The sequence below is a fragment of the Podarcis cretensis genome, assembly GCF_951804945.1.
Source record: "Podarcis cretensis genome assembly, chromosome: 1".
Classification (NCBI taxonomy): Eukaryota; Metazoa; Chordata; class Lepidosauria; order Squamata; family Lacertidae; genus Podarcis; species Podarcis cretensis.
The window spans coordinates 1,361,763-1,505,941 of record NC_137170.1 but is presented as its reverse complement, the minus strand read 5'-3'; positions in this window follow the sequence as shown (position 1 = coordinate 1,505,941).

Here is a 144,179-nt window from a genome sequence, read left to right as displayed (position 1 = left end):
AGGACTCAGCTTGTTTCCTCTGAGTGCGTGCAGAGTGCCTCCCTTCCCCAGTGGATAGTCACAGGCTGCCTGCACAGGGACCGGCTGGAACGTGGGTGTCCACAAGAGTCTGCCCTTCTCTTTTTAGAACAGACCTCTTCATTACTTCATTGCATTGCGTTTACAAGATTTCTGAGGATATGGTCCACTTGCAGCAGGGCTGGGCTACTGCAGAGAGCACTTTCCTCTGCCAAACAGCTGTCAGTTAATAGAGTTTCGGAATAAACATCATTAACTGGCCTGGTTCTGAAATCAATCTGTCCCGTGTGCCCTCCCCAAATGGAAATAACTGCTGATGCCTCGGTTTCTTTGTCCGTTTCCTATTGTTTTATTTAGATTCACTATCCCTCCTGGTATTTCTGGTTGCCTTGATCATGCAGATCAAGGATGGTTCAAGCAATTATTCCATCTGGACCTTTTCCAAGGAAACAAAAGTGAGAGTCTTTATGTAACAGCCCCAAACGCGACGCGGCTTGCATTGAAATCAGGGACTCCGCTCACGTCTCTTTACAGTCTGGAGAAAGAGGTTGGGCAGCCAGCCATTGACGTCCCTTGCGATGCTTGCGTAATATCACTGACCTATAGAACTGCGGCGCTTGAAGGGACCCCAAGGGTCATCTAGTCCCACCCCCGCAATGCAGGAATCAGAGTTAATATGGGACCAAGGGAAATGAACTCATACCAATGTCAGCATCGCCCTTGAGCCAGTGTCACCAACTGGACTCATGCACTTCAACCCCAACTGGGCTAGGTGAGCTGGGTAGCACTTCCAGAGACCACCTTCTTCACAGGAACAGGTCAAAGTGCTGTGGACTCACAGCTTAAAGTTGTGAGCACCGGATTCACTTCCACAATACAGTCGTCGCACAGCAGAGTATAGCAGTATATACACGACTCGGAGAGCAGCTCTGTAGAATATCTTCTTTTATTCTATAACTACAACTATGATACAAAACTATGTACAGAGCTAAATAGGTCTAAGCATAAATGAATGCTGCACTGAGTGTCTGCAGCTGCTCTTAGCAGCAACCTTATCTCTACACACGATCTCTAACACTCAGTCTCTCTCTCTCCCCGACACACTGACTGACTGACTTGGTGACTTGGTGCTGGAGCTGAATAAGTAGAAAGCAGAACACTGCTCCTCCTCTCTGGAGAATCAGCAGACTTGTCAGGAGATTCTTGGATATGGGAGGGGTGAAATCTCCTCAACCAAGTCAGACCATCGGTCCACCTGGCTGGCTTCTGTTTATTTTGACTAGTGGCTGCTGTCTGAGATTTCATGCAGAGGACCTCTCCTAAGCCTTACTTGCTGTTTGAAGAAAGACTTCCTTATATCCACCCTCAGCTTCACTTGTCTAATCCTCTTTTAAATCTGCCACCGGAAGGAGTTCCATCGTTTATGCGCTGCATGAAGAAGAATTTTCTTTATGGGAACGAGCTTGTTTTCTCTTGCTCTCGAGGGCAGGGCTCAAGCCAATGGCTGAAAGTTACAAGAAGGCGATTCCGACTAAACAGATGGGAAAAAACTTTCTGACAAGAAGAGCTGTTAACAGTGGAATGGTCTCATTTGGGAGCTGGTGGACTCTCCTTCCTTGGAGGTTTTTAAGCAGAGGTTGGATGGACATCTGCCAGGGATGCTTGAGCTGAGATTCCTGCATTGCAGGGGCCTGGACTAGAGGGCTGGACTAGAGGACCTTTGCGGTCCCTTCCAATGACTCTATGGAACAGGCACCTCACCATGAAGAGGCTTGAAATCCAAAACCAGCACTTGGAAAAATTGCAGATAAGGGAGAAGGCTTCAGACTTACTCTGGGGATTGTTTGATTGCTTGTCTTGGGCAGACAAACACTCAGAAACATGGTCTCTCAACAGTTAATCATAGAAATGTAGCCTTGGAACCTGGGACCCTGAAGGTCGTTGACTCCATCTCCCTGCAGTACACAAAATCTCATTTCTTGTCATTTGAACCCACTGATTTAGGTTCTCCCCTCCAGAGCAGGAGAAAACAAGCTTTCTCCCTCTTCCATATGACAGCCTACAAGATATTTGAAGGTGGCTCTCGTGTCAACTCTCTGTTTCCTCTTCTCCAGGCTAAACACACCCAACTCCTTCAACTGTTCCTCACAAGGCTTGCTTCCTAGACCCTTCATCTTCTTGGTCGCCCATCATCTTGGATGAAGATGTATCATGACAAAGCAGCAACTGGTCCCCATCCCCTTGCCTGCCTGTTCAAAGGGGTCACCCCAGGCTGAATGGCTTGTGAATTTGATTAAACATTAGGAAGAACTTTCTGATGGAAAGTGGTGCGCTCTCCTTCCTCGGAGGTTTTTAAGCAGAGGTTGGATCTGTCAGGGATTCTCTGCCTGCGATTCCTGCATTACAGGGGGTTGGACTAGATGACCACCGGGTCCCTTCCAACTCAATTCCATGATTCTTTAATGTATCCTGGACCTTCCAACATCCACCTTCATTGGATGGCTATGACTTCCAGTGTTATGAGAGAGGGAGGAAAATATTTCCTCTGTTTCCTATCACGCCCCCTCTTCCTCTCCTTTTCTCTGAAGCCAAAAGCTCCAAACACTGCTTTCCTCATCGGGGAGTCCTTCCTTCCCTTCGAAAGTTCCGGTTGCCCTCCTCTGAAACTTCTCCAGCTCCGAAACACCCTTTGAGGCTGTAGTGGAAATGCGGAAGACAATTGTATTTCGAGGAGTGACGTGGCATGTCCCTTTCCCTTTAGCATCCCCAGTTTGAGGTCTGCTGGATTCTTGTGTTTCACACACCTGTCGGGAGTTTCTTGGGTTCTTCTGTGTTGCAGGTGCTGGCTGGATGCCCGGCTGCAGGTAGTGGGAGACTCTCAGCCGCTCTGTACTAGTTCAATCTCAGGGTCCTGGGCTAGTCATGAGTAATGCCAGGTGCAGGCTATAAAAGCCATAGCTGGGAGGGGCCCGGTGAGCTTCTACCCAGATCAAAGGAAGAAGAAGAAAAGAAGACTTTGGATTTGATATCCCACTTTATCACTACCCGAAGGAGTCTCAAAGCGGCTAACATTCTCCTTTCCCTTCCTCCCCCACAACAAACACTCTGTGAGGTGAGTGGGGCTGAGAGACTTCATAGAAGTGTGACTGGCCCAAGGTCACCCAGCAGCTGCAGGTGGAGGAGCGGAGACGCGAACCCGGTTCCCCAGATTACGAGTCCACCGCTCTTAACCACTACACCACGCTGGCGCTCACCACCTGATGCTGGGAGACCGATGGTTGGGTCTTTCTCCTGCTGCTCTACCGGGGGCTCTGGGCAGCTGAAGGGGAGATTGGGTAGCCCCTGTCGGGTATGTTTTATTTTATGCTTTGCATGCCTGCTGTTTATTTGTTAATAAAACTGTTTTGGTTCCCCTTCCACCTCCTCATTCCTTTTGTCCTGATATTATGGGAAAGAACTGCTGTATTTGGCAGCACAGAGGTGTCTTCCACTTATTCGGAAGCGGATGAAGACTCATTGGAAGGTGAGCAGTGCAGGCCGTCCTGGGAAAAGTGGAGGTGCTCTGGCGACAGAGGAGCTCCCTCCAGCTGTCGCCCCCTGTGCTCCTCTGCCGGGCGGAGGCCATGCAGTTAGGGAGGGGGACGTGGAGGGGATGAGCTGTGAGGAACCTTGTCCTGGTTCTTCTTCTGACGCAGAGGAGTTCAGCTCTCTCCAGCTCGCCTGCCTTATTGGTCCCGGAGGGACTTTCCTGCAGTTTGAAGAATCAAAGGGAAAGGGATATTTTAAGCCCCTGGCAGGTGAGGCTCTTCCAGAGGCTTCCTGGTTAATCTTTAAAGAGTGAAATATGCTTGGCGTAGGTGTGTGAGTGGAGCGGACGAGTCTAATTTATCAAGCCCATGCCAGGAGTGCAGGGAGGAAGGTCACATTCATAAATAAAGGGAAACAGGATGGTCCATGCCAAGGGAAAGAAAGAAGGATTCGTGGGCGAGTTGTAAATCTTCAGCAATACAGTTGGCATCAAGCTTGCCCATCTGGGACTGGTCCAAACTGCTGATATTCCAGGGAGAAGTTGACCAGTTGAGCCTCCTCAAGCATCCTAGGGAGAGTCTTCTGCTGATGGCAAATGATCCTGAATCAGAGTGGGCCACACCTGGAATCCTGTGCCCAATTCTGGGCACCACAATTTAAAAAGGATATTGAGAAGCTGGAAGGTGGGCAGAAGAGGGTGACCAAGATGATCAAGGGTCTGGAAACCAAGCCTGATGAGGAACAGTTGAAGGAGCTGGGTATGTTTAGCCTGGAAAAGAGGAGACTGAGAGAAGATATGATAGTGACCTTCAAATATCTCAAGGGCTGTCACATGGAAGCTGGAGAAATCTTGTTTTTTTTCCTTTTCTGGAGAGAAGGATTCAAACCAATTGATTGTGGCTAAACATCAGGAAAAGCTTTCTGAGAGGAAGGGCTTGGAGGTTTTTAAGCAGAGGTTTGATGGCCACCTGTCATGGATGCTTTAGTTGAGAGTTCTACATTGCAAGGGGTTGGAGTAGAGGACCCCTGGCTTCCCTCCCAACTCTACAATTCAATGATTCTATGATCATAGACAAGATCATACCTAAGAGTCAGCTTCTAAGAAGATAAGAAGAGCCTGCTGGACCAGGCCAGTGGCCATCCAGGCCAGCAGCCTCTTCCCACAGCGGCCAAGGAGCTGCCCTATTTGGAAACCAGCAAGCAGGATCCAAGAACAAGAGCAACACTCTCCTTTCCTGTGGTTTCCAGAAACTGCCATTCAGAAGCATTGCTGCCTCCAACCACAGAGGCAGAGCACAGCCACCCTGGCTAGTAGCCAGCAATAGCCCTCTCCTCCTCCATGAATTTCTCCAGTCCTCCTTTAATGCCATCCAAGTGGGTGGCCACCCCTGCTTCTCCCAGGAGGACTTCTGTAGCTTAACTATGTGCTAAACGGCAGCAACAAGGCTGGCGACAGTAACATTAAATGTTCTTGAAGGAGGGGACGTCCTCAAATGTATGAATTCCCTCGTCTCCTGCCTCTGAGGATGTCGAGTCCCTGGTCCCCTGCTAGGCACAGATGTCGCAGACTCTTAAAAACAACATCTGATTCGTTTGCTTTGGCACTGTCTGGGGTTTTTTTGCAATGGGGGAGGGGGGATGCTATTTGACTATGATTTAAGAACCTGTTTAGATCAGCCCAAGGGAGGCAATGACTTTGTGTTGCACAATATAATGTCTAGTAAAACTCCAAATTACCAAGCAGGAGCTTGCTTGGGTATTGCAGCTGCTTGTTGGTGCGGAGAGATAAAACTAGCCGGGGGAATCAATTGTGCATATCAATGGCTGGGCACCCTGGAGAGCCTCAGCCCTTCATGGATGTGCCCCTGGGGGAGGAGGCAGGGAGGTCTCCTGCCTGGGGCTGAAGAACCACCTGTGGTGGAGGTGGTGGCACTGCAGAAGAAGAAGAACAGTTTATAAGCATGCAATTCTCCCTTGCCAGGGTGTGAGGAGGAGGGATGTACAAAGCCATAAGAACATAAGAAGCACTTGCTGGATCAGGCCCATCCAGTCCAGCTTCCTGTTTGCATAGTGGCCAACCAGGTGCCCCAATGGGAAGTCCTCCAGCAGGATTTGAGCAGAAGAGCAGCAGGTGCCATGAGGCCTGGAGGAGGCCCACCTGGAAGGGCTCCAGAGTGTGACCCCCCCCCCCGGCACTTTCATTGGATGCCGTGGGACAAAATTCTCCTTCGGGGTTCAAGTATGGAACCTCACACCAGATTCCCTGTTAGCTTGAGTTTATTCAAGAATGCAATACCAGACAGAGTTCAAAAACGTCTGTGAGAGTACATCCATTAGCACCCCGCCTATATAGGCAAAATATATGTCATCTTGGCTCTTTATTCTATAGCCAACCACTTCTGCCATCCCAGCACCTCACCATTTGTTATGGAGATGGGGACCCAAACCAATGGATTCAAATGACATGAAAGGAGATTCTGACTAAACATCAAGAAGAACTTTCTGATGGGAAGAGCTGTTTGGCAGAGGAATGGTCTCCCTTGGGAGGTGGTGGGCTCTCCTTCCTTGGAGGTTTTTAAGCAGAGGTTGGCTGGCCATCAGTCATGGATGCTTTAGCTGAGATTCCAGCATTGCAAGGAGTTTGACCAGATGACCTTCAGGGTCCCTTCCAATTTTACAGTTCTTCCAAAGCAACTACTCTATTCCGAACTTAAAAATAGAAAGTGTAATGCTGGTGTTCAGCAAAATAGGTTCAAAGACTCTCTCAAGCCAAATAATAAAAAAGTAGTATAAACACTGACAACTGGGAAACACTGGCCTGCAAGCGCTCCAGTTGGAGAACAGCCTTTACCAAAGGTGTCATGGGCTTTGAAGACGCTCAAACTCAGGACACAAGGGAGAAACGTGCTAAGAGGAAGGCATGCTTGGCAAACTCTCACTGTGATTAACTCCAACCCAGAAACCTATGTCCCCATTGTGGAAGGACCTGTGGATCCAGAATTGACCTCCACAGTCACTTACAGACACACGGTTTAGACCATGTTCATGGAAGACCATCTTACTCAGCTATGAGTGATCACCAAAGAAAGAAGACAGTTCTTTGATTTTATCGCTCATCCAACCAGTCTTTGAAAGCAGTTACTCAAAACATTTTTTTTTTAACTTTATATGCCGAGCCCTCGCACCTTAGTTGGAGTTGTTTTTCACCCTAGCTGTCAGCTGTTCGGTTCCTGCTAAAATGGTTCTTACCAGTTTTGTGTCTTTCGGATAATGAGTTTTACTGAATTTCTACCTTTATGAGTTTTGCAGAATTCCTACCTTGCCAATTCCCTGCTCATGAGTAAAAATCAGCCATGGAGCAATAATAATCTTGTAAGTTTGTCGGGTCCACTGGAAAGTCCTCAAGCAATGCAGAACTGTGGTGGTCAGTGGATGATACGGCATGATTCATGTAGAGATTTTAAATTAATGGAATTCCCTAGGCAAAGGTGCTTCCCTTCATACAAGCACAGAGAGGGCATTCATTGGTCAGATGTGGCCAACGCCTACTCAACACTTTTTATTAACTGTACACATTGAGCCCTCCTTGTATCTTATCTGGAGCTGTTTTCTAGCATTCATTTATTAAAGGTAAAGGGCCCCTGCGGCGCTCATCTCGCTTTACTGGCCAAGGGAGCCGGCGTACAGCTTCCGGGTCATGTGGCCAGCATGACTAAGCCGCTTCTGGCGAACCAGAGCAGCGCACGGAAACGCCGTTTGCCTTCCCACCGGAGCGGTACCTATTTATCTACTTGCACTGTGACGTGCTTTCGAACTGCTAGGTAGGCAGGAGCAGGGACCGAGCAACGGGAGCTCACCCCGTCATTGCGGGGATTCGAACCGCCGACCTTCTGATTGGCAAGCCCTAGCCTCTGTGGTTGAACCCACAGCGCCACCCGCTTCCGTTCATTTATTAGGCTGCTGCATAACCGGTTCTTATCAGTTTTGTGGTCATGCAGGACTCTTGCAGACATGATGCCGGCCTCACTGATAATGAGTTTTGCAGAATTTCTGCCTCAAAGCACTGCAGGGAGGATGAATGAAACTGGAGGAAGCAGCAGAAGCCATGACTTCCCACATAAAGGGAAGGGGAAGTGGAAGGAGAGCCAAATATTCCCCACTGCTTCTGCAAGGACCTCCAGCTCATCAGCTATACTCTTCATCTCCAGCCTAGGATTTGGGGTGGGGTGGAGAACAGGTGAAATCACTATTTACCGGCAGCGACCCGTGATAAGAGCAGCTCTGAGCCGAGAGGTGCTTGCAGAGTCCTCGAGTGCCTTGGAGAGGCTGGGCGCATCGATGTTAATCACATTTTTTAATTGCAATCACTTCTGGAAAGGATTTGCCGGTGAGAGCGGCGGTGGCAGGCAGCCCCGAGTGGAGAGGGAGGCAGAATCGAGATGAAACCTCTTCTGCGCAGCAGCGGCTGCAGCGTGCAAAGCGTGCAACCCTTTGAACTTCGGGGCTCAGCCGTCAAACGTGGGGAAAAAAGGGGGAAAGGAGATCAAGAGCGGGACGCAATCGTCAGCCCTTGGCAGCGCCCCGAATCAAAGTCGGCAGCAAAGGCTTCCTCCAGGATGTTGCAGGCGAAAGGTGGCGTCGGACGAGGAGGACGAGGGCTTGCGGAAACTCCTCCGGCTGGGCAGGTCTCCAGAACTGTTATCGCTGAATATTCATTGGCCACAAACCGTGTGTGCCGAGATCAAAAGTCCCCACACTCATACATATATATGGAATTATAATTGTTGCTGTTCGCTGAAATGGGTGTTGCTCGGTTAAGTGATGATCAAGGGGACGGGGAGACTGTGCTGCAAGGAAAGGTTGCGGGGATCGGGACCTTGTCAGAGAAAAGGCGAGTAAGAGGTGACATGACGGAAATTGATAAAATTATGCATGGAATGGAGAAAGCGGATAGAGGAAAGCTTATCTCCCTCTCTCCTAATACTAGAAGCTGTGGACATCCCGTGAGGCTGAATGTCGGACGTTTCAGAACAGATGAAAGCCCTTCTTTCTTTGCACAGCGCAGAGGCAAGGATGGCCATCAGAGGATTAGAATGGAGGAAAGGGCTCCGGGGCAGGATGGCTCTGCTCTGGCTCCGCAGCTGGAAACGACAGGAGGGGAGAGTTACTCTTGTGCTCAGGTTCTGCTTCTGGGTTTCTCTTTAGGGCACCTGGGAGAACAGGGTGCTGGACTCACTGGGCCCCTCGCCTGATCCAGCAGATAATAATAATAATAATAATAATTTATTATTTATACCCCACTCTTCTGGCTGGGTTTCCCCAGCCACTCTGGGCAGCTTCCAACAAAACACTAAAATACAGTAACCTATTAAACATTAAAAGCTTCCCTAAACAGGGCTGCCTTCAGATGTCTTCTAAAAGTTTGTTAGTTATTTTTCTCTTTGACATCTGGTGGGAGGGCGTTCCACAGGGCGGGCGCCACCACCGAGAAGGCCCTCTGCTCCTTGTATGTCCAGTCATTTTCTGGCACCCTTTGTCTGGGTGTGTAATAGGAATTTTGAGGTCTTATATATATGTTAAATGTTGATAAGTATACCAACCAAGCACGTACATAGATCAGCACAGGAAGACCGACCTGGAACAATTTTTGATTCCCAAACTGACCTCAATTATTTCTCTGCAAGGTCAAAGTGGGAAACCTTCCCATTGTTTCTTTCCTCACAAATCCTGTCTTAAGGGCACATTTAAGATATGAATAGGGTGTCAGCCTGTGACCTGGCTCAGGAACTAAGTATTTATCATTACAAAAGACTGGCCAGGCTCCCCAGGCAATCCAATCAAGTGACCATTAAACAGGTAACCTGGCAGACAGGAGGTAAACAAAGCACTCAGATTTCTGCTGTAGACCTCCCTTTCTGTGATGTAGGTATGATGTATCTGAAAGTGGTCTTGATCTTTGTTGTTTTTTAGTTGTTTAGTTGTGTCCGACTCTTCATGACCCCCTGGACCAGAGCATGCCAGGCACTCCTGTCTTCCACTGCCTCCCACAGTTTGGTCAAACTCATGCTGGTAGCTTCGAGAACACTGTCCAACCATCTCGTCCTCTGTCATCCCCTTCTCCTTGTGCCCTCCATCTTTCCTTTTTATATATAAATTTTTTATTAAGATTTTAAAGGCTACAGGAAAAAAATAGGGGGGAAAAAGTGCCCTCCATCTTCCCCAACATCAGGGTCTTTTCCAGGGAGTCTTCTCTTCTCATGAGGTGGCCAAAGTCTTGGAGCCTCAGCTTCAGGATCTGTCCTTCCAGTGAGCACTCAGGGCTGATTTCCTTAAGAATGGAGAGGTTTGATCTACAGGGTGGCAATTTCAAAAGTCTACATAAGGGCTTGCACACTGTTGTTCTGGGTTCCTCCTCCCACCTGCATGTGGTGAGTGAGGTCCCTGTTGCAACAGATCAGGCTTACCAGCTGCTTTGCTTCTCAATATTCTCTGGTTGGCCTCTGTTATTTTCTCCTCCCAATAGGGAACCTACAAAAGGACTTTATATGGGCTCTTGGATACCCCATAAGGGAAGTAATGGCAGGTTTTTGTTTACAACAAGTGCACAGCAGGGGACACAGTAAGCCCAGTTGCAATCCCTCCCCTGTCCTCCAGAGGGCACACCTATTGCAGATGCAGCTAAATCAGGATGGAGGGATGATCCTGCCCCATTTCCCTTCTACAGTGCACACGGTGGCTCCTCTGGAGCAGTATGAGAGGACAAAAATAAACAAACAAAAAAACCCACAGTTGGGGGCCTGCTTGAAGGGAAGCCCAGACCTCCTTCTTCACTGCTGTCTAGATCAGGCATAGGCAAACTCAGCCCTCCAGATGTTTTGGGACCACAACTCCCATCATCCCTAGCTAACAGGACCAGGTGTCAGGGAAGATGGGAATTGTAGTCCCCAAACATCTGGCAGGCCGAGTTTGCCTATGCCTGGTCTAGCTCCCCTTGGGTTTCAGTGCCCAAAGGGGCAGAGGAGGGACAGAATTTCACATGCACATTTGAACTCACCATCAGACAAATCTTTGGCCGCAATTCTCTTGTGGCAGAAAGTCTCTCTGATGATGTCCCTGCTGCTGAGTCCTCCTTGACTGACATTGAGCAGATACACAGAGCTTTTTCTGGGCTGTGACCGTAAATAATGCATTTCCCTTATGCACTTGGAAGGTGTTTTACAGGACTCTCGAGCCTGACACATGTCAACACATTATTGTTCTGCCTTTCCTGCTATTTGCTTAGATGCCTCTGCCCACTGTTAACCCTTCAGGAGCTGCTCGTTGAACAGATGCTGTTTCTCTCCAATAAAATCCATCTGGAAACAGCTGGGCACAGATTCAGGCAGAGCTAAGGTCAACGTTCTACAGGTTCACCAAGAAGGTGCCCCAAGATGGATGATGATGATGATGATGATAATAATAATAATAATAATAATAATAATAATAATAATAATAATAATTTATACCCCGCCCGCCCATCTGGCTGGGTTTCCCCAGCTACCCTGGGTGACTTCCAACAAAAGAGTAAAAATACATTAAAACATCAATCATTAAAAACTTCCCTAAACAGGGCTTCCTTCAGATGTCTTTTAAAGAGAAGATAGCTGCTTATTTCCTTCACATCTGGTGGGAGGGCGTTCCACAGGGAGGGCGCCACCACCAAGAAGGCCCTCTGCCTGGTTCCCTGTAACCTCACTTCTTGCAATGAGGGAACCGCCAGAAGGCCCTCGGCGCTGGACCTCAGTGTCCAGGCAGAATGATGGGGGTGGAGATGCTCCTTCAGGTCTACTGGGCCGAGGCTGTTTAGGGCTTTAAAGGTCAGCACCAACACTTTGAATTGTGCTCGGAAACGTACTGGGAGCCAATGTCGGTCTTTCAAGACCGGTGTTATGTGGTCTCAGCCAAAGCAATATTCATTCAGCTGATGGAGGGTCCTCTCCTTCTCTCCTTCCTCTTTCCTGCTGAATCAACAACACCCGCCCCAGGGTCTGGGCAGAGTTTTGAGATGCTTGTTGGCTAAAAAGACATCCCTCAAGTCCACTCAAGTCTTGGAGTCTCAGCTTCAGGATCTGTCCTTCCAGTGAGCACTCAGGGCTGATTTCCTTCAGAATGAAGAGGTTTGATCTTCTTGCAGTCCATGGGACTCTCAAGAGTCTCCTCCAGCACCAGAATTCAAAAGCATCCATTCTTCAGCGATCATCCTTCTTTATGGTCCAGCTCTCACTTCCACACATCACTACTGGGAAAACCGTAGCTTTAACTATACGGACCTTTGTTGGCAAGGTGATGTCTCTGCTTTTTCCACAATCCCAGCCCTAGGCAAAGTGTTACCACCTGGCATCAGGTTAAAGGCCAACCCAAGGATGTAGAAGGTAACTAGGGCTTGGTCTCTTTGCCCTGGAATAAGGGTTTCAGTCCCTCTGTCTCTGCACTCCACACCTCCACCTAGTTCCTGAAATGGAACATGTTAGCAGATGCAAAGCAGCACACATTGGAGCAAGATCCCTTAATTTTGCAAATATGATCACGGCGTCTGGTGGAGCTGGAGGTGGCAGTGGATAGACATTGGTCCAGGATGCGGCAGTTGTGGAAAACTCCATCCTAGGGAGCTTGAGGACCACATCTGTAAGATTCTGGTTGCCTCACTTCAAAAAAGGATGTTGTAAAATTGGGGGGAAGTTTAGAACCCATAGGCAGCCAGTGTAGATCTTTCAATACAGACACCATGTATTTTTCTTTCTTTTTTGAAACAAATTTTATTTGATTTTACAAGTGTAGAGTTATAACGATACAAAATACATATCCATATTTAGAGATTTATACGAATCTCTAGACTTCCCGCCTTCCCCTCCACGGGTCCTATTATGAACCATTTCAACTGCATATTATTTCATCATCCAAATTTTATATCTCTCCATTTTGTCCATAATATTTTCTACATTACAAGTGTTATTGCAATCCTGCTAATGTTTTCATCTGCTTGCAGTGGTCTCGTAAGTAAATTATAATTTTTTCCCATTCTTTATTGAAGTTTTGGTCTTGGTTCCTGAGCTTTCCATTCAGTTTTGCCATTTCAACATAATCAGCTTAATTTGCCATTCTTCTCTGGTAGGGACATAGTCTTCTTCCCATCTCTGGGCTAGTAACACCTGTGTGGCTGTCATTGCATACATGAAAAGTCTTTTCTGCTCCTTTGGAATCTCAGTACCTACAATTCCTAATAAAAAAAGCTTCTGTTTTTTAAAAAATAAAAGTTATTTTAAACATTTTTTCCCAATTCATTATATATCATTTCCCAGGTTGCTTTTATTACTTTACACGTCCACCACATATGGTAAAATGTGCCTTCTTTTTCTTTACATTTCCAACAGATATTTATACCAGATGCTATGCATCAAAACCTCTGATGGTTCCCATCAGGATTCCAGAAGCTGAGCTCTGCATTAACAGAAGCTTCCAGGAAATCTTTAAGGGCACCCCCCCCCCCGGCTATAATGCATTGGTCCAACCAGGAACTTCCCAGACAGCAGTCACAAAATTAAAAGACGCCTGCTTCTTGGGAGAAAAGCAATGACAAACCTAGACAACATCTTAAAAAGCAGAGACATCATCTTGCCAACAAAGGTCCATATATTAAAAGCCATGGTTTTCCCAGTAGTGATGTATGGAAGTGAGAGCTGGACCATAAAGAAGGCTGATCACTGAAAAATGGATGCTTTTGAATTATTGTGCTGGAGGAGACTCCTGAGAGTCCCATGGACTGCAAGAAGATCAAACATGTCCATTCTTAAGGGAATCAGCCCCAATGAGTACTCACCGGAAGGACAGATCCTGAAGCTGAGGCTCCAATACTTTGGCCACCTCATGAGAAGAGAAGACTCCCTGGAAAAGACCCTGATGTTGGGGAAGATGGAGGGCACAAGGAGAAGGGGACGACAGAGGACAAGATGGTGGGACAGTGTTCTCAAAGCGACCACCATGAGTTTGACCAAGCTGCGGGAGGCAGTGGAAGACAGGAGTGCCTGGCGTGCTCTGGTCCAGGGGGTCACGAAGAGTCGGACACGACTAACGACTAAACAACAACATGGATCACCCTGTCTGTCCTCAAGACCAGGGATGGAACAGTGGTAACAGCACCTAGAACAAGGTTTGTCTGCAAAGTTGGCCAGCTTTCCAAAAACAGGCACTTTCTGAAGCGACGGGGACAGCTGTTAAGTTGTGATTCCTTTCTGCAGCAGAAAAAATAATAACATGTGTTCTTTTTTAAAAGCCCAGCATAAGGCCTTATATATAATTTATCTAGAGGTATAATTTATTTGCAGACAAATAACACCTATTTCTTCCCAGCCTGTCGAAATGCATGTTTGAAAGTGGCGTCGCTTCCAGACATCTGGCTGGAACCACCGCCACGTTTTAAGGAACTTTGCAGGGATCGATTTTCCAAATGAATAATTGAAGGGGAAGAGGGGGAGCTCCCTCTCCAAAAAGGCACCAGAGACATGGGCAGAGGAGCAGGTTCAGGGACACGAGCTGACAGGAAGTTGCCGCTGGCTGGTTACCAAATCAGCTTTCGCTCAAGAGGAGCAGACAAAACCCCTTTGCATTTGCACGGCTTTGGCAATAAATCTCCAGAGCACCGATTACGCCTTGAATCACAGCATGGGAAGGAACAGCACTCAGAAGTAATCTCCATCAACGCCCCCTGGCTCCAAATCATGGCCCCATATAGCAAAAAACATTCTCATGGGCGGGAGTTGGGCAGTTGAAGCTTTCTTTGGAAGCATCTCAAGATGAAAACCTCACACACTCTTTTCCCAGGATATCTGGGGCTCCAGGAACTCACAGAAGTCACTCAAACTCTCTAAAATGTGTAAAGTTGTGGGTTTGAGGGACTGAGTGCCTTCCAGCTCTTTGTGTTCTCTACCAGTGAGGGTCAGAGTCTCAGAGAGGATTCCATCGCTGAATGAGTCTGACAGGTTTATTTGTAGGACAATGACCTTAGCTAGGCACTTACGTGTCCTCCCAAAAGAATGAGCCAGGTTGCAAGAGCTGTAACCAGGAATGTCCAACAGGTTGATTGTGATCTAATGGTAGATCCCTGCAATGTTTTGGTAGATTGCGGTCGATCTCTGGCTCCTTTTCCTCTGCGTCGGTAAATCTGACTCCCTCCATTGTTGTTTGAACTGAGAAAGGGAAGATGGCGCTCCCTCTGTGTGGCTGTTTCCATCCATAGTGATGTTTTTGTTAGTGACTTAACCCCAACTTACATTGCCTTCCCTCCCCCCCAAAAGCCTGCACCTTAACCCCCCCAAATGGGGTTTTCCTCCTTTCCTCCTCCCAAAAAAGCTCAACGACTTTGAGCTGAACCCCTTTAAAAATGGCGGTAGATGACTGCCAGATTTTAAGTCTGAAAGTAGATCGCAGTCTCTTGGGAGTTGGCCACTCCTGGCTATAACAAGTGATACCCCCCCCCCAGGCAAATGGGTGGACCTTTCCTCCCCACCCTTCCCCTAGCTGCTAGGTAGGAGAACCCAGTTGCTGGGTAAAAGAGGCAGAGTTTTGGAGTGTGAACTTAGCTGGAAAGCAGGCTGCAAGCTGGAGACACAGAGACCTTCTTGTCCTGTGCTGGATCCATTGCTGCAACAAATGCAGAAGCAAGATCTGTTGGGGTGTTGATGCTGTGAGCCCCTGCATCCTATGCTCAGCTTGTACCTATGTGTCAACAAAACCATATATACTGAAGACACCACAGTCTCCACTGAGAAGACTCTGAAGCTGGCCTGGTTTCATGGGAGGTGATCGCCGCCCAAGAAGAAGAAGAAGTGTTGATTCGACATGGCATTTTGCTTAGCAAGAAGGTGGCAGGAGAGGGGAGAGATCCAAGCCCAATTGCCTTTCTGAGACGGACTTAATCCAGAACGTGGTCAAGAAGAGGCTTCTCTTCCCTTCCGACAATCATCTGAATTATCCTGCAGGCTGCACCTTGGAGCTGCTCAGAATTCAGACACCTCCATTATGAAGCCGCTTTCCTGGAATAATTACAGTCTCCTCTGCACCCACAGCCCTGACTGAGCAGCGGGATTGCAAAACAAGATAGCTGTGTACTCATCAGGTATGGAAATGAATGCAGGGAGAGATCAAAGGGCTTCGCGCTGGGATGAAGAGCAGACCTCGCTGTGTCCCTCTGCCAGCACCCGCCATTTCATTCTCGATGGGGTCCTGGGGAAATCAGAGCTCTGCATTTCAGGGCAAAGTGAGCAGACAAACCAGATTTGCCCTGCAAAATTCACAGCATATGTTCTTCAAAAGTCTCCAGCTACATGAATATTCAGCAAATTTCTTATACCTGTAGTTAATGGCAGCATTTGACATCTGATTATTATTTTTGTGTCTTTTTGGTCAACCTTGGACTGCCCCTGATGGCGAGCCTGCAGCAAAATTTAGCACATTGGGGGCAAACTTCATTTATTCGTTTTATCATCTTGGTCACCCTCCTCTGCACACGTTCCAGCCTGTCAAAGTCCCTCCTAAATTGTGGTGCCCAGAATTGGACACAGTATTCCAGGTGTGGTCTGACTAAGGCAGAAAAGAATGGGACTATTACTTCCCTTGAACTGGATACTATATTTCTGTTGATGCAGCCTAGAATAGCATTAGCTTTTTCCTATTGCTGCTGCATCACACTGTTGACTCATGTTCAGCTTGTGGTCCACCAAGACCCCCATATCCTTTTCACACGTACTGCTAGTAAGCCAAGTGTCCCCCGTCCTATATTTGTGCATCTGGATCTTCCTGCCTTAGTGCAGAACCTGACATTTGTCCCTATTGAAATTCATTTTGTTGGCTTGCGCCCAGTTCCCCAATCTGTTAAGGCCATTTTGAATCTTGATTCCGTCTTCTGTAGCCTTAGCTATCCTTCCCAGTTTGGTGTCATCTGCAAATTTGATGAGCATCCTCTCAATTCATTCATCCAAGTAATTCATAAAGACGTTGAACAACAACAAACCCAGGACAGAGAACCCTGCGACACCCCACTTGCCACTTTTCCCCAGGATGATGAGGAACCATTAATGAGTCCTCTTTGGGTTTGGTCAGTCAACCAGCTACAAATCCACCTGACAGTTACCTCGTTCAACCCACATTTTACCAGCTTCCTCACGAGAATATCATGGGGGACTTTGTCAAAAGCCTTACTGAAATCAAGATACACTATGTCCACAGCATCCCCCCGATTCACCAATCTTGTAACTCTATCAAAAAACATGTGGTCTACTGATACGCTTATGGAACATGGAGGCAGCATGGTCAGGGCTGAAGGGTCACAGGTGCCAGAGTTTCCCTGCTCACAGAAGCTCTTCAGAAAAGTTTGCTTCCCTCTCTCATTGCTCTAGAACTCATGGTCATTCAGTGAAGCTGAATGTCAGAGGAATCAGGACAGATAAAAGAAAGTCCAACTTGGATGGCCTTAAAAGAGGATTAGAAAAATCCACGGAGGAGGAGAAGGCTATTGATGGCTACAAACCATGATGGCTGCTCTCTGTCTCCATTAGCATTTGACTAATTAAACAATCCATTGGACCCAAACCAATGGCTTCAAGTTACAAGAAAGGAGATTCCAAGAAGATGCGGTTTTGTTCCAGGGTTCGTTGTTGCTATTGATATTAACTTTTGTGCTCTTTATTTTAAGTTCTTTTTATGATTTAATATGGAAATTGCTCGGTTCTGTTGTGTTCTTCTTGATGTGTTTTATTTATCGTTTATGACTATTTTTGGTATATTTGTAATTGTGTTGTTTTTTTCATGTTGTAAGCTTCCTTGAGCATGGTTTTAACTGTGGAAAGGTGACAGAAAAATAAAATGATGTATGTATGTATGCATGTATCTCTCATAGATGCTTCAGTTGAGATTTCTGCATAACCGGTGGTTGGATAGATGACTCGCAGGGTCCCTTCCAAATGTATGATTCTATGAATCTATGGCCTTTTAAACTAGGTGGTGGTGTTTTTGTTCATTTGTTATTACGTTAGGTATCTTTATGTTTTTGTATTATAAACCACACCGTGATCCTCAGATGAAGGGCAGGAGAACATTTGAAATCAACAAATAAATTCCGCTTACTGGAAGCTGCAAAAGGGGAGGGTGCTCCTCAGCTCGGATCCTGCTCACAGGTGTCCCATTTGGCCACACTGAGAAGAGGATGATGAACTAGACGGGCCATTGGCCTGATCCAGCAACGCTCCTCTTATGTTCTTACATTTCTAATGCTCAGTTTCCAGGGCACATTTTCCACAGCAATATTTCTCATTTAGAAAAAATGTAAACAAAGGGATGGATTTTTTTTAACCAATTTCCCTGCATAATATGAGAAAACTAAATCAGAACGAGAACGCTGAGACTACACAGAGAGCAGAGCCCAATAAAGCAATATTGATTCAAAGATGGCAATACTTGATGATTTCCAAAATGCGCACAGTGTATTAAAGCCATAAACAGTTATGAATAAAAAGCGAGATGGAAAAGAGAGTCTGCGGTGAGCCTAAATAAAGATAAGCATTAAATCACAGCCAGTGGGGAGAGGGAACGATTCATTTCCCTCAGGGGAGCATTCCCCAAACTTAGAATCAAAGGTACAGTTGAAAGGGAACCACGAGGGTCATCTAGTCCAACACAATAAGAGCCCTCCCTTTGGCCGTGGATAATCAGAACAAAGCAGAAATATTCTCTTGCCATTTAAATAGATTTTAATGATCACAACGGAAGAACAAAGAGTCCATTCTCAGAGTAAAGGTGCTCCCAGTTAACGTTTTTCCCCAAGTCACCCTTGTCACTTCCTCGTCTTGCAACCTGATCTCGCAATCCCTGTGCCTTCTGGGCAGCTACTTTATCTAATCTCCGTGCCCTTGGACTGATTGGCTGGACGTTGTTGTTCAGTCGTTTAGTGGTGTCCGCCTCTTCGTGACCCCCTGGACCAGAGCACGCCAGGCCCTCCTGTCTTCCACTGCCTCCCGCAGTTTGGTCAAACTCATGCTGGTAGCTTCGAGAACACTGTCCCACCATCTCGTCCGCTGTCATCCCCTTCTCCTTGTGCCCTCCATCTTTCCCAACATCAGGGTATTTTCCAGGGAGTCTTCTCTTCTCATGAGGTGGCCAAAGTATTGGAGCCTAAGCTTCAGGATCTGTCCTTCCAGTGAGCACTCAGGGCTGATTTCCTTCAGGATGGAGAGGTTGGATCTTCTTGCAGTCCATGGGACTCTCAAGAGTCTCCTCCAGCACAATAATTGATTGGCTGGACACTTTGCAGCAAACCGGAGTCTGTTAACACACTCTCTCTCTCTCTCTCTCTCTCTCTCTCTCTCTCTCTCTCTCTCTCTATCTCTATCTCTATCTCTCTCTCTCTCTATCTCTCTCTATCTCTCTCTCTCTCCTAGCTGTTCACCACCCAGTTCTTCCCAACTTTTGTCATCTGAACTATGTCCCTCTGTGAACCACTGTTCCAAATCTATACTATCCCTCTGCTTCTGGGAAGATTCAGGATCCTGATCAGGAGCAGGGGGAGGGGATGCTCCCACCATTCCTCATCTGTGCAGCCCTCCTCAGCACGGTCCCTGACATAGTTCCGCTTTCTTCTGCCTTGGTCAGAGCCCACCTAGAGTCTTGTATCCTGTTCTGGGCACCACAATTTGAGAAGGATGTTGACAAGCTGGAATGTGTGTAGAGGAACATTCTGCTCCCATGTCTGTTTCTGTTGAAGGGGCTGTTGGAATTCCTGCTCTGTGATTGCAGTCATGGCATTGTTGTCTATCACATGATGGTGTATGTTTTGACAGAGACAGGATGTTTGTGTTACTGTGTTCTGTGAAGTGGGACTATCGTCCTTTGTTCTTTCTCTTTGCTGTCTGATGCTAGAGAGAGAGGGAGCCACGTTGCAGTGCTCCGTGTGTGTTTATATGTAAATAAAGTAGATTAGCCAAAATGCTGAATTGCTGAGGTCTGTTACGCAAGTTGCGCAAACTCTGCAGATCCCTAAGTGTGCCGGTGTCGGTTGGCATTGGTCGCTGTGATGTTCAGGCTGAAGAAAGCTTTTGAAGCTCCCGAACAATCGACCAGGAGGAAGAGAACATGCCAGTTAGGCATGTGTCTCTGCCAGGGTCCTACTCGAGTGTAGGACGATCTCCTGACAGGGGCCATACAGAAATCTCTCGACAGACCTCTTAATAAAAGAAATCTCTTAATAAAATTCTCCAGCAGGAGAGGAGAGCAGCAGGGAGCAGGTTGAGAATGGAAGGTCAGCAGGAGGAGGCCCAAGCTGTGACCTTCCAAGCTCGGCAGAAGTGAAGAAATGCCACGAGAACTGAAGCCCCGAGCGAAGGAGGCAGCGCTGCTTGTCCCCAGTGCTTCATTTGAATGGAGGACAGAGACAAGGTGACTTCCACAGAGCCATGTGGAGGCTGGAGTGAAATCCGCCGCCGTCAGGCAGCAGCTGTGTCCAATTGCCCAGATTAGCTCATGTTCTCTATGGAAGGAGAAGAGCAACTGGGAAACAGTGATAGGCACTTCAAAGAGGGAGAGGTTTCCCCCAACGTTTTGTGGGTGGCTGTGAGGGCACAAGCCCCTCACCTGGGGTGCTGTTGAGTCTGATGTAGACGCAAGAAGGATCCTGTTCTCACAGTGGGAAACCAGCAAGCAGGATCCAAGCGCAGGAGCAGCTGTTTCCTCCTGTGGCTTCCAGCAAGAGGGGTTCAGAAGCATGGCTGCCTCCAGTGGTCCCGAGTCTCCTCACTTTCAGCTTCATTCGATGCCCAGGAGTTCTAGGGCTGGGAGAGACAGGGCGGAAAGCCTTGGGGTCTCTTCCATCTCCCCCATTCTACGTTTCTTATCCCTTCCTTCCCCTGACCCTCTCATGGGTGCCATAAGAAAGCTGCAGAGATAGCGCAGGATAGTGCGCACCCCGGAAATGATCTCTTTCAGCTTCTGCCTTCTGGAAGAAGGTACAGGGTTATAAAGACTAGGACTAGCCGCCTGAGAAACAGTTTCTATCCAAATGTGATTTTGGGTTTAAATGCAGCGTAAGGTCTCTGTGGGAGTATATAGTATTTAATTATGCGGTATCAGAGTTTTTAGGGGGCTAACCAGGCTGGGATAGCTGTGATAGCAGGCTTGTTGGTTTTTGAATGTCTGATGTAGATTTTTTCAATTTCGTTGTTCTGTATGGGACAATGACAATAAAGATTATCGTATCGTATAGACAGAGGGATCTGTTGTTGCTGCTGCATTTTCCCATCTATTATTAGTGGAAAGCTCTCCCCAGGTAGGGTCACCTGGTGCTAGGCAAAAATATTTCTTCTCAACAATGGCTTATTATATGTGTTTGTGGGAAAGGTGTTATTTGTTTTGTTTTGTTCTTATTTTAATAATAATAATAATAATAATAATAATAATAATAATAATAATTTATTTATACCCCACCCATCTGGCTGGATTTCCCTAGCCACTCTGGGTGGCTTCCAACCGAATATTAAAATACAATAGTCTCATTTTGTACTCTTATGTTGTGAACTGCCCTGTTATTGTTGGATAAAAAACAATATACAAATTTTATTATTATTATTATTATTATTAGTAGTAGTAGTAGTAATAGTAATAGTAATAGTAATAGTAATAGTAATAAACTCATTTATAACTTGTCTTTCCCGCTGATGGGACTCAAGGCGACTTATAGATATAAATAAGAACATAGCAAAAGCAATAATGAAAACCCCCCACACAATTAAATATGCATATTAAAAATCTATTAAAACCATACCCATAATTATAACAGAAACAGCACAGCACTATCATTAAAAACAGTCAGTTCCCCAAAGCCTGTCGGGACAAGAAGGAAGGGCAGCAAGGAAAAAGGCAGTCTGGCTTCCCTAGGCAGGGAGTTCCAAAGTTGTCTGGGAACAAGCACTGAGAAGGAAGGAAGGAAGAAGAAGAGTTTGGATTTGATATCCCGCCTTTCACTCCCCTTCAGGAGTCTCAAAGTGGCTCACATTCTCCTTTCCCTTCCTCCCCCACAACAAACACTCTGTGAGGTGAGTGGGGCTGAGAGACTTCAGAGAAGTGTGACTGGCCCAAGGTCACCCAGCAGCTGCATGTGGAGGAGCGGAGATGCGAACCCGATTCACCAGATTACGAGTCCACCGCTCTTAACCACAACACTACACTGGCTCTCAGTGTGGAAGGAAGGAAAAGGGAGGGGAGAAAGAAAGCAAGAAAGTAAGTAAGAAAGAAAGAAAGAAAGAAAGAAAGAAAGAAAGAAAGAAAGAAAGAGTCTCCAAGAGGCATCTTCCAAAGAAGCTGCTGATCCTCTTAGGTGTGATGAGATTATCACTGGCTCTAATCCAAGCTCCTTGCGAAGGATGCTTTTTCTCCTTGCCCACAGCTGCCATTCTCCTTCTCCTCTTCATGTGCAAAGAGAGAATACCTGCAATTGTTCCTGCCCAGTTAATCCTTCTTGGAGGAAATGAGAATCCCGTCCCCAACTCAGTCACACAAAGCAATAAGGCAGGAAACAAAAAGGTAGCTGCAGACAGTGCAATCGGTCTCCTTGTAGAGCAGAGAGAATCATTCTGGCTCCTTTTGAACCCGTGGATATTGTCCCAGTACGTTTCCGAGCACATTTCAAAGTGTTGGTGCTGACCTTTAAAGGCCTAAACGGCCTCAGCCCAGTAGACCTGAAGGAGCATCTCCACCCCCATCGTTCTGCCCAGACACTGAGGTTGAGTGCTGAGGGCCTTCTGGTGGTTCCCTCCCTCTGAAAAGCAAGGTTACAGAGAACCAGATAGAGGGCCTTCTCGGTAGTGGCCCCCACCCTGTGGAACACCCTCCCACCAGATGTCAAGGAAATAAACAACTATCTGACTTTTAGAAGACATCTGAAGGCAGCCCTGTTTAGGGAAGCTTTTAATGTTTAATAGGTTACTGTATTTTAATATTCTGTTGGAAGCCGCCCAGAGTGGCTGGAGAAACCCAGCCAGATGGGCAGGGTATTCATCATCATCATCATCACAGAATCATAGTGTGGTAGAGTGGGAAGGGAGCCCGAGGGTCATCTAGTCCAGCCCCCTGCAATGCAGTTATCTAAGTTAAAACATCCCTGACAGACGGCCATCCAACCTCTGCTTAGAAACCTCCAAGAATGAAGAGTCCACCACCTCCCAAAGGAGAACATTCCAAATTTCAAATGACTCTTACTGTCAGAAAGCTCTTTCTAATGTTTACCGTAGTTGGAATTTCCTTTCTTGCAATCATTCAGATGCCTTTCCCTTGATTTTATCACCCTTCAGAAAACAACCCCAAACCTTTCTCTGCCCTGCAGCAACCTGTTGCTCAGCCCTCCTCAAATGAGATCTAGGAGTTGGGGAGGGGGGGAGCACATTGAGAAATGTGCAGTGTTTCACGGGAATCCTGTCCTCTGGATTCCCTTCCTGTTTCCTCACCCCTTTGCAAGGCTCAAATGCTCGAATCCTGCTCATGGGCTTCACATAATGGGCATCTGGTTGGCCAGTGTGAGAGCAGGATGTTGGCCTAGATGGGCCATTGGCTTAATCCAGCAGAGATCTTCCCATGTTCTTCCGTTGGGAAGGAGAGACTTTTACAAAGGCTCCTCAGCAGATCTCGGCATCAAGTGCCGTGTTGGGAAATGCATTTGGGAAAGTGGAACTCAAACAATTGTGTGCAATCTGTGGGATGTGAAACACAAGAGCAGTCAAGTACAACATTCCTAGAGTGAACATGTTTACACATGGAGAGGAATGTTTGTCCAGCCAGCAGGTAAACTTCCTGTTTCCTTCTGGGCTGGGACCGTTATGTGGTCTCAGCAGCCGCTCCCAGTCACCAATCTAGCTGCCGCATTCTGGATTTGTTGCAGTTTCTGGGTCACCTTCAAAGTTAGCCCCATGTAGAGTGCATGGCAGTAGTCCAGAGCATGCACCACTCGGGCAAGACAATGCGCAGGCAGGTAGGGTTCTAGTGTTACAAGAGAGGAAGAAAAACCTTTTTCCACCCACTTTCTCCACGCTATGCATAATCTTTCCAAACTTCTTTCATATCCCCTCTTACTCTCCTTTTGTCCCAACAAATATGCCCCAAACACTGAGTGAGTAGCAAGAGTGGGGACCAGTAAGGGACCCACCAGATGCATGGCGCAAGATGATCCCTGTGATCTAATGACCCCTCTCCCATCATGATCCACCCTACTGGAATTGAAACGCAGCTTTGCAATGGGCAAATGGGTCCAGACAGATGTGCCCCCCCACAAATGCAGCCTCTTCCATAAATGAACCTCAGCCATTGTTAAAGTTTATGGAGTAAGAATAACTAGTTCCTATGGCTTTGCATTTTAAGCTGCATAAATTTTAACGATCTCCTCTACCCGAGTTAATTTAGTGTCTTTATAAATGCCTAAAGAGGGGCCAATTTTGTTGGTATCCAAATGACATATATTTTGTTGGAGGTGGACGCCAGGATGTCCTTTGGAAGGAAAGAGCAATAGTTTAAAGGAAGAACATTCAAATGACCGAGACTGCCGTGTGTAGCTTGGCTCAGTGGCGTGGGCCATCTGGGACTGGGGCTCTGAAGCAAGTGTTTCAGCCTTGTACAGTGGCAGGTAGTCTGTGGGTGAGCAGCTAACTTGCCTTTGGGTGGAAGCTTGGTATTTTTCATTTCTTACATTTCAAAAACCCTGCCATCCTGCCAAAGAGCTCAAGGGAATGCAGAGGGTCGTCCCATTTCCCCTTCTCACAGTAACCACAAGGACCTAAGAAGAGTCCAGTTGCTGGATGAGGCCAAAGATCTAGTCCAGCATCCAGTTCTGACAGTGGCCAACCAGATACCTGTGGGATGTGAAACAGAAGAGCAGTCATGCATCAAAGAAGCAACATCTGCTTAGCCAAAGATGCTCTCTTGGCCTCCAGCCAAAGGGACTGTCTCTTTATGGGATAGTTTCCAGGCGTATGTTACTTTTCTAAGCTAAGTCTGCCTTCTGGGATCCAATTGTGAACAGAATGATGTGTGAGTAAACTCTTTTTATACTTTTGTAGAAGACTGTGTCATGTCTTATCTTTTATGAGGGAATAAGGGGGAAATACCAGAACATTTAGGGACGCGGGTGGCACTGTGGGTAAAACCTCAATGCCTAGGACTTGCCGATCGCATGGTCGGCGGTTCGAATCCCCATGGCGGGGTGAGCTCCCATCTTTCGGTCCCAGCTCCTGCCCACCTAGCAGTTCGAAAGCACCCTTAAGTGCAAGTAGATAAACAGGTACCACTTTATAGCGGGAAGGTAAACGGTGTTTCCGTGTGCTGCGCTGGTGCTGGCTCGCCAGAGCAGCTTCGTCACGCTGGCCACGTGACCCGGAAGTGTCTCCGGACAGCGCTGGCCCCCGGCCTCTTAAGCGAGATGGGCGTGCAACCCCAGAGTCGGACACGACTGGCCCGTACGGGCAGGGGTAGCTTTACCTTTTTACCAGAACAGTTATTACAGAGGCTTTAGCGAGTCTGAGCAAATGCATCCACTGCAAGTTTAAAAAGAGGAATGTTACTCTGCTAAATTGTGAACTTGTTAACACAAGTTGGAAAGGCTATAATCAAATAATATATCCTCTCCTGCATCCCTGAACATTCCCAAAATATCTTCATTGGAAGTCCCCAAGCAGGACATGGGCTTGACAGCACTCTTCTAAGGCCCTCTTAAAGCCACCAAATTTGGTAATCATTTCACTGCCTTCTGTCAGCTTCGGCTGGTGGCCCAACTGCACCCATATCTGGACAGGGATAGCCTAAACACGCTTGTCTAGGCTCTGGTAACCCCAAGGCTTGACTACTGTGACACATTATACATGGGGCTGCCTCTGAAGACAGCTCAGAAATGGTTCCTGGCCCAACTACACTGGCTACCAATTTGTTACTGGGTCCAGTTCAAAGTGCTGATTTTGACCCATGAAGCCTTGAATGGCTCTGGTCCACAAGACCTCCAGGACCGCCTCTCCCCATATGACCCACTTTTGGAAGTGGGTTGATGTTGCAAGAGAACCAGATCCACATCCATTGCATGAGCCAAATGTTCCAGGGTGACCCTGACTCCCACCTGGAAAAGGGTGTGGGAGGCGCCTGGGTCTCCCTCCAGGTACATGGAGGGTTCTGACATGGAAGTACAAACTGGTTGAGTAAGTTGGATGTCATGGACCGTGGTTGGGTGAGAGATGGTGAAATTCTGAGGTGGTAGAAGATGAGCAGCTCAGAGGATATATATTTGACCATATACCGTATTTTTCGCTCTATAGGATGCACTTTTCCCCCTTCAAAAATTAAGGGGAAATGTGTGTGCATCTTATGGAGCGAATGCAGGCTCCTTGGCTTCAGCGATAGCAACGCGAAGCCTCCGAAGCACAGAGGGAGCACTCCCTCCACGCTCCGGAGGCTTCGGGTTACTTTCGCTGAAGGGTAGGTGCCCCTTCAGCTAAGGCACAGCACCCCTTCAGCTAAGCGGGAGGAGAAATGGAAGGGGCTCCATTTCTCCTGCCGCTTCGCAGAAGGGGCGCTGCGCAGAGAGGGGGAGATTTTTCTTCTTCTTGTTCTCCCCCTCTAAAACAACGTGTGTCCTATAGAGCGAAAAATACGGTAGCATGGGTCCTAATGGAAATGCCCCTTTGGACTCTGTAGACTCTGCCCAGTAATGCATTGCTGACTGATTGAGAGTTTGGCCTGAGCCTCTGTACTTGAACCCCCTAAGGGGAATTTCCCCCACTGAATCAGAATTGGGCCAGAGTGCTGTTGTGCTCAGATCCTGCCTACAGGCTTCCTGAAGGCATCTGTCTGGTCCCTGTGAGGACAGGAAGCTGGAGCAGATGGACCTGCCTTGGCCTGATCCAGCTGCAGAGCTCTCTCTGCAATTATGTTCCCCATCATTCTCCACTTTGAAAGCACCTGAAAGGATATTATTTTAGGCTGAGCTCCCCCCCCTCCCCGATAGGCTACCCCGAGCTTCTTTCAGGGACCTGCAGGCTGTGGGGAAGTTAAAAGGGATCCTGGAACATCCCTCTCAGAAATTCTGGAGCTGCTATTTGAAGATTCTGCGCTTTTGCTGACCTGCTGCTGGTTCAAAGCAGCCACTTGCTTTTTAAAGACCTCAGGCTTTAAAAATGCACTTCCTCCCTTTCGACTGTTGGCTCGAATTCTGATGCGTTGGGAGAGAAGGGGGCGAAAGGTTCTTTCGGGTGATCCAACCAGGACGCACTAGAAGCCTCCAGGCAGACCCTGGGGGTTCAAAGGCAGTTGTGTGACACCTGGTAGCTGTGGGCATTTTCTAAATTAAGAATGATGCTTAAGTTGTATTCTCTCTCCCCTGGGCCCCTAAAATACAAAACAAAGAACCCTGCAGGCATTTGGGACTATAAAAGGTGAAGTGCCATTGCGAGAATGTCACTGTGCAATTGATGGACTGAGCAGGATTACCATGTCTGGATACGCCAGACCTTCCTGCTGCTCCAAAACTCCCACAGAGCCATTCATCAGGGTCGGAGGACAGAGCTTTTCACCCCATAGACTCTAAGGTCTCTGTCTTGGTACCACCAGATGTCTGCCTGGTGACAACACTGGGTGCTCCAAGACAGCATGGACATGTTGCCAAACCCTGGACCTATTCCAAATGAATCATGTCCTCTCTGTTTCTTCTACATCTGAGAAGTGACGTGAGGGTGATGGGGGCAGCAAGGAAGGAGGGTGGGTGGCCATCTGTGAGGGATTCTTTAGCTGTCATTCCTGTTTTGTTAGTGGTTGGCTAGATGCCCCTTAGGGTTCCGTCCAACACTACGATTCTACCTGCTTTGTACGCAGAAGACCCAGCTTTGGTCTCCAGCATCTCCAGGTGTGGCTGAGGAAGACCCTCACCTGAAACCCCAGAGAACGGTTGCCAGTCAGTGCAGAAGCTGCTGACCTAGATGGACTAAGGCAGCTCCCTCTGTCCTTTCTACGTTCCTAAGACTGGTGGTGTTGCGGAGAGGTGAGGGATCCTGGGGGAAAACAGCCAGTTATCAGCTCTCAAATGCAAAACCCGAACGTGGGAGTTCCCAGCAACCCTTCCTGGCAAGCATTGAGAGGGAGAGGGAGAGAGACAGAGATCTTGCTTGCCATGTGGTGGTGGCTGTTTCCACTCTCTGGCAAAAAGAAACGCCGTAAAGGAGCTGCTTTCAGAAGATGCAGAGACCTAGCTGTCAACTCTCCCCTTTTCTTGCGAGGAATCCTATTCGGAATAAAAGGAATTTCCCTTAAAGAAAGGGAAACATTGACAGCTATGTGCAGAGATGCTGTTCCATGTTTGTGTGTGCCAGACTTAGAATCCCTAGAATCCTAGCAAGTGTTGAAATAGAAGTCAGGGCAGATTCCTCAGGGAGCGATCACCTAAAGGAAAAGTGATGGGCCATTAAGGGAGCAAAAGAGAGGGGTTTTTGTGTCAGATGGCAAGTAGGTGGGGGGTCTTCCTCCATGGCTGATTTCTGCACAAATCCAGGGCTGTGACTATAGAAGGCGCAAGACCCTTTTGGGGTGTTGGTGCTGTAAACCCCTCCATGGTAGGCTCAGGTTGTATATATGTGCAAATAAGCCATATATCATAAAGACGCTGCGGTCTCCACTGTGCCTCATTCACCAAAGGAAACACAAACCCTGGAAGCCCTAGGACCCCACCCCACTTGGGGATTGAGGTGGCATGGAGCAAGGTTGAATATTGTTACTTGACCCATTGGAAAGCTTCACACTCCCCTTTCGATTTATTTCAAATGATCCAATGATGTGTTTCAATTCATTCTTGCAATGCAGGGAGTCGGACTAATAATAATAATAATATAATAATAATAATATAATAATAATAATATTTTTTTTATTTATACCCCGCCCTCCCTGGCCAAAGCCGGGCTCAGGGCGGCTAACACCAGTAAAATCACAATAAAAATATAATAGGGGAGGGGGGGACCCAATTTAAAATTTGGGTTAAAATGCAATTTAAAATGCAGCCTCATTTTAATAGTAGCCCATAGATCAAAACCATAAGGAGAGGGAAACATAAGGGTCAGACTGAGTCCAAACCAAAGGCCAGGCGGAACAGCTCTGTCATGCAGGCCCTGCAGAAAGATGTCAAGCAGGGCCCAGGTCTCTTGTGACAGAGCATTCCACCAGATCGGGGCCAGTACTGAAAAGGCCCTGGCCCTAGTTGAGACCAACCTAACCACCTTGTGACTTGGGACCTCCAAAGTGTTGTCATTTGTGAACCTTAAGGTCCTCCGCAGAGCATACTAGATGACCCTGGGGATCCCTTCCAACTCTACAACTCTGTGATGTTATAGTATTGTGGAGTTGGAAGGGACCCTGAGGATCATCTAGTCCAACCCCCTGCAACGCCGGAATCTCAGCTCAAGCATCCTTCACAGATGGCCATCCAACCTCTGCTTAAAAATCTCCAAGGAAGGAGAGTCCACCACCTCCCAAGGGAGACCTTTCCACTGTCAAATACTTTTGAATTCTTCGTGTTGTTGCTGGAGTGATGTGTAACTTTATACTTTATACGCCTGTCCTATCACTTTAGATTTGTGGGGAAATGTGGTGCATTCAGAAACCGACTCTGATGATGATTGCAGTGCTTTGGATGAAGAATGTCATTTGATCAAACACGATAACATCGGAGATTAAATCCTGAATATATCAAATGTTGGTCACAGAGAGTAAAGCTTTGACAAATCATTGCCGTCAGAATACTTGGCAATGGGATACGGGATGGTTTCAGAGGAGGTGCGAGTTCATCCCGGCTTCCCACCCTCTCTTCATGCTCGCTGGTCGCGGAATTAACATCTTCACAGAGAGAGTCTCTGAGTCACATCAACATGTATCCCCCCCCCCCATTTTGATTAAAGTTTTCAGTCCCCTCCTTGCTGATTTTGCTCCAGTGCAAGCAAAAAATTCCTCATCCAATTTTCCATATATTGAGCTCAGAATCTAATTATTGAGGGACCTTCAGATGCTGCTCAGACCTGTCTTACTAAATCAGAATCTTAAGTGGCAAAACAATTATTTCCTTCTTTAATGTCATCAGGCAAGACTTTGGGAATTATACGGCAAGCTTTCAATTCCATTACCAGACTCCACATCTGAAAAGGAAAGTCTGTTGTGAAGAGGCAGCCGACAACTTTTGTGAGCCACTTCACACTTTCAGCAGTTATCTATTGCCACTGTCTCTCTGAGTTACATTCTCAGCATCCGTAGGGAGGACCGGGAGAGAGCCCTGCCCCAAACCTCAGAGAGATGCTGCCAGTCAGAGTTGGTGGCACTGAGCTAATAATAATAATAATAATAATAATAATAATAATAATAATAAATAAATAATTTTTTTATTTATATCCTGCCCTCCCCAGCCGAAGCCGGGCTCAGAGCGGCTAACAACAATAAAATAGTACAACATTCTAAAATCATTCATTATAAAATTAATTCAAATCAAATTGATGGCAACCATTGGGCTAGAGTTCTGTGAAGATTGCCAAAGGAGGGAGTCAAGCTGTGTCCTGGCCAAAGGCCTGGTGGAACAGCTCTGTCTTGCAGGCTCTGCGGAAAGATGTCAAGTCCTGCAGGGCCCTAGTCTCTTGGGACAGAGCCTTCCACCAGATAGGGGCCACAGCTGAAAAAGCCCTGGCTCTGGTTGAGGCCAGCCTAACTTCTCTGTGGCCTGGGACCTCCAAGATGTTTTTGTTTGAAGACCGTAAGTTCCTCTGTGGGGCATACCAGGAGAAGCGGTCCCGTAGGTACGAGGGTCCTAGGCCGTATAGGGCTTTGAAGGTTAAAACCAGCGCCTTAATCCTGACCCTGTACTCCACCAGGAGCCAGTGCAGCTGGTATAGCACCGGGTGAATGTGATCTCGCAGCGAAGACCTCGTAAGGCGTCTCGCTGCAGCATTCTGCACCCGCTGGAGTTTCTGGGTCAGTCTCAAGGACAGCCCCACGTAGAGCGAGTTACAATAATCCAGTCTGGAGGTGACCATCATGTGGATCACAGTGGCTAGGTCAGGGCGAGAGAGGTAAGGAGCCAGCTGCTTAGCTTGGCGGAGATGGAAAAATGCCGCCTTTGTTATAGCTGCAATCTGCGCCTCCATGGAAATGGAGGTGTCGAAGATTACACCCAAACTCTTAACGGACAGTGCTGGCACTAACTGCGCCCCTGCAAGAGATGGGAGTTGCCCCCCCAATCCCATATCGTCCCGTCCCAGCCACAAGACCTCTGTCTTCGAAGGATTTAGCTTCAACCGGCTCCCACATAACCATCCAGCCACAGCTTCCAAACATCTGGTCAGTGTGTCTGGGGCCGAGTCAGGATGGCCATCCATCAACAGATAGAGTTGGGTGTCATCGGCATACTGATGGCAGCCCAGCCCAAAACTCTGGACAAGCTGGGCGAGGAGTTGAAAAGCATCGGGGAGAGTATCGCACCCTGAGCTAGGTGTCTGGATGAGTCAAGTCCATCAGTCAAGAAATTAGGAAGTTAGGAAGAGGCAGGAGGTAGGAAGACGTAGTGTTGCAGGAATGGGGTTGGGCCAGATGTCTTCTTGGAGTCCCTTCCAGCCTTGTGATTTTGCAATAACTGACTCTGCAGCAGAGGAGGATTAAAAAGGAAACAGACATTTATTCGATAGCCTGGCACATTTCCTTCTGTTGGGAGGATGGCTGACCTTTGCAAAAGTTGGCCAAGTACAGTCATACCTTAGGTTAAATATGCTTCGAGTTCAGCGTGTTCAAGTTGTGCTCCTCAGTGCGTTACTTCTGGGTTTCGCCGCTTGCGCATGTGCAGACGCTCAAAATGACGTCACGTGCATGCGCAGAAGCGGTGAAAAGCGATGCGCACGTGCGCAGACGTGCCGTCGCTAGTTACGTTTACCTCTAGATGTGAACAGGGCTCCGGAAAGGATTCCGTTCGTATCTAGAGGTACCACTGTACAGGTGATTTGTTTACATAGGAGGAAATAACTGGAGACTCTTCTAGAAGGGAAACATCTTTCTTGCCCCTCCTCTGGCCGGAGGTCATGGCGGTGGGGGGGGAGAAAATAAAAGGGACTAGGAGTCGTGAAACTGGATGGGGGGAAAGCACAGAGCTTTGGCTTCTTCTGTGTGATGAATGTAGTAGAATGGCATTGAGGGCCTTCATAGAAACTGAACATTAGGAAGAACTTTCTCCTGGAAAGAGCCCTTTGACAGTGATGAGCTCTCCTCCACTGGAGGTTTTTAAGGAGACCATCTGCCAGTGTTTATTGGGCTGTGATTCCTGCGTTGCTGGGGGTTGGACTAGATGACCGTGGGGTCCCTTCCAACTCTACAACTCTATTATTCCTTATCTCTGCACCTTTCCACCCTACAACTTGACCAAGAGCACTGCGGTTTGGCTGATAACTCTGCATGAAAATTTCCCATATTGTGATTTAGGACAAATATCTACCTGTCCGTCTCCCTAAGGTCCTGAGGGCAGCTGGGTCCCTTTATGCTGGGCCTCTTTCAGCACTGACATCACCATCACCCTCCTCCTCCTCCTCCTCCTCATTTATTATTTACACCCCACCCATCTGGCTGGGTTTCCCCAGCCACTCAGGGCAGCTTCCAACAAAATATTAAAATACAGTAATCCATCAAATATTAAAAGCTTTCCTAAACAGGGCTGCCTTCAGATGTCTTCTAAAAGTTAAATAGTTGTTTATTTCCTTGACATCTGGTGGGAGGGCATTTCACAGGGCAGGTGCCACCACCGAGAAGGCCCTCTGCCAGGTTCTCTGTAACCGCTTCTCGCAGTGAGGGAACCACCAGAAGGTTCCTTACAGGTTGGGGTTCCTCTGAGCATGTGCAAAGTGCTTCCCTCTCCTCGAGCCAGGTTCCTAGGGTAGGTCAAGACTGGCACCTTTCACCTGGCCCTTCCTCGGGCGCTTCCCTGCCTTCCTCCACAAGTGGCATTTCTGCCAAGATCTCGGAGCAAACCCGGCAGCACTCTCTGCGCTCGAAAGCCCTCATTTCGAGCTCAGCGGCCGAGCGAGCAGACCACATGTGCGAAAGCAGCAGGTGTGGCATCAACGTATAATGAGTTATGGAAATCCTGTCACCAGCTCATTTGGTGGAAATTAATTTAGCTTATTACTCGCCCAGCGTTCGCGCTCCGTCTCAGGCTCAGATGCCGAGTTTTGACAGAGCACCCCGCTGCGCTCCCAGAGACCTCAATAACAATTCGCTCTCTTCCAGGGGACAAAGCTATTTCCTTTCATTTAAAACTACAGAGAAAATCCAGAGGAGGATTTGCTGCAAAACAGAAAGGGAGGGAAAGCACACCGAGCGAGGCTCCAGCCTGAATCTACCCAGTGGTAAGACTCCTGCGGTAGATGGGGAGATGTTTTTTGGCTCTCCCATCAAGTTCTCTGCCCGTGAGGGCCCTCCTGACCCCCCTTCTTCTCTCCCTTTTGAGGGGGACCATCTGAGGCTCCCCAAACTCAACCATAGGGAAAACATGGAAAGCAGTTTTGTTCTGAGTGAGGTTGTTGGTCCAGTGAGCTCAGGGACCCCCACCTGACTTGGGCCACTGGGCACTTTTGAATTTTGAGAATGTCATAGAATCATAGAACCGTAAAGTTGGAAGGGACCCTGAGGGTCATCTAGTCCAGCCCCCTGAAATGCAGGACTCTCAGCTCAAGCATCCATGACAGATGGCCATCCAACCTCTGCTTCAAAACCTCAGTTGAAGGAGAACCCACCACCTCCTGAGGGAGACTTCCACTGTCGAACAGCTCCTACTGCCAAAAAGTTCTTCCTGATGTTTAGTGGGATCTCCTTTCTTGTAACTTGAAGCCATGGGTTCGAGTCCTACTATCCAGAGCAGGAGAAAACAAGCATGCTCCCTCTTCAGATATTTGAAGATGGCTCTCATATTTCGTCTCAGTCTCCTCTTTCCCAGGTTTAACATCTCCAGCTCCTTCAACCATTCCTCATAAGGCTTGGTTTCCAGATCCCTGATCCTCCGGGTTGCCCTCCTCCACACACGCTCATGGACAAAAGGTCTCAGGTTCAATAAGAACACAAGGAGAGCTGCCTTAAGTCCCCTCTCCCCAGGGCTTTTGTTTTTTGTCCCCCCCCCCTTAATGGTGATTTCTGTGGGGTGTGAAACACAGGACAGTCAAATACCATATTCCTAGAGTGGACATAAAAAGGGGGTGTCTGGACCAGCCAGTCGGAACTTCCTGTTTCCTCCGGGGCTGGGACAAACTTCCTCTAAATGTGACCAGAGATGGGCATGACCTCACCTGTGCAGGTAACATAATAGCACAGGGCAGGCAGCCATCTCTCTCCTTTGACTCCATTCCTCGAAGAAGCAACATCTCCTTAGCCTGAGATGCTTCCAGCCAAGAGAGGACAAAGGAACTATCTCCTTATGGGATAGATTCCACGTGTATATATTTTGTAACTTAAGTCTGCCTTCTGGGATCCATCTGTGAACAGACTGTGAGTAAACTCTTTTATACTTTTATACAAGACTGTGTCGTGTCTATTCTTTTTAAGAGGAAATAAAGGGGAATTACCAGGAAACTTATTTTAGAGGCTTAAACAAGCCTGGCAAAGACATTATCCGCTGTGTAAGTTTAAAAGGGGAATGTTACTCTGCTAAATTGTAGAACTTGTTAACCCAAGCTGGGAGGATATAATTAAACAATATATCCTCTCCTGCCTCCCTCAACATTCCCACAACTTCTCCACCATGTCCGTCTTTGCTCTTCCCCCTTCATACCACTTCAGGTTCTGGGAGACCAGGGTTGGGGGGTGGAGCTAGTCACAGCTGGAGGGGAAGACTTCCTCAGCAGCCTGTAACAGGATCATCCCTTGTGTGGATCCCATAAACATCGACAAACATCCGAAAGATATGTGCACGCATTAGCAGAGTCAGCGAAAGCAAGATTATGCAGGAAATGTGGCATCAAGAAGGATTTATTTACAGCAAATAAAACAAAAAAATCACGGCGTGCTGTGAGAGCATCTTCTCACACAGCCTCTCAGTATGGAGAGAGAAAGAACAAAGAGCAGAAATTGTAAGCCCGACTTCCGCTTATACACACACAGTGATAAGAAATGAAAACATCCGGTCATGTGACCCTCTGCAATAGTGCGGTGAAGATACTGACATCCTGTCCCATCTCTGTCTCTTGACCCCCTCTTCTCCAGCCTCTGCTTCTTCCTCTGATTCTGGACTGCTCTCTGCCAGAGCCTCTTCCCGCTCACTAAGCCCTGTTGCCTCTTCAACTTCTGATACCTCCTCCTCCCAGTTGACTCCCTCTTCTCCCTCTCAGCAGTCCTTGTTGTCCCACCACCCGTCCCCTGGCTCTGACCCTTCTGCCCTTGGGGGTTCATCAGCTGGTGCACCCCTCCTCTGCATGCAGCCACTCCGTGACAAAAGCCTATTGTTCTTCTTCTGTTACCCACGTGGGACACAAATGACACACACACACACACATTTTTGGGGGGCCAAATGTTGCATTGAAATGCTCATGGCACAGAGCATGGATCTGCAAGACCATTTGAGGTTTCCCCAAAACTGTGGCCACATCTGACTCAAACCTTGCAAGCAGTAAGGAAAAGAGATACATGATCTTAGAGATGTGTGATCTGTCAAAATCTGCCTGCGCTGTCTGGGGTCTCCCAGCTTCCTTTCCGGGCTATTACCTCCATTTCCGCTGAGTGCGCCAGAGTTGGCACGGAGGTTGCCTCCTGCCCGCTCCTCCATGTCGGCCAGAGACGCCTCCCTGCCAGACGCAGATTTGAAAAGGGCGACCAGTGGGGAGTTGAGAAGAGAAGTGTCGTTCAGCTCGAAGAGGCTCTGGAAGGCCCTGCGATGAGCTTCCTGTCTGTGGGCGCTAATGAAAAGATTGTGGCCGACCCTAAATCTTAATAAAAGAAGGACGGAGTTGCCAGGTCTTTATGAGGCAGTCAAAAGGGTCGATTTGGCAACCTGGAGCAGCGAACTCTCCTCATTACTGCACATGTCCAAGGAAGGAAGATAAATGGGTGTATTTGCACAAAGGAGCCATCCCAGGCTCCTCTAAGTAAATGGGAAGATGAGTTATTGCCGCACAATGGGCATGCCTAACTGGTTTGCCGTGACAAATTCCATCTCCTGGCTCCTCCACTCTTCATAAAGGTGTTTCGATTCAGCAAAGCCCTCTGGGTTTATTCATGGCTTGGAGCCACGGTGACCTCGCCGGCAGTTTGTCAGAGGCTTGGTGGAGTTGCAAGCACTGGGCTGTGTTGTGGACACACACACCTGGCTCTGAGAAGTGAGAGGTGCCCCAGCACTGCCCTTTGGCTTGGCTTCCTTGGAATGAAGTCCCTGCAGCGTCAAGGCTTAGATACAGGCTGATGGAATAAGATGGAAAGTTCACAGCATTAACACTCCAACAGATCTCGTCCCCTGACCATTCACAGAATCATAGGGTTGTAGAGTTGGGACCCCAGAGGTCCTCTAGTCCAACCCCCCACAGAGCAGGAACCTTCAATGAAGGAGAGTCCATCCCCTTCTGAGGTAGCCTGTTCCACTGTCAAACGGCTCTTGACACCAAAAGTTCTTCCTAGCATTAAGTTGGAATCTCGCTCTCTTTTTTTGGTCATGGTGTGGGTCTTCTCTTCTGGAGCAGCGGAAGACAAGCTTGTTTCATCTTCCATGTGTCAGCCCTCCAGATATTTGAAGATGGCCACCATCTCACCTCTCAGTCTTCTCTAAACATACCCCATTCCCTCAACGATTCCTCATAAGACTTGCCTTCCAGATCCTTCCTCAGCTTGTCACCCTTCTTTGCAAACCTTCTGGGTTGGTGCCCATTTTGATTGGAGTCATCATCCTCATTTAATTTGCATGCCACCCTTCCAGATTTACATAATTACCAAGTGCAATGGAAGTAGTCCTAAAACAATAAACGAAACGCATCAGAAATGAACAAAAACAATGTTTTATAACATCCAAAATAATGATACAAAAGATTATCATCCAATTAACAGTTTTTGCAGCTGGAGTCAGTCCGGGCCCCACCCTCTCAGGCCAGGTGGGAAAAGGCCAGCAGGGCAGGGATTAGCTCTTCCAGGAATCCCAGCCAAAATGGAACGAAAAGGATCCCATGGGTCACTTTGTGGATCACCACTGTCATTTCTGAGACTTCATCACCAGTTCCAGAGATAGCTTTTGAACTTTTGAGAACAATCGAGATATGAACATGCAATAGAACAGAGCTTGAAGGAAGGAGGGTCCTTTTTCTTGTTTTTAATGCATTTTGCTTTGGGGTACTGCCTTTAAATCAGAAACGCTCCTGGGGAGCAGGTCCTTTTCAGCTTCTCAGAGGGGGAAGGATAACCCTGTTGTGGAATCCTGTTGCTTTTGCTGATTCATTAAAGACCGTTTAAATTCACATTGCCGCTGCTCTTCTGAGGGCCCTTGAAAGCAGGCGATGCCATTGAAGACAAAGCAGGTCCAACTGTAGAGCTCAGAACAAAGTCTCCCTTTCCAGAACAAAGGCTTCCCTCCTTGCGCATTAAACAGGAGGACTTGATGCTGAGAGTATGGAAAGGAGAGGAAAGCGTTTTCTTCTGGTTTCCTTTCTCCATCTTTAATTGAAGGCAAAAGGGGTGGGGAGGAGGAATAATGAAGTTCTGGTCAAGACTGAGAAAGTTCTACCCAACCTATCGGAAGTTAGAATTAAATAGAATTAAAGCAAACTCCATGGTGCGTGTCATGAATTAGTAAACGGAGGAAAGTTCTCCAAGGAGCATCAAGGAAATGTACGCTTGTGGGTTAAGAACATAAGTGTCTGGGGGCTGGACTGAGGGGGAATGGTGCTCCCCTTACTCCTGACCCTTCCCAAGAACAGGACAGTATAGATTGAGAATGGTGGTTTGCAGAAGGGTTCAGAGGCTGCAGAAGTTGGGAAATATTGGAAGAGGAAGAGCAGGAAGAAGAAGAAGCACCAGGAGAGAGACAGCTGACAGACTCAGTGTCCTTGGAAAGCAATCCTGACCCCCCCCCTTCCAGGACCAGGTGGGCATTGAAGGTATTAGAACAGAGGCGGAAAGCTCAGATTAACCGATGCGGGAATTGTTAGGATATAGTTCTATTCCACCTTAAAAGGGTACAGGCATGACTGTTGTGTGTCACATGCCTGTTTACTTCCAGCACAGATCTGCTGGGAATTTCTGTTTGTATATAACTTTTGCTTTGCTGCTGTTTTGCTGGAGATGAAGGGAAGCAGACATGTTTTTTCCTTTGTTCCTGCTGGTGAATAAAATGCTGTAAAATACTGCTTACACATTTCTCTGTCCGCCTCTTCTGCTGTGAGAAGGTTTATTCACTCTGCTGGTAGAGCGTGCACGGGTCTCTAAACGTAACTGAGGCTTGTGTTGCTGATTGATGCTGTTTCAATGCAGACCGGTGATCGTCCGGCTGCCGGCTGGTGGCTGGAGCCAGCTGGGGGTTTGCCTGATGCCCCCGTCTCCCTGGCAGTATCCCAACAGGAGTGACATCAAATAAGGGGGACGTAGGGGGTGGGACTTTACCTGGAGCAACCCCATTATTAGGGAAGGCTGCATTCCTTCGTCGTTCTCTGCGAATTATTGAATAAGTTGCTTGGTAAGAACTCTTATCGCTGGGCTGCCCTGTGGGAGGGAGCTGACAATAAGAAGAACCATAAGAAGAGTCACTTCCTATGTGGAAAGGCAGTCCTTGAGGTATTGTGGAGAGAGTCTGCAGGTATCTAGGTGGCCACTGTGAGAACATGATGCTGGACTATACATTAAAGGTAAAGGTAAAGGGACCCCTGACCATTAGGTCCGGTCACGGACGACTCTGGGGTTGCGGCGCTCATCTCACTTTATTGGCCGAGGGAGCCGGCGTACAGCTTCCGGGTCATGTGGCCAGCATGACTAAGCCGCTTCTGGCGAACCAGAGCAGCGCACGGAAATGCCGTTTATCTTCCCACCGGAGCAGTACCTATTTATCTACTTGCACTTTGACATGCTTTTGAACTGCTAGGTTGGCAGGAGCTGGGACCGAGCAACAGGAGCTCACCCCGTCACGGGGGTTCGAACCGCCGACCTTTCAATCGTCAAGCTCAAGAGGCTCAGCGGTTTAGACCACAGCACCACCCACATCCCTTGGACTACATTAGGGCTGCTGAAATATACTCAGAGTCGCAAAGTGATTTCATGCTCTTTATTCAGCTCATAGTGGTGAGGAGGAATGAATGAAAGTCCCCTTAAAGTATCTGCTTTATATACATTATTTACACAATGGGCTGCACATGATTGGCTAATTCCGGAATTCTACTGTAAGCCAATTAGGTTGTGGATTCACTTCTATCTGGAGCATGATTGGGTAGTTCCTGCCAACCAATCGTACTGCTGCATTGTTCTAGGACCAATCAGACTGCTGCATTCTGAATCCTATTGTTCTAAGACCAATCAGACTGCTGCCTTTTGGATCCTATTGTTCTAGGACCAATCAGACTGCTGCAGTTTGGATCCTATTCAACTCAGTACATAACAGCTGCCATATTTCAAACAATGATCCCTAAGGAACTGCAAGGAGTACTAAACACATACCCTCTGACCGCCCTGTTTTTAGCAGGACTTCCCGGATTCGCAGAATGTTCCTCTTTCTCCCTCCAGAACCGCTGCTACAGAGCTTGGGGAGGAGATTGAGCCAGGCGGCCTCCTCCGTCTGGCATCTCGTAGCGACTGCTGGAGAGAAGGAGGGAGAGGAGAGGCTGCTTCTGCAGAAGCCCAGGCCCAAGTGAGGCGCTAGAACCAGCAGCTCTGGCCCACCCCCTGCAGGAGCTGCTGGCAATGCGATGAAGATGATCTCTCTGCAGGGGCTGCCCTCACCTCCCTGGTGTGCTGGATCCCAGTAGAGGAGAGGCGAGGCCCATCTCCTTCTGCTCCTTCTCTTTGTCACTTCTGTCCCCAGCATGCTGATGTCTTGGATCCAGGGATAAGAAGGTTGGTGGTTATGCTGAACATGCTCAGTATCCATGGAACATTGGTTCTGGAATGTTCTGGGGAAATGCGAGCCTTGCGGCAGGTGCCCAAAGAGCTGAATCATAGTCAAAGGCCTCAAATATTGTGCAGTCTTCAGGAAAAGGGGGAAAAAAGCAAGAACTCTCTGTGTTTCACTCCACACTACATAGCCGATATCCTTGGAGCACTGAGCATCCGACACCTGTTCTATCTCTGTTGGCATGAGAGAGGATTACACCCCCCCCCAAAGCCCCTCTTTTGCTTGCAACTGGTAATTTTCTCCAGGCTCCTAGAGTATTTTGAAGCACTAACTTGCTCAGAGGCAAAGATGCAGCCTTTTAAGAACGGGGGCCCTGAGGCTTCCCTTTGCCGCCACACTCGGAAGATAAGAGGGCAAAGCAAGGGGAAGCAGCAATGACAGAAGGGAATGTGCGACTTGGATTCCTCCTTTCATCCTCACTTACAGGAGCAGGGAAACAACTTTAAAGACCTGAAAGTGTTCGGTAAATATTTAATTTCCCAAACACTGAGAAATGCTGAAGACATGAAGGTGCCCAGGGAGAGGAAAGGCTGCAAGTTCTGGGTGGTGATGGGTGGAGGTCTCCCCACCTTTGTTTTCTTCTCTGTTCTCTGATCACCAAACGATGCTCACTAGTTTCCAGCTCCTTGGAATCATAGAACTGTAGAGCTGGAAGGAAACCCCAAAGGCAATCTAGCCCAACCCTCTGCAGTGAAGGATTTCTAGCTAAGGAATCCCTGACAGATGGCCACCCAGCCTCTCTTTAAAAACCTCTGAGGAAGGAGGGTCCATACCTTCTTCTTTTTTTTTTTTAAAGATATTTATTAAGATTTTGTATAATAAAACAAGCATCACAATCAAACGAAAAAGAATAAGGCATTAAAAAACCGCACAATCAAACAGAACAGAAAAATACAATAAAAGACATAGAAAAAGTAAATAAAAACAAAAAAAGAAAATCTAGTTTTTTACTGATTATCTTTATAACCCTCTTTCCTGACTTCCTCACATCTCCCTTTTCTGTGTTCCCCTTTACACAATCAAATTCAGCAATTCCTTACCCTCTTTCAAATCTTATTCAATATTATACATTTGACCTATTATGTCTCCGGTTTTTCCTTTCTTTTTAGATCCATTTTTACATGTTCTTTATAACTTAATCCCTTGTATCATTTTATTTAAATTTGACATAATATTACTCTGGTCTTTTCACCCTTTTCTTTTAAAACATTTTTGCATATTCCTTTTAACTATGTCACTGATGCCATATTATCTTTATATCCAACATCATTTTAGCATTCAAACATTTTACAATGTTTTTGGAGATAGTCTTTGAACTTCTTCCAGTCCTCTTCCACCGACTCTTCTCCCAGGTCTCGGATTCTGCCAGTCATTTCTGCCAATTCCATATAGTCTATCACTTGCATCTGCCATTCTTCCAAGGTGGGCAAATCTTGTGTCTTCCAATACTTTGCGATGAGTATTCTTGCTGCTGTTGTTGCATACATAAAAAATGTTCTATCCTTCTTTAGCACCAATTGGCCGACAATGCCCAAAAGAAAGGCCTCTGGTTTCTTAGGAAAGGTATATTTAAATACCTTTTTCAGTTCATTATAGATCATTTCCCAGAAAGCCTTGACCTTTGGGCACGTCCACCAAAGGTGAAAGAATGTTCCCGAGGGTCCATCACCTTCTGAGGTTGTCCATTCCAATGTCGAACAGCTCTTACTATCTGAAAAGTTCCTCCTAACTTTTAGCTGAAATCTCCACTGCTGAGAAGGTCACCTCCCCCTAAGCTGCTCTTTGAAAGGTTTTCTGCAAAAGATATAATTGCCAAGGCTGTGGAGGTTTATCTGGCACCCCCAGGATGACACAGAGAATCTCTAGCCCAGGACTTCGGTCTCCAGAGTGTTTGCCCTCAGCAAAAAGAGGGATTGTATAAATTGGCACCACCATTCGGCCAAGAAATGACAGCTTGTTTCTACAGAGTGTTGCAAAATTGCGCTCAAGGCATCTGTGTACAAAATGCGGGTAAAGTGAAACCCCGGGACCCCAGTCTCAGTGAGTCCCCAAATAAGATCACCTTTTGCTTTTCAATTCTGTGGAGTCTCCAGTGATAATTGGGGTGTGGAACAGGTTACAGAATGGAAGATTCTAAAAGAGGGGAATATTAGAGACATTGGACAACCCGCTGACCCAAATCACATCATAAATACAGGAAATATAGCTAAGGAATTCCTGCCAGATGGCTATCCATCCTCTGCTTAAAAACCTCCAAGGAAGGAGAGTCCATCACCTCCCAAGGGAGTCTGTTCCACTGTCAAACTGCTCCTCCTGTCAGAAAATTCTTCCTGATGTTTAGTCAGTATCTCTTTCATATCATTTTAAACCATTGGTTCAGGTCCTCCCTTCCAGAGCAGGAGAAAACAAGCTTGCTCCCTCTTCCATGTGACAGCCCTTGAGATATTTGAAGGTGGCTATCATATATCCTCTTAGTCTCCCCTTATCCAGGCTAAACATACCCAGCTCCTTCAACCATTCCCCATAAGGCTTGGTTTCCAGAACCTTTATTATCCTGGTCATCTTCTCAACAGCTTCTCAACATCCTTCTTAAATTGTGATGCCCACAACTGGACACAGGACTTCAGGTGGGTTCTGACCAAGGCAGAACAGATGGTACTTTTTGCGTGGACCCCTCGGTCCCATTCCTGCAGTCTAGCCTCTGATGTGTTTTCAGGCAAGCTCATCCAAATATCCCTTTATTAGTCTCCTTTACAATGCACTGACATATTACTGCATGAAGTCTGTAAGGAGTGTTATATTTAATTCCCATTTTTCAGATCCAGAACCTTATTGGAAATGGTGACAAAGGAGCCAGGGGCCCAGCCAGGGCCCAGCCTGGTGCTCTAACAAAGTAATGAAGGAACCCAAGACTGATGAATAGCCAAAAGCTAGGGAGAATTTAGAAATCCATCTTCTTCTATATAGTGTCTTCTCCTGCTAGATTGTGTTGCTTCATTCATCTGCTCAATAATGATTCATTCGGGAGGGAAAGCCATTCATTTTTTCAACTACACATTTGTTTTGTTACATTCACTTCTCCTGGCCAATGCCTAGCAGCAGAGCTAAGCTCCATGGCTGTTCCCAAGATGCCCTGATGTCATTCCAAGGAGCTACGAAGAGAAATGGAGGCCACCACCACTGAATGGAAACTTGCTGGTGGCTGCTGTTCCCCACCAGAATGTCCCACTCTGCAGCAGGCGGGGACATTCTGAGAAAATAAGTCAGTTCTGCTGTCATCATCATCAGTGAATGAAAGTAAACCATGAATGAAGACCTAACTCATTTGTCGCCATGCAAGTGTTCAATGCATTTGATCCAGAACAAATGAGCAGTGAACTGAGTGGCTCCCATCTGGATCAATTCTCCATTCGTTCTGTTACAAATGCAGACCTCCTAGAACTCATAGACATCCAAGAAAGCTGAGTGTTGGAAGATTCAGGACAGATAAATGGAAGAGTAGGCTGTCCCTATTTTCATCAGAGAACTGTTGGAGGGAACACCTGTCCTTTCATCTGAGAAATGTTGAAGGGTATGGAACAGGATGTCCCTGTTTTCATGGGAGAAATGTTGGAGGGAATGTCTCTATTTTCATCAGAAAAATGTTGGACAGCACAGACTATGGAACTCCCTCCCACAAAAGGCACTGGTGACCACCAACCTAGAAGACTTTAAAAGAGGGTTAGGTTATTTATTTGTTTGCTTTTTTGCATCCTGATCTTCAGCCCAAAAGCCTCCCGGAGTGGCTCACATTATACAATCAGACCAAGACAGCCCTTGCCTGCAGAATTACAATCTAAGAAAAACCATGGAGGAGAGAGAGGGCTTTCGACAGCTCCCAGCCACGGTGACGATGCTCTCCCACCATGGTTAGAGGCAGCGATGCTTCTGAATCCCAGTTGCTCTTGTGCTTGGATCCTGCTTGTGGGTTTTCCATTGGAGCGTCTGGCTGGCTGGACTGGGTGCATCATTGGCCCGATCCAACAGGACCTTCTCCTGTTCTGCTTTGAAGCTGCCTGTTGCATAAGGGCAGCGCTCGCCCCCCTGCTGCCGGCTGGTGCTTCTCAAACTCTCCCCAGCAGATGGCAGCCTGCTAAAAGGAGAGCGGGTTGCCTTTTGGTTGCTCAGGTGACAAAACCGTGATTTTCTTGGGGGGATGGTGGGAGTGGGGGTGCTTCTGCAACAGGACTGCTGCTGAAGCCAGCCCAAGGGTTCAGTTCAGGCTGCAGCCTTATACTCCCATGACGGGGAGTGGGTCCCATTGAAGTCAGTCAAAGTTACATTGATGGGATTTTGCTGTTTGTTTGATCAAATGTATAAACCACTCAGTACAAAAACCCAAACCCCTCTATGGCTTCTCAGGTAACAGGGCTTGCGTACTCCATCCTTTGCAAGCCCTGCCAGCTGGCTGGCTGATTGCTGTGGGTGGCAGCTCTCTGTGCGAAGCGCTGCTTGAAAATGAGTGACAGGATGTCATGCCAGGTGATTGACAGGTGGGCGGCCTCACCTTTTGTCTGTTAACTCTCATTTCGATTTGTATTTATATACTTAATTCTAGGTTGGTTTTTGTGTGTGCAGTATTTAATTTATTCTGTGTTTGCTAAGTTGCTGATTTTTGTCGTTTTCTAATTTGCTGGCATGCTCTGTATTTTGTATATATTTTTATATCCAGCGCTCTGCTTTTTGATGTTTTGAATGTTTGTTGTGAGCCGCTGTGCGCACAACTCATGGTGAAAAAGTAGCATATAAGTAAACTCAGTCAAAAACTTGGCAGTCTCGTATTCTCCTTTTCATCCAGCCCAAAGTGATTATAAATGTCTCCTTCCCCATAAAATGGAGGATTTGTTCTGCCTCTGTTGCTGCCAGCTACAGCTCAAACCTTTGTCCAAACCTCCTCCAGTTCTCTGCAATATCCCCTGAGAATTGCAAGCTTGATGGGAGCTGCAGAATTTCATTTTTTTGCAAAGACTTCACAGCCCCGACGTTGCTTTCTTTGGGCGCGGCTCCCATGACTTCTCATCTTCCACCTGCAGCCCTGCAGTCCCTTAATGCAACATTCTCCGCTTCTGACACCATATCGTGTCTCTGGGTCCAGCAACAAGAACCAGGAATAAAAGGTAGCTTTGTAAAAGGAGCTTGAATCGGAGGAGCTTCCAAGACTCTCTGCAAGAACTGAAACTACTGGCTTGGACAACTACCAAGGTTATGTGACTCAGGGCAAGTCCTCCTATTGCCAAGTCCTTAACATGAGAAGAGTGCCAATAAATTACAAACTTTTACTATTACAGGGGAGGAAAGGAATTGGCCCATCAGTCAGATTCAGCCCCTTCTCCCCTGCTCTAAAGGGCGTCACTGAACAGTGAAATAACCAGGAGCGGAAGGTCCTGTTTTGCCGCCGGAGGCGAAGTGGAAGCGTGCCACTGTGCTCTGCTGCCACCGGCGAGGGACCATGTCTGCATGTTGCCTAGGGGGTGTGAAGATGTGCACTTGTGCCAGAGGCATGACAAGTGGAGCCCACCACTCCTGCTCAGGCCTCGCTGCTGCTGGAACAACGCCAGCCTTGAGCATAGCATGGCTGATGCGTCCTTCTCACACTAACCTCCCCAAGCAGCTTTGCGAGGCTGGGATTTGATCAGATCCGAAGCTCACCAAGTGGTGCAGGGCTGGCTTAGGGAGGGTGGCAGGAGCAGCGCCCCCTGAAAATGAACCCAGGGCGATCACCCTGGAAGCCCCCCCCCCCCCAGCTACACCATGCTTGGATGCCACTTCTGAAGCCTCCCTGACCTGGGCTCCATGGTGACGCTTGCCTGGCACCAATTTCTGCCAAGACCATGCCCAAAGAGATCTCATGCATTCCACTGGCAGGGTAGTCAGTGGGGTGGGCAAGGCACTTGTGGGGGCACCGTCTTTTGGGCTTCCACTGACCAAGGCAGCTGCCTCAGCCTGCCTCATGGATGGGCTGGCCCTGAAAATCACTGCCCATAAAACAGAAGAAACCAGCACATTTTAAATATCAGGTAAAGGTAAAGGGACCCCTGACTGTTAGGTCCAGTCGCAGACGACTCTGGGGTTGCGGCGCTCATCTCGCTTTATTGGCCGAGGGAGCCGGCGTACAGCTTCCGGGTCATGTGGCCAGCATGACTAAGCCCCTTCTGGTGAAACCAGAGCAGTGCACAGAAATGCCGTTCACCTTCCCACCGGAGCAGTACCAATTTATCTACTTGCACTTTGACGTGCTTTCGAACTGCTAGGTTGGCAGGAGCAGGGACTGAACAACAGGAGCTCAACCCATCACAGGGATTCGAACCGCCGACCTTCTGATCGGCAAACCCTAGGCTCTGTGGTTTAACCCACAGTGCCACCCACATCCCCTTAAATATCAGGTACACATAACTAAATTGTGGGTCTGGATATGTTTAGCAGACATCTAAGACAGTGCTGGAAGGCTGCCTGCTTCATGTTAGTAGGCAGGGAGTTCCAAAGCACAGGTGCCTCCACCCTGGAAAAGGGGCTCCTCTTGAGAAGTGGAACCAACATGATGTGGCAGTTGCAGAAGTTTCAAGATCCTCCCCCTGAAGTGCCTAATACAGAACAGACAGCAACTGTGTTTTGCATGGTGAGTTCCTGCCCCCCCCAGTGGAAATAAAGACACACGACACAATTATTAAGGTTAATGGGCCAAATAAGGCCACAACTTTATTGGTTACAAGTGATGAGCGATATTGTCTTAGGCATTGGTCCTAACCAACTATATCCGACTTCAGCCCGTCCGCTTGAAGTCCAGGAAGGGTTAACCACCAGTAGGGGGAGTCCTACTGATGCACATCAACTAGGAACTCCCCCGGGGTCACCAATAGGGGGCATGCCTTAGGCCCTCACCTCCAGAGGCTTCGGACAGGGCCACGCCCCCTGGAATCCTTTACCGGACTACCCTTCAATATGTGGGGCAGGTGATGGCGCTTCCTCCCCTCTTCCAACTACAGAGCAATACCAAAGCCTAACTGCCAATACCAAGAAAGTTGTGATGATTTGCTACGAGGTAGGTGAAAACCAAGGGGCTAGTGCCAATTTGCTAAGTGGAAAAATTCCTACCAGGCCCCTTAATGGTGACCAGCCAAGGTCAAGCAAGGTCAAGGAACGAAAACCTTAAAGGGCAGGAGGATGGGAAACAGGAACAGCTGGCAAGTGGCAAAGAGGGAGATCCCCGGCCGCGTCCTGGTTTAAATAGGGCAGGCCACGCCCTATTGGCCGGCCAGGGGGTGACATGCCCGGGGATTCCCCCAATTGCATGGGGGAATTGCACCGTGCGTGTGGTGGGAGCGTGGGAGCGTGAAGCCCGCAACCCCACCTCCTCTGCAGGGCGGAAGTGGCTTAGGAAGAGAGTCAAAACAAAGAACACCAGACCATAAGGAGAACCTGTGGGATCAGGCCAATGGCCTGGCCAGTCCGGCCTCCTGTTCTCACAGTGGTCAAGCAGATGCCCCGATAGGAAACCAGCAAGCAGGACCTGCTGTTTCCAGCAATCGGCGTCCAGGAGCATTGCTGCCTCAGCTACGGAGATGAAAGAAAGTTCCTTCATGCAGTGCATAGTTGAACTCTGGAACTCCCTCCCACCGGAGGCAGTGATGGCCATTAACTTAGATGGCTTTCAAAGAGGAGAAGGCAGATTCATGCAGGAGGAAAAGGCTACTGACTGATGGGGCCAGGATGGCTTTGCTCTGCCTCCACAGCTGGAGACTGGAATCCCTTTGAATACCAGTTGCTGGAAAGCCAAGGAGGGGAGCGTTCTCATGTGCTCATATCCTGCTTGCAGGTTTCCCATCGGAGCATCTGCTGGACCACTGTGAGAACAGGAGGCCGGACTGGCCAGCCCATTGGCCTGATCCCACAGGCTCTTCTTATGTTGGATAGTAATAACCAAACAGCCTGAATTTTTGACTGTCAAGGCAAGGTCCCCATTGCTTCCTCTATCTCTCTACAGGAGGTTGGGGTGGACGTTACTTTGAGTACCACCTAACCCCACAATTCTGTAATTCTCCTAACTCGCTCTTCCTTCCCTCCTTCCCTCTGTCATGAAAGCACAGACCAACGGAAAGAAAAAAGCGAGGAGAGCTATTGGTTCTGTGCAGAAGTTCAGAAGAACCTATGCGGGCCAGGAGTGGTCCAGAAGACCCTGACCTCTGTTTGCACATACTTTGGTCCACGGAGTTTGGTCAATTGCTGGGCGGGCGAGAGTTACAGAAGAGACAGGTTCTGCGAAATGAGCCTCTGTTTCTGTGATGGGATGATGAGCTGCTTGTGCGTAAAGCTTAGTCCCTCAGAGTTTGCTCAACTTAGCAAGGCTCTGTTTTTAGCGGAGCCCTTAAGCATGGCTCCCTCAGTCGCTGGCAGAATCCGACAGTGGGCGTTTACGGAATCTACTCCAGCATAAAAGCTCCTTGACGGAAACGCGTCGTCTAGATTCTCGGCGCGACAGTTTCCGGCGAGGAGTGGGTGTACCTATGGGAGGACCTGAGACTTCTCCGCTGTTATCGCTGGAAGACTCCCTGAGCCATTCCTTCGTCTCTCTCTCTCCCTGATCTCCCACTCTCCCCCTGCTGCTGCCTTCCGCCGCTGCTGAGTCTCTCCTGACTTCTGAGAGCCCCTCCACCTCCTGTCTTTCCGATGGCAGTTCCCTGACAGTTTCCCTGAGCGATTTCCCTGCAAGAATAACGCCAATAAGCTGTTACAAAAACTGTAATATTTACAGAGACGAGTCTATTAAACGGGATGGTTATGAGAGGGCTCACTTTCCCGCCTGCGAGATGAAGGAATGCACACAGTGAAAAAGTGAACTCTAATTTTCCAATGTAATATTGTCATTAAATTACTGCAAAATTAAAATGGGGCTCCCTCAGGAACGGGAAGCGATTATATGTCAGAATGAAGAGATTGCAATGAATAAAGGCTGCATCTGTTTAGCTAATATCAGCACGTTGTGAAAACTGAGATGCAGGCCCATAATTCAGACTCTCCCCTCGCAGGAAATAATTCCTTCTGCGTTGGTGTCGGTGTGCAACTGCTTGAGGAAGGAAGGGACCATCACCCAGCGGCTCACGATCCTTGGCGGGGCGTGATTAAGAGGAGACAGAAATCCCATCAAGGAAAGGCTACTCAGGAATACACCCTCCGAGCCTGTTTTTATCCTGTTTTAGGAACGGTTGAGGGAGCTGGCAATGTTTAGCCTGAAGGAGAGAAGACCGTGACGTCATATGAGAGCCATTTTCAAATACCTGAGGTGCTGCAACATGGAGCAAACTTCTTTCCTGCTGGTCCAGAGGGGAAGACCTGAACCCATGAATTCAGCCGGCCATAAAGGAGGTTCTGCCTAAACATTAGGAAGAACTTGTTTTGACAGTGAGAGCTGCTGGGCAGACTCACTGAGCAGGTGGTGGATTCTCCTTCAATGAAAGTCTTTCAGCAGAGGTTGGATGGTCATCTGCCGGCGGTGCCTTCATAGATGATTCTTGCTTTGCACAAGTTGGACTAGATGACTCTTGGGATCCCGCCCAACTCTGTAATTCTATGATTCTATCCACGATGTTCCTGCATCCTTCCCAGGTACAAAGCAGGCCTGTCCAACTTGTGACCTCCTCACCTTCAACCCCAGTCTTCAGCATGGAGGCCACTTGGCTAATAGCTTGTCTCCTACACAAGCACATAGAGGACAGAGGGAAGGAAAGCCAGTGGTATCTTGCGGCACAAGTGCTTAGTCAGTTAATTCATTTTCAGTCTAGGAGAACGTGCCAGCAGGCCACCTACCTTCAACGGAGGCAACAGGATGCAAAAAGCAGAGCCGCTTCTACCATGAGGCAATGGGAACCAAAGAGATCAGGCGTGGGATGCTTTGAGGACTCCATTTGGGGCAGCAGGTTGCATCTCCAGAAAGGGAAGGGAGCCAGGACCCTGATCCAAATCTGTCACCCATTCCATTCTGCTCTTGAGGTTCCTGCGTCAACTTGGCTCATTGTCGAGCTGGTGCGGATGTCTCTGACGCAATAACCGTGCATTTGAGGTGCATTTAAATTGGGCTGTCCACAAACCATTCTGCTCCGTTAGCTGTTCTTTGATGCTCCTCCAGTGTTACTTAGCATCATTGCCACCTGGCGGGGCATTTGTGCACAAAGACAGTGGGAGAAAAACCAAATGGAGGCAATTGGGGTGCAAACGGCCTTGGTCCAGTATACCTGAAGGAGTGTCTCCACCCCCATCATTCAGCCTGGACACTGGGGTCCAGCACTGAGGGCCTTCTGGCGGTTCCCTCACTGCAAGAAGTGAGGTTACAGGGAACCAGGCAGAGGGCCTTCTCAGTGGTGGCGCCTGCCCTGTGGAATGCCCTCCCATCAGATAACAAAGGAAAAAAAACAACTACCAGACTTTTAGAAGACATCTGAAGGCAGAACTGTTTAGGGAAGCTTTTAACATCTGAAGGACTATTGTATTTTAATATTCTTTTGGGAGCTGCCCAGAGTGGCTGGGGAAGCCCAGCCAGATGGGCGGGGTATAAATATTATTATTATTATTATTATTATTATTATTATTATTATTATTATTAACAATGCCAGGATTTCAGTTACAGGGTATGCACTGATTGGACACAAAGCCATATAAGCAGCTCAGAACTTTGGCAGTTGCAAACAGGATTGAAAATGAGATTGCGTCTAAGTGCCCCAGGTCGCCAGGAGCACAAATAATCCTTCATCTACCATAACAAGGATGTCTCTTGAGGGCTTCAGCCTTGGTTAGATCTGGGACTCACGGGCTGAGATATTGATCTGCAGGCCGTGTGAGTTTCCTCTCGTTTCCACTACCATCTCTATTATCCATAAATGCAGAGATGACCCAATGCATGACACTTAGAATGTACGCAAAACTAACCTTTATCTCTCTGTAGTGTACGGAGAAAAGAAAGCTTCTGCAGCACGTTTGCATGCATAATAATGTGTGGATGTCAAGAGGAGGCGCAGATTTTATCCACTTTATTAAAGCAAGGACTGTTCAAGAGGACAGCGAGCCCAACTCAAAATACGGCTTCATTTATTCCACCCAACACTGAGTCAGGGCCATAGTAATAGTAATAGTAATAGTAATAGTAATAGTAATAGTAATAGTAATAGTAATAGTAATAATAAACCTTCAGTTTTCAGCAAATGCCAGACAATCACACTCCCTCCCCACTCCTTTCAAGAACAATACTGAGCAAAACATGGAAATAAATGCAAAACACTCCGGGGAAATCTAAACATCCAGCACCTATTAAGCCAGTTCAGAGGGAAGGAAAGCCCAATAGGAGGGAGGACTGGGGACTGGGGCAGGAGGAAAGATTTCATATCCTGGTCCTGAATGGGGTAACTGTTTCCTTGAAGGACGAGGTTCACAGCCTGGGAGTCATTTTGGACTCACAGCTGTCCATGGAGGCGCAGGTCAATTCTGTATCCAAGGCAGCTGTTTATCAGCTCCATCTGGTGCACAGGCTGAGACCCTACCTGCCTGCGCACTGTCTCACCAGAGTGGTGCATGCTCTAGTTATCTCCCGTTTGGACTACTGCCATGCTCTCTACGTGGGGCTACCTTTGAAGCTAAACTGGAAACTACAACTAATCCAGAATGCGGCAGCTAGACTGGTGACTGGGAGCGGCTGCCGAGACCACATAACACCGGTCTTGAAAGACCTACATTGGCTCCCAGGACGTTTCCGAGCACAATTCAAAGTGTTGGTGCTAACCTTAAAAGCCCTAAACAGCCTCGGTCCATTATGCCTGAAGGAGCATCTCCATCCCCATCGTTCTGCCCAGACACTGAGGTCCAGCTCCAAGGGCCTTCTGGCGGTTCCCTCGCTGCGAAAAGCCAAGTTACAGGGAACCAGGCAGAGGGCCTTCTCGGTAGTGGCACCTGCCCTGTGGAACGCCCTCCCACCAGATGTCAAAGAAAACAACAACTACCAGACTTTTAGAAGACAACTGAAGGAAGCCCTGTTTAGGGATGCTTTTAATGTTTGATGCATTATTGTACAGTGGTGCCTCGCAAGACGAAATTAATCCGTTCCGCGATTCTCTTCGTCTAGCGGTTTTTTCGTCTTGCGAAGCAAGCCCATTGACGGCTTAGCGGATTAGCGCTATTAGCGGTCTAGCGGCTTTTAGCGATCAGCTGAGAGGCGGCTTATCAGCGGAACAGCTGATAAGCGGCTTAGCGGCTTAGGAAAGGGGGGGGGAAGCGAAAAAAACCCGTGGGAACTCGCAAGATTTTTTCGTCTTGCAAAGCAACCCCATAGAGAAATTCATTTAGCGAAGCGCCTCCAAAACGGAAAACCCTTTCGTCTAGCGGGTTTTCCATCTTGCGAGGCGTTCGTCTTGCGGGGCACCACTGTATTTTAATATTTTGTTGGAAGCCCAGCCAGATGGGCAGGGTATAAATACTAAATAAATAAATAAAAAATCCTTGGGCAGGATTCCCTCTGAAGGGATGTTGAAGTGAGAGGTCCAGGCTTTATTCGTGGGCTAGTGTTGGGGTGAAAGGGACGTGGGTGGCGCTGTGGGTTAAACCACAGAGCCTAGAACTTGCCGATCAAAAGGTCGGCAGTTCGAATCCCCACAATGACGGGGTGAGCTCCCGTTGCTCAGTCCCTGCTCCTGCCAACCTAGCAGTTCGAAAGCATGTCAAGTGCAAGTAGATAAATAGGTACCGCTGTGGCAGGAAGGTAAACGGCATTTCCGTGCGCTGCTCTGGTTCGCCAGAAGCGGCTTAGTCATGCTGGCCACAGGACCCGGAAGCTGTACGCTGGCTGCCTCAGCCAATAAAGAGAGATGAGCGCCGCAACCCCAGAGTTGGTCACGACTGGACCTAATGGTCAGGGGTCCCTTTACCTTTACCTTTAGTGTTGGTGCTGCTAGCCAGGATGGCTCTGCTCTTGCTCCTCAGCCAGAGGCAGCTGTGCTTCTGAATACAAGTGGCTGGAAACTGCTGGAGGGGAGAGGGGTCTTGTGTTCGAATCCTGCTTGTGGGTTTCCTTTTGGGGTATCTGGTCATTGTGAGAAGAGGATGCTGGACGAGACAGGTTATTGGCCTGAATCACCCTGCAGGCTCTTTTTGTGTTCTTTGTATCCAGACTCAGAATGTGTATATAACTTCTCCTTGTACCGTATATTAACGGGTTCTTACCTGTTTTGTTGCATCCTTGCGTATATGCACCCTATATGATGCAAAAAATACCATGTAGAGAAGGGAAGGGTTGCATGGAGAAGATAATGCAAGTACAGCGGTATCCTGGTTCTCAAACTTAATCTGTTCCGGAAGTCCATTCCAAAACCAAAGCGCGCTTTCCCATAGAAAGTAATGCAAAATGGATTAATCCATTCCAGACTTTTAAAAACAACTCCCCTGACAGCAATTTAACATGAATTTTACTATCTAACCAAATGAATGCAATATACAATGTACTGCAGTCACACAATCAATCAATCAGTAGCTAAACTGGGTTCCACAGTCACACAAAAAAGGAGCCACAAAAATGCAAAAATAAATAGCAAAAACAGACTTCAGAGTAACACTCAAAAGGGAGCACGTTTGGCTTCCAGAAAAAGTTTTCAAACTGGAACATTTACTTCTGGGTTTGCAGTGTTTGGGTTCCAAGTTGTTTGAGTATCAAGGCGTTTGAGAACCAAGGTACCACTGCACTTGGAACTGGGAGGTGCACCATCTTCTCCTCCAAGTCAGGCAATAACATGGTCTTCTTGGGCCAGCTCTGTGGCCATGCTGCCCATTTCTGGGCTGGGCAGAACTGAGGTGTCCCTGAGCCTGCCCCATGACCAGGGGCCATTCCTGCTGCTGCTGTTGGTGTCCCTGCTGGGTCCTTGATTTCCTTTGAGAATCTCTGGCATTTCCCCTTCTCGCATTGCGCAAAGTGTCCGTCTTGTCCTACAAAGTCATCTCTGCCTCAGCTTGTCTCCTCTTGACAATCTGCAGGTGCCTTCTGTCTCTTTTGAGCGCTTAACTGTGTGGAATAATTACTTAATGGGGAGAATGATGAAGTCTCAAAGCTATATATCACGAGCTGCGTATGTTGCTCTGGGATCTTGGCAACGGAGTCGGGAAACGGGACTCTGACGGAACAAATGGACAAATGCCAGTAGGTATCTAAATGGAAAGAACCAACGAACAAGTCTTGATGGTGGGGTGGAATTTTTCTTAGGAGTATGCTGTAATTAAGTGAGGCCAGTACAATGCAAGATGGCCACAAAAGTGGTAAACATTTGTTTGTTTGTTTGTTTGTTTGTTTTGTATGCCGCCCTTCTGAAGATCACAGAAGGACTGGGCAGAGGCGGAAAGGTGGAGACCGCTTTCCCAGCCTGATCCTTCCAGAGAAGAGGAATACAGTTCAGAATTACAACAGGGGTTTGAGGGAGATCACAGCTGAAAGGCAGATGAGAAGAAATGTTGGGAAATAATGGGAGAGGATGAGGAGGAAGAGGAAGCACAGAAGGGGGGTGACAGCTGATGGACACAGTGTCTTTAGAAAGCATTCCAGATCCACCCCCTCTCCCAGAACCCAGTGAGCCTTGAAAGGAGGAGAGCAAAGAAGAAGAAGAAGAAGAAGAAGAAGAAGAAGAAGAAGAAGAAGAAGAAGAGGAGGAGGAGGAGGAGGAGGAGGAGGAGGAGTTTGGACTTGATATCTTGCTTTATCACTTGCCGAAGGAATCTCAAAGCGGCTAACATGCTCCTTTCCCTTCCTGCCCCACAACAAACACTCTGTGAGGTGAGTGGGGCTGAGAGACTTCAGAGAAGTGTGAATGGCCCAAGGTCACCCAGCAGCTGCAGGTGGAGGAGCGGAGACACGAACCCGGTTCCCCAGATTACGAGTCCACCGTTCTGAACCACTACACCACACTGGCTCTTACTGAAGAGTTCAGAGGCAGAGGGCACTTGTCAGCATGACGGAAGACGCATGAGGAAGTGGGAGAGACAGAGCGGATGGATATTCACTTGGGACAACACCATTATCTAAGTGGCTGGGTTCCAAAGCCTCTCTCTGAACATACTGAATAAAAATCGGATGGTAAGAACATTCCCTGTCTTTGTGCTTTCCTCGGACAACCGGCCATGGGAGTTGCTGGCATCCGCCTGACAACAACATGAAATGAATGGTTGACTGTTAAGTGAAAAAACAACTCTAGATAAGGTACAAACAGGGCTTTTCTCCTGGCAGAACTCACAGGAACTTCATTCTGGTACCTCCCAGGTGAGCAGCACTGCCATTATGAGAGAACAAGGGAGGTATTCATGTTGAGTTCCAGCATCTCTTCCTCCAGAAAAATAGTGCTCGGTACAAGGAGAGTTCTGTGATGTACAGTGTAAAATTAATTGAGTTAGTTATATTTCATGGGCCGTGGTTGGATGAGAGATGGTGGAAGGGTGGGATAGCAGAAGCTTCTTAGGCTGAGGATGAAGAGCATCAGATGACGTATATTTGCCTAGATGGCGTGTGTCCTGTTGGAAATGCTCTCTCACACCCTTCGGACTCTGTCTGCTAATGCATGGCTGAATAACGTCTAACCGATTGGGAATTTTGGGTGAGCCTCTGCCCTTGAACCACCAAGTCATGAGAGGGACAGAATGCTGTTGTGCTCAGATCCAGCTTGTGAGCTTCCTGGAGGCGTCTGGTTGGCCAAGGTGATGGTTTCTCCTTCACTGAAGGGTTTTCAACCTGTGTGGGGCTCTTTGGGTACGATTCCTGCACTGCAGGTCGTTGGAGTGCATGGCCATTTGGGTCCATTCCAGCTCTACAGTTCTTTGATCCTATGATCCTATGATTGTGTGACCTTCCCACCTTCCCAACCATTCTCACATCAGTCATTCCAAAGAGGACTTTGGAATGTCCTTTTCACAGCCACAGACTTCAAGCCATCTCTCCTGGCCTAACAGGCATGAACTGTGCTGTGCTCTTCACCACTTAATCTGATTCAATCTTGCCTCTTGCTGAGCAAAAACGATGCTGGATTTGATGCTCTCCATCCTTCAGGAACCACTGCTGAACAACCAATTTGATGGGTCTCTTCTGAGGGGCACCATTTCAGTTGATAGACTGTCACTCCTAGACTACTGAAAGCTGGCCTCCTCTGCTTGTTTATCTGGAGAGATTCCATTGAAGTGCTACAAGCTTCAGGCTGATGGAAAGAATCTGCTCTAATAGCTGATTTTTACCCCACTGCCACCATCGATAAGGTCACCTCCCCCTAAGCTGCTCTTTGAAATGTTTTCTGCAAAGATATAATTGCCAAGGCTGTGGAGGTTTATCTGGCACCCACAAGATGACACAGAGTATCTCCTGCCCAGGTCTTCTTTCTCAAGTGTGTTTGCCCTCAGCAAAAAGAGGGATTGTATAAATTGGCACCACCATTTGGCCAAGAAATTACAGCTTGTTTCTACAGAGTGTTGCAAAATTGCACTCAAGGCATCTGTATTGTGATGGCCTGGGACTCAGGCTCAGACTCGGAACAAGAGGAGTCTCGGTCCACACCGGATCCTCTGCCTCAGGTGGCATCTGAACCAAGTCTGGGGCCTGATCCTGAAGAGTCCCAGTCTGCACAGGTTCCCCTGCAACAAGCACCAGCTGGGCCGAGTCAGGGGCCTGAGCCTGCCCTGGCTCCAGATGTGGGGATTCCCTCCTTGCCTCCAGCTGGGCCGTCACTTACAGCTGCTCCACTACCGGTTGGGTCAGGGGAGGCTGAGGTGGCCTCTGGGTCTAGTAACCCACCAACGTCTCCTGAGCTGCAGAGACTGAGGTCTGAGAGAAGGAGAGACCTGAGGACTCACAGGAGGAGTGCTCACCTTTGGGCGAGACAGGGAGGTGAGTCACCGGGGGATCAGGACCAACTGTTACCCTGACAAAGATAAAAGGCTGCCAGTCTCCCCAGGTTGCGGGAGCAACACTTCTGTGTGCCAGATCCTGCCTGAGATCCTGTACCTGTCCTTGCCTGGTTTCCTGCCTTGGCCCTGTTGGACTGACTTCTTGTGGAATCCTTGGATTCGGGACCAGACCTGGACCGCGTTGCTCAGGTTAACCCCTGGGTCCAACACATGTGTACAAAAACATTGTATAAAGTGAACCCCCTGCTCCCCACTCTCAGTGAGTCCCCAGATGAGATGGTCAAGGGTCTGGAAACTAAGCCTGATGAGGAAGGATTCAGGGAGTTGGGTATGTTTAGCCCGGAAAAGAGGAGACTGAGAGGAGATATGAGAGCCATCTTCCAATATCTGAAAGGCTGTCATGTGGTGGATGAAGCAAACTTGTTTTCTGCTCTGGAGGGAAAGATCTGAACCAATGGCTTAAGATGATAAGAAAGGGGATTCTGACTAAACATAAGGAAGACTTTTCTGATTGTACAAGCTGTTCAATAGTGGAACGGGCTCCCTCGGAGGGTGGTGGACTCTCCTTCCTTGGAGGTTTTTGACCAGAGGTTGACTCTGTCATGGATGCTTGAGTTGAGATTCCTGCATTGCAAGGGGTTGGACTAAATGACCTTTGGTGTCCCTTCCAGCTCTACAAATCTATGAGTCTGTGGTTTTACCCAGCCACCACAGTGCTCCACCATCTCTCGCCCAACCAGAGTCCATGAAGTATAATTCAATGTATGTGCACAACCCTCCTTGTACCTTATATGCTATTTTTGCACTTTAACATTTAGCAGGTGAGTTCCTCTTTATCTGGTTCTTACCTGTTTTGTGATCATGTTGCCTTCTTGCATATTCTGCCTCAGACTTTACCCAGAGTGCTCTTTCCCTCAGTTCTCACCTGACATCTGACTGGCCCAGGTGGGAACAGGATTCTGGACTAGATCCAGCAAGAATCTTCTCGTGGTCTTTTCTCTATTTTGGCCCATCAATTCAACTGGATGACCCTCAAATTCTAGCATTATGGTAGATAGAAAGAGTAAAAATCTACTCTAGTTTAGTTAAGTTCACACACACACACACACACACACACACACACACACACACACAGCCAGAACAAGTCCCAAAGCAATTTGCAAGGATAATAAAATGCAGAATATAAGATGCAATAAAAGATCTTTTAAAATGAAACAAATATACTGAAAGTGTTCATCCACAAAAATTACCAAACTACACAAAATGCCACCCCAGGGTTCTTGGAAGGAAGGCGGCATATCTATTTATCTGTCTGTCTATCATCCACCGTATTTTTCGCCCTATAGGGTGCACTGTCCCATAAGGCGCACCTAGTTTTTTTGGGGAAAATAAAGGGGAAAAAATTATTCCCCCCCCCCAGGCGCGGGGCTGGGGCAGGGGAGGCCCGAGCTTCCTCCGACCCCAGCCCCCAAACAGGCAGCTCTCTGCAAGCCGTGGGAGCCCAGCGCTGGCTCCCGCTGCTTGTGGAGAGGTCCGCTAAGCCTGGAGAGTGAGAGGGGTCGGTGCGCACCGACCCCTCTCTCTCTCGAGGCTTCAGCGAAAGCCTGCATTCGCCCCATAGGACGCACACACATTTCCCTTACATTTTTGGAGGGGAAAAAGTGCATCCTATAGGGCGAAAAATACGGTATCTAATATAAATAGTTATGAATAAATGCCATAGATAATAAAACAACTGCTACCATCATCCAACATTAAAATGACCAGCCACCAAAATCCAGAGTAATTCCATCCCAATGCACTGGGAGAATAAACATGTTTTCAGAATTATCTGCCCACTTTCTCTACTGCATCAACAAGGTTAACATCTGACCAGTCTTCTGGGTCAGGCCAGTGGCCCATTTAGTCCAGCCTCCTGTTCTCACAGTGGCCAACCAGAGGAAAGTTATGGGAAGTCCAGAAGCAGGATTTGAACACAAGACCCCTCTTCCCTCCTGTGATTTACAGCTACTGGTATTCAGAAGCATTGCTGCCTCTGGACTGTGGCTGTGGAGACAGAACAGAGCCTTCCTGGTTAGGAACCATCGACGGCCCTCTCCATGAATGTTCCCAATTCTCTTTTAAAGCCATGCAGGTTGGTGGCCATCACTGCCCCCTGTGGCAAGGAGTTCCATAGCTTAGCTCTGTCCTGCATGAACAAGTCCTTTCTTCTAGCTGTCCTGAATCTTCCAACATTTGGCGTGTCCAGGATTTCTGGATTTCTGTGAGAGAGGGAGAGAAACTTTCCTGCCCTGGCGTCTGTGCTCCCTGTCCGTTGGCCTTCCTCTGAGGTTGGGCGACCATCTCTTCTCACCTGGGAGAAGCTTCCCTGCCAGTCCCGCTGCTATGGGTGGCCTTGGGGCAGGGGTGCCCAAACTTTTTCCAATGAGGGCCAGATTTGATGAAGTGAACATATGTGAGGGCCGACTGAAGTTGTTGAGCTTTTTTTAATGATTTAACCCCAAAGTTGCTGAGCTTTTTTTTTATACTGCCATAGGGGCCGGATAATAATATATTTATACCCCACCCATCTGGCCACTCTGGGCGGCTTCCAACCGAATATTAAAAACAATACAGTGTCAGACATTAAAAAACTTCCCTAAACAGGACCGCCTTCAATTGTCTTTTAAAAGTAAAATAGTTGTTTATTTCCTTGACATCTGGTGGGAGGGCGTTCCACGGGGTAGGCGCCACTACCAAGAAGGCCCTCTGCCTGGTTCCCTGTAACTTTGCTTCTTGCAGTGAGGGAACCACCAGAAGGCCCTCGGCGCCGGACCTCAGTGTCCAGGCTGGACGATGGTGGTGGAGACGCTCCTTCAGGTATACAGGACCAAGGCTGTTTAAATCAACCAGCGGGCCGGATTAGGCCCCTGAAACAGACTCTGGACATGCCTTCCTTAGGGGGGGCTGATGGCCAATGGGAAAGCCTCATCTGCCTGAGTCTTTGTTTAAGGCTAGCTGATACAAAGGAGCTCCCATTCATCAAAAGTTTATTACTGGTGCCTGTAATCAAGCTGTGCGCTTGAGGCTGCTACTATTTGCGTTTGACTAATTGTTCTTCTGGAGCTGTGGAGGGTGGCTTAATAGCATTCTCCCAAACAGTAAGTCTCTCCCCCCACCCCTGCTCCCCATCCTCCTTCAACTCATCTCCATCTGCTTGGCTCCATAGCTATCCGCTCTGGGTGATGGATGGCTGGATACTCAGGCGGAAGACAGCTAGCAAGATAGCCAGATGCAATGCGGATGACATCAGCTACGATGAAGCTCCTACACTGGCGATGACCCAGTAACCTACTTTGTAGCGATGACCATGAGTAATGTCCGTCCAAAGACAGATGGAAGGAGCATTATTTGAAGCTCATTCATAAGAGGTACCTGACTTTTCACGCTCTGAGTATGTTGACTCACAGCACCAGCCCAAACTGTTGGAGGGTTCTTGAAAAGGTATCTCAAGTATCGAAAGTTCAAAGCTCTTTCCCCCACGTGGATGTCTTTCCCAACGCAGTGGATGTAGCCTACCTTAATTTCAGCAAGGCATTTGACAAGGTGCCCCATGATATTCTTGTAAAGAAGCTGGTAAAATGCGGACTTGACTATGCTACCACTCAGTGGATTTGTAACTGGCTGACTGACCGAACCCAAAGGGTGCTCATCAATGGTTCCTCTTCATCCTGGAGAAGAGTGACTAGTGGGGTGCCACAGGGTTCTGTCTTGGGCCTGGTCTTATTCAACATCTTTATTAACGACTTGGATGAGGGACTCAAGGGCATCCTGATCAAATTTGCAGATGACACCAAACTGGGAGGGGTGGCTAACACCCCAGAGGACAGGATCACACTTCAAAACGACCTTGACAGATTAGAGAACTGGGCCAAAACAAACAAGATGAATTTTAACAGGGAGAAATGTAAAGTATTGCACTTGGGCAAAAAAAATGAGAGGCACAAATACAAGATGGGTGACACTTGGCTTGAGAGCAGTACATGTGAAAAGGATCTAGGAGTCTTGGTTGACCACAAACTTGACATGAGCCAACAGTGTGACGTGGCAGCTAAAAAAGCCAATGCAATTCTGGGCTGCATCAATAGGAGTATAGCATCTGGATCGAGGGAAGTAATAGTGCCACTGTATTCTGCTCTGGTCAGACCTCACCTGGAGTACTGTGTCCAGTTCTGGGCACCACAGTTCAAGAAGGACACTGACAAACTGGAACGTGTCCAGAGGAGGGCAACCAAAATGGTCAAAGGCCTGGAAACGATGCCTTATGAGGAATGGCTAAGGGAGCTGGGCATGTTTAGCCTGGAGAAGAGGAGGTTAAGGGGTGATATGATAGCCATGTTCAAATATATAAAAGGATGTCACATAGAGGAGGGAGAAAGGTTGTTTTCTGCTGCTCCAGGGAAGCGGACACGGAGCAATGGTTCCAAACTACAAGAAAGAAGATTCCACCTCAACATTAGGAAGAACTTCCTGACAGTAAGAGCTGTTCGACAGTGGAATTTGCTGCCAAGGAGTGTGGTGGAGTCTCCTTCTTTGGAGGTCTTTAAGCAGAGGCTTGACCACCATATGTCAGGAGTGCTCTGATGGTGTTTCCTGCTTGGCAGGGGGTTGGACTCGATGGCCCTTGTGGTCTCTTCCAACTCTATGATTCTATGATTCTACGTAAGGCATGGCTTCATTTCTTATACAAATATTGAGGCACCCGGCCACTCAGCAGACCAGTAGATGCAAAAGCCTGGCTTATTTATGAACCTTTGTTCTCACAGGTGGAGAATAGTTTTATTCTTATGAATCTTTAGTATTTGTAAAGGGACTCTTTGTATGAGTCAATACTTCCTTGAAGGTTTTTATGCAGAGGTTGGATGGCCATCTGTCATGGACGCTTTAGCTGAGACTCCTGCATTGTGGGGGGTTGGACTAAATGACCCCTGGGGTCCCTTCCAACTATGATTCTGTGATCCATTTGGAACTGTGTTGCATTTTTCTTCTTTTGTCCTTCCAGGCTGTGACACTTTATGGTTTAACTTTTTGATCCCCCCTCCCATTATATTTGCACTTTGTTAATAAACCAAATTGTTGGAAGGGCTGAGAAGGTCTAGGGTACATGTTAACATATGTGGTGGACATGCCCTGTGATTGAGGAGTTTTGGAAGAAGGTTTTCCATGTGCTCCAGTGGATTACGAGGCGGCGGCTGACACCAGATCCACTTAGAAAGCTGCTTATAAAACTTCCTTATTGGTTTTCTTTTTCATTGCGGCCCATATGGCAACAGTCTCAAACTGGAAAATAGTAACAGCTGATTTGATGGGGGAATGGCATTTTCAGATTTGCTTGGTGGCCCTTATGGGGGGAAAAATTACTTGTCAATTGTGGGAAAGGAAGAAAGGAGAAAATAATATGCTTTATGTGAAATTGTTTTGTTTTGTTAAATATGCTTCAGTCAAAGTGCATGATTGGCTCCTTCCATCAACTCATCCAGCTTTATGGAGAGACATTATGGGCTGGCTGAGTTAATCTTCTTCCTTCCTTTTCTGCTTGGCTGGTTAATTACTTCCATGATGGTTCCTGATTGATTCACTGAGTGTTTGTTTGTTATGGGTTGTATATTTGTGGGAGAGTTTCTGTTGTTTCCCTGTTTTGCTCTTATGTTTTCTGTAATGAAATGTTATTGGTGTTGATACTCTGAGTCCCCCCCCCCCCATTCCTTTGCTTGTTCTGCCTTTGATATGAAGCTTACAGCAATGGAGCTAAAGAACTCAATAGCATGTTGTGGGTTTGGGGGGAGGTCAGTCTGAATGACGCTCTGAGTCCCTTCCAATTCTTGGGGTAATCTAATAGAGGATTTTGCTGAAGTGGTCAGATATGTTTCCTGGTAAGGCCTTCTCTGACCACTGAAGTGCCCTCATCAGCATCCCAAAAGAAGGCCTTTGAGGTCCATTAGGTCCAGTCATGACCAACTCTGGGGTTGCGGCGCTCATCTTGCTTTATTGGCTGAGGGAGCTGGCATACAGCTTCCGGGTCATGTGGCCAGCATGTCTAAGCCGCTTCTTGCGAACCAGAGCAGCACACGGAAAGGGCGTTTACCTTCCCGCTGGAGCGGTACCTAATTATCTACTTGCACTTTGTGCTTTTGAACTGCTAGGTTGGCAGGAGCAGGGACGGAGCAAAGGGAGCTCACCCCGTCGCAGGGATTCGAACTGCCAACCTTCTGATCGGCAAATCCTAGGTGCTGTGGTTTAATCCACAGCACCACCAGCATCCCTCCTGTATAAATATATGTTTCTTTCTTTTTTTTAAAAAAAGGAGTTATTATTTTGCACCTTTTTGGCTCAGCACCCTGTGTGTGGGAATCGCCCATACTGCCCTAAATCTGGTGCGAAATCCACCCCCCCCAAAAAAATAAATTTAAAGTGGCTGAACCGCTTTATGAAAGCACAGCTAGACCCATGTCTTCAAGGGATTCTTTCACTGGGATTCTTGCATTCTGAGGGTTGGACTGGATTACCCTTGGGGGTCCCTTCCAACTCTACAAGTCCAGGATTGTAAGTCCAGGATTTATTTATTTTTATCCGCCTCCCCTGCAGTTTTGTGTTCCTGCTCCTTTCTCCTGTAGATCACAAGATGCTGAAGAACAGGCAAAAGAAGGTTTTGGAGAAACTGTGAGTCACCGGCATTGATGATGAGTCAGTCATCTTACCTGTTAGGACTGCAGAAGGCCAACAGATTCTTTCTCTGTGACATGTACATTAAAGGAAAGAAGAAAGCGAGAGGAGAAAGGAAAGGGGACGGCGGAGAAGGCCAATGGCACGTCCTCTTCCCCGCCAGTCATCTTTCCACATCAAACTCTGTCAAAGGGAAATATGGGGAGAAATTTGCCACACAGGGAAACGGGACTCTAATGTTCCCCTCTCTGTTTCCATGATGGCTTTGACAGGAACATGGCTCAAAACAGCAGTACAGATTCCTGCCCGTTTCAGACCAGTCCAGGAACTGCAAGACACAGAGCTCCCTCTGGAGCAAGGCTCTCGCAAGAGCGATGAGAGACTGCACTAGGAAATCAGTTCACGTAATGAATGTATGGGAGCTGGGGATTGGGGCCAGGAGCCACTAACACATGTTTATTTATTTACAGATGTATTTGTATACCACTGTGTCATAAGAATACATATCAAAGCTGTTTGCGGCACAAAAGCATAAAACCGTGTTATCTGTACTTCCTGTCACACTGCGCATGTCCAAAGAACAGTTCCCACAGAAAAAAAAGTCCTTGCATAGACAAAACAAACTCGGCCTTCTGCTGCTTCTTGAAACTTCTTCTCTGTTCTTCTCTGTTTCTGGAACAAATGATTCTCAGCCATACACAGAGAATATCCAACACTGCTATAGGGGCTCCATGGCAGCTGAGGGTCATGTCCGAAAGGCCACCATGTGGGGAGGCTGCAACCAACCAAATTCAAACTCCTAAAACATTTGAAAGGAATCCCAGAAGCTTCTTCAGAGCTGGGTTCTTCTCACCAGCGTGACTGGTGTGGCAAAACACTCAAACAGTCTCTACAGCAAATACCCCTAACACACATCTCTGAATCCTGGAATCATAGAATCAAAGCACAGTGAAGTTGGAAGGGCCCAAGGGGTGCTCCAGTCCAGCAGAAGGAGCCCTGCCAGCTGGCCATCCAGCCTCTGCATAAAAACCTCCAAGGAAGGAGAGTCCACCACCTTCTGCGGTCGTCTGCCCCACTGTCAAAAGTTCTCCCTCATGTTTAACAGAGGAGGAGATCTTCAATGCGAAAGGTGGGGACTATCAGCAGCTGAATGGATACATGGCTTTCTCTACTCAGTTATGATGCTGACACTCAGGAGCATGGGTAGGCAAACCAAGGCCCGGGGGCCGGATCTGGCCCAATCGCCTTCTCAATCTGGCCCACGGACGGTCCGGGAATCAGTGTGTTTTTACATGAGTAGAATGTGTGCTTTTATTTAAAATGCATCTCTGGGTTATTTGTGGGGCATAGGAATTCGTTCATTTTTTTTCTTTTCAAAATATAGTCTGGCCACCCACAAGGTCTGAGGGACAGTGGACCGGCCCCCTCCCTGCTGAAAAAGTTTGCTGACCCCTGCTCAGGAGACTTATCCGGAAGTCATTCTCACTGACCCGGAAGCTGTTCCCCTGGATCTTGGTTGGTGGCAACTTGCTCTGGTGGGGAAGTCATTAGGTGCACAATGGGTCTTCGTCCCTCTTTTGTCGGCTCAGCAAGGGAGTGGGGGCAGGTTCTGGGGCAAGGTTATCATGTCCATATGCCTTAATGTCTGGAGTCGTGAGAATTAGGGGTTTTGCTATATCGGGTCCTCCCTTAAAGAGCAACCAAACCCTGTGTTTTGGGTGGGTACGTTTGGATAGCCACAACACCCAATTGGTAGGTCCCTTGATGCTGGGTTCAATCAGGCCAATGGGACGCAGTCCAAACAGATCAAGGGATCTATTTATGCCCATGCACGTGACCCAGAGCTTCCTCTTTCGGCGTCTGCAATCAGAACACCCGCCCACCTCTCCCTACTTTTAGGGCTTTGCGCTTGACTTTGCTATGCTGTCGGGTGTCGCCTGTCGTTGGGACAGGGGCATGGCAGGAATTTCCCCACTTGGCTGATTGGCTGTTGCCATTTGGGTTTCACCTGCCGCGTAGAAAATCTTCACAACTTGTAAGGTTGCAGATAGGCTCTGGTTCAGGTGATAGGGATGGAGGAACGCTCTCGCCATCCCTATGTGAAGGGTATTCCGTTAAAGGAATCCAGGGACTCAATGGTTTGGTCAACCCCTGTGAGGGGGTTGTGCCTGTGCCTGAGTCCAGGGGGGCATTTGGGTGGCAGAGATGGCCCGTTCCTGGCTTTCCGCTTATCCAGGTGTTCACCCTAGACTGACCTATGCTGGTGCCCTGGGTCAGCGCTACCTGCCACAGTGCAGGGAGCTAGTTGAACCAGAGCCTATGCAACCACTCACCTTCTGTAATCAATAAAGTTGTGGCCTAAATTCTGCCAAAAACTGAACTAAAATTTGAGTCTTGTCTGAATTTATTTAAGGGGGAGGTTTAAAGGTCTAAACACACAAATACAGGCAAAAGCTCATAGTCTCATAGGCAAAAGATTGTTGCATGCCGAGTTAATATCCCTGTGGGAAATAATGAGGCCTGTCACATAATTCAGAAAACCTTTTGCCAGTTAAGTGTGTGAGTTTTAGCCTATTCCTTGAGCAAATCTGCATGAATCTGCATACGAATGAAAGCCGTGATTCTGACAAAGCCGTGAAATGAGAGCAGGAATTGCCGACATTTGCTTATTCGCCCCACGTCCGGAACAGAAATCAATTTGGCAAATATGATTGGTATTTACTGTTGTTGTTGCTCTTAGACTGCAAGCAACGCCTAATGGATTAAGTTCCCCCTTTCGTTTGCATTGCATTTCCTTTGCATTGAAAGGAATGGGGCGAAATAACCTGATGGCAATGCAACTTACGGAATTCACATAATTAATTGCATAAATGAAATGAGTTGCATGATTTTGACACAGTGGATAGGAAGGTGAATAATAGCCATTTTTGATGGAAGCTGAACTGTAGAGGAATGGCAAGTGATGAATATAGGCTGGAATGGAAAATGATGGCCCTCTCCCTAAATAGGAGGAGAGAGGGGAGGGGGGTGACTATGTTCATATGATGAGATGGAGGCCTAGCCGGCTCTTGGGGTGCAAATCTGACCACACAATGACCATTGGAAAGCTATGCCAGCCGCAACCCTCTATTTCCTGATCTGCATACCCAGGGAGACACCCTGCACAGCTGTGCCAAGGGTGTTCTGAGCATTACACAAAGTGCAAAGTATTTGTACAGAAGCTGAAACACCAACAAGCGCATGACTCACTTCCTCAGATATCCTGGAAAATTACAAAAGTTGCAAGAAGATTTCAACGAGTTACTAAAATTGGCTTGTGCTTTTAGGTCAGTCTACACAGCAGTTATGTTGCTTTGCTGGCAGTCTGTGTACAGGGGCGGGAACATCTTTGCATAACGTTATCCTTGCGGCTACAGTAAAACATGAACCAAGAGAACATTGGTTTTTCACACATTTTAACAAGGCAGAGGGCCGTCTTGGTAGTGGCGCCCACCCTGTGGAACGCCCTCCCATCAGATGTCAAGGAAATAAACAACTACAGCGGTACCTCGGGTTAAGAACTTAATTCGTTCCGGAGGTCCGTTCTTAACCTGAAACTGTTCTTAACCTGAGGTACCACTTTAGCTAATGGGGCCTACCACTGCCGCCACACCACCGCTGCGCGATTTCTGTTCTCATCCTGAAGCAAAGTTCTTTACACGAAGTACTATTTCTGGGTTAGCGTAGTCTGTAACCTGCAGCGTTTGTAACCCAAGGTACCACTGTATCTGACGTTTAAAGGACATCTGAAGGCAGCCCTGTTTAGGGAAGCTTTTACAGTGGTACCTCTGGTTGAGAACGGGATCAGTTCCAGAGCCCCATTCGCAACCTGAAAGGAACACAACCCCATCTCCATGTCTGCGCACGTGTGGGTCGCGATTTGCCACTTCTGCACATGTGCGTGATGTCATTTTGCGCGTCTGCACATGCGCAAGTGGTGAAACCCGGAAGTAACCCTCTCCGGTACTTCCGGGTCGCTGCGGAAGGCAACCTCAAAACGCGCAACCTGAAGCGAATGTAACATGAGGTAAGACTGTAAAGATTGATGTTTTAATGTATTTTTAATCTTTTGTTGGGAGCTGCCCAGAGTGGCTGGGGAAACCTAGCCAGATGGGCAGGGTATAAATAATAAATTATTATTATTATTATTATTATTATTATTATTATTATTATTATTAGTTGACCACCAGAGCAAAGTTCATTTGCCAATTAAACAGAAGTCCAGGCCTTGTGGATTTATATACCATGCCGTCTAGAATCCTGTTCTGGCATTCAAAGGCAGGCCTAACAGAAGAGGGAGAAGAGCGTCCTTTTGGCCAGCAGTCTCTTCTTCATGCGCCTGCTTATAAAATCATGCATGGTCTGGGTCAAGTCGATAGAGAAAAGTTTTCTTCACTCTCGCCTAACACTAGAAGACGTGGACGTCCCATGAAGCTGAAGCTTGGGAGATTCAGGACAGATGGGAAAAAGGACTTCGTCACACGGCGCAGAGTTAAACTATGGAACTCCCTCCCACAGCAGGCAGCGACGGTCACTAATTTGGATCCCTTTCAAAAAGGATTAGACAAATTCATGGAGGAGGAGAGGGCTGTGATAGGGCTGCCGTATGTCTGGATTTCCCTGGCCATTACCGGGATTTAAAAGGCGAAACTGACGTCCAGGAGGATTTCCAAAAGGGGGCACTTTGTCCTGGATCATAGGCAAGTCAGGAGGGTGGCAACACAAGAACGGGGCCTTCTCTGCAGTGGCTCCCCTCCTGGGGAATGCTCTCCCCAGGAAGTTTGCCTGGCACCTTCATTATGCACCTTTAGGTGCCAGGCAAAAACGTTCCTTTTCAACCAGGCCTTTGGTTGATCTTATTGACATCCAACACCCTTTTAGAATGTTTTTTTTTTTTTGGGGGGGGTGCTATTGGGTTGTTGTTATGCTTATTAGGTATTTTGTGGTTTTATATCTTGATTTTATTCTGTGAACCACCCTGGGACCCCCGGGTATAGGGAGGTACAGTGGTCCCTTGGGTTAAGTACTTAATTCATTCCAGAGTTCCGTTCTTAACCAGAAACTGTTCTTAACCTGAAGCACCACTTTAGCTAATGGGGCTTCCCGCTGCAGCCGCGCCGCCGGAGCACAATTTCTGTTCTCACCCTGAAGCAAAGTTCTTAACCCGAGGTACTATTTCTGGGTTAGCGGAGTCTGTAACCTGAAGCATATGTAACCCAAGGTGTTGTTGTTGTTGTTTAGTCGTTTAGTTGTGCCTGACTCTTCGTGACCCCATGGACCAGAGCACACCAGGCACTCCTGTCTTCCACAGCCTCCCGCAGTTTGGTCAAACTCATGCTGGCAGCTTCGAGAACACTGTCCCACCATCTCGTCCTCTGTTGCCCCCTTCTCCTTGTGCCCTCCATCTTTCCCAACATCAGGGTCTTTTCCAGGGAGTCTTCTCTTCTCATGAGGTGGCCATAGAATCATAAAACTGTAGAGTTGGAAGGGACCCTGAGGATCATCTAGTCCAACCCCTGCAATGCAGGAATATGCAGCTGGTCCATACAGGGATTGAATCTGCAACCTTGGCATTATCAGCACCACACCATGGTCTAATCAACTGAGCTATCCAGGCTGATTTCCTTCAGAATGGTTAGGTTTGATCTTCTTGCAGTCCATGGGACTCTCAAGAGTCTCCTCCAGCACCAGAATTCAAAAGCATCAATTCTTCGGCGATCAGCCTTCTTGATGGTCCAGCTCTCACTTCCATACATCAACCTGAGGTACCACTGTATATAAATTTAACAACAACAAACTCTGCTTAAAAACCTCCAATGAAGGAGATACAATGACCATTGTGTCTTCTGCCACTGCTCCATGGCCACCATTTTCTGACTGGCACCCACGGGGCTCTCCCCAAATCCCAAATGAGCCAGCTGTCCGTCCCCCAAGGGCTGGCAACCCCTGGCCTTAACGTTCGTCCCTGAGGCTGGAAGTGCAGCAAGTGGGACCGAGAAGCCATGCTGGGACCAGATCTTCAGGAATTGCTTTAAAAAAGAAAGCAGCAGCCCCTTCTTTTCCGCCTCGGGTTCTGTCTCCCGGCATCGCTAAATAAATTCCACGAGCCGAGGCAGGGAGTACGACCCACCAGGGGCTGACAGGGAGCCGAGAGGCTGCGCCTTTGTGCTGCGCGTGAGTTATTTATGAGCCCCTCCGGTTTGTGGATATTTATGAGATGCAACATCTGTACGGCGTACACAATGTGTGGCTTTAAAAGGGAGGCAGAGGAAGCCTTGTCACTTCCAATAAACTCAGCACTCCAAAAAGGCAATTTGTAGAATTGCCTGCAATCGCTCGGCACGACATCTACGTATTCCCCCTCCTTTCGCTTTACACCCCCCTTTTTCTTCTGGCAACGTCTTAGAAGGAGGAACAGCTTCAAACGATAGAAAGTTGCATAACGAGGAGGTAGCAGCCGCCCTCCCCAATCGCAGCTTCCTCCCCAACAAGCATGATCTGACGAGGGAGAACCGCGAAGGAACGAATTCGGGTTACCAGGTCTGCATTTAAAGCAGGGTAGAAGAAAGGATGTCTCCGCGCAACGTCCGTCTGTGGAACTCCTACCCACAAGAGGCGGGATGGCCCCCACCCTGTAAAGGAGGATTGGACAAAGTAATGGAGTAAAAGCTACGGTTTTCCCAGTAGTGATGTATGGAAGTGAGAGCTGGACCATCAAGAAGGCTGATCGCTGAAGAACGGATGCTTTTGAATTCTGGTGCTGGAGGAGACTCTTGAGAGTCCCATGGACTGCAAGAAGATCCAACCTCTCCATTCTGAAGGAAATCAGCCCTGAGTGCTCACTGGAAGGACAGATCCTTAAGCTGAGGCTCCAATACTTTGGCCACCTCATGAGAAGAGAAGACTCCCTGGAAAAGACCCTGATGTTGGGAAAGATGGAGGGCGCAAGGAGAAGGGGGCAACAGAGGACGAGATGGTTGGATAGTGTTCTCGAAGCTACCAGCATGAGTTTGACCAAACTGGGGGAGGCAGTGGAAGACAGGAGGGCCTGGCGTGCTCTGGTCCATGGGGTCATGAAGAGGCGGACATGACTAAATGACTAAACAAAAACAACAACAAAACATCTTTCTGAAATAGCTGTTTCGTGGGCTGTTTCATACCAATTGTCCACTGTCCCACCCGAAAGATCTTTCCAGTGTCTGGTTCCACTGTGCCTGTCGGCTTGTAGCCGATGGCTTACTAGCTCTATGTTGCCTAAATGCCATGTATTGGTTGGACAATTGAGGGGAGGAACTGGCTGGGGAACCCCCAAGGGAAGGAGGCTCAGAGTCCAGGGGTTGGTGAGGAGATGATGATGATGATGATGAGTGGTCATAGGGTGAAGAAGAAGACCAGGAGGAGGAGGAGGAGGTGTCAGAAGCTGAAGAAGTAACTACAGTGGTGCCTCGCAAGACGAAATTAATCCATTCCGTGAGTCTCTTCGTCTAGCGGTTTTTTCGTCTTGCGAAGCAAGCCCATTGACAGCTTAGCGGATTAGCGCTATTAGCGGTTTAGCGGCTTTTAGCGATCAGCCTTTAAGTGGCTTATCAGCAGATCAGCTGATAAGCGGCTTAGCAGCTTAGGAAAAGGGGGAAAAGGGGGGGGGAACCCGCAGGAACTCGCAAGACATTTTCGTCTTGCGAAGCAAGCCCATAGGGAAATTCGTTTTGCGAAGCGCCTCCAAAACGGAAAACCCTTTCGTCTAGCGGGTTTTCCATCTTGCGAGGCGTTCGTCTTGCGGGGCACCACTGTACTGCCATGCATTCTGTGTGGGGCTACCTTTGAAGGTGACCTGGAAACTACAACTAATCCAGAATGCGGCAGCTAGACTGAATACTGGGAGCGGCCGCTGGGACCACATAACACCGGTCCTGAAAGATTTACGTTGGCTCCCAGTACGTTTCCGAGCACAATTCAAAGTGTTGGTGCTGACCTTTAAAGCCCTAAATGGCCTCAGTCGAGTATACCTGAAGGAGCGTCTCCACCCCCATAATTCAGCCCGGACACTGAGTTCCAGCTCTGAGGGCCTTCTGCCGGTTCCCTCACTGCAAGAAGTGAAGCTACAGGGAACCAGGCAGAGGGCCTTCTTGGTGGTGGTGCCCACCCTGTGGAACCCCCTCCCACTAGATGTCAAGGAGATAAATAACTCTCTTACTTTTAATAGACATCTGAAGGCTGCCCTGTTTAGGGACGTTTTTTAAGGTTTGAGGTTTTACCGTGTTTTTATTATTCTTTTGGGAGCCACCCACAGTGACTGGGGAAACCCAGCCAGATGGGCAGGGTATAAATAATAAATTATTATAATAATAATAATAACAGGGTTTAGTGAGAAGGGAGAGTCTATGGCAGAGAGAAGTCCAGAAGCTAAAGCAGGAGAGAAGGGAGACCAAGAGGCAGAAATGAGTTGAGCTGGTGAAGAGGGGTCTCCCCCTCCTGCTCTGACAAGCTCCCCTCCCTCCTTGTCTCCCAGAACCAGGAGAGGCATGAAGCAAAAGGAGCAAAGGCAGACACACAGGCACAGTCTCAAACGCCTTGTGGAAAACCCTGGAGAGGAGACTTAGGCAGTTGTGGGAAGATAGGGACCTTTAGTCTCCGCAACTGCCACATAGGGGCAAGACCTACCAAAGAGAGTTGCTGCCCCCATTAGCTGCACCCTGGCACTCCTGTGCAGATCCTGGTTTTCTAATAAAGAGTTAATTTCACCTACTCTGCATGATTTATTGCAGGCTCGCTTCTGGCAGAAAATCAGAATTATTATTTTGAAATCTGCTCACTAAAGCTAATTCTGAAAAAGAATAATTTTATTTGTTGTTAATGCCTTGGATTATTAGGGCCCAGAAAGGCTGGATCTTAGCACAGTCACACCACATGTGCAGGAAAGTCTTGGAGAGAGATGTTTGGAAGAGAGATTCTTTATTTTCTCAAAGCAGTGTTAAGAACAATGGCAATTGCTCCAAGTACACTAAAACTTGATTTATTATTATTTATTAAATTTGTATACCACCCTTCTTCTGTAGATCTCAGGGCCATTTCTAAGATAAAAACATAAAATACAGAATGAAAACAAGAACAGAACAGAACAGAACAATAATTCCCCGCCCCCCCATCCTCATCCACCTTTAAACAAACATTCCCCACAAAAATATTTAGGCTAGAATAAATCACAGACATGGTAAATAGGTGGAGATTTTACTCACAGGGTTTCCAAAAGTTACATCAAACAAGTCTCCACCTGTTGGCAGTAATTTTTTTTAAAAAAGATGGGAAAAGGTTCCAAAAGACTTAAAAAGAAAAGTACTTGGTTTCGTTACAAAAAAGATCATGCAATCTTTGGGTTAGCAAAGATGCAGGCTATCAAATCTTCCTTTTGGAGAGATTTTTTTTCATTCACATGGAGTATTTGCTGAGTTGGGAGCCAAGCCACATGCTTCCTTCTTCGCCTTTTCCAGGAAGCATGGGAGGAGGGAGGGAAAAAGGGGGTGGCAGAGGCTGCTGAGAGGCTGCTGCACTCGCCCACCCTGGTAACTTGAGCTCCGGGCTCAGGTTAACCCTTTCATGCACGCAAGTGTGATTCAGTAACTGCATATTGCAAAGTTCTCCCTGGTTCTTAATGATACACATGTTTTTATATAAACCTGAACTCAGTGTGAACTCCTGTCCAAGAGGTAAATAATGCATGCATTTGAAAAAGAAATACAAGAGAGCAATTATAAAAGGAAAGCTTGTGAGCATGTTCAGGTGCTCTCTGCTCTCAGAAAGCCTCATCTCTGACTCACTTGGCCTAAATCTCTTCCAGGAACTACAAAACACGAGCCACAAACCAGCACCGTAGCTTTAATTCCTACTAATGGTTTTGGATAGGCACTTAAAAATTAAATCATGTTGCTATTTCCTGTTTGCAGAAAGGGCTTGGGAATACTTTGCCTTCCTGAGCAGGGGAACCATGGTATGGTAATGTGCAGCGATAAGGAGATTTGATTCAGGTAGCTATCTCCCCCATCAGCCTTTAGCACAATTTGATTGGTTTAAACCCCCCCCCCATGGATGTTAGGGGGGCTGGACTTGGTTGGGGGGGGAGTGCTTTTTGAGGTGGGCAGAACCGACATGATTGGTCAGTTAGTTAAGTATTTCTATTGTTTTCCTTGAACTGGGCGGAGAGGCCCACTTGCCCCCCCCGGCTATGCCCATGCTCCCCTCCCATTCATATTCATAAGTGCTCCAAGTCACTTTACCTGCAATATGAAGGAAAATGGTTATTAAATAATATACTTGACATGACAGCTGATGCTCACCTTTCATGAGCAACGCATCCAACTTGTTATACACTGCAAACATCCAAGATACCTAGTTTCATATTGCTGACTGCTAATTGTTTATTACTTGTTACAGGTAGGTAGCCATGTTGGTCTGCTGTAGTTGAAACAAAATAAAAAAATTCTTTCCAGTAGCACCTTAAAAGTAAAGGTAAAGGTACCCCTGCCCGTACGGGCCAGTCTTGACAGACTCTGGGGTTGTGCGCCCATCTCACTCAAGAGGCCAGGGGCCAGCGCTGTCCGGAGACACTTCTGGGTCACGTGGCCAGCGTGACAAAGCTGCATCTGGCGAGCCAGAGCCGCACACGGAAACGCCGTTTACCTTCCCGCTGGTAAGCGGTCCCTATTTATCTACTTGCACCCGGAGGTGCTTTCGAACTGCTAGGTTGGCAGGCGCTGGTACCGAGCAGCGGGAGCGCACCCCGCCGCAGGGATTTGAACCGCCGACCTTTTGATCGGCAAGCCCTAGGCGCTGAGGCTTTAACCCACAGCGCCACCTGCGTCCCATAGTAGCACCTTAGAGGCCAACTAAGTTATTGGTATGAGCTTTTGTGTGCATGCACACTTCTTCAGATACACTGAAACAGAAGTCACCAGACCCTTAAGTATAGTGAGAGGGTGGGGAGGAGTCTTACTCTGAAGGGTGGTGGGAGATGGGTGATTGGCTGGTAGGTGTGGTAAACCTGTTGCTGACTGTTAACGACTGCAATTGGTCTTACAGGAAAAAGCAAGGGGTGAGATGGCTAAAAATAGCTTTATCATGTATAACGAGATAAGAATCCAATGTCTCTATTCAGACCAGGTCTCTCCAGAGTTTTAAGTTTGGTAATAAGTTGCAATTCAGCAACTTCTCTTTCCAGTCTATTTCTGAAATTCTTTTGTAATAAGACAGCTACTTTGAGATCTTGTATAGAATGTCCTGGGAGGTTGTTTATTACTTAAGTTCTTTTATTTTCCTTCTTCAGTATTTACCAGGTTGTATTGCAATCGCTGCTGATAATGTATTAAGCACATTGTCTCTTTTAAAGTGCTTTCAAAATGCTGTATCTTATCTTTGTCCTGAGTAAAATGTAATAGAATCATAGAATCACAGAAGGGTAGAATTGGAACGGACTCCAAGGGTCATCTAGTCCAACCCCTGCAATGCAGGAATCTCAGCTACAGCATCCAGGACAGATGGCAACCAACTTCTGCTAAGAAACCTCCAAGAAAGGGGAGTCCGTCACCTCCTGAGGGACTCTTGTTCCACTGTCAAACAGCTCTTACTGCCAGAAAGTTCTCTCCTTTCTTGTAACTTGAAGCCGTGGATTCGAGTCCTGCCCTCATCTTCAGTTGTTTATCTGCACCATTTGACCCATCACTCTGACTAGCCCTTCAGCCATGCTGTCCTGCTGTCTCTTCTTCACCAGCAGCAGCTGTAGTTGCTAAAGGAGGATTAAAAGGGGATTAGAGCCATTCGTGAAGGAAGAAGAGGAGGCTAGCAACAGCCACTAGTCAGGATTGTGGCATAATACCTTCTCCAGGACCAGGATCAGAGGCTGAGGAGCAGGAGCAGGTAGAGAGAGGACTCTTGCCTCCCCATCCCGTCTGGTGGCTTCTGACTGGGGCATCTGGGGGCATCTGGGGGGGATGCCAGGCAGGCCCAGAGAGGCCCCTGGCCAGATCCAGCCCACCGACTCTCCTAACATGGCTCTCTAAAAGCTCTTTCCTCCAACCCTCCTCCGAGTCCATCAGGAAAGAGGCAGGCTTCTGTTGCCAAGAGGGAGTTTCAGAGTTTGCTTACCTTGTTATCTGTATTAAGGGAAGTTTAATTACTCCGCTAATAGAGTGTGTGCCTTATGCTATATCCGATCGACAGCTGGGCCCTGGCCATCTTTGGGCCTGACTCTGCATAAATGTCTCTGTGGCTGGTGAGAGGCAGAGGGGCAGCAGGACGGGGAGGTCTTCTGCAATGCTTCTGCTTCTGCTTCTCCTCTCTTCCTGACCCCCCATTTCACCCACACACTCATTGCCCCTGCCAGGAAATTGCACCTTGGAAACACCCATCGCAGCTGCTATTTCTGTTCAGAGGGTGCGAAGGAGGTTCCTCTCAGCTTCGTAACAAATTCTCATGCTGAAAACTTGCAGCTCATTCATCAGAACACAAGGACATCCCTCCAACATTTATCAGGCCAGTGGTCCATCTAGTCCCACATCCTGTTCTCCAAGTGGCCAAATTCCCCTAAGAATTTGCCACTGTGATGCACATGATGGTCACTTCCAGGCTGGATTATTGCAACTCACTCTACGTGGGGCTGCCCTTGAGACTGACCCAGAAACTCAAGAGGGTGCAGAATGCCGTGGCGAGGCTCCTTACGGGGTCCTTGCTGTGGGATCACATTTACCCAGTGCTATACCAGCTCCACTGGCTTCTGGTGGAGTACAGGATCAGGTTTAAGGTGCTGGTTTTAACCTTTAAAGCCCTATACGGCCTAGGACCCTCGTACCTATGGGACCGCCTCTCCTGGTATGTCCCACAGAGGACCTTACAGTCTTCAAACAAAAACATCTTGGAGGTCCCAGGCCACAGGGAGGTTAGGCTGGCCTCAACTAGAGCCAAGGCTTTTTCGGCTGTGGCCCCGGTCTGGTGGAATGCTCTGTCACAAGAAACTAGGGCCCTGTGGGACTTGACATCTTTCCGCAGGTCCTGTAAGACAGAGCTGTTCCACCAGGCCTTTGGCCAAGGCACAGCCTGACCCCCTCCTTTGGCAATCCTCATAGAACTCTAGCCCAATGGTTGCCATTAATTTGATTTGAACTGATTTTATAATGAATTGATTTTAGAATGCTGTATTATTTTACTGTTTTTAGCCGCTCTGAGCCCGGCTTTGGCTGGGGAGGGCGGGATATAAATAATTTTTATTTTTATTTTTATTAAGAACCTTGTCATCTAGATGGACTGGCAGAAGAGGAGGCTGCAGAGGAGGGAGGCCAAGAGGCAGTGCTGAGTCAGCCAGATCCTGGGTGTCTCCCCCTCTGTCTGGGACAAGCTCCCCTCTCCCCTGGTCTCCAGAAGAGGGATGAAGTGAGAGGAGCAGAGACGGGTGTGTTGGCATAGTCTCAGATTGCTGGGAAGGACCGGGGGGAGGAGACGATTTGCTGTGCTCATTAGGCCTGATGCTCTTGAGCAGACCTTTCCCCCTCCTAATAAAGAGTTGAGTTCATGTACTCTATGTGACTTAGTGCTGGCTTCCTGACAGTCGGATGGGCAGGGTACAAATAATAAAATTATTAAAGAATATTATTATTAAGACCACCTCTCCAGCCGCTTCTTCCAGCTCCTCTTCCTTCTTCACACAAGAATACAAGATGACTTTATGGAACTTACTGCTGGAAGAGGTGGTGCAGAAAATACCGCCTTGGAGAAGGAGAAATTTATTTGTGGCCTGTTAGTCAGGATAGGGACGCGGGTGGCGCTGTGGGTAAAACCTCAGCGCCTAGGGCTTGCTGATCGTATGGTCGGTGGTTTTAATCTCTGTGACGGGGTGAGCTCCCGTCTCTCGGTCCCAGCTCCTGCCCACCTAGCAGCTCGAAAGCCCCCTTAAGTGCAAGTAGATAAATAGGTACCGCTTTATAGCGGGAAGGTAAATGGCGTTTCCATGTGCTGCGCTGGTGCTGGCTCGCCAGAGCCGCTTCGTCATGCTGGCCACGTGACCAGGAAGTGTCTTCAGACGGCGCCGGCTCACGGCCTCTTAAGTGAGATGGGCGCACAACCCCAGAGTCGGACACGACTGGCCCGTACGGGCAGGGGTACCTTTACCTTTTTTAGGCAGGATAGTTCAATGGAACCTCCACTTCAGGAAAGTACACCCCCAAATTCCACTTTCCGTTCCCTCATGTGCTTTTAGCCTGAAAAATGGCATGAAAAACACATCATTCTCATACCTGCGCCCATGCATTTTAAATGATTTGGGGAACAGGGAAGTCATTGTGGGATGGGATGGAATTGCCTGAGACGATTGATCATGAAAGGTTTAAAATATCACGAAGAGGTTACTAGAGTGCTTCCAGGGCTCACTTCTTTGGTTAAAAATAAAAATGAGGATTTCAGAAACTGATTTTCCAGCTATTCCACTCTTCTACCATTTCCAGTGTTCTACGGTGAGAAACCCTTAAGACTGAGAAGTGAAGTAGCAGCTTAGAGTCGAAGTGCAAGAGGATAGGATGGGTGGAACTCTTGGGTTCCGTTCTGCCTGTGTCCCAGCTGGCCAAAAGGTCCAGGTGGATTGTGAAGCTCAGGATGAAATGGCAGCTCTGAGAGGACGTGGAGAGGTTAAAGAAAAGGCTTCTCAGAAGAGCATGATCCTGATGGACACAGACTCTTTGGACTCCGTCTGCTAACACATTACTGAATGTAGTCTGGCTGATTTAGGGCATTTGTGAGCCTTCGTACTTGAACCCTCTAGGGGAACTTCCCCCAAGGAAAACTGAGACAGGAAGCTGCTACCTCACTTCCTCCCATGTCAATAGGACTTTGTCCAGAGGCACTCCTGCTGGATCGTGGCCACTTTCTTCTTCCGGAAGCCAAATGAGCAAGCGGGACGCAGATGTTGCTGCAGGTTTTCCAGGACTTTTGGCAAAGCGTGGCTATTTCCAAAGAAGCTGCCTCTCTTTCCTTCTCTCTCTCTCTCTCTCTCCCCCCTTTCTCTCTGGCCGCTGTTGTGTGTTTCACTGCTCCAGGTTAGCAACAATTAGTTCAATCCCAACCACTAATTGTTATTTTATTGGAAAGAATAATTGTTTCATTAAAGCCTCCCACTGAGAACTCTTGTTGGAATAAAGTTACAGTACTATTGCATTTGCCAATTAGCGCAGATTTATATCCTGGCTGCACCAGCTGCGTCTCGCGGTGGCTCATCCGTAGACTGAGGAATGCCCACCCTCCTGCCATCCAGCTTCCTCCAGGCCCCTGCCTCCCACAAACACCAGGTCCTACGACATCACGGCTGCAAGTTAATGTCCAGGTAAGAGGAGAGGCGGGTGGTGCTGTGGGTTAAACCACAGAGCCTAGGGCTTTCCGATCAGAAGGTCGGTGGTTCGAATCCCCGTGACGGGGTGAGCTCCCGTAGCTCGGTCCCTGCTCCTGCCAACCTAGCAGTTCAAAAGCACAAAGTGCAAGTAGATAAATAGGTACCGCTCCAGCAGGAAGGTAAGCGGCGTTTCCGTGTGCTGTTCTGGTTCGCCAGAAGCGGCTTCGCCAGAAGTGGCCACATGACCCGGAAGCTGTACGCCCGCTCCCATGGCCAGTAAAGCAAGATGAGCACCGCAACCCCAGAGTTGGCCGCGACTGGACCTAATGGTCAGGGGTCCCTTTACCTTTAAGAGGAGAGGATGAGCCTGTGAGCTCAGTAGCAGCCCAAGGCATTTTGCTGCCTGAAGCAGACAGCAGAAAGTTGCCTCCCTGCAGACCCATTCCAGCAGACCATTGGATCTTATTCCAACATCCTCCACCCCGAGGGCAGTGGCTTTGTTTAAGTGATGGGATTCAGACTCGGAGGCTGAACCTGAGGAATCCCAGCCTGCACAGGAGTCCCCGCCTCCAGAACCAGCTGAGCCGGGGCTGGGGCCTGAGCCTGAAGGGTCCTCACCTGTGCTGGGTCCTCAGGTGCAGGCACCAGCTGAGTCTGCTCTGGCCCCTGAGGTGATGGAGGACCCATTGCCTGCAGGTGCTCCACTCTCAGCCCCGTCAGGGGAAGCTGAGGTTGCCTCTGGGTCCGGTAACCCTCCAGCCTCTCCTGAGCTGCAGAGGCTCAGGGCAGAGAGGCGGAGGGAACTAAGTTCCTGCAGGAGGAGGGCTCGCCTCCAGGCCAGGAGAGGCGAGTCACCAGAGGATCGGGGCCGCCCTATGCCTCAGGGCAGATAAAAGCTGGCCAGCCCCAGTCCCAAGTTGCAGGAGCAACATTGTTGGTTGCTAGTTCCTGCCTGAACCCTGTCCTGCTTTTCTGCCTGAGCTCCTGACCCGCCCTGGCTCCCTGCTTGCAAGCCTGTTCCTGACTTCACCCGACTCCCTGCCCTGCACCCAGCTCCAGCTACTACGGACTGCCTCCACGTTGCACCTTTGACCATGGACTGGACTTGGACCTTGCCTCTTGGGTAACCCACGGGACCAGCACAGTTTAGTCTGCAAGACAGACTTAATAGCACACACACACACACTTCCACCTGCTGCCCTTCAGTATTTGCCATCAGAGGCACCTGCCTCACTCTGCCTCATATCAGGGCCGGCCCTGAGAGCACTCCATTGCCCCTTACATTTTAGGCTATGCTTTTTTGGGGGGAAAGCTTTCCATGAAGCACACCTTAGCACAAAAAAGAGACCCCTTTGCATCCTAAAACAGCATTTGTATTCCGCTACTCTGAAACTGCTCCACAACTTTCCTACAAGGACCTCATTACTCACTGGGTGACCCCAGCACAACTTACTGTTGCAAGGTATTGGAAGACTCCCAATGTGGACGTGTTGGAGATGTGGACCTCACAACTTTGAGACTTATTGTTGTTGTTTAGTCATTTAGTTGTGTCCGACTCTTTGTGACCCCATGAACCAGAGCACACCAGGCACTCCTGTCTTCCATTGCCTCCCGAAATTTGGTCAAACTCATGCTGGTAGCTTCGACAACACTGTTCAACCATCTCGTCCTCTTTCGTCCCCTTCTGTTTGTGCCCTCAATCTTTCCCAACATCAGGGTCTTTTCCAGGGAGTCTTCTCTTCTCATGAGGTGGCCTGCCTTGCCGTGGCGAAGGGGCTTGAATAACTCTGAGAAGCTATGAGCAGGGCCACCCAAGATGGACAGGTCATAGTGGAGAGTTTTGACCAAACGTGATCCACCTGGAGCAGGAACCGGCAAGCCACTTCAGTATCCATGCCAAGAAAACTCCATGAGACTTATTACTAATGGACAAACAACAACTTATGTCCAAGAGAACCAAACAGATTAGGAAACCACTGTGTTTCAATCAACTTGGCATCTGTAGAACGTGGTTTTAGGTCTCTGAGAACATGTGGCAGCACGTGGAATGATACCTTTGCTTAAAAACTGAAATGACTTTTAGGTGAAATGTTATTAAATAGATGCTGCTTCTTTGGGGGTTAAGTGGGAATAATAGTAATAATAATAGTAGTAGTAATAATAATAATAATAATAATAATAATAATAATAATAATAATAATTTATTTGCCACCCACCTGACGGGGTTTTCCCAGCCACTCTGGGTGACTCCCAACAAAATGTTAAAAGCGCAATAAAACATCAACCACTAAAAATGTCCCTGAATGCTGATTGTTGCTTCTTGTATAAATAAATGAAAACAACAAAAAGAAGATTGTGGGGAGTCTATGAATTTCTGATGTTGGGGGTAGCATTAAAAAGATTTTTTAAAAAATCAAAGTGGATGGTCATGGGGCTTGGAAGTGGGGGCCCAGAGATTTAAGCCTCTCTGCCCAGACAGGGAGGCAAATTGCTCTGGTTGATTATATCATGACTGGGTAATAATCTCCTGCGATGTAGGACTCACAGCTCAAGGGTCCCTGACACGCGGCCGTCAAACCTCCAGTAAGCCGATCCTCCTGAGCTGAATTGGCGGCTGCGTTTCTGCATGTGCTGCAATGAAGAGAGCCAGGATTGAGATCCTCTTAAGCGACGGTGTAAAAGAATGAACTCCAGACCTTCAACATGCCAAATGTGTGCTCTGTCGCCGAAGGAGCATTTCCAAGGCCTGGCCGCACACTTTTGGCCGTTTGAGGCTGAGACGGAGAGCAAGCAAGCGAGAGAGGTGACCGAGGGCTCGGAGGTGACGGCTGGAGGGTCCAGGGAAGGTTTTGAGGTTGAACCAGAGCAGACGCGCCTCATGCATTAAACATTGGCGAAGGCGGGGGCAGAGAGAGCACCGTGGTTGCGGCGCAGTAATTCAATCACGGGGCCGTTATAATGTAATAAAGTGGGAGAATGATGACCTGTTGTCTGGGATAATTCATCCTCTCTGTCTCCTTTCAATGATGCACAGATCTGCTTAGTGGGTTTATGGAGATTTAATTTACACTATCAGATGACACAACTGAGCAGCCCAGTGAAATATGCCCCGGCAGAATACTCAGGGCTTTAAAGCGCATCTCTCTTTATGGCCTGATGTGTCACCGAGGAAAAAGGTGAGCATCACTCACGCCAGGCACAAATCACAGGCCAGGCTCCCTACCTGCTCCTCACTTCCCCCTCGTGATGACATCTGGCCACGGTCGACGTCGTCTTCGTCTCGCCTCTTCCCTTTCTGCAGAGCCCGTCCTTCCTCACCAACCAGGGGGTTCTTCCACAGCTAAGGATGCAGAAGGAACAGAAGAACACAAGAAGAGCATCCACTGGATCAGGCCAAGGGCCCATCTAGTCCAGCATCCTCATAGGAACCAACCAGATGCCCATTAAGGAACAATGAACAAGCAGTTCGTTGTTCAATCTCCCATCCTCCATCCCTCAAATATTGACTATTTGCTGGTATAGTGGTCCCTTGGTTCTCAAACGCCTTGGTACTCAAACAACTTGGAACCCAAACACTGCAAACCTGGAAGTAAGTGTTCCGGTTTGCGAATGTTTTTCGGAAGCCAAACATGCTCTGTTTTGAGTGTTACGCTTCCAATATGAGTGCCACACTTCTGTTTTGAGTGTTACACTGAAGTCTGTCTGTTTTTGCTATTTATTTTGCATTTTGTGACTTTTTTGTTTGTTTATGTGACTGTGGGGAACCCAGTTCAGCTACTGATTGATTGATTGATTGATTGAGTGTGTGACTGCAGTACATTGTTTATTGCTTTCATTTCATGGATCAATGGTCTCGTTAGATAGTAAAATTCATGTTAAATTGCTGCTTTAGGGGTTGTTTTTAAAACTCTGGGATGGATTAATCCATTTCACATTACTTTCTATGGGAAAGCGCCTTGGTTTTGGAACGCTTTGGTTTTGGAACAGACTTCCAGAACAGATTAAGTTTGAGAACCACGGTACTACTGTATTTCACCTTGCTATGGACACTGGCAACTCCCATATTCAGGGCCAGGCAGAAATTTTTCCACCTGCCTCAGCAATCGTCACAATTTTGTGTGGTTATGCATTGGGTAAGCTGCCAACCTAGCAGTTCGAAAGCACGTCAAAGTGCAAGTGGATAAATAGTTACCGCTCCGGCGGGAAGGTAAATGGCATTTCCGTGTGCTGCTCTGGTTTCGCCAGAAGCGGCTTAGTCATGCTAGCCACATGACCCGGAAGCTGTACGCCGGCTCCCTCAGCCAGTAAAGCGAGATGAGTACCGCAACCCCAGAGTCGTCTGCGACTGGACCTAACGGTCCGGGGTCCCTTTACCTTTACCTATGCATTGGGTAAGCTGTTCCTTTGGCTGGAGATGAGGCTGTAGTCTCTACCTGCCCCTCCTTGGTTAAGGGTATCCCATCAAAGGGATCTGCAAGAAGTGGCTTCTGTTTGGATGCCCAAGTGGGCACTAGGGCCACAGCACTCCTCCAACAGGGACCCCTCGGGAGCACCCCTATTTGATGTAGGTCATAGGATTCACCCCCAAGGTTGGGTTGACCCTAGAATACACTTGCAGTCAATGGGCCGGAGTTAAAATGGTATAGGTAAAGGGACCCCTGACCATTAGGTCCAGTCGTGACCGACTCTGGGGTTGCGGCGCTCATTGGCTGAGGGAGCCGGCGTACAGCTTCCGGGTCATGTGGCCAGCATGACTAAGCCGCTTCTGGCGAACCAGAGCAGCGCACGGAAACGCCGTTTACCTTCCCGCCAGAGTGGTAACTATTTATCTACTTGCACTTTCACATGCTTTCGAACTGCTAAGTTGGCAGGAGCAGGGACCGAGCAACGGGAGCTCACCCCATTGCAGGGATTCGAACCGCCGACCTTCTGATCAGCAAGCCCTAGGCTCTGTGGTTTAACCCACAGTGCCACCCTTCACATCTGTAATCCATAAAGTTGTGGTCTATTTGACCCATGATTCTCTTACACTCATCGTCCTGTCCGGTTACTATATTGGGGGCGAGGGGATCACAGGGCCTAGGAACACAAGTGGAAAATATTTGCAGTTGGGGTGTGTGTGTGTTGGTATGGCGATACAAAGGAATGAATGAATCTGGAGCTCCCACAAACTGCATATTGATCAAATCTCTTCTTTTTACAAAATCTTAGTTAAACTGGTTTCCAGCACTGGGCAAAGCAAGAGCAGAGAGAATAATAAAGGTGTGTAAAAGAGAGGAAAGTGCTGAAATGGTTGAAACTCCTCCACTTAAGCTACTTTCATGGTGAATAATGCACAGTTAAAGCATATTAAAGAACCGTTAATATGCATTATTTATTGCATTTATCCTCCATCTCTTCCTCCAAGGAGATCAAGGCAGCTGGTGAGGTTTCCCCATCCCTGATTTTATCCTCACATCAACCCTGTGATGTAGCTCAGGCTGAGAGTATGAATAGTGGAGGAAACAGATTCAGTCTGCAGTTAAGAGGTGAGTCCTCCTAAGTTTCACTTCCCCAAACAGGATGCAAACAGAAACACGTCTCTTCTTCGAAATTCGAACTTCTCTGAATTTGCAGTTTTCAGGCAATTGAAGTGCACATACTATGATAGCGTGTGTATAAATATGCATGCGTTAGTGAAAATAACATACAAAAATGTGCTCTGTTAGGGAACAGTGCCTTGCAAAAAAAGGGTATGTTGCAATATAACATGGAAACATTTGTGTGTTCAGAGAAGTTTGCACTAAAATCCTGGTGAATTTCCATGAGGACTTTCAACAGAAATAAAACACAAACTGATGTGGAAACATGGAGAACCAAACTTACGATTGGGAAAATCATAAACTGCCACGGTCCTCTGTGCCCATCCCTTCCTGGGAGAGAGCAAATCACTCAACGTCACTCACTGATTTTCATGGCTGAATAGGGATTTGAACCCAGGTCCTCCAGTCCTACTCCAACACGCCAACTACTGCACCACAATGACACGGCACAAAGTAATTTGAGCCTGGATCTGCAAAGAGCTGTTTCAAGTCTCCATTTCCGAGCGTTAAAGGGCTTTAAACAGAGCAAAGATTGGTGCCAAAAGTTATTTTGTCATGCCAAAGAGGACTTAATTAATCATCCAATTATTTCCTCTACTTAATTAAAATAACAGCATTCCCTTGGGGCAGTCTTCCTTCTATTACAGACGGCTTCACATAAACCACAAGAAACACAAAACATTCCCCGTGGTTTGAGCTCAGGAGTCGATGCCTTTGTGCCTGTGTGCATCTCTATGATTCAGACCACAAACGGAGAGCGCACATAGTTTCCTAAAATGGATGGAGATGGTGCCATCACCATGGTGCTGAAAGGGGAGCCCTGTTGGGTGAGAGAGATCTTCTGCCATCAGCTGTGCAGACCTCTAGGTGATGGACCTCTCAGTTTTGCAAGACAGCATTAAATTGAGAGCCAATATGGTGTAGTGGTTAAGAGTGGTGGACTCGTAATCTGGTGAACCGGGTCCGCTTCCCCGCTCCTCCACCTGCAGCTGCTGGGTGACCTTGGGCCAGTCACACTTCTCTGAAGTCTCTCAGCCCCACTCACCTCACAGAGTGTTTGTTGTGGGGGAGGAAGGGAAAGGAGAATGTTAGCCGCTTGGAGACTCCTTCGAGTAGTGATAAAGCGGGATATCAAATCCAAACTCTTCTTAAATGATAACTCTGCAGATCTTGTTCTGGAGCACCTGGAGCCTCCTTGGGGGCAATAAGATCATGTCTGCTCTCCCTGTGCCCACAGTGGATCCGCTGTAACTTCTGAAAGAGCCAACCTGTGCCCACACTTCATCTCCAGGCCTTATGAGGAAGAGTTGAGGGCCTGGAGAAGTGGAGACGGAGAGGAGATCTAGCTATCTTCAATTATCTGAAGGGGACTGTCATGCAAAAGATGGAGAAATTTTGTTTTCTCTTGCTCCAGAGGATTTGAACCAGTGGATTCAAATTACAACAAAGGGAGTGCAGGATAATCGTTATGAAGAACTTTCTGATGGTAAGAACTGCTTGATAGTGGAACAGACGCCTTGGAAGATGGTGGACTGTCCTTCATAGAGGATCAGATAACCAATTTTTTAGAAATTCTTTATTTATAATTTTTGGGTTGCAGGGGGTTGGACTGGATGACCTCTGGGTTCCTTTCCAACTCTGTTGGATGTGGCTGGACACAGGAGGAGCAGATTCTTGATTATGAACAATTTGATGCAAACAGAGAGTAACCTGTCATTGCAGGAGCAACCTGCAGAAGAGGAAATGAGGGATGCTAAGCGGTCAGAGCAAAGCAGGAGGCATCTGCTACACTCTGAGATTCTTCTGCAAAAGAGATGGGTTGGGCGGCTGTTCTCCACAGGCTCGGCCTCAGCAAGGCGCAACCTAAAAATAGCCCAAACCATCATGAAAGCGGGAGAGATTAATGGTTATTGTTGTGCACAAATGGGTAATCAGGAAGGAAACAGCTCAGGCCTGGTGTCTAAATTTAATTTACGGATATACAAATCTCTGCCTAATGAGAGTCTAGCAAGTATATTATGTGGCAAAAAAGAGAAAGAAACCCAGTCTCTGAGAGAAATATTCACTGATTTCACCCATTCCTTCGGCCTTCTAAACAACGCTGAGAGACAGGCGAAAATGTATGACTAACCGAGAAAGGCGTTTGTTATCCCAAAGTGCTGACGGAGCATCTCTGGAACATGCAGGTGTTTGGAACGTGGAGCGAACAGCACTTTGGAAGGCTTTGAGATGTTGTGGTGGAATCATTTCTTGCGATAAACCTGAATGATTTTTGTACCGAAAAAAACGCTGGAATGTATTTATATAAATCTATGGTGTGGCTGTGGACGCGGGTGGCGCTGTGGGTTAAACCACAGAGGCTAGGACTTGTCGATCAGAAGGTTGCAGTTCGAATCCCAGTGAGCTCCCGTTGCTCGGTCCCTGCTCCTGCCAACCTAGCAGTTCGAAAGCACTTCAATGTGCAAGTAGATAAATAGGTACCACTCTGGCGGGAAGGTAAACGGCGTCTCCGTGTGCTGCTCTGGTTCGCCAGAAGCGGCTTAGTCATGCTGGCCACATGACCCGGAAGCTGTACGCCGACTCCCTCGGCCAGTAAAGCGAGATGAGCGCCGCAACCCCAGAGTCGGCCTCGACTGGACCTAATGGTGAGGGGTCCCTTTACCTTTACCTTATGGTGTGGCTGCATTTGGAATACTGCGTCCAGTTCTGGTGGCCCCACCTGAAAGAGCAGATGGTAGAGTTGGAAAAGGTTCAGCAAAGGGCAACCCAGATTGTCAAGGGGGTGAAGCAGCTCCCCTATGAAGAACAGTTGAAGCGTTTGGAAGTTTTCAGCTTAGAGGAAAGGCGAGGGAGAGGCAACATGGTAGAAGCTTGAAAAATGAGGCGTGTTATGAAGAAAGCATTTCTCCTTCCTTTGCATGGCTAGAACTCATGAGCTGAATGTTGGAAGATTCAGGACAAAGAGAGCACTTATTCACACAGTGCAGAGCCAAACTATGGAACTCACTCTGGAGGAGGCAGGGATGGCCACCAACCTGGATGTCTTTAAAGAGGATTAGACAGATTTGTGGAGGAGGAGAGGTCTATGGATGACCATACAGTGGTGCCCTGCAAGACGAATGCCTCGCAAGACGGAAAACCCGCTAGACGAAAGGGTTTTCCGTTTTGGAGGCGCTTTGCAAAACGAATTTCCCTATGGGCTTGCTTCGCAAGACGAAAATGTCTTGCGAGTTCCTGCGGGCTTTCCCCCCTTTCCCCCCCCTTTTCCTAAGCCCTAAGCTGCTTATCAGCTGATCCACTAAAAGCCACTAAACTGCTAATAGCACTAATCCGCTAAGCTGTCAATGGGCTTGCTTCGCAAGACGAAAAAACCGCTATACGAAGAGCCTCACGGAACGGATTAATTTCGTCTTGCGAGGCACCACTGTACTCTGCTTCTATGGCTGGAGGCAGCAATGCTTCTGAAAACCAGTAGCTGGGAATCAGGAGGGGAGAATGTTGCTATTGCATTTAGGTCTTGCTTGCTGCTTCCCCAAAAGAGGCATCTGTTTGGCCACTGTGAGAACAAGATGTCGGACTAAATGGGCCATTGACCAAATGCAGAAGGCTCCTCTGATCTTCTTCTGTTCTTGACGCCTAACTGAATGTGCAACATGATCCCTGCTGACCCCAATTCTACGGAAGCAGCCGGAGTGGAGGCCCAGGTGAGCGACGTGCCCTGGAGCTGTGCCCAGACTCACTCGACTCCTCGCAGTGGCATGTTCAGGGCATGTTGGAGCACGCCAGCACCTGCGCGCCTGGTCCTGTTCCCCCTTGCCTTATTTAGCAGATGATGCGGGAAGTCAGCATCCAGCTGGCATCAATCTTTCATGCCCTCCAGCGCTCTGAAACATTTATGTGGGGACTCCAGAGCAAAGGAGGTCAGGGGGCAGCTGGAGTGGCCAAGGTCTCTTGCACCCTCAGCGCCAGGCAGGGGGCTTTCCTCCTGACCCTTTCAACAGGAACACAAGGCTTCTGCAAGCACTGGGAAACCTGAATCTTGCTTTGCCAAACATACCATATTTCTTTGCTCTATAAGACTCTATAAGATTTTTTTCCCTCCTAAAAAGTAAGGGGAAATGTGTGTGCGTCTTATGGAGCGAATGCAGGCTGCGCAGCTATCCCAGAAGCCAGAACAGCAAGAGGGATTGCTGCTTTCACTGCGCAGCGATCCCTCTTGCTCTTCTGGCTTCTGAGATTCAGAATATTTTTTTCCTTGTTTCCTTCCTCCAAAAGTTAGGTGCGTCTTATGGTCTGGTGCGTCTTATAGAGTGAAAAATACAGTACCTTCCGATGATGCAGGAAAAGAGGATGCAGAGGATATATGGACTTCAGCATGAAGGATACATGAAAGAACTTTTCTCTAAACTGAAAAGGCGAGGAAGGTGTGATATGATTGCAGTTCATACAAATAGGCATGGCATGGAGAAAGTGGATCAAGGAAAGCTTTTCTTCCTCTCTCAAAACACTCGAACTCATGGGCATGCAGTGGAGCCGAATGCTGGAAGATTCAGGACAGATAAAGGGAATTCTTTCTTCATAGTTTGACCATGGAACTCCCTCCCACAATGCTTCTGAATGGCAGTTTCTGGAAACCACAGGAGGAGAAATGTGCTCATATGCTCAGATCCTGCTTGAGGTTCTTGTCCACCCCAGGATGCTGGGCCAGGTGGGCCATTGGCCTGATCCAGCAGGATCTTCTGATGGTCTTATGTTCCATCTCTCTCTCCTAGGAATTGAGAGGACATGTAGGGATTCTTCGAAAGAGAGGGAAGCACAGAGCAAGGCAGGCGGCCAGCTCTCAGCCCCCGGGATGCTCCTGTCGAGAGACAGAATGATTTACTCCCAGGTAATTACAGGAAAGCGTTTTACGGCTGGAGGCAATTGTCATAATTCTGCTTAGAAATTAACTTCCCTTTCAGTCTGCTACATAATTCAGAGATGGGAGACAATAGAGACGGCTTGTTTATTCCTGGCAGGGGGGTGGGCAGCACCAACTGCTTGCTCAGGGCTTTAGAGGCAAGGCTGCCGACGCAAGCAGCTACAAAACTCTGGCAGAGGCAGAAGGGGGGCAGCGACTGTTGGGTGACTCTCCTTCTTGGGGTCAGGCTGTGAATAAAACAAAGAGTTGGGTTGTGCTTTTCTTAGAGAGAGAGAGAGAGAGAGAGAGAGAGAGAGAGAGAGAGTGCACTGGCAGTGGGAAGATACCTTTGGTGGACCACATGGGATGCCGTCATTGCAGTGCCGCCTCTGTTGAAACCAGGGGTTGGACTAGATGACCTTTGGTGTGCCTTCCAACTTGACAATTCTACGCTTCTATGACTTTCAGGTGGTTGAAACATTATACAAACTAGGAGAGTTTCATGTTTGTTTGACAACGTCATAAAATCTCCATTTAGGCTTCTGAGTTTGTGGAGGGATGGATGAATTGGTCCATTTCAGTTTTTCTCAGTTTCTCAGTCTTAAGCTCAGACCCCCACATTTCCCAGTCAGTTTGGAACTGATGCAAACCTCAGGAAAATTCACCAGCATTTTGGGGTGGATTTCTCTTTATAAATATCTGCATGCCATTTCCCCAGCATAATGCACTTTTGCATGTTATGTTCAGCAATTTATGCCTTGTTATGCATTTCCCCAAATTTTGGCATATTTGTATACATTATTTGGTTGGAGGTCTGTGCCATAACTTCCAGAGAAGTGTGAGGTTTGAATCTCCCACTGGGGTCCCTTCCAACTCTACAATTCTATGTTTCTATGAATACTTTGGAGGTCAGCCTGGTGTTGTTGGCAAGATCCTGGCCAGCCAGTTTCATGGTTAGCTCACCATCCCTCTGGACGCTGGCAGAATGTTCTGGGAAGTCGGGTGGAGATGGTCTCTCTCTCTCTCTCTCTCTCTCTCTCTCTCTCTCTCTCTCTCTCTCTGTCTCTCTCTCTCTCTCTCTCATCCTGCGGTGCTCAATTTCATTGCTATAAATCAAACATGTTGCGCTTTTCTGAGTACAGACTCCTTGCTATACCGGCTCTCCTTAAAATGTGCAAATCCATTTAGGAAGACAAATTGTCTTCCAGCTGAAGAAACTGTGAGTTTCTGCTCCACTGCTTTTAAGACCTGCTCTCTCTGTTCTGCTCTTTTTAGGAGATTCAAAGAGGGCTATCGTGTCCTCCCCGGACTACTCTAAACCCACCCTGTTCTCTCAGCCTCTCCTCCTAGGACTTGTTTTGTGCCCTTTGGACTTTGGAGCATTGATGGAATGCTTCTGGGTCTTGCGCTTGTCACAGCTCTCAAATCTTTTGCAAAACAAGAAGTCACATTCACGAGCGTTTGCTCTCTGGGCCACAGTCTCCCTGCACATTCTCACACGTCCCCTCAAGTCTGTTCTTTAGGGCATAAATGCACCTTTTCACAATGGCTAACAGGGTTCCTAATCCACTCGCGAAACAGTCCCTCTCAAAGCCCACTTGCCACTCTGCTTTTGAAGTCCTTTTTTATTGTTAAAAACTATCTATACAATTTTTAAAGGAGTCATAAAAATAAATGGTTCTATTGTCCCACAGGCGTCCCCAGCTGTGTCTCCAGTCAAATACTGACACACGAACTGACAGACAAGAAACGGGTCTTTCTGCTAATTAAATCTAACAGTGAAAGTAGCATGTTGAGCTTGAAAGGATCTGTTAGGAAACAGTCCATTAACGATGGGCCCTGGTTTTCAGAGCAGTGGAAGCCAGATTGATTTGCACAACTGGAGGTAAAGTCGGGGCCTGGCAGAGTCCACATGCTTTCGGAAATACTGGCACCTTTCACTCGACATTCTGAGGATTTGGCTTTCAATTCTTATCCATAAAAGAAACATTTCTACTTCCTACAGCCGGGGAAAGAAGTTTAAAGATTTAACGACATGAGAGTTGGGGAGGGTGAGAACGCCAGACATGGAGAATCAAACACAGAATCCAGTCTGTGTTTGAAGGGGCCCTTATTTATTTATCTGTATATTACATTTCTATTCCACCTCTCCTCCCACCCCAGGAGCAGAGGGTGATGTACATATACAATTATAAAGTGTCCAGATCAAGGAAAGTAATAGTACTACTCTATTCTGCCTTAGTCAGACCCCACCTGGAGTCCCGTGCCCAATTCTGGGCACCACAATTTAAGAAGGATGTTGACAAGCTGGAAGGTGTGCAACCAAGGAGGGTGACCAAGATGATCAAGGGTCTGGAAACTAAGCCTTATGAGGAACGGTTGAAGGAGCTGACTATGTTTAGCCTGGGAAAGAGGAGACTGAGAGGAGATAGGAGAGCCATCTTCAAGTATCTCAAGGGCTGTCACATGGAGGAGGGGGGCATGCTTGTTTTCTCCTGCTCTGGAGGGGAGGACTTGAACCCATGGCATCCAATGACAAGGAATGAGATTCTGACTAAACATCAGGTAGAAGTTTCTGACAGTAAGAGCTTTTCAACAGGGAAATGGTCTCCCTTGGGAGATTGTGGACTCTCCTTCCTTGGAGGTTTTAAAGAAGAGGTTGGATGGCCATCTGTCATAGATGCTTTAGCTGAGACTTCTGCATTTCACAGGTTGGACGAGATGACCCTCAGGGTCCCTTCCAATTTTATGATTCGATGATTCCCCACAGCAACAAGGTGAGGTTGGTTAGGCTGAGAGGCAGTGACCTGACCCCAATGTCACCCAGTGTGCTTCATGGCCATGTGGGGATTTGAATGCTAGTCTCCCAGGTCCTTGCCTGACACTCTAACCACTACTCCACACAACCCTTGGCAAAATCCCTGTGGGTAGACCCTGCCCCCACTCCTGTGCAGATGAACCTTGGATGGTGAGCACACCATTTTCAGACCAGGTTAAAAGTGTAGCTCCAGCTCCAGGTGCCCAGTGCTAACTGTAAGGAGAGTTCTACTCTCGTGTAGGACCCTGGCAGAGACACATGCCCGACTGGCATGTTCTCTCCTTCCTGGTCCATCATTCGGGAGCTTCAAAAGCTTTCTCCAACCCGAACATCACAGCGACTGATGCCTTGGAGACATCAGCGCACTTAGAGATCCTCAGAGTCTTCACAGCTTGCGTAACAGAATCAATAGCTCAGCATTTTGGCTAATCTACTTTATTTACATATAATACACTCGGAGCATTCTGCCTTAGCTCCTGCCTCTTTCTCATCAGACAGCAAAGGGAATGAAAACATACACTGTCATGTGATAGACAACAATCCCATGACTGCAGACACGGGGAATGAATCTCCAGCAGTGCAATTGTCAAAGAAAGGGAGGAGATAAGGTAAACTGAAACTGATAAATAAAATGTCCTGAGAATGAAGCTGAACTGAAGGACAAGTAGCATATATTTGTTAGAAAATAATCTCATGACAGCGCCTGTGGTTCTGTTTCTCCTAACTATAGCTTCTGTAAAGAAGGCTAGGCTGAGGAATATTCAGTGGCTGAGGACCACCTAGTGACCCTCATGGCTCAGTGGGGATCTGAACTGGGGTCTCCTCAATCTGAACACAAGACACCACCTTTCTCCTGACCCTGAGAGGTGGTGGCCAAGAGCAGGGATCTGTCCATGGTGCTGCTGCTGACAGTACCAGTGTCAAAAGCATAAGAAGAGTCCCACAGTTTAACTGTGCATTGGAAGAAGAGGGGCTTTCTTTTCTCTGCCTCAAACCTCTCAACATTCACCTTTGTTGGAGTTCTCATGTTGTGACAGAAATAAAAAAGCTCTCCTCTGCCCAGTTTCTCCTCCCTCCCTAGAAAGACCCTCCAGGCAAGTTTCACTGTTGAGTTTCAGAAGAGGCTGGTGAATATCTCCACTCTCGGAAGAGCCTTCGCAGAGCAGGCCTGGGTCTCTGGTCTTTGGTGGTCATGTTTTGATTTGTTTTGAAGTGTTGTGAGCTGCCCTGAAAGACCTTGTGTCCCCAACCCCCCTCTGGGGAAAGAGGATGACGTAATAAATGAAGCAGGATGAAGTGAGGCAGCGGATTTGGACTCAATAAGTGCAGTGCCACTCAATAAACATAATTCCACTGTGACCGTTTACAGCAAATGTAGAGCAATTATCTTGCAATCAGATGTTAATTGCCAATTGCATCTGTCTGCCCTGGTGAAGCCTCCTTTGATGGAATCAGCTGAGAGATGTGATTATGGTTTGGGTGACTTTGGGTGTGAGACATTCTGCCAAACTCCTTCCGCCACTTCCTATTTAGAAGACTGTTCCCAGGAAGGGTCACAAATGATTGTGGGGCCACGTTCGGTGGTTCATTCATTCCATCCCTGATAGAAGAAACTGATGAGTCCAATTTATTGTGAAAGTAATATATAATAATACTAATGGACAGTGCATTATTTGAAACTGAGATCAGGGAAACAGAGTGTAAACGGTAAATGTAAACGGAGTGCCAAAGGGAGCAGAAGTCACAGAATCCCATGCAGACTGTTCCAGGCTACCCATAAAAGGTAAAGAACCCCTGGACGGTTATCTCCAGTGAAAGGCGACTATGGGGCTGTGGCTCTCATCTTGTAGTGGTTCAGAGCGGTAGACTCATAATCTGGGGAACCGGGTTCGCTTCCCCGCTCCTCCACATGCAGCTGCTGGGTGACCTTGGGCCAGTCACACTTCTCTGAAGTCTCTCAGCCTCACTCACCTCACAGAGTGTTTGCTGTGGGGGAGGAAGGGAAAGGAGAATGTTAGCCGCTTTGAGACTGCTTCAGGTAGTGATAAAGCAGGATATCAAATCCAAACTCTTCTTCTTCTCTTCTTCTACAAGCTGAGGGAGCCAGTGTTTGTTCGCAGACAGTTTTTCTTGGTCATGTGGCCAGCATGACTAAGCCGCTTCTGGCGAACCGGAGCAGCACACGGAAACACCGTTTACCTTCCCGCTGGAGCGATACCTATTTATCTACTTGCACTTTGATGTGTTTTTGAACTGTTAGGTGGGCAGAAGCTGGGACTGAACAATGGGAGCTCACCCCGTCGCAGGGATTTGAACCGCCGACCTTCCGATCGGCAAGCCCTAGGCTCAGTGGTTTAGACCACAGTGCCACCCATGTCCCATACCCTGCACCAATTATCAGAAAGGAAGAGAAACCTATTTATAGGGATTCAGAATCCCGGGGGGCAATGAGAAGTGGCATGAGAGCCCTCTTCAAATATCTTAAGGGCTGTCACATGGAAGAAGGAGCAAGCTTGTTTTCTCCTGCTCTGGAGGGGAGGAACCAAGACAATGGCTTCAGGTTACAAGAAAGGAGATTCCTACGAAGCATCAGGGTTGGGATCAATGACCCTTTGGTGCTCCTCTTAATTCTTTGATTCTGTGACCCCTCCTTTTCAAAAACAAAGAAAGCCAATAACTGTAAATTGACCTCTTTTGTTCTGTGAATAGCCTAGCTATTTTTTTGCAATGGCAGGTGGTGGGGGAAGGGTTCCCACCTCCAAAATATTGATCAACAAGGAATGGACAAGACAGTTTGACTCCTCTAGCTGCTCTAGCTGCCCCCCAGCCCCCAATCTTGCAAATGAGTTCCTCTCCGGGGGTCAGGGCCACCCTCTCCTTGCCCCTCACTCTAATCGCTTCCTGCGCAACCAGCTAGTGGAGCTTGAGAGCCCCCTTCCTCTCCCCCCCAGCAGCTCCCCTGGGAGAGGAAGATGCAGCGTCGGCCCCCTTTGCTTCCCACTCTGCTCTCCATTCGCTTTGCTTCATTAGGCCTGCAGTGGAAAGGCAGGTTAATAAAAGGTAAGATTTAGATCACTCACTACCCAGTGGTGCAGAAAAACAAAAATCAATCACGGGGCATTCAAACAATTCCTGCCCACGCATTTCATACGCCACTGAGCCGCAGAGGAGAGGAGGCCCTTCTGCTAATTGCCGTTTGTGTGTGTGTGCGTGTTGCTAACCAGGAAACAAAAACTGGCATTCTGCTGCCTCTTTGGGACTTTGCTGCTGGAGGAATAATTTTCCTGCAGCGGAATCATACGATCCAAGATGTTTTATGGTGGTCTGTAACTAAACTGTGGAGGCAGAGCACAGCCATTTTGGCTAGTAGTCCTTTTAAAATAAATTGAAATAAATGTTTTTTATTGGTTTTACATATAATCACATTACGTAACATCGTACCCTCTTGTTTAATCTCTTTGGCTCAACTGAGCCTAACCCCTCCCTCCCGTCTGATGGTTCACAAAATTAAACTTTACATCTTTACATTTCACTTCATTTCCTATCCTTGTTGTATCATTACCTGAAATATTATATTACTCAACCTGAATAGGTAGCAATTTCATCTTACAGATCTTCAGATAACCCTGCTAACGATGTTAATTGCTTACAGTTGACTTTCAAATATAATATAAATTTGTTCCAGTCCTTTTGGAATGCTTGGTCTCGCTGGTTCCGGTTCTTCCCGTCAGTTTCGCCAGTTCTGCAAAGTCCATCATCTTCATCTGCCACTCTTCTTTTGTTGGTAACTCCTCTTGTTTCCATCTTTGTGCTAACACATTTTGGCTAGCGGCCCTTGATAGTCATCTCCTCCTTGAATTTCACCGTCTATTCCTTCCTGCGCCTCGCTCTCTTCCTTTTCTTCTGTGAACATGGGGGGGGGGGAGTGAACTGTCATGGGAGCCCCTTTGCAACCAGCAGTGAGGGCTTGGTAACCACTGTTATCTTCTTCAATGGGGTTGTCCCACGACTGCCAAACTTTGGGGTTGTTGTTGGCTTCCAACGGCAAGAAAGGAGATTCTGACTAAATATTAAGAAGAACATTCAGACTACAAGAGCCATTCAACATTGGAACGGTCTCCTTGGAGGTTCTGTGATTCATTATCCTGTGGATACCCATTTGGACATTAAAGTGCTTACATTAAGCTATAGGCTTAACTTTAGATGGATGAAGGAGCGTCTCCACCCCCATCGTTCTGCCCGGACATTGAGGTCCAGCGCTGAGGGCCTTCTGGCGGTTCCCTCATTGCGAGAAGCCAAGTTACAGGGAACCAGGCAGAGGGCCTTCTCGGTGGTGGCGGCTGCCCTGTGAAATGCCTTCCCATCAGATGGCAAAGAGAACAACTCCTGTGAGGAGGAGCTGCCTGGCGCGCCCTCCACGGCCCTGACATGCGGGGACCGCGGCGAGTGCTGAGAGCCGCTGCCTGCCGGATGCCTTCAGCCCAGACTCGCGCACAGCTCGTTGGTTCCGCGAGACATGGGGCTCTGCTACAGCCTGCGCCCGAGGCTCTTCGGCGACTCCAGAGGCGGCGAGCGCCCCCCCAGATGTTGCGCCCGGTGCGGCCGGCCCCCCCTGCACCCCCATGCTACGCCACTGAGTGGACAGCTTGATGATGGTTTCTATCCAGTGTGTGGCAGCTGTGGAAAAGACAAATTCCATGCTGGGGAATGGATTGAAGATTAAATGCCTGGATACAGATCCGTGGTTTCTTCTGACTTTGAATAATGTGCGCATTGCAGAAGGTTGGACTAGATGAGCTTTAGGGTCCCTACAACTCATTGACTCTTCACTTTTGCTCATCCTACTTCGGAAAGGATGTTGGAGGGCTGGAAAAGGTCTATGAAAGCATCAGGGGTCTGGAGCAGCTCCTCTCTGGTGAAAGGTGTGCTTCTGAATGCTGCTTGCACCCGGATCCTGATTGCAGGCTCCCAGCATGGGCATCTGGTTGGCCACTGTGAGAGAACAGAATGCTGGGCTGGACTGGCCCCCTCTGGCCTAATCCAGCTGCTGCAGGCCTCTCCTGATGTTCTTGGCATGGATAAATGAGCAAATTTGGAGCAGCTCCAAAGGTCATCTTCTTGTCCCTCTCTTTGTGTTCCAAATCCAAAGGAAGATTGCATGATGCATTACAGTGAAAAGACTCAGCACATTCAAGGCTGCAGGCTCTTGTAATTCTGGCGTACCCCTCGGAGTTCATCGTTAATTAATTCCGAAAAGGTTTTTTTCTGCCTTTCCTTGTCGTTCTTTGAAGCCTAATTAAACCAATCTAAGGCCAAAAGCTTTGTAAACCAGACCCTGCGGATTAGGGCATAATTTTGTGTCTGTCTGTCCATCCAAGGCAGCCAACCATCCATCTAGTTATCTGAGTTTCAAATTGTACACTAATTGCAGGCACTGCCCCCCGCTGATTTCCAAATGGCATTTGAGTTATTTCCATGTGAAGCAAGCCCAAAGTGCAGATAAATGTCCTTTTGTGAGAAACAACTCCCCCCCCCCAAAAAAAAATATCTGGCATCTCTGCGGCAGATTAATTGTTAGTAATTAATTTAAGGAGGAACCATCTGAAGAAAAGCCATGCTGCTGGAGACATCTGGTCCAGCACCTTTTCTACAGTGGCCATCGTAATCAAATGAAAAGAATGAACATATCCAGCATTGCGTGAATTTAGGTATTTTGCAGGAGGGTGGTGTTGGTTTCTGCTCTCTTCACTGTGCAGCGAAAGGCTTGTCACAAGACAATGTTTACTTTCCACAGTCTGTACTGTTGGAGTTTTCCCACGGGAAAGGGAGACTGGATGTGACGTACACTGGTTTCCTGTTTTTCACTGTTCTCACACAGTGTGTGATTCTCTCTGTGCTTCAGAGGAGAGAGGATGCATTTTTCTGCTTCGGCAGAGACAAGATGGTTTTCTGTAATCTACCAGCTTTGAAATGTAAATAAAGCAATATAGAGCATGTTGGCACGTATTCCTCATCATTCCGCTGTGCACTTGGATGCTACAAATCAACATTCTGGTTATGGGCCCAGAAGACGCAGTCATTGGAATTCCGGAAAAAGGATCGGAATGCAGAGGGACGGATCGGACGGTATCTGCGCGTCAAGATGATTGATGAGGTATGTGCTACTGCTCCGGGCAGCCTGCCAGCATCTAATTAATGGCTTTATGGCTGGACTTTGAACTTTTATGTCCGTTTGCCGGCTACAGGCAGCGGCTATGCCTATGCTGGTGAAATCGAAAGTAACTTTTAAAAGTGCTTTTGGGCTGAAGCAGCTGCTGATAACAGTGACGCAGCATGATTTAGGGCAGAGAGAAAGCTGTTTTGAACTTGCCTTTGGAATGAGGCTTGAAGCAGCAGAGACGCAGCTTGTATAAAGCAGCTTGTTTAAAGCAGCAGAGATGATGCAGAAGGCTAATGCCAGAGTCATGATGGCCCTTCAGGATGCTTGTGGGATTCCCAAGCTCAATAAGAAAAATTATACGGACTGGGTTATCTATGCAGAGGCTATTCTGCGGAAAGAGGGTCTGTTTGAAGTTATTACAGACACCCCCCCAGCTCCAGTTACAGATGCATGGAAAGCTAAGGATTCCAAAGCTAGGGGAACTCTTACATTGATAGTATCCCCAGAAGAGCTCTGTCTATTGCGTGATAAGACCTCAGCCAGAGAAATTTGGGGCGCTTTGAGGGAGGCACACTTGAGGACAGAAGCTGGGTCTACTATGTTTTATTTTAACAAGCTGCATAATATGGCTCTTGCTGAAGGTGGAGATGTGCGTACACATCTGATGGAGATGCAGAATCTGAGACATGAGCTGCAACAGAGAGGACTCAACTTTCCAGAGGCTGTGTATTCCTTCATGATACTACAATCTTTGGGTTCAGGTTGGGAGTCTGTTGCGACTCAGATTGCTGTACAGCCTACCGCTCAGCTGACAGTGGATTATGTTACTGCCGTGATTCAAAATGAAGCTGATCGCCGGGGTGCTGGCTGCATGGGAAAGGGGGAGTCTTCACAGACGTCATCCCTGAGTGCAGTGGAACCACCAGATGGCGCCAAAGCTTTGAAGGCAGTGAAATGCTACTCCTGTGGACGTCTAGGCCATATGAAGAGGGAATGCAAATATCCCAGGGCCAAGACAGAGCAGCGCAGCGGAAGCTCATCGCGTGGAAAAGGCCAGAGCAAAGGCAAAGGTCCGGTGTCCAGGACAACGCAGCACAAGGCAATGGTCTCACGCTTCACTCCAAAAGTTGCAGAGGTCCAGAAGACGTCTAGATCTTTCTTCGTTGTTGATTCAGCGGCAACGCACCACATGTGCAACGATAAGCGACTGTTCGTGTCTTTTACACCGCAGGAAGGTGCGATTCACCAGGCGGATGACCACACAATTCCCAGTAAAGGCTACGGAACTGTTGTTCTTCACAGTTTGGACTTATCGATACAGAATGTACTTTATGTGCCAGATGCCAAACATAATCTGCTCAGCGTCGGACAGCTGAATGAGCGGAACATTGACGTTTCCTTTAAGAACAAAAGGTGCATCATCACAAAGAAAAATGATTATGTATTGTATGCTGAATATGTTGATCGTTTGTATGTTTTGTATTATGATGATGTTGTGCAGGATGACACTTGTTGCATTGCAGGTTCTAACAAATGTTTGCATGCAGATTGTATTCATGATTTTCATCGAAAATTTGGACATTTGGGTTTTGAGGCAGTATCTAAAATGCCTGCCTTGGTTGAAGGTATGACTATTAAACCCTGCAGGTACCACATGAAGTGCAAGGCATGCGCAGCAAACAAGGTGAAAATGGCTGCGAAAGGTAAGGTGTCTAGTAGGCAAGCTACAGAACCATACCAAATTGTTCATGCTGATTTGGTTGGACCACTAGCGCCCTCTTTGGGTGGAAATAGGTACTTCATGGTTCTCATTGATGCATTTTCCAGGTATATTCATGTGTACAATCTCAAGCAGAAATCAGAGGCTTTTCCTAGGTTCAAGGAATTCTGTGCTTGGTTGGAAAATGTGCATGGTAAGAAGGTAAAAATTCTTTTCACAGATCGCGGGGGGGAATTCACTTCTCAGCAGTTTGAAGCTTTTCTGACTGAGAAAGGAATTCAACACGATTTGTCTAGTCCTCGCTCGCCATGGCAGAATGGACTTGCAGAACGAGCAAATCAGACATTGCTTCAAGGGTTAAAAACCTTGCTGCATAATGCAAATCTTCCAGAGAGTTATTGGGCCGAAGCTCTCTCATGTTTCACTTACAGTTATAATCGCAGGTTATCTTCAGCGATTGGTTGTACCCCCTATGAGAAGATGTTTGGCAAGAAGCCATACATCAAACACATGAAAATTTTTGGTTCTGACATGTGGGTTCACTCACCACAAAACTCCAAGTTAGACAAGCGTGGTTTGCATGGTATCTTTCTAGGTTATGAGAAAGGTTCTTACAGAATAAGGATGACTGACTCTAAGACAATTAAGCTCACAAGAAGTGTTGAGTACAATGCCAAGTGGGGGGAGAATGTGGGAATTTTCCAATGTTATCCTGATGACAGTGATGAGACTGAGGATGGTCAAAAGCAGCCACAGCAACCCACACCCACTGATGAAGGTTCTGATTCTGATTCTGAAACTGAATCGGGTGATTCAGAGGATTTCAAGAGTGCGAAAGCCTCTATGCGACCCTCTGAAAGCTCTGATCAAGAATTGGAGGAACCATTGTTCACAATAGGTCGCTTTTCTCCTAAGAAGGAAGAGGAGAGTGTTGAAGACCTAAGGCTAATTCGCAGGTCACAAAGAGCCACAAAAGGCAGACCTCCAAAGAGATTTGCTGATGAGTTTGCTAAGATAGCAGTAACAGCTGTTAAAAGCTCCAAGAAGGTATTTGAACCTTCAAGTTTCCAAGAAATCCAGGATTTGGATTCAAAGGAAGCTGAGCCATGGTTAAATGCCATGAAGGCTGAGCTTGATTCCTTGGAAAGGAACAAAACATGGGAACTTGTTCCAGTAGTTCCAGGAATGAAACTGCTTGGAAGCAAATGGGTCTTCAAAGCGAAGACTGATCAAAATGGCAAGATAGTCAGACACAAAGCCAGATTGGTAGCCAGAGGTTTTGCACAGGTACCAGGTGAAGACTATCACGAGACCTACTCACCCACTGTGAGGTATGAGAGCATTAGGCTTATGCTCAAGCTAGCTGCAGAGGAGAATCTACACATTAGTCACCATGATGTGAATACAGCTTTTCTGTACGGATCTCTAAATGAATCACTTTATATGCTTCCTCCTGATGGCGTACAGGTAAAACAGGGATTTGTTTGTGCTCTGAAAAAGTCCCTTTATGGTCTCAAACAAAGTGCACGGTGTTGGCACACAAAACTCACTGAGGTATTGTTTTCTCTAGGTTTTAAGCAAGGGAAAGCTGATCCATGTGTATTTGTCAAAGAGGAGGGGCAAAAGAAACTGTATTGTTTGTTTTATGTTGATGATCTTTTATTCTTTTGGAAAGATGTCACAATGTACAATAACGCCCTAGCTCAACTGAAGGAACACTTTGACATGAAAGATCTTGGTGAGGTAAACAACTACCTATCTCTGGAAATAGAGAGAGATCAAGATGGTAACATTCTAGTACACCAGTCACAGAAAATTGCTGATGTGTTAAGCAAACTAAACCTGATGGATGCTAACCCTGTAGACACACCGATGACAACAGGTTATCAGGTAGATGACACTGAAGAAGCATTTTCTGACACTACACTGTACAGAAGTGTGCTAGGCAAGCTAAACTTCATTGCCAGATGTTCAAGACCAGACATTGCTGTTAGCTGTAATTTGCTAAGCAGACAAGTCAACAATCCTACTGTTAAGGATTGGAAAGCTCTGAAACGCATAGCGCGGTATTTGAAAGGCACTATGCATTACAGACTGAGATTTAACAATCAGAAGTCTGGTGGTCTTGAGATATTTGCAGATGCAAGTTTTGGAAGTGACACTACAGACAGGAAAAGCACGTCTGGAGTTTGCTATATGTACAATCAGGCTCTATTTGATTGGTCATGCAAGAAGCAAACAACAGTTAGCTTAAGTACTTGTGAAGCTGAACTGAATGCACTGTCTTATTCACTCAAAGATTGTGAATGGTTGTTACAATTGTGCAAAGACATGAAAATTCCTGTCAAATGTCCAATCCAGGTTTACCAGGACAACAAAGCATGTTTGGCTTTGCTGAATTCTGAAGGTTGTAAGCAAAGCACGAAGCACTTGCAATTGAAGTTGCAACATGCTAGGGAACGTATTCAGAAGGGACTCGTAACGGTGTCCTATATGCCAGGTAATGAAATTCCTGCTGATGTATTGTCCAAGATTGTATCAAGGGATCAACACTGTACCTATGTACAGAAGTTGGGTTTGTACTGATATTGTACGAACACGCTGCCCAGTGGTGTTCACAGAAAGGGGGAGGATGTTGGTTTCTGCTCTCTTCACTGTGCAGCGAAAGGCTTGTCACAAGACAATGTTTACTTTCCACAGTCTGTACTGTTGGAGTTTTCCCACGGGAAAGGGAGACTGGATGTGACGTACACTGGTTTCCTGTTTTTCACTGTTCTCACACAGTGTGTGATTCTCTCTGTGCTTCAGAGGAGAGAGGATGCATTTTTCTGCTTCGGCAGAGACAAGATGGTTTTCTGTAATCTACCAGCTTTGAAATGTAAATAAAGCAATATAGAGCATGTTGGCACGTATTCCTCATCATTCCGCTGTGCACTTGGATGCTACAAATCAACAGGTGGAGGGGTGGGGGGTGGGTTTGCTGCAAGGGGTCAAAAGTGGCTCAAGAGCTCTTCCTGTAGTCAAGGTTGCATTGTTAAGTGTCTGTGCCCCTCTCCTTTCCAGGATATTATTCCTTGACTTGAACCCTTGGCTTGGCCAGGTGATACATTCCTACACTCAACTGCCATGGCTTTGCCGACACAGTTTCTCAGTTGCAGAAGGAAGCAGCATCTTGTCGTGAGCCTTCCTAGACTTTTGTACCGAAGGCACGAGGCTGCTCTGTATTCCCAGAGAATCCGCCGAGTTACTCAGTCTTCTGGTTCCATCAGTTTGGCTCTTGTGATATGATTAAGGCACATCTATGGCTTAACAAGACTTCACGGTCTTCCTCCTTAATATAAATCACTATTCATTGCTCATGCTGTTCCAGCCTGCGGAGGGAAATGCATTTAAGGAGTTTTATACCTGTTGGTGATTCATAGTTTGGAGATCTTAGAGCTGAAAGGGACCCCTAGGATCATCTAGTCCAACCCCTGGCAATACTTGAATCTGAACTAAAGCATCCATGACAGGTGGCCATCAAGCCTCTGCTTAAAAACCTCCAAGGACGGAGAGTCCACAGTCTCCCAAGGGAGTCTGTTCCACTCTCAAATGTCTCTTGCCACCAAAAAGTTCTTCCTGCTGTTTAGTCAGAATCTCATTTCTTGCAACTTGAAACCATTTGTTTGGGCCCCAAGCTCTGGAGCAACAGCAGAAAACAAGCTTGCTCCAACTTCCATGAAACAACTCTTCAGATATTTGAAGATGGCTAGCAGAAACATCACCTTGCCAACAAAGGTCCATATAGTTCAAGCCATGGTTTTCCCAGTAGTGATGTATGGAAGTGAGAGCTGGACCATAAAGAAGGCTGATTGCCGAAGAATTGATGCTTTTGAATTATGGTGCTAGAGGAGACTCTTGAGAGTCCCATGGACTGCAAGAAGGTCAAACCTCTCCATTCTTAAGGAAATCAGCCCAGAGTGCTCACTGGAAGGACAGATCCTGAAGCTGAGGCTCCAAGACCCTGATGTTGGGAAAGATGGAGGGCACAAGGAGAAGGGGACGACAGAGGACGAGATGGTTGGATAGTGTTCTTGAAGCTACCAGCGTGAGTTTGACCAAACTGCGGGAAGCAGTGGAAGACAGGAGTGCCTGGCGTGCTCTGGTCCATGGGGTCACGAAGAGTCGGACACAACTAAACGACTAAACAACAACAAAATCATACCGCTCAGCCTCTTCTTATCCAAGCTAAACCATTCTTCATAAATCTTGGTTTCCAGACCCTTGATCATCTTGGTCACCCTCCTCTGCACACCTTCCAGTTTGTCAACATCCTTATGAGAATCTGGTGCCACGTCACACAAGTTCCCTGCACTGTCCTTGGTCCTGAAAGCTGCATAGTTGGCCTTCTTCCTTCTCTTGAACTCTAGGCCTGTCTCAGCTGCCTGAGGATAACACGTGAGCCTTTCTGCCCTCTTAACCTGCCTTCTTGCGCTCAGAACAGACTGCTTCTCTGCACACGGACAGGGGCATTGCTTTCTTTTTTAAAAAAATGATATTTATTAGAAGTTTCAAAAATTACAAAAAAAGCAAAAGAGAGAACAACAAAAAATTAACAAAACATATATAACAGTACATCAAAAAAGAAAAAAAACACACATAAAAACCAATACATCAATAACAATAAAACACACACACACACACACATCCAATATTCCATATCTCCATCCTTCATTTACTTGTTTCATCGACCTCCTCACACCTCCCTTTTTGTATTCTAGTTTAGTTATTTGTTTCAGCAAATTCTTTCCATCTTTCTCAATTTTTATTGAGTAATTTGTCTTAACAATCTAACCTATTAGTTAACCCAGCAAATCCTTTCCATCTTTCACTATATTCTGTCATTCAATTTACCTTAATTTATTTTAACCTTATCTTTCTATAAAATACCTTAAAGCTTAAAACTTAATATTTATTTGTACATAATTCCTTATATCATTTCCACTAAAGCCAAATATTTTCATTCCAACATTTTCCTAATGCTCATTAATTTTACACTAATTCCCAATATGTTTTTTTTAAAAAATAAAAAAAATCTTCCAATCTTCCTCCAGCATCTCTTCTTCCTGGTCTCGTGTTATGTCAGTCCTTACTGTCCATACCATCTAGTCCATCAACCTGGTAATCTTATGTCCGAAGCTCTTAAGTCTTTTCCATGTCCCTTCTGCAGATCTTCTTGTTTGTACTTGCACTTTACCTTATCTTTTGTTGATCTCTTTCTTAATTCCTTTCCTTTCTCATTGAGGAGTAGGTCTCAGGGATGTTCCAACTCAAAAATATCTCCGTCTCTCCTCAGCAGATCGGCCCATTCCCCACAGTCCCATTCCCCACAATCAACAGTGTAGTCCAGAAAATATTTAAAGGCATGTTTCAAAGTCCCTCCAAACTTAAGGGCCCCCACAGCTCCAGACCCCCCCTGGCCCACTCCAGATTCAACCTTCAACAACAACGGCTTATGCTCCTGTAGGGCCTCGGGCTTCTCCATTTGCATTACTTGAGGTTCAACAGCAGCCTCCTCCATTATCTTCTGCATTTGCACTTGCTCTGTCAAAGCAGGTTCCTGAGTTGGCTCCTGGATGGTTTCTGTATAAGTATTCACTGTTTGTCCAAAATTTTTGATTGCAACAGTCATCAAATCCACCTTCTCATGCATCTGCTCCAACAAAGCGCTTGTCTTGCAAAAGGCAAGCACCAAAACTTCTTCCAAACACATTTTTGTTCAAGGTCACAGTCTGATCCCACGATCCTTATCACCACAGCTGTAGAGTCCCCAGATCAACTCCAGCAACAATTTAACAAGCTCCCTCTAGAGGAGACAATTTCTATTTGTATCCATCTTTTGAAAGCAGATGCAACAACAAAAAAAGTTACTTTCATTTTTCAAATCTCTTGTTTCTTTTAAATACAAAAGGCAACATTGGAGACAATTTGTTTCTCTTCTTTAACTATCTGTCAAAGGATGCTCCTTTCACAGTCAATGAACTTCACCAAAAATCTCTGTCTCTGACACCCCGTTCCCAGGTTTGAGACGGTGGAAATTTATCTTTCTTTACTCTCTCTCCTGCAGGCTTAAACAGTCAAAATTCCTCCTCTTTACTCCTGCTTCCAAGAGGGGTTTAGATGGTTAAAACAGGAAGAATTTTAAACCTTTATGTACAACTTTCCAGACTTTAGCTTGCACAATTTTTGCTTCAGGCTATTTACAAAAGCGGAAGGCGGACTTCCTGTTTAGAACCTTCCCGCTTGAGTGCCAAATTAAAATGTTTCTTAGCCCAATTTTCCATTCTACTCACGGGTACTTGTTTAGAGTCCAATTGTCCACAGGAAAAAGTCAGCGTTCTCCAGCAATGGCTGTGCGGCTTCACTCCACAAAAATAGCGGTCGATTCAAAACACCGCGCCGCTCACCCCACGTCGCTTCGGATCCCCAGAAAAGGGGTTTCCTTGTGTGTGTGGGGGGGGGCGCTCCTGGTGTCAGCCGAATCCCACGTTCCCAGGCTTCCTCCGCCTGGGATTTTTAAAGGGTCTCCGCCTTCGCCGCGGCAGCAAGACCCGATTTTCGCGGAGCGGGTTCCTCTGGATCAGAGGAATTCTGCCATTGCCGATGGCACTAACCCGGAAGTCCCAGGGGCATTGCTTTCATGTAAGGTGGACATGTATGATTTCCCCATGAGATTGACTCTATACCATGGCAAAAAACAGAACAGAACAGAACAGAACAAAAAAATCAGTTTAGCTTTTTGTTATCCAAAATGCATTTATCTGTAAATTAAAAGAACAAAGTATTCCAACCAATAGACACAAAAATGTCAGGTTTGCATTTTTTGGCACAGAAAGTATTGGTTTAAAGTGCAGAGATCTTCCCTATTCTAATTGATTCAAGAAGGTTCTGGACGCTTCTCTGTGTGATATTAGCTGGAAGTTTCTAGCTGCAAGTAAGTTTCTATTCTGCCTGGAAACAAGCAGAAGGTTCCTGATGTTTGGCTTATTCCTTCAGAGAAGCTGAAGAGCTGGTTCAAACTGGTTCTCTTATCTCTTTCTTGAAGGTCATGCTGACTATAAGAACAGGCCAGAAGGAGCCTGGTTTTCACTTTCTGTCTCTCTTTCCTTCTGGTGTGGTGGTCTGTACTATATAGTATGCTTAATGCTAAAGTTTTAGTCTTATTGTAAGTTTCAGTTAAGTTTGCTGCAACTGGATTTCTTAAGGACTGCTGCCATCCTGAAGACTTGCATTTGTGACTGTTATGCTCATTTGCCTTCAGCAGTGAAAAGCTCTGCTGGGTGAAGCTGATTGCCTTTGAGTTGTTTTTGGGGGAACCCTGCACCGTGTTTGAGCTTTTGCTCTGCTAATTATACGTTGAAGTCTGCTCTGGATCAATATGGAGCAAAATCACGGTAAAAAAAATTCATTATTTCATTTGAGCAAGGGCACATTGAAACACAGGAGGACAGATTTGCAATGCCCAAATAGGCAAAATTATAATCTCTGCCCCTATGTAGAACACATCACAACAGTCGAATCATAATCAGTCGAGATTTGGGAGAATATCTTTCAGGTTTAGGGAAGGATGTGGAGTCATGAAGGCAGACACAGAGCTTACACTTTTCATTTTAGAAATTTGGTGGTAAACTCACTAAAAACCAAGGTAGAAAGAAAAGCAAATGCGTTTTCCTCCATCCTTCTGCATTCAAGATCTTCTGCACTTGAGCTTTCGGGAGTCAGATTCACAAGCTTTTCATATATATATATATATATATATATATATATATATAGTTTTCAAATACAAAACAGAATTATACACTCCGTACATCTTAATTACATCTTATTTCTCTTTTTTGACTTCCCTCAATTTGTCTGCCAATTCTTCATATTTTAATTTTTTACACATTTCTACCTTATTATTTATAACATAAATGTAAACTTCCTCCCATTTTTAATACTTATTATAACATTCTCCCATGACAGCGCTTCATTGAAACTTACAAATGTAATTTTATTATCACTCAGTTTTTGCATATATTGGATAAACTTTTCCCAATCTTCTGTAAATCTTTGATCTCATCGATTCCGGATCCTTCCTGTCATTCTGTCCAGTTCTGCATAATCCATCATTTTTGTTCTCCATTATTCTATCGTAGGTAGCTCCTCCTGTTTCCATCTCTGGGCCATCAATATTCTTGCCGCTGTCACTGCATATAAAAATAACTTCTTTTCTTTATTATTTATCTCGTTACCTGTAATGCCTAAAAAAAATGCTTCTGGTTCTTAACAAATGTATATTTCAACATTTTCTTCAATTCATTATATACTATTTCCCAAAAGCTTTTTACTTTCTTGCATTCCCACCACATATGATAGAATGTACCTTCTTTTTCTTTACATTTCCAACATTTGTTACTAGTCTTGTACATTTTTGCTAATTTCACCGGTGTTACATACCATCGATACATCATTTTCATCACATTTTCTTTTATAGTTGTACATGCAGTAAATCTTAGACCTTCTTTCCATAATTTCCCCCAATCTTCCATTTGTATATTATGTCCTAAGTCTTTGGCCCAATCAATCATAACAGATTTTACCTCTTCATCCTTCGTGCACCATTCTAGTAATATCTTGTACATTTAGATTCACAAGCTTTTCTGGGGCTCAGAACAACCTGCCCAGTCTAATCCAGAAGCTGCAGCAGCTTTGAAAAGGAGAATGCAAGGAAATGGTTAATGCGGTACGATCACACCTTAGGACCATTTGACACATGCATTTTCAGCCTTGGCAGTTGAAGGCCAACTGGTTGACACTGAGGAGATTAAATGCATGCAATGTTTTCCCCATGTGAAAATAGCTTTTCTGCTCTCTGCCTTGCTTGCCCAGCAAGGCTCTTGCAGTGCACTGGCCCTGGACGCCTGGGAACGGCCCAGCAAGATCTCGCGTGAGCATCTGAGTCAACGCATGGAGCAGGCTTTGCCTGGCTTCAGAAAGCTAAGGATACCCACACGGGGGAAGTTCAGGTATATGCGTCTTTGCATATCCTTGGAGCCAATCCCCTGCATAAGATGCAATTCTACTGTGCAGAGTTTGTTGCAACACATATATTACACAAACCACACAGTATATGGTGGAGGAGAAGGGCTTATTGGTTTGGCTTGTTCTTGTTCTTATTACGTATTTTGTGTTTTTTATCCTGTATTTTTTACGTTTTGAACTGTCCTGAGATGGCTAAAGGGCAGTACACTGCTTTAATAAATAAAATAATAACAATAATGGCAACATTTCTCCTCGGAAGTTGGTCAACTCTCCTTCACTGGAGGTTTTCAAGCAGAGGTTGGATGGCCATCTGCCAGGGATGCTTGAGTTGAGATTCCACTGCAGGGGGTTGGACTAGATTAGTGATTGATTGATTGATTGATTGATTAATTAATTACATTTCTATACCACCCTTGATCGGAGGATCACAGGATGGTTTACAATATAAAACCGCAAAAACATATACCATATTAACGAACACAAATAGCACAGTTTAAAAAGGTAGAGATTGTTTAATCAGCCAAAGGCTTGGTTGTAGAGAGATGTTTTCACTTGGTGCCTAATGATATACGGTCAGGGTACTGCCGTCGGAACAGGGTAGGGAAGCAGAGGGGCAGTTGGGTTACAGGGAACCTCCGAAAATCTTGCGAAGCAGTTCCTCTTCCTGTGGTGAGGAAAGCCACACCTCCAGTGGGAAAGAGGGGAAAGGACCAGAGGATACTGCTGGGAGCCTCAGCACCGCTCCTGGCCAAGCCGGCCAGGAGGGAAGCACACCCCTTCCGTCACCCACCCTGCACAGAGGTGGAAAACACAAAGAAGGAAGGAAAAGGCTGGGGGTGACTAAGCTCTTATGTTGGGGGAGGAAACGACCACTCCCAGATTCTGCTGGCGATTGAGGCAGACATGAACTTGTGGCTCTGTACTGTAAATAGTTTTACAGCAAAATTAAACCTGTAAAAGACAGGTCAGAGTCCTGACTGGTTGCTCACGAGCAGCCACCATTGCCATCTGACAATATATAATAAAAGTGCCAGGCGAGCCTCTCTGGGGAGAGCATTCCAGACAGGGAGCCACCACAGAAAAGGCCCGTTCTTGTTTTGTCACCCTCCAGACTGTTAGGATATAGTTCCATTCCACCTTAGAAGGGTACAGGCATGACGTTTGTGTATCACATGCCTGTTTACTTCCAGCTCTCGCTGGGAACTTCTGTTGCATGTAGCTTGTGTGTTACTGCTGTTTTTCCAGAGACGAAGGGACGCAGTCATGTTTTCCTTTGTTCCTGAACTACGCTGAATAAATGCTGTACATATGCTCTCTCTGTCTGCCTCTTCCATTGTGGGTGATTTATACACTCTGCTGACAGAGTGTGCATGGGTCTTGGAATGTATCTGAGGCTCATGTCACTAATTGACTAATGCTGTTCCACGGGACACCGGTGATTGTCCGGAGCCAGCTGGGGGCCTGCCTGATGCCCCCGTCTCCCTGGCAGTATTCAGTATCACGTGGAGGAGGCAAACTAAGAAGGTCATCTCAGGGTCTGGGGAGTTGACCGTTGGGGTCTCTTCCATCTCTACAATTCTATTATTCCTCCCAGTTCTGTTCACAAAAATAAACAAAAAAAGTGTAAGTATAATCATAGAATGGTAGAGTTGGAAAGTATCCCAGGACCCAGTGGCGTTGCAAGGTCAGGTGGTACCCAGTGCAGACAAATTCTTGTCACCCCCTCTCCTACACATTGAAATCATATATATTTTTTGCCTGCAAAAATGGGTTGACTTTATTTCATATTTTTTGGGGGGAACCTTGTTGAGCTTTTTTCAGGGAGCCAGGAGATGGTTGAGGGTTTTTTGCGGACATTGCATGCCTTGCGACGAGGAGTCTTTCTGCCGCACTACGGCTGGGGGGCAGCAGGAAGCCTCCGTGCACCAATGCAACAGCATCTCTCACAGATGTTGAGTGCCACACAGCATTTTGTCACACCCCCCCCCCCAGAGGTAACACCCGGGGCAGCCCGCGCACACTGCACACACCTTGCTCTGCCCCTGCAAGAATCATCTAGCAGGAATCTCAACCAAAGCTTCCATGACAGATTACTAAGGAAAGTTATTTAAGAGAAGAAGTACATGGCTGTTCATTTCTGTTTGCCACTGAGCAGCTGCTTGGAGTCACAAGACTCTGTTTACATTCCAGAGACCTTCCAGGCTGTTGGAAGTCTCACGGGAGACAGGATGTGACATTAGTGGTTTCCTGTTCCTTTGTTTCCTTTGTTTCCTTTGTTCCTTTGTTCTGTTGCCCCCTGCTTTCATAGAGGATTTCTTTGCTGTCTGCATAGCTTAGAAATAAAGCATAACAATGTAGCCCAAACCTCTCGTCTCTTTCCTGTGCTGGAAACTCTGCTGGATGTGGGAACATGCCTTGGAACCTCATCAAAGGCTCAGGTCGTTAATTATTCGTCGGGAGGCGATTCCGAAGGCTCGGCTGGAAGATGAGCTTTATCAGCTTGGACATCAGAATGTGGGTTTTAATTGTTATAGGTGAACATTATTGAAGGCACACAGGCTATTACGGAACATTAAAGCAAACAATTATTGAAGTTCTTTATTTCTCACAACAAACACAACAAAGTCGATATTTATTATAGAAAGATATGCAAACCTTGTCCTATTTATTCCAGCTGATAGGGTAGCATTGGCAGAGCACATCTCTCCACCCTTGACGGCTGCCCATCTCTCCCTTGGCCCTGAACGGAACAACGGACCGTGCCGGCCTGCTTTCAGAGTTAATCTTCTTCCTTGCAGGGATGGAACTTGTCCTTAGTTGGCAAAGGCATCGGAGAAGGAGATTTCCCCAAGCCCTCTTCCGAAATGAACAGGTTGGATCTGTTTGTTTTCCATGTGCCTGTCATTACCTTCAGATAATAAACAACATCACTTAATGGTGTAATTATGACAGAGAGCGCCGTAAATAGAACAACACAGTTTGAAAATCTTCTGCAGCAGAAGGTGAGCACACATGGATCCAAGAAGATGTGTTTGCCCACCTTTCTTGCATTATTAGACTAATGATTTTGTCCTCACCTTGCCTGGGGCTGAATAATAGACACCAGCTTTGCCACAACCAGTTGGGAAGAGTGATCGCAGGGCTGTCAGATTCAGCTTCAGTGCAAGGGGACGATGACAAAAATTGTCTTCATTTGTTGACATCCTGTGTGGTGTAATGGTGAGAGTGTTGGACTAGAACCTGGGAGACCCGGGTTCAAATCTCCACCGGGCCATGAAGTCCACTTCTTGGTAGTGGCACTCGCCCTATGGAATGCCTTCCCATCAGATGTTAAGGAAATAAACAACTATCTGACTTTTAGAAGACATCTGAAGGCAGCCCTGTTTAGGGAAGCTTTTAATGTTTGATGTTCTACTGTGCTTTTAATTCTGCTGGGAGCTGCCCAGAGTGGCTGGGGAAACCCAGCCAGATGGACAGGGTATAAATAATAAATTATTATTATTATAGCTCCCTGGGTGACCTTGAGGGCCAGTCAGGTCACTGCCTATCAGCCTAACCTACCTCACAAGGTTGCTGTGGGGATTAGATGAGGATGAGGAGAACCATGTAGGCCAAATTGAGCTCCTTGGGGGGGAAAGATGGGATCTAAATGTGCCAAATAAATGAATGAGGAAAGTTCCCCAAATGAGGGGATTGATCAAAAGGAAGTAGGAAGGGAAAGCCAGCGTTTGTGTGTCAGGTTTCTCCAGAATGCTTGGGGATCGATCAACGGCCTGTGTGTTAAGAGGCAGAGTCAAAGAAGGAAGGTGAAGGTCCCTGAGGGCATCTCTGGGTAGGGTAGGGAGACTCCTCAGCCTGTTTGAAATCCTGTAGTCAAGGTAGATAATATCAAGCCAGAGAGACAAATATATTGACTCAATCCAGGACTTGCTTTTTTAAGAACTCAGATGTGAAATTTCTGAAGCTCTACAAAAAGTATGTAACTTGTCCCTAAGATCAGCTTCCATGCCTGAAGAACCAAAGTGGCCAATGGGAAAAAAATGATTTAGGGGTGACCTGGTGAATAGTATTGGGTATGGAAGAACCAGCATGGCTTCTTCATGGCCTCAGGACAGGTAAAAGAAAGCTCTTATTCACACAGCACATAGTTAAACGGTGGAATTCCTTCCCCCAGGAGGCAATGATGTCCACCATCTTGGGTGGCTTTGAAAGAGGACTAGACAACATTCATGGAGAGGACTATCAGTGGCTACTAATCATGATGGCAATGCTCTACTTCTGCAGTTGGGGACAGCAATGCTTCTGAATGCTTCTTGGGAGAATGAGAGGTGATCTAGCAGCCATCTCCCAATGTCTAAAGGGCCATCACATGGAAGATGGAGCACACTTGTTTTCTGCTGCTGCTCTAGAGGCGAGGAATCAATGGATTCAGATTACAAGAATGGAAACTCTGACTAAACATCTGGAAGAACTTTCTGGCAGGAAGCTGTTTGACAGTGGAATGGACTCTCTTGGAAGATGGTGGCTTCTCATTCACTGGAGGTTTTTAAGCAGAGGTTGGACGGCCATCTGTCAGGGATGCTTGAGCTGCGATTCCTGCATTGCAGGGGTTGGACTAGATGACCCTTGGTGTCCCTTCCAGTTCTACCATTCTACAGTTCTATAGACCAGTTGCTGGAAACTGCAGGAGGCGAGAGGATCTTGTGCTTAAATCCTGCTTGTGGGTTGCCCAGAAGAGGCCACTGTCAGAAGACAATGCTGGTCTAGATAAGTCATTCATTCACCTGCTCCATCAGGTCTCTTCTTATGTTCTTGAAGATCCTATATAGCTGATGTTTTAGAGTTCTCTGAGGGTGTGGATTTGAGTGATCCAGTAGACATTGTGCCCAGCAGACAACGAAAACATGTGCCATTATGAACATGCTCTTCTTTAAGGTACTGCAAGACTCTTTTTCTGCCACCTTCATGGAGAAAGGGGGTGGTCGGCTATTTTTGGAACTGCACCAGGGCCTCCAATCCCATTAATCCAGGCTTCCTTCTGCAGTAGTGCAGAGGGACTAAGAATGATACCAAGGACTTGTGGTGGTGACAATCTCCGCCAGGAGAGCCACAAACTGTTCCAGGGCCTTGTCTTCTATTTGTGCTCAGAAACCGTTTGTGTAAAAAGTGTTTTGATTTTTCCAGAATAGCACTGGCTCCGAAAGCAGAGCTTTAATATTCAGAATCCTTGAAGGTGAAACAGTTGAAAGCAATTCTGATGGCTCTGCCAACAAATTGTAGTGAAAATCTCCCATTTGTTTATTTCACCTGCACTCCTGTCGCTGCTTGGTGGTGTACTGAGAATGCCATTAATGGCTGGCAATGTGGTTGCGAATGCAGTTCTGCGTGGGAGCAGCACTCGGTGGGTTTGTATGTGTGTCTTCGAAATTGCCTGCTTTCCGTCTTGGAAGAGGAAGAAATATTACGAACAAAAAGCCATCTGTTTGGCATATTTTATTCTGTGGCTTGCACACTTGATTAGAAGTCCCAGTCACAGAAAGAAAGGAAAGGAAGAGAGAGAGAGAGAGAGAGAGAGAGAGAGAAAGAAAGAAAGAAAGAAAGAAAGAAAGAAAGAAAGAAAGAAAGAAAGAAAGAAAGAAAAGCTCAACCAAACATTGCTATTATTGAACAGGGCAGTGCAAAGGTGGTGGCAGGACTGGTTCTGAGTTCCAAATATGCCTCTCTTCAGTTCAGGAAATGCAACCACTGAGCTTAAAGAAGGTTTGGAGCAGCAAATATTTCCTGGCAAAAAACTAGGAGCAAAAATTTGCTTTTGAGGATGATGAAATATTACACAAATCCCCTTGTCTTTTATATATTTATTTAGTATATTTGTTTTCTGTCTGTTAGTCAAACAGCTCCAAGGGTGGTTCACAACAACCTGCAAACAACAATGAAATCGGTGCAATAAGACTTCGCAGTGCAGTGCCAACGGGTACCCTAGAGCCAGCAATGAAGCTTGCAGAGCATCGTTGTGTGTGTGTGTGTGTGTGTGTGTGTGTGTGTGTGTTTCCATGCCTCCTATCTGCTTCAGCCTGTTGCTGGTTTGGTCCCAACCCTTTCACAGAATCGTAAAATTGTAGATTTATGTAACCAATAACAAAAAGAACGGACATTGAAATGCATATGTTCAAATTATTATTGGCACAGACTATTACTCACCAGTCTGAACACTATATGTCGTTGAACATTATATTGTAATGGAAATTACTCTGGCATCCATCCTTGCCTGTAAGTTTAAATTGGTATTATTTTGACCCTTCTCATTTTATTTTATTAAGTTACATGTTAATATGAAACCAGATTTGTAAGCCTATGCAACTACGCATGTCTTCTTCTTCTTCTTCTTCTTCTTCTTCTTCTTCTTCTTCTTCTTCTTCTATTATTATTATTATTATTATTATTATTATTATTATTATTATAGTCATTTTTTAGCAACATCCTAGTTGTCCCGGGCCCCAAGGAAGTCAGATTAGCCTCAACCAGAGCCAGAACCTTTTCAACACTGGCTCCAGCCTGGTGGAATGCTCTGTCTCATGAGACCAGGGCCCTGCAGGATCTGATTTCTTTCCGCAGGGCCTGTAAGACAGTTGTTCCGCCTTAAATGAGGCTGCATTTTAATGTTTTTATGTTGTATTTTAATCTTGTTTTTTAAGCTGTATTTCAATCAATTGTTTTTATATTTGATATTAGCTGCCCTGAGCCCGGTCTTGGCTGGGGAGGGTGGGGTATAAATAAAAATTGTTGTTGTTGTTGTTGTTGTTGTTGTTAATAAATAAATAAATGTAGAGTTGGGACCACAGGAGAATGACTCTTGTGATGCCATCCCCACATATCTAGATAGATTGGGCTATGTGACAACATCCGCCACAATTCCTGCCTTGCAGGGGGCTGGTCTAAATGACACTTGGGGTCCCTTCCAACTCTAAAATTTTGTTATTCTATGACCATCACTTGGGGCGGATGAAGCCAGAGTCATTGTGCTCCCTCTCGGTGCAGGCTGGGTGGGTGGAGGGGGTGGAATGGCACCCACACCAACGGGGCAAGTGGGTCTCATTCTCCCTTGTCTGTCTCATTGGAACAGTTCTCCTGCAGAGGTGCCTCCATCCATTTGGCAGCCGGTGATGATTGTTGTTGTTGTTTAGTTGTGTCCAGCTCTTCCTGACCCCCTGGACCAGAGCACGCCAGGCACTCCTGTCTTCCACTGCCTCCTGCGATTTGGTCAAACTCATGCTGGTAGCTTCAAGAACACTGTCCAACCATCTCGTCCTCCGTCGTCCCCTTCTCCTTGTGCCCTCCATCTTTCCCAACATCAGGGTCTTTTCCAGGGAGTCTTCTCTTCTCATGAGGTGCCAAAGTATTGGAGCCTCAGCTTCAGGATCTGTCCTTCCAGTGAGCACTCAGGGCTGATTTCCTTCAGAATGGAGAGGTTTGATCTTCTTGCAGTCCATGGGACACTCAAGAGTCTCCTCCAGCACCAGAATTCAAAAGCATCCATTCTTCGGCGACCAGCCTTCTTTATGGTCCAGCTCTCACTTCCATACATCACTACTGGGAAAACAATAGCTTTAACTATACGGACCTTTGTTGGCAAGGTGATGTCTCTGCTTTTTAAGATGCTGTCTAGGTTTGCCATCGCCTTTCTCCCAAGAAGCAGGCATCTTTTAATTTCGTGACTGCTGTCACCATCTGCAGTGATCATGGAGCCCAAGAAAGTAAAATCTCTCACTGCCTCCATTTCTTCCCCTTCTATTTGCCAGGAGGTGATGGGCCCAGTGGCCATGATCTTTGTTTTTTTGATATTGAGCTTCAGACCATATTTTCACTCTCCTCTTTCACCCTCATTAAAAGGTTCTTTAATTCCTCCTCACTTTCTGCCATCAAGGTTGTGTCATCTGCATATCTGAGGTTGTTGATCATTCTTCTGGCGATCTTAATTCCGGCTTGGGATTCATCCAGTCCAGCCTTTCGCATGACGAATTCTGCATATAAGTTAAATAAGCAGGGAGACAATATACAGACTTGTCGTACTCCTTTCCCAATTTTGAACCAATCAGTTGTTCCATATCCAGTTCTAACTGTTGCTTCTTGTCCGGTGATGATTGGCAGCAGACAAAAGAGGAATTAGCTCCTCGCTGTCTATGTAACAAGCTGCTGGGATTCTGAGATACCATAAGTGTTGGTGGTCACAAGACGGGCTTTAGAAAAAAATGATTGGACAAATTAATGGGGGAGAGAGATCTAGAGGCAGCTGTTAGCGTCAATGAGTCCCCCATGTACAAAGGCAGCAAATATATAGCAAACTGGAAACATCGTTTTTGAAGAGCAGGTTGTAATTCCAATGAATGACTGAATGAATGATATCGGGGGCCAAAGCAAACTATTGCCTCCCTGTTCTGTTTGCACATTAACCAGAAGCCTCTGTCTGACACTGTGAAGAACATAAATTGAGCCTGCTGGATGAAGGCCATGGACCCATCTAGTCCAGCCTCCTGTCCTCACATTGGCCAACCAGATTCCCATTATGGGGAACCTGCAATCAGGATTCGGACACAAGAGCGATTCCCCCCTCCTGCAGTTTCCAGCAATGGGCAGTCAGAAGTATTGATTCCTCCAACTGTGGAGCCTCAATTCTAATCTGGAAAAGCCCTCATGGACCCACATGCCTTTTAGGATGTGTGGAGTGCAATTATTTCAGAACTGTTCTGGTCTTGGTAGGGGAGGAGGGATCCAAAAGAGAATTTCGTTCTGCCCCCTCCAAGGGCTTTCTCTGTAAGCCAGAATTTGGGATGCAGGTTTGGGGTAATTTGTATGTTGCGGGTCTTCTTGCCGAGCCTTGTAAATATAAACACTCCCGAGAGAGAGAGAGGAAGCGATTGAAATAACTCGAAACGTTTTCTGGGAGCTATTCCTTTCAAGGCGTTTCAAAATTCTTTCATGTGAGTGACTGTACGGTTCATTTTTGAGACTGGTTTTAGCATCAAAGGCTTTTTCAAAAACTTTAATTTATGGATCTATGGGAGAGGGGGAAAACCCCCCCTGAACTTATCAGACTCTAATTTCAACCACTTTGCTGCTCTGGCTGTATCTTACATCACAGACTTCAAACATAATCAGGTTACACCCCCCCTTTTTGGGATTCTAGGTAAAGAGAGAGAGAGAGAGCGTTTGATTGCTAAGCCAGCAAAAGACCTTAGCTACATGCTGCAGTTTAGGGGGAAAAATGCACTTGCTTCTTGGTTGGAATAGGACTTCCGATACACACCCAGGACTGAGGCAGTCCTTCTGGGTCTGGACGGCAGGCAGGGAGTCATGTGGCCAAACACTCCTGAATTGCAAAATGAAAAATTATTTCCATGTAGAAATCTAAGCTGTCAGGGCTAGACTTGAGCCCTCCAGCCTGACACTCTAATCTTCTATGTGCAGGGAATCTCTGTATGGAAGAGAATTCAGGCTTGTCAGCCTTGTTTGCCACCAGCAGACATGCTCTTTCTTTCTTTCTTTCTTTCTTTCTTTCTTTCTTTCTTTCTTTCTTTCTTTCTTGTCCACCTTTTCTTCCAAGGAGCCTGAAGTAGCAGACATGGTTCTTCTCCCCTTCATTTAACCCCCATAGCAATCTTGTGAGGTAGGTTAGGCTGAGAGGCAGTGACTGCGCCCCCCCCAGTCAGCTTCATGGCCCAGTGGGGATTCGAACCCTGATCTCCAAGGTCCTAGTCCAACGCTCTCACCATTACACCGCACAGGATGTCAACAAATGGAGACAAGTTTGGTTATCGTCCCCTTGCACTGAAGCTGAATTTGATAGCCCTGGGATCACTCTTCCCAAATGCTTGTGGCAAAGCTGGTGTCTATTATTCAGCCCCAGGCGAGGTGAGGACAAAATCATTAGTCTAATAATGCAAGAAAGGTGGGCAAACGCATCTTCTGGATCCTTGTGTACTCACCTTCTGCTGCAGAAGATTTTCAAACTGTGTCGTTATATTTACAGCAGTCTCCGTCATAATTTTGCCATTAAGTGATTGTTTTTGATTAAATGATGTTTATTGTGTGGATTCTGGTCTCTCTCAGATCCTAACGGTAAAGGAACCCCTGACCGTTAAGTCCATTCACCCCCCCCCCCAAAAAAAAATAAAGGGAAAAAAGCCCCCTGGATGTACATTTCCAAAATATAAGATAAAAAACAAATAAAATAAAACCTACACCCAGCAACAGTGTTTTGTGTTGTGTAGGCTCCTATGATGTCCGTAATGGGCCCCGCCTGCTCGCCTGCTCCCTCAAATATCACTAGTTTGCTCATTTCTACATCAATTACTTTGACAGAATACATATTTTGTTATGTGCAAATGGCTTTAGATCCCTATTAGGTCCATAAATTACGATATAGCATACTGTATAGTCAACAACAAAAAACAGTGGCAATTTGTTGTTGACAAAAGACAGCTGGACATAGAAAGGGCCCCATTACCTTCAGGAGCTGAGGGCCACATCCAACCTAAATCCGGCCCTGAGCACAGCACAAGACATCCCCCAACCAGAGGTACTGCCCCTCCTCTTGCACCCCATACACCTTAGATATTCCTATATAAATGGGGATTTAAGGATTGTGCCTCTGTGTGTTCACCAGTCCAGTTCAAATGCTGAACATTTCCTGCTGGTCTCTTGGAGAGCACATTCATTTATTTGGGGGGGGGGGGAGAGTCGATTCAGGTAACGCTCTCCTGGTGACACACAACATAAAGTAGTAATGACAGCATAGATATGAAACTGTGCATATTTATTTTTAACTATCCCATCTCTGCATTTTCATTTGGCTTTAATTAGGCGCCGTATAAAATTTTGCAGTGGCAAAGTCTGTTCGCTGCCCAAGAGGAAAAACACTCCCTGCAAAGCTTGAAACATTTCAAATCTTTTAGCAACCCAATAAAAAACAAATTGCCGCAGTCAGGAGAGGACCTCTTGAAACACTTTATTAAGCTCTACTTAAAATTAAACAGGAGGGATTAGGGGACCGGTCCATTGATCTGGATGGAGAATGTACTGGCAGAGTCCAATCGAGGCTGGCAGCACCCAAGGGCAGGTGGAAGAGAAACGCTATCAGTCTTTTCACCAGGGGGAATCTCCTTCCACTTTATGGTGCAATTTTCTTGACAACAGGAACATTCTCTTCCCTGTACCTTTCAGCAATTATTAAATCCGGTTGCAGGAGAATGAGAAAGATGGAGAAAGTTGCAGAGTACTTAAAAAATAAAAAATGTGTCGGACGTCAGGGGAGATGCCACAACGTAAATATATCAAAGCGTATCCTTTTGATGATTGTTCATAATACCTTTCTGAACTCTTTCCAGCTGGCTGGCTCACGTATGTAAAACTTCAGTTCATCAACTGAAAGGCCATTCTATGCTCATCTCACAAATCAGTAAGGAGCATAGGATTGTGGGCTCCGTGAATGTCCCCCCAAAATGATGACCAATGACAAATTCCATGCAAGGACCAATATCTTAACTGCAAATGTCTTAATTACAAATCTATGGTCTGACTGCATTTGGAATATATTGTGTGCAGTTATGGTCTCCTCTTTTTTCTTTTTTTTAAAAAAATAATTTTTATTAACTGACCAGTCAAATCAAATCAAATCAAATCACATCACATAAATTCCGAATTACAAAGCCGAATTTTAAATTTTGTTGAGGGGACCCATATTTCAAGATCCGAAGGGGGATTCTGATCATCTTCTTGCTACTGCGTTAATGTCCGAATCAGTCCAAACAAAGTTCATAATTCTATCCAGTCTTATCTTGCTGTTTCCGCATCTCATCTTGTTCATATATTTTCTCTTTTTTCTTTATGATCTCTTCTGATAATCTCCTTAAGCCGATAAACACCAATAATAATCCTGTGTGAATTTTCCGTTCATCCAATCCTCAAATCGAGATGGTTTCCATATATCATCGCATTCATAAATAACATTGCTCTTTCCATCATTAATCACATAACTGTCGTTCTTAAGTCCCTCTGAGAAGTTTCACCCACAATATAAAAACAGCTCTATTTCTCTATTTCTCCTCTCAGACTTAAGTCCTCCGACAGAACTTCCCAATATGGCGACGGTATTTTAAACTGCGTCATTCCAAAGCCCTTATACATTCCACGCTCTTCTTAAAACATGCTTTGGTTAGAAAGTTTATCTCCACACAGACATAAATCCACAGCTTAAGTCCTTCAAACGACATTTCTGACTTGTGAGGGGGGGGGGGATTCTTGTTTAATCACATAGAGGAAAGAAAGGAAAGTTTTTCCCCCTCCCCCATCCAGTCCTTTTGCCATACCGAGTCTTGGTGTGCCTTCATCTGGTTAATTCTTGTTCTTCCGACTCGTTTCGTTTATCAGAGATCTCTTCTGTTAGCAGTCTTTACTCTCCCTCCTTCCTTGAAATATGTGCATTCGCTTCATCCTAATCGTTTCTTTTGAAGTTCTTGCAGCTAGAGGCACGGATCAGAGGCAGCGTCCAGGAGCGCTGATATCCACAGAAGGGCATTCTGCCTAGTGCCCCCATCCCCACAAATTCGGGGGTGGTATAGGGCACAGCAGGCAAGGGCAGCCCCCCCCAATCCTGGGGGGGGGGTAGGGAGGCTATTACTCCCATCACAGCCTCCAAATTACCTCGTGTGGGTCGGAGAGAAGTTATTGTCAGCCATCTTCTGATGTGCCCCTAGTGGCCCCTCATGGTCTCCTCAAAAAGGATATTGTGGAGTTGCAAAAGGTTCAGAAAACGTTTAGAAAAAGGCAACCAAATTACCAAGCGGAAGGAGTAAATATCAAGATATCAAGGAGAAAGTTTGCAGCATTATGTACTTTTTAGTTCAGAGAAAATATTTTTCCTCCTCCTTCTCCCATTGTAATAAACGGAAATCTGCCCTTATTCCCTTATGGGGGACACAAGAGCCCTTGTAGAGTCCTTTGCAGGTTCTCCATCGGTTGGAGAAAATAACAGAGGCCAACCAGAGAATACTGAGAAGCAAAGCAGCTAGGAAGCCTGATCTTTATTGATCTGTTGCAACAGGGTGCCCCCTTCAGAAGCAGGAGAAGGAGGAGGACCCAGAACAAAGGTGTGCCCGTCCTTATATAGACATTTTAAATTGCCCGCCCTGGAGTCCAAGACCACCCCCAGAAACATCATACATACATCACAGAAGAGGTGTAGCTCAAGACCACTACCCCAGAAACATCATACGTACATCACAGAAAGGGCGGTCTACAGCAGAAATCTGAGTGCTTTGTTTACCTCCTGTCTGCCAGGTTACCTGTTTAATGGTCACTTGATTGGATTTCCTGGGGAGCCTGGCCAGTCTTTTGTAATGATAAATACTTAGTTCCTGAGCCAGGTCACAGGCTCACACCCTATTCATCTCTTAAATGTGCCCTTAAGACAGGATTTGTGAAGGAAAAGACAATGGGGAGGCTTTTCCATTTTCCTTTGACCTTGCAGAGAAAACATTTGGCTAGTTTGGGAATCAAAAATGGTTTCAGGTTGGTCTTCCTGTGCTGATCTATGTACGTGCTTGGTTGGTACACTTATGAACATTTATTATACATCTAAGACCTTAAAATTCTCATCACACCATAACCCTAGAACCTGTAGAAACCCACTGAAGCTGAATTTTGGAAGATTTGGGACAGATAAAAGCAACGACTTTTTCACACAGCTCATAGTTAAACTATGGAACTCCCTCCCACAAGAGGTAGTAGTGATGACCACCAACTTGGATTACTTTATAGGAGGATTGGAAAAATCCATAGAGGAGGAGACCATTTCTGGCTCCTAGCCCTGATGGCTATGCTCTGCCCTTCACAGCTGGAGAGAGCAATGCGTCTGAATACCAGGAGCTGGAAGCCATGGGAGGAGAGGGGGCTCCTGGGTTCGAGTCCTGCTTTCAGTTTTCCCACTGGGGCATCTGCTTTTCCACTGTGAGAACAGGATGCTGGGCTAGGTGGGCCATGTTGGGATGCATCTGGGGAGACGGGGGCATTTTGCAGGCCCCCAGCTGGCTCCAGCCACCAGCTGGCAGCTGGGAAAACTCAGGTTCTCGGAACAGCATCAATCAGCGACTCAAGGCTCTGATACGTTCAGAAGCTGAGCATGTTCTAATCAGCAGAGTGAATAAATCTTCTCACAACAGAAGAGGCGGACAGAGTCATGTGTAAGCATTATTTACAGGCTTTTTTTCAGCATCAGGAACAAAGGAAAAACATGCCTGCTTCCCTTTGTGTCCAAGCAAAAAACGGCAGCATAGCAAAAGCAATATACAAACGGAAGTTCCCAGCAAGCCTGTGCTGGAAGTAAACAGGCATGTGACACACAACAGCCATGCCTGTTCCTTTTAAGGTGGAACGGAACTATATCCTATCAGGTCACTGGCCTGATCCAGAAGATGCTCTTCTGATGTTCAAGGAATACACACACCCTCCTCAATGCGGCTTATCTGGACTAGACTCACCTCTGAACATAGAACCATAGACTCATAGAATTGTGTTGTTGTTTAGTCGTTTAGTCATGTCTGACTCTTCGTGACCCCATGGACCAGAGAACGCCAGGCACTCCTGTCCTCCACTGCCCCCCGCAGCTTGGTTAAACTCATGCTGGTAACCTCGAAAACACTGTCCAACCATCTCGTCCTCTGTCGTCCCCTTCTCCTTGTGCCCTCCATCACTCCCAACATCAGGGTCTTTTCCAGGGAGTCTTCTCTTTTCATGAGGTGGCCAAAGTACTGGAGCCTCAGCTTCACGATCTGTCCTTCCAGTGAGCACTCAGGGCTGATTTCCTTCACTAATGGCAATCTAGCCCAACCCCCCACAATCCAGGAATCTCAGCCAAAGCATCCAGGACAGATGGCCATCAAGCTTCAGCTTAAAAAGCTCATTTTGTTACTTTGGGCCTAGTCCTCCAATCTATGACGATTCACCTGAATCCCAGTTCTGTCTTCTGCAGCACTGGCTGCCCCTCCCAGTTTGGTGCTTTGTGCCGATTGGATGAGTTTCCCCCTCCATTCCTTCATCCAAGCCATTTAACATGAAGTGTTGCTTGAGAGAGGAAGGACAAAGCTTCTGTTCTGCCCTGAAGATTATTGTGGATCGAGCTGCAAAGAGCCCCAATTCAGTGTTGTTCTGAATACCCGTCCGTTGGTTTGTGTCTGGGGAAGACAATGGGCATTTAGACCAGCTCAGAGTCTGGAGGAACTTGACAATAGGGAAAAGATTTCAGGACCGTCTCGAGTATCCCTTCAGCCACGGCTCTTATCTGGGATGCCGTGAGTGTAATTGCTTCTTTGTAGAAAAGTATTCAATTAAATTCACAAAATGTCAAGATCTTTTATGTTTCCACGCGGCCGTCAGTGGGGGCTTCCCAGGATCTTTAAAACGCCTCCAAAATAGGCTTAAGAGAACAGTGCCTCTTACGAGCGGCGGAAACAAGAAGGGCTCCCGTGGAAGAAAGCATTCGGTGGGAAGTTAATTTTGTCCCCACACAGGTAAAAATTCAAAGGCCCAGAGAAACCCTTTGTGAGCAGAAATTCCTTGCCATTTGAAGAGCTGTCCTCCACACTGCCGATAACATTTGTTAGTTCTGTGTTGGGTGGCACTGTGGTCTCACCCACAGAGCTTAGGACTTGCCGATCAGAACGTCGGCGGTTTGAATCCCCGTGACGGGGTGAGTTCCTGTTGCTCGGTCTCAGCTCCTGCCAACCTAGCAGTTCGAAAGCACGCCAGTGCAAGTAAATAAATAGGTACCACTGCAGCAGGAAGGTAAACAGTGTTTCTGTGTGCTCTGGTTTCCGTCACGATGTTCTGTTGCGCCAGAAGTGGTTTAGTCCTGCTGGCAACATGACCCGGAAAAGCTGTCTGTGGACAAATGCCGGCTCCCTTGGCCTGAAAGCGAGATGAGCGCCGCAACCCCATAGTTGCCTTTGACTGGACTTAACAGTCCAGGGGTCCTTTACCTTTGTGGGTTACAGTAGAACTGCTGAGCATTAGCTGCGATTCCGACATTGCAGAGGGTTGGACTAGATGACTTTTGGGGTTCCCTTTCCATTCTGCAATTCTACGATCCTACGACCGATCAGCGGCATGCAGCCGAGCGGGAGGTGGGTCACAGTGAATTAACTTCATCAGACCAGCTTCCACCAGGTCACCCCCCTTTTGTATCTGATTAAGTCTTCATGGGCAAAGTAATGAGAGGTGAAGGGGTAAAGACCCATGAAATTACCTTTTCTATTACTTCCCTTGTCATAAATACACGGCGAGGTGCTTAATTCACAAGCAGAGGTGAATGGAGCACACGGCCTTGAAATCCCCCTTGAGCTGACCCCCAGCTACAGCCTAGCTCAGCTCTTACCACGACCGGCAGCCATCTGGTGGCTTAACCCTGAAGCCGCTTTTCCAGCCTCGAGGCTGCCAGGAACTTTCCAGCAGAAATCCAGGCAGTGCCGAAAGCTGCCTCCAGTTTCCTGGTAGTTTCATTCTGAAAGAGAACATAAGAAGGGGTGCCTACTGGATCAGGCCAAGGGCTCATCCTGTCCAGCATCCTCACGTTGACAAATCAGGTGGCCCACTGGGAAACCAGCAAGCAAGATTCTGGCAGAAGGGCCCTCTCCCCTCCTGTGGTTTCCAGCAAGGGGTATTCAAAAGCGCTGCTGCCTCCAGTCGTGGAGACCCAAGACAACCATCACAGCTAGTGGACAGCCCTCTGCTCCATAGATTTGCCTAATCCTCTTTGAAAGCCATCTAGGGTGGAGACCACAACAAGACCTGAAAGGATGAGGGAAAGAAAGAACCTCTTGGATTTCACCTACGTAAGAACCTAGGAATAAAGACACATGAAACAGTATTTTAGGTTAATGGGCAAAAAAGGCCACAACTTTCTTGGTTACAGAATGTGAGGGGTATTGGCTTAGGCGTTGGAAACCACACGACTATATCTGACTCCTGACTCTTGGAAGGGTTAACCACCAGTAGGGGGAGCCCTGCTGATGCACATCAACTAGGAACTCCCCCAGGGTCACCGCTAGGGGTCGTGTCAAGGCCCTAGCCCCCCGTCTGGGGCTTTGGACAGAGACCACACCCCCTGGATTCCTTTGACGGAATGCCCTTCAATTAGGAGGGGTAGTTGAAAGCCACTAACTCCCCTCCCCTTCAACCGAATATTCCAATGCCTAACCGCCTAACCTTGCAAAGTTTTGACAATTTGCCACGAGGTAGGTGAAAAACCAAATGGCCAGTGCCAATTTGCCAAGTGCAAAAAATTCCTACCAGGCCCCTTCGACAGGCGACCAACCGAGGTCCATAGCAAGGTCAAGAGATAAAGAGCCTAACCTAAGGGAGGGAGGGAGGGAGAACTGACCGAGCAGGGAGAAAAAGGGGCTCAGGGAGAAAAAGGGGGTGAGCCCTTGGCCGTGGGCAGTTTTCAATAACCTGTGCCATGCCCCCAGACCTTTCGGATTGGACGGCCTAGGGATGACGTGGCTGAGGACCCTCCAATGACACAAGGGCTATCCTGCCCTGTTCACGTGGAGAGGGCTTGCTCCCAGCCCACAATGTCATTTCCCCGGGAATGGAAAATGGCTATGTCTCCATCTGTTGGTAATGGCCTTTCAGCGGGGATGCCCCAAGACATTATTATTATTATTATTTATTATTTATACCCCGCCCATCTGGCTGAGTTTCCCCAGCCACTCTGGTCGGCTTCCAATCAAGTATTAAAAACAATACAGCATTAAATATTAAACACTTCCCTAAACTGGGCTGCCTTCTGATGTCTTTAAAGATAGGGTAGCTGCTTATTTCCTTGACATCTGGCGGGAGGGTGTTCCACAGGGTGGGCACCACCACTGAGAAGGCCCTCTGCCTGGTTCCCTGTAACCTCACTTCTCGCAGTGAGGGAACCGCCAGAAGGCCCTCAGCACTGGACCTCAGTGTCCAGGCTGAATGATGGGGGTGGAGTCAAGTTGAATGATGGGGGTGGAGCCAAGGAGTCTTTCCCAGTCATAGAATCCTAGGACTGTAGAGTTGGAAGGGACGCAAAGGGCCACCTGGTCCAACTGACTGCAACCTCCTCCTGTTCTACCTAGAGATGCTGGGGTTGAACCGGGACGTTCTGCATGTGCAACAGAAGCTCTGCCATTGAGCTATGGCCTTAAGTAGCTTTTGTTTGTTTTAGGCACGCTAAATTTCATTGCCATGAAACATCAGGCCACGATCCGTTCAGTGTCCTGCTGCTGGCACATCCCTTTGCTGGCCTTCCAGCACTCTCCTCCTTCAGCACCCGGGGCTCAGAGGCTGGTTATGGCCCAGCAGGCAGCTTCATCCTTAGCTAATGTGCCTCTCCTGCATTTGTGGTCTTCCCAGGAGGAGGGGTGGGTGGGGAGAGGCAGCCTCTTGGTTGCAAGCAGGCAGCCTTTCTGCTTGGAGGAGATAAATGATGAGCTAATTTGCTGCTAACTGAGGTGTCAAAATGCAGGATGCATCTCAGGCACCTTCTTTGATCCTCCTGATGCTCCTGATGCATATTTCATGGGTCTGTCAAGATCATCAACCAGCTGCTGCTTCAATCACACACACACACACACACACACAGAGAGAGAGAGAGAGAGAGAGAGAGAGAGAGAGAGACTTTCTGTCAGGAGTGCCTGCAGGAGCCAGGCCCTGTGGCCAATAGGACTCTGCAGGACTGGGGCCTTCCTAAGTTTGTTCTGGAGAGGCAAGGCTCACAGGTGAGGCCGATTAGTAACTCACAGCACCTGGTGGCAAGAGCCAGGAAGGGATATAAGGTCAGCATTTCCCTTAGGCTCTTTGCCACAGCAACTTGTTTCCCACCTTGCTGCATTTGGCTTCTTTCTTCTTGATCCTCAGACCCCTGACTTCGTGAGTCCTTGCTTCTTGATCCTCAGACCCCTGACTTAGTGACTCCTTGCTTCTCGACCCTCGGACCCTTGACTTTGTGACTCCTTGCTTCTTGATCCTCGGACTCCTGACTTTGTCACTCCTTGCTTCTCAACCCTCAGACCCTTGACTTTGTGACTCCTTGCTTCCTGATCCTCGGACCTTGGCTTCTTGACTCCTTGCTTCTTGACCCTCAGACCCTTGACTTCATGACTCCTTGCCTCTCGACCCTTGGACCCTTGACTTTGTGACTCCCTGCTTCCTGACCCTCGGACCCCTGGCTTCTGGACTCTCATTCCTGCTCCCACCCCGCCATCTTGCCCCTGGTCCTGACATTTTCAGCCAGGACTTTGATCACCCGTAGACCAGACCGTGACACTTTCCCAGGGAGGTAGATGACAACAACCTCCTGTTCAAGAGTTGGGGCAAATGTACTCAGTGAGTGACCTTTGAGACATCCACTTCCTGGAATCACATAGCACCATAATGTCCTCTGCTGGATCAGGCCAACAGCCTGTGTGCTGGTCCAGGGGGGAGGTTACCGTGGGGCGAGGTCCAGGACCTGAGTTGAGGGTCGGCAGACAGTCCTCCTTGGGCGAAGCGGGGTCCACAGAGGGAAGCCGGGCAAAGACAGGAACTCTGGGGGAAACAGGACTGGATGCTGGCCGAAACAGCTCATCAACGACGTTGCTCCCACAACCTGGGACCGGGCTGACTGGCCTTTATCTTCTCTGAGGCCAGGGGCGGTCCCGGCCCCCAGGAGACCCGCCTCTCCTGGCCTTAAGGCGAGCACTCCTCCTGGGAGAAACCAGTTCCCTTCGCCTCTCTGCCCTGAGCCTCTGCAGTTCAGGAGAGGCTGAAGGGTTACTGGGCCCAGGGGGAGACTCACCTGTAGGCACTGAGTCCTCAACCACCTCTGGAGCCAGAGTGGATTCACCTGGTTCCTGCTCCTGAGGATCTGGCACAGGTGCAGGCGCTTCAGAATCAAGGCCCTGCCCCAGTTCAGCCGGCCCTGGAGGCGGGGACTCCTGTGCAGGCTGGGATTCCTCCGGTTCAGCCTCTGAATTGGAATCCCAGGCCATCACAGCCTGTCTAGTCCAACATCCTGTTCTCACAGTGGCTGAACAGTTTCCTGTGGGAAACCCACAAGCAGGATTTGAGCACAAGAGCAGCCCTCTCCGCTCCTGTGGCTTCCAGCAACTGGGGTTCAGAAGCATCACTGCATTGGCTACTTTAGAGTAGTCAGAGCATTTGCATCCCATTCTGCATCCACAGAGGCTCCCAGAGGGCCTTTCATGCCATTCATTAAAAGAAGAGATTCTCTGTTCCTTACAGTGGTAACAACAACAGACCACAACGCATATGAAAATGAAAAGAAACATGAATGAAAATAATATGCAAAATGCAAATCTCTTGACTGAACAATGGAAGTGTTAACAAATGAAATGAACGGAATGGACTCCCATGCGAGGTGGTGGAGCCTCCTTTCCTGGAGATTTTAAGCCAGGGGTCAGCAACCTTTTTCAGACGTGGGCTGGTCCCCACAAATAACCCAGAGACGCATTTTAAATAAAAGGACACATTCTACGCATGTAATAACACCAGGCAGACCCCACAAATAACCCAGAGATGCATTTTAAATAAAAGCACACATTCTACTCATGTAATAAGACGCTGATTCCCGGACCATCCGTGGGCCAGATTGAGAAGGCGATTGGGCCGTGTCTGGCCCCCTGGCCTTAGGTTGCCTACCCCTGTTTTAAGCAGACGTTGGATGGCCGTCTGTCAGGAATGCTTTGGTTGTGATTCCTGCATTGCAGGGGGCTGGACTAGATCACTGTTGTGGATCCCTTCCAACTCTACCATTCTATGATTTCCCTCCCCACGTGGGCTTCCTTAACAGCAAGGACAGCTCAGCTTCAAACTCACTTTGTCACCTGCTCAAACAGAGGGAGCTGCTGCGCCTGACTTCTTAGTGATCTTCCCTGGATGTCTGGTGCCCAAGTCTCATTCACTGGCTTTTAAATGTTGCAGTTCTACATTCAGAGTCTCTGTGTTCTCTGTCAGGCAGCGAAAAGGCCCTCGGTGAGATCAAAGCAACCTGCCTTTGATGAGGAGGGGAAGGATGCTGCAAACTGACGCAAAAGGGACCCTTTGTCATTGCAACTGCCAGCAGAGTGTTCAAACATCTCCCATTTGTTTGAAGTGTATAATTTGGTGTCAACATGATCTGAGATGGCTTTGCAGACTAACGAGAGGGAATCAGGAAGTGGCAGTTGAATCTTCCAGCTCGGCGCTAACTTGTGCAGGAAAGGAGACCCACACAAGATGGGGAGCTGAGAAGCTGGCTTCTTACTCTTGGGATGGACAGCAGGACAGAAGGAGATCAGACCAATGACCCATCTGGTCCAGCATCCGGTTCTCACAGTGGCCAACCTGGAGGAGACAATTCTCTTTTGACGCCATCCATGTTGGTGCCCCCAGTTTAGCTACGCACGGCGTGAAGAAGGACTTTCTTTTCTCTGTCCTGAATCGCTCAGCCTTCAGTTTCCTTGGATGTTCTCCACTTTCGGTGCTGTGAGAGAGGGAGGAAAACTTTCCTTTGACCGCTCTGTCCGAGCCATGAAAAGTTCTATAGCGTTGCCTGTTACTCATCTTTTCTGCAAGTCCCAAATGCTGCATCCTTTCTTCATGGAAAAGTTTCTCCAACCCCTTGACCATTTTGGCTGCTCTTTTCTGATTCCACACGATCCCTTTTGAGGTGGGGTAACCAGAAATAAGAGGGACGCAGGTGGCACTGTGGGTTAAAGCCTCAGCGCCTAGGGCTTGCCGATCGAAAGGTCGGCGGTTCGAATCCCTGCGGCGGGGTGCGCTCCCGCTGCTCGGTCCCAGCGCCTGCCAACCTAGCAGTTCGAAAGCACCTCCGGGTGCAAGTAGATAAATAGAGACCGCTTACCAGCGGGAAGGTAAACGGCGTTTCCGTGTGCGGCTCTGGCTCTGGCTCTGGCTCTGGCCAGAGCAGCGATGTCACGCTGGCCACGTGACCCAGAAGTGTCTCCGGACAGCGCTGGCCCCCGGCCTCTTAAGTGAGATGGGCACACAACCCCAGAGTCTGTCAAGACTGGCCCGTACGGGCAGGGGTACCTTTACCTTTACCTTTAACCAGAAATATGTTCATTCTCCAAATGTGGTCACACTATAGACCTCAGCTGCTGGATGATGACAAGATTCTTACCTCCTTTTGATTTTCTGGTCCAGTCCAGGACCCCATCAAGCAAAAAAGGAACATCCGGGGAAGAAGGAAAAAGGAATAAGGAAAATAAGAGGTCCATAACTAGAAGGAGAACCTCACTCATTTGTTTATTACCCTTTTATCCCTTCCTCCAGGGAGCTCTTGATAGGGAGAAGGGCTGTAGCTTAATGGTAGAACATCTGCCTTGCAAGCAGAAGATCCTATGTTTAACCCCCAATGGCCTCTCCAAGGAGGACTGGGAACGTCCCCATCTCCACTGCTGCCAGTCAGACAATGCTGAAATAGATGGATCCCAATGTTCTAATGCCATAAAAGGCAATTTCCTATATCCCTATAGTACATCTGCCCCTATGTTATCCCGTGAAGCTCATTTTGTCCACAGTGGCTTTTACATCTAAGTAGAGGCTGGATGCGGGTGGTGCTGTGGGTTAAACCACAGAGCCTAGGGCTTGCCGATCGGAAGTTCAGCAGTTCAAATCCCCGCGATGGGGTGAGCTCCCGTTGCTCAGTCCCTGCTCCTGCCAACCTAGCAGTTCGAAAGCATGTCAAAGTGCAAGTAGGTAAATAGGTACCGCTCCGGCGGGAAGGTAAATGGTGTTTCCGTGCTGTCAGAGCTGCCTCTAGGTCCCAGCTCACAGAGGCCCTACGCTAGGCTGTCGTTATGTACAAAAGTCTTTATTGAGGTTCAGTTTCCATTTCAAAGCCGCAGCACGCAGCTCTACGTCTTAAAGCCTAGACCGGCGAAGTACCATCTGAGTCTCCTCCCCTATGACACCAGTTTAAGATCCTAGCCCTGCTCCACCTTTTACGCTGCTCTCTCCTTCTCTGGGTCCTCCTGCCCGCTGGGGCATCGCCCTTTCTGGACTCTTCCGACGCTGAGTCGCTTAGCTCCTCCCCCTCCCTCCGGCGGGCTTTAGGACCCGGTTCCCAATCCTCATTCTCTGCTGTCCCGCGCTCCTGTACATTTGAACTTGCCTCTCGCGCCAACCCAGTGACCTTCCTCCTGACCGTTACACTACTTCTGTCACTGCTTCCCTCTTCCGGGATACTGGCCGGATCTGACCTCCCCTCCGTTGTCTGACTCTCCGATGGAGGTGTGGTCAGCCCTGCCTTATCTTCTCTCCCTGGTGGGGAATGCACTGGCCCCGATCCTTGGGACTCTTCCCCCCCACTCTGCTCTGGTGGGGAAGCTGGTCCTGATTTCCAACTACTGCTCTGGGAGTCCCTGCTGCCCCCTTGCTCCTGGGGCGTTCCCCTTGGGAACCCCCTACCCTTGGCCACTGGTGCCCCCTTCTGTGAATCTTCCGATTCGCTGGAGAGGCTCATGGAATCCCTCGGTCCACTGTCCTCTTCTCCTACGCTCCCCTCGGATTCTTCCCCTTCGCTCTCCATCTCCTCTCTTCCCTGTGCCTCTGCTCCTGAACCCCTGACACGTGCGCTCTTTTGGTTCACCAGAAGCGGCTTAGTCATGCTGGCCACATGACCTGGAAGCTGTACGCCGGCTCCCTTGGCCTATAGAGCGAGATGAGTGCCGCAACCCCAGAGTCGTCTGGACTGGACCTAATGGTCAGGGGTCCCTTTACCTTTACCTTTAGAGGTTAGAAGGCTGCCTGTCTGGGGCCATTTAGCAATGATTCCTGCATTGCAAGGGGTGAAGCTCTGTGATCCCTGGAACCCCTTCCAACCCCACAGTTCTGTGATCCTGAAGTCTGTCAGTCCTCAGAAGCACGTCCAGGATTTAATTACCCAGCCTGCTCAGTTGTTCCCTCTTCTCTCAGCGCTGAGCCCCTCCAATCTCATTACATCTTTCCCATTATATCTCGGCACTGCAAGATTTAAGAGGCTGCTCCGTCTCCACCACATAATGAGTCCGGTGGCTCAGATTTCAGAGATGGGGGTGTCATGTGGCTCCTGATGAGCAGCCCGGATTTATTATGCCTATATAAATCCTGATTGTCCCATCATATTAGGAAATTAACATAGTTGTCCACTGGGAGACAGAGCAAAATCCACCTTGCTTTACAGAGAATAGAGATTTGGTGGAAAGCGAGCTATTGAAATGGAGGAACGAGCTGCCCAGAACAAAGCCCTCGACTGAGCAATGTCTCTGTCCATCAGTGACTCATCCCTTTGTTCTACACTAAAGCACCAGATCATATTTTAAACATGGAAGGCTCTGGGATAGCCTTGGAGAGTATTTGGTGCTCTATGCCTGTCTGACAGTCTACAGATTAGTCTTCAGCTGCTTTTAATTGGCACTGGGGTTCAGTTCACAGAATGACAGAATTGTAGAGTTGGAAGGGGTTCCAAGGATCATCTAGTCCAGCCCCCTGCAATACAGGAATCACAACTACAGGATCTCTGACAGATGGCCATTCAACCTCTCCCTTGCAGATGACCACTGCGCCTGGAGACAGGCAGCCCAATTGTGTATCCATATTAGCGACCAGAGGAGAACTGGCCACTGGGAGGAGTGCAGAGAGAAGAAATGTCCTCGTGCATCTGCAGCAGCACAACTGGACGCCTTCATCTGCCCCCGCTGCAGCAAAACATGTCTCTCCAGCATCGGTTTCTACAGCCACAGCAGGCACTGCAACCTTCCAGCAGGTTCACCTCATCGCTCCTCTCCTTCCTTGTCAATGGAAACCATTGGTTTGAGTTTTCCCTTCTGAAGCATCAGAAAACAAGCTTGCTCCATCTTCCATGTGGTAGCTCTTTAGATATTTGAAGCTGACTCTCATATTTCTTCTCAGTCTCCTCTTTCCCCAGCTAAACATACCCAGTTCCTTCAACACTTCCTCATATGGCTTTGTTTCCAGACCCTTGATCATCTTGGTTGCCCTCCTCTGCACATCTTCTAGCTTGTCAACATCCTTTTTAAATTGTGGTATGCAGAACTGGAAACAGAACTCCAGGTGGTGTTCCAAGTCATAGACTTTCTTGGTTTCCATAATATTGTAGAGATTACTTTTTTTTAAAAAAAAAAAACTTTTTTAAAAAAACCAGGGCATTTGACTAGATGACCCTACAGTTTCTATACCAGCCAGATAGTCAATCCCTTGTCCAGGACACTCTATTCCATTTTATTCCTAGGTAAAGGACCCTTGGACAGTCAAAGGTGACTCTGGGGTTGCGGCGCTCATCTCACTTTCAGGCCGAGGGAGCCAGCGTTTGTCCACAGGCAGTTTCCGGGTCATGTAGCCAGCAGGATTAAACCACTTCTGGTACAATGGAGCACGGTGACAGAAACTAGAGCGCACGGAAACACCATTTACCTTACCACCACAGTGGTACCTCTTTATCTACTTCCACTGGCATGCTTTCGAACTGCTAGGCTGGTAGGAGCTGGGAAAGAGCGACGGAAGCTCATTCCATTGCAGGGATTCGAACCGTCAACCTTTTGATCAGCAAACCTAAGAGGCTCAGTGGTTTAGACCACAGCTCCACCCGCGTCCCTATTCCTACTATGACTCAGGCTGCATTAAATGGCCATGGCCAGTCCTCTTTGAGGGATTCTGCTGTTGTTTGCGAGGTTGTGTGTGCGTCTGTCTTGCACTCCTTTTCCTGAATATTTTGTACTTCTGCAACCGTTGAGGTTTTCTCCAACCCCAACAATACTTAAGAACATAAAAATGAGCCTGCTGTTCTCTCTCCTCTTTTATTTTTTTTATAATAATTTTTTATTCATTTTCCAAACAATTTTATACAATCAACACATAATTTATCACTCATTCTTCAGTTTTGGACTTCCCTCAGTTTCTCTGTCAATCTTTCGTTAAAGTTTCTATTATTAATGCAGTTCTAAACTTAATATTGCCTTTAAGTACTCCTTTTCCCTCTTACTCTCTTTTTTACAATATTTCTTACTTTCTCACAGAGTCTCTTCAAAACCAACAAGCGTTGTCTCTCTCCCCTCTTTTAGAGCCATCCAAGACATTGCCCATCTCTGTTTCCTGAGATTCCAAAGTCTGACTTCCCTCTCCCTGTGGGTGGTGCTGTTCTGGCTTCATAATTCATGGCACTCATTCTCCATTCTTGGGAACGAAAGGGAATGATGCATTTTCAACTCTGCCTGGCCAGAGAAAATGCTGTTATTAAAGCCTTCCTGGACTCTGGTCCCTGTAAATGAAGCTCTCGTCTTGTTTGCGGGTTCAGTTGGTTTTATTCCTTCCTCTTGACCTTGAATGGAGAATTAGAGAGTAATTTCCCTGTTGAAATAGCTTGCCTGTGGATTTCCCCAGGTCCATTTATTTTCTTGTATGGGTGTTTAATTACTGTTTAAGCCTCACTTTTTCCCTTTTCTTTTTGTATAGCAAGATATAGCACTATCTTGCTATTTTAAACAAAGTGGGAAGCAAAGAGAAGAAACCAAACCCTCATTTCTTCCCAGCAAATCAGATCTTTGGTGCTCTCCCCTGAAAGAATGTAGGGGAGAGGTGGCCAGGATGGTACCCGTGCCAGAGTACCAATATGGTTTCTTGGGCCCGGTGCACTGTATGTGGATTGGGCCCCTCCATTACCGCCTCCCCCCCCCCAGCACTCTATACATTTACAATTCCCCGAGATTTTTTCCTTGGCTTTTGCCCCTTGAGAAGTATATTTTCAGGTCTCAGGTTTTTTTTGTTTTTGTAAATTTGAGTTGCCTTGCACTGTTTTTAATATTGTGTTTTGATAGTGGTGATGTTTTTAATTGTTCTAAGCAGCCCTGGTACCTTAGGGCGAAGGCCAGGTAATAGCTTCTAATAATAGTGGTAATAATAAGTATATTAAGCAGGCTTGTCTGTAGTGTACAATAATGGCACACAGAGGAGTCTTTCCCATCACTGGTCTGGCACAGGAAGGAAAGGAAACTTTTGCATCTGTGGTCCACACAAAGTGCTGCAGCACAATTTTCCAGAATGCCCCAGAAACCCTCGCAAGAAATGAGATTAGGAGGAATCATAGAATTGTGGAGCTGGAAGGTACACCAAAGGTGACACCAAACTGGGAGGGGTGGCAAACACCCCAGAGGACAGGATCACACTTCAAAACGACCTTGACAGATTAGAGAACTGGGCCAAAACAAACAAGATGAATTTGAACAGGGAGAAATGTAAAGTATTGCACTTGGGCAAAAAAAAATGAGAGGCACAAATACAAGATGGGTGACACCTGGCTTGAGAGCAGTACATGTGAAAAGGATCTAGGAGTCTTAGTTGACCACAAACTTGACATGAGCCAACAGTGTGATGCGGCAGCTAAAAAAGCCAATGCAATTCTGGGCTGCATCAATAGGAGTATAGCATCTAGATCAAGGGAAGTAATAGTGCCTCTGTATTCTGCTCTGGTCAGACCTCACCTGGAGTACTGTGTCCAGTTCTGGGCACCACAGTTCAAGAAGGACACTGACAAACTGGAACGTGTCCAGAGGAGGGCAACCAAAATGGTCAAAGGCCTGGAAACGATGCCTTATGAGGAACGGCTAAGGGAGCTGGGCATGTTTAGCCTGGAGAAGAGGAGGTTAAGGGGTGATATGATAGCCATGTTCCAATATATAAAAGGATGTCACATAGAGGAGGGAGAAAGGTTGTTTTCTGCTGCTCCAGAGAAGCGGACACAGAGCAACGGATCCAAACTACAAGAAAGAAGATTCCACCTAAACATTAGGAAGAACTTCCTGACAGTAAGAGCTGTTTGACAGTGGAATTTGCTGCCAAGGAGTGTGGTGGAGTCTCCTTCTTTGGAGGTCTTTAAGCAGAGGCTTGACAACCATATGTCAGGAGTGCTCTGATGGTGTTTCCTGCTTGGCAGGGGGTTGGACTCGATGGCCCTTGTGGTCTCTTCCAACTCTATGATTCTATTCTATGATTCTATGATCTAGTCCACTCTGATGTGCAATGCAGAATAAAAACACAGCAGTCATGGAAATCGAACCCTGTCAGTACTCTGAATGAGAGAGGAGAGGGCCTTGCTGCCTTCGCCCATCACAGAAATCTTCCAATTCCACCCATTTTTTGCAATTGTATTTGGAATACTGTGCATAGTTCTGGCAGCCTCACCTCCAAAAGGATATTGGAATGTGGGAAAAGGGTAACCAGAATAACCAAGTGTGTAATGCTTCTGAATGCCCATTGCTGGAAGATGGTCTTGTGCTCAAACCTTACTTGTGGGTTTCCCATTGGAGCAGCTGGTGGGCCACTGTGAGAACAAGAGGCTGGACTAGATGGGCCATGGACCTGATCCAGCAGCCAGGCTTTTCCTATGTTTACACAGTCAGCCCTGAGCACATGCATCTAGCTCCCAGGCCAGGGCACAGGGAGTGTGCTTTGCACAAATCATAGAATCGTAGAACTGAAAGGGACCCCAAGATCCAAACTGGAAGGGACACCTGGTCCAAACTCCTGCAATGCAGGAATCTCAGCTAAAGCATCCAAGACAGAGGACCATTCAACCTCTGCTTAAAAACCTCCAGGGAAATGGATACATTCCCAAATCCTGGAGGCAGAACATCCACACAGCTCCATTCTTCTTGGTTCTCTTCACTTTGTACGAGAGCTTCTTGCTCTTGCTGTGAATGGCACACTTTCAAGCCGTCCCCAACCCGTCACTCCCTGCATGGGTTTCACACTGAAACATTCCTACCCTTGTCTAGCGATGACTGGAGGTATCCATCTCCATTTCTCATTTTCCCAATATTGACTTCCATTTTCCATAGTTCCACACCAATTTCAAAATTCTTTTTGAAAAATCAAATTTGTCAGCATTGTGGTGCAAATTTCTCCAAATGTACACATTTTTATATACCATTTTGTCTAATTTGCACATTTTTTTGCCAAGCAATTCTCCCTAACACAAGGCATATTTTAATGTTGTTTTCACTAATTTAATATTTTTGTGTAGGATTTATCTCAGTATGCATGTGACTTGGCTGAAGAACTGCACTGTGAGACTTGGAGAGGTGCAAATTGTGAAGAGGGTGTGTGTTTCGCTTGGCAGATACTTCCAGGAGGTGCAAATTAAGCAGCCTCATCTTTAAATGTGAACTTAATTGAACCACTCCTCCGTCCCTAACAGCTGTGCTGACTGGGTGCTGGGAGTTGTAGGACAGAACACCCGGAGGGCACTAGGTTGGGATAGCCTGTTCTGGAGCATGGCTTCCTATCCTTCCATCCAAGTCACATCTAGCAATCATCGCTATTCCCTCGCTAAGAACTCAGCCCCAGGATGCTTTGCCCTATTAAAAAAAAATCATTATTAATTGGAAATCTCCCAAGAAGGAGGCTATGAATGGGAAAGTAATAAAAGCAATGGACACTAATAGGCAGACTCCTGAAAGGGGGGAGCGGTGCCTGTATTTACACCAAAGGCCATTCTCCTCATTTAAAGAGATCTGCTCTCAACTCCCAGCTATTTAAAATACATTATGTGAGCAACAATATTACAATAATTTGTTAATGCTCTGCGATCTTTAAGAGGCTATGAGGTCGATGCGCACTGTGAATGCTAATGAATTCATTGCTTGGTTTGGGGGGAGTGGGGTTTTTCTTTTCCCCAGCAGGAGAAAGATATTAGGAGCTGCCAAGAGTTGAGTCAAGTGGGTACATATATTTTCTCAGATTGGCTGGTCCCTGTCATGTTCCTAGGCCCAAATCGAGCCCACAGATGGCCTCAGAGGCAGGGAGATGGGCCAGCAGTCTGTCCTGAGTAAAGGAGACAGACCAAGGAGACAGAAAGTCTCTTATGATGTCCACAGAGAGCTGAGACAGGCCAGGAGTAGTTCAAGAAAAGCAAGAGGGCCAACTATGAAGATTTCAGGACCATGGACAGTGCAAGGAGCTTGATTGTCCTGTGTCTAGTTCTAGGCAGCACAGTTTAATCAGAATATCAACGCACTGGAGAGAGTGCAAAGGAGGGCAGCAAAGTTTATCAAAGCTCTGGAAACCAAGCCATATGAGGAATGGTTGAAGGAGCTGGATATCTGGAGGGCTGTCGCATGGAGGATGCAGCAAGCTTGTTTTCTGCTGCTTCAGAGGGGAGCACCCGAACCAATGGTTTCCACTGACAAGAAAGGAGATTCTGACTAAAGCTCCAGAAGACTTTTCTGAGGGTAAGACCCACTCAGCAGCGGAACAGACTCCCTCAGAGGTGGACTCTCCTTCCTTGGAGGTTTTTAAGCAGAGGTTGGATGGCCACCTGTCCATTATGCTTTAGTTGAGATTCCTGGACTACATGATGCTCCTCAGGGTCCCTTCCAACTCTACAGGTCTATCATTCTATGAAATCTCCATGGGTTTAGCCCAGTGAAATTTCCCTAGGCCATACTGGCATATTGGTATGTTTGCAAATCACCTTGAGACATCCGTAAACAGTAATTCATATTATTAGTAGTAGTAATCCATCATCATTATTTCACCATTATTTCATCCTCATCATTCCCCCTTCAAGCTGTGCATGAAATCCTGGCTGCCACCCACTGCAGAAGCCTCCCTCAAAACCCCTGGTCCCATTTTGCAGTGCCTTAATACAGTGGGATTCACTTGAAAGCGAAATCTGCCAAAAAATCTTTGCAGAGCAAATTGCCTGCCTCCCCCGTCCGCTCAAGTGAGTGGCTCTCTGCCTTTCCGAAGGTCCAATTTATACTCTTCTCTGCTGGGCTGCCATTTTTGGATGCTCAGTGGCGGCAGGCGGTAATTCAGAGTGACAAGCCACAAACTGACAGATGCGAACCCAGAGATCTTGGCAGCTGGAGGGCAGAGTGGCGGAAGGCAGGCAGAGCCGAGCCAGTGCGCTTGGCGCCGGCCGAGGCTGTTAAAAGCTGACTGGCCTGATTAGCTGATGAAGGGATTTCGAGGGTTCATGGGCCATCAGGCGCCCAAGTGGCAAAGACAATGAGCGTCAAGGAGTGGAGGCAGGAAATGCAGGGTGTGTGCGGAATTCGTTTCCAGCTTCAGCTGGAGGAGAGAGGCTGCATCCAGAACACACGTTTATCCCTTCCTTGCAGGGGGTTGGACTAGATGACCCTCAGGGTCCCTTCCAACTCTACCATTCTATGATTCTGTGATCAGGCCAATGTGAAACCCACAAGCAGGATTTGAGCACAGATGCAACTTTCCTCTCCTGTGGTTTCCATTGCAGCATGCCTGGATAGCTCAGTCGGTTACAGAGTGGTATTAATAATGTGTTGTTGTTTAGTCGCTTAGTCGTGTCCGCCTCTTCGTGACCCCCTGGACCAGAGCACACCAGGCCCTCCTGTCTTCCACTGCCTGCCACAGTTTGGTCAAACTCATGCTGGTAGCTTCGAGAACACTGTCCCACCATCTCGTCCTCCGTCGTCCCCTTCTCCTTGTGCCCTCCATCTTTCCCAACATCAGGGTCTTTTCCAGGGAGTCTTCTCTTCTCCTGAGGTGGCCAAAGTCTTGGAGCCTCAGCTTCAGGATCTGTCCTTCCAGTGAACACTCAGGGCTGATTTCCTTCAGAATGGAGAGGTTGGATCTTCTTGCAGTCTATGGAACTCTCAAGAGTCTCCTCCAGCACCAGAATTCAAAAGCATCTATTCTTTGGCGTCCTTCTTTATGGTCCTTCTTTATGGTCCAGCTCTCACTTCCATACATCACTACTGGGAAAACCATAGCTTTAACTTTGGGGAAATCCATCTAATAAGCATTAGATAATCCCCAAGGCTAGCTGGCTGAATTGGTCCTACTTGGGCCAGCGAGGAGGCCAGGGGAGAATTAGCTGTGGGGTCTCAGAGAGGGTGATCTTCATAAAAGGGGAGGGGGAGGGAAGAGAAGGCAAATAAAAGATCAGGCTGAATTCAAATTAAAGGCCAGGTGGAATATCTCTGTCTTACAGGCCCGACGGAAGGAGGTTAAATCCTGCAGGGCCCTGGTCTCCTGGGACAGAGCATTCCACCAGGTTGGAGCCATCACTGAGAAGGCCCTGGCCCTGGTGGAGGCTAGTCTGACTTCCTTAGGGCCCGGGACCTCTAAACTATGATTCTTCATGGACCTTAATCACAGCTAAGGGGCCCCTTTCATATGACCATCCGACCTCTGCTTAAAAACCTCCAAGGAAGGAGAGACCACCACCTTCTGAAGGAGACGGTTCCACTCTTGAGCAGCTCTCGCTGTCAGAAAGTGCTTCCTGCTGTTTAGCCAGAGTCTCCTTTCTTGCCATTTGAATCCTTCGGTTGGGGTCCTGCCCCCTGGAGCAGCAGAAAACAAGCTTCCTCCATCTTCCGTGGCACAGCCCATATGTGATTTCTGCATTGCAGGGGGTTGGGCTAGATGACATTTGGGTCCCTTCCAAGTATACAATTCTACGAATTTATGGTTCTATGATTTATTCCATCTCCCCCCATAAGTAGTTGTGCATGAACATTGAAGCGAGCTTGTAGTGAGGAGGGGCGGGAGATAACTTGAGCACCCTCAGATCCGAACTGAAAATTAATTTCCCCTTATTTCTTTGTGTGCTCTGAACTGTACTTGTAGCATATGAATGGAAGGGGGAAGCGTAATTAAAAAAACAGCTCCCCCCCCCCAGCCCGCATCGCTTTTCAGCAATAATATCTCAAAAGGCTGCAAGAGAAAAGCCAAGGTGTGAAATCCAAGATCATTTTCCGGTTGTTATATCTTAAATTGCAGCCAGCGTTTCGCCAGAGGAAGAGCTCATTGCCTCCCTTTCTCTGCCCCCCCCCCAATCCCAATACCCACTGCTATAAATGGCACCGGTTCCATTTCATTATCACTTAAGGAATTAGAAACTCAAGGTCACCGAGAACAAAGCAGCTTCTGTGACCCTCCGTGGAATTACCTTATTAAGTCATCTAAGTGCACTTGTAATTTTCTGTCTTTTTTTCCAATTAGGTTCCGAGATTAAGGTCATAAAATGTAGATTAGAGGAACGCGGCCTCCAAATCTTCCATTGGAAGGGAATAAAAGAGGCAGGCGAGGGCATCCCTTGGTCTCCTTCTCTCTTCTTGAACCATCTCATGGCTCCCAGGAAGGACCAAGGAAGGCTCATTTCTCGATCTTTTTGGACACCCTTTTCTGAACCTTTCCCAGTTCCACAATAGGCTCCTTGAGGTGAGCAGGACTGGAAATGGTCCAAATCAAAGGGATGAAGTGGCTCCCCACGGAGGACAGGATTCATTTCCCCTCATTGTGTTGCTTTGAGCTGAAATGTGCGGCTTTTGTTGGTTTTTTAAATTGTCCCTGCATTTGTAGCTTCGCTTGACATATGCCTAATTCCCCATTCAGGTTCTTCATCCTATCATGCCTATTAAGAAAAAGAAAGAAACATTCTTTACCTGCATGGAATGTCAGATGAATAGGGAGATGGTGCTTAATGCTTTAATTTGTACAGTTAAGTGTGGATAATGTTCTTGCCTAGAGATAATACCCAAAATGTGGAAACTAGTCAAAGAACAGTGTGGGAAACTGCAGGAGGGGAGAGGTGTCTTGTGTGTGGCCCAGCTTGTGGGTTTCCCACCGGTTGGATGCTGGGCTAGAGGGGCCTGATCATAGCTGTCAACTTTTCCCTTTTCTTGCGAGGAATCCTATTCAGAATAAGGGTATTTCCCTTTAAAAAAGGGAAACTTTGACAGCTATGGGCCTGATCCAGCAGGCTCTTCTTATGTTCTCATGTCTACAGTCTTCAGAAGAGTTGTGGGTTCTAGGGTGATCCAGGGTGATCCATCTTGCCTTGCCAATGGGTCTTGAGTTGTGTCTCTCAACCTCTGTATAAATGAATGTCATGAATATATATCAACTCGATATGTCTGTTTTTATTATTTAGCTGTGATTCCATCACTGCATTGGGTCAGACTGGATGAGACCTTGAGCACCTCCCCACTTTGATTCTAAACTTCTGTTTGTCCTGGATGTGCCAGATTGTTAGCAGCATTTTCAGATTAATTACAAATGATGCCCATTGATCCACCGACTGAAAATGTGTTTACAGCACATCATAGAAGGTTTCAGACTAAAAATGGCATTTCTGTAAGAAAGGAGCTCGCTCTCCTGCCCCCCCCAAACCTGAGGCTTTAATTCCTGCCATTCCCATCCTATTGACTGCTCAGATTCTTTCTAAAGGACTGGAAATCAATTCCAGATCCAAAACGATGCATATTCCTGCAAGCCAGTCCGCGGTGATTTCCTCTCTTTGGGCCAAAGCCCTCGCGAAGGCTGTCTTCTTCTTAGAGGATTGCCTGCTCTTTATTCTGCAAATATCGACCTGCTTTTAATAAGGCTGAAAACGACTCACAGCAAAGATCCAAAGTGCCACTGTATTTGTTTTGAAAGGAGGCGCTGACAGCAATTGGTCGGACTCCAGAGGTTCTTATGGATTTTGTTTTCCACTCCTTCTGCTGATTTAAGCTGAGCGGACTCCAGACTTGAGAATGTGCCTGCCTCAGTGTTTAATGATGCCTCAAAGACCTTCTGGGCACAGCCGTTCCCGAAACAGCACCACGCCCTCCGCATCAGATGATGCCATTAATCTGATTTGTTTCCAGGTTCTCTGTCTCGCTTTGGAATTTTAAATAAATGTCCAAAGTGGCTCGTGGTAAAAAATAAATGAAAATGCTGAAACACATTTAAAACAAAGAGAAGCAGAAGCAACAGCAGCAGAAGAAAAGGAACACCAAAGACAAACAGAGCAAAAACCGGATGAAACAACCAAGAAGGATCCTGTGTAAAAAGTTCTCCGCCAATCAAATTAACATTGCTGACCAATAAAAGCTCAGACAAATGAAAAGACACTAATTAGGAGCCTAAAACATAGGTTCTCCAGGGTCTCAGGGAGAAAAGATTCCCACTTTGAACCTGGGATCTTCTGCTTGAAGGCAGATGCTCTACCAGTGAGCTATGGTGACCCTTCCCCAAAGATTTAATAATGATGATAAAGGTAATGTACATATTATTAGAAGCATCAACACCTAAACAGACCTCACTTGTCCTGTAGTCCCAGCTTTG